Source organism: Molossus molossus, unplaced genomic scaffold (genome assembly GCF_014108415.1).
Source record: "Molossus molossus isolate mMolMol1 unplaced genomic scaffold, mMolMol1.p scaffold_m16_p_12, whole genome shotgun sequence".
Classification (NCBI taxonomy): domain Eukaryota; kingdom Metazoa; phylum Chordata; class Mammalia; order Chiroptera; family Molossidae; genus Molossus; species Molossus molossus.
The window spans coordinates 54,437,901-54,582,079 of record NW_023425347.1 but is presented as its reverse complement, the minus strand read 5'-3'; the positions used below and the strand labels follow the sequence as shown (position 1 = coordinate 54,582,079).

At 38.5% G+C, this 144,179-nt stretch overlaps 1 protein-coding gene across 1 annotated transcript; it reads left to right on the top strand.

Moving 5' to 3' along the window:
- Window positions 1-45,416: 45,416 nt before the first annotated feature.
- On the top strand, window positions 45,417-117,404 carry LEPR (leptin receptor). The gene is made up of 18 exons (XM_036256271.1): window positions 45,417-45,473; window positions 50,310-50,639; window positions 52,644-52,767; window positions 73,077-73,285; window positions 75,947-76,089; window positions 79,027-79,171; window positions 82,449-82,739; window positions 82,898-83,015; window positions 84,081-84,280; window positions 86,418-86,566; window positions 87,854-88,013; window positions 88,127-88,209; window positions 91,577-91,793; window positions 100,322-100,504; window positions 101,858-101,953; window positions 103,864-103,969; window positions 104,817-104,892; window positions 116,580-117,404. Exons 1-18 carry the CDS (start codon window positions 45,434-45,436, stop codon window positions 117,402-117,404), a joined length of 3,495 nt encoding a protein of 1,164 aa, XP_036112164.1. The 5' UTR covers window positions 45,417-45,433.
- The last annotated feature ends 26,775 nt before the right edge of the window (window positions 117,405-144,179 follow it).

The window sequence follows — 144,179 nt, the reverse complement described above, 5'->3', positions numbered from 1 at the left end:
ATGGCAACAAATTCGACAATCTAAGCGAAATGGACAATTTCTAGAAACACACAGTCTCCCAAAACTGGACCGGGCAGAGATAGAAAACTTGAACAGACCAATAACAACTAAGGAAATTGAAGATGTAATCAAGACTCTCCCAGCAAACAACAGCCCAGACCCAGATGGCTTCACAGGGGACTTTTACTGAACATTCAAAAAAGAACTAACACCCATTCTCCACAAACTATTCCAAAAAATCCAAGAAGAAGGAAGACTTCCCAACACATTTTATGAGGCCAGCATAATTCTAATTCCAAAACCATAAAAAGACACCACAAAGAAAGAAAACTACAGTCCAATATCCCTGATGAACATAGATGCCAAAATCCTGAACAAAATACTAGCAAATTGGATCCAGCAATACATCAAAAAAATTATTCACCATGACCAAGTGGGATTCATTCCAGGGATTCAAGGCTGGTATAATATTTACAAATCAATAAATGTGATACACCACATAAACAAAATGAAGAATAAAAACCACATGATCATATCAATAGATGCTGAAAAAGCATTCGACAAAATCCAGCATCCATTTCTGATAAAAACGCTCAGCAATGTGGGAATAGAGGGATCATATCTCGACATAATAAAGGCCATATATGAAAGACCTACAGCCAACATCATACTCAACGGGCAGAAACTAAAAACATTTCCATTAAGAACAGGAACAACACAGGGATGTCCACTTTCGCCACTCATATTTAACATAGTACTGAAAGTCTTAGCCACAACAATCATACATGAGGAAAAAATAAAAGGGATCCAAATTGGAAAGGAGGAAGTGAAACTGTCATTATTTGCAAATGACATGACATTATACATAGAAAACCCTAAAGACTCCATCAAAAGTTTACTAGACTTAATAAATGAATTTGGCAAAGTAGCAAGATACAAAATTAATGTCAAGAAATCGACAGCATTTGTATATACCAATGATGAACTCACAGAAAGAGAAACTGAAAAACAATCCTATTTACCATCGTGGCAAAAAAATTAAGATACCTAGGAATAAACTTAACCAAAGAAGTAAAGGACCTATTTGCAGAAAACTACAGGTCATTGAAAAAAGAAATAGAGGGAGATATGAAAAAGTGGAAGCACATGCCCTGGCTGGTTATGCTCAGCGGTTAGAGCATCAGCCTGCGGTCCAGAGAGACCCAGGTTCGGTTCCCGCCAAGGGCATGTACCTCGGTTGCAGTTTGTCCCCGGCCCTGGTTGGGTCGTGTGGGTGGCAGCCACTCGATGTGTCCCTTTCACGTTGATGTTTCTCTCTCTCTCTCTCTCCCTCCCTCCCTCCTGCTCTATCTGAACCAAAAATGAAAAAAAAAAAAAAAAGTGAAAGCACATACCTTGTTCATGGATTGGAAGAATTAACATCATTAAAATGTCCATACTACCCAAAGCAATCTATAGATTCAATGCAATCCCCATCAAAATACCAATGACATATTTCACAGAACTAGAACAAATACTTCAAAAGTTCATATGGAACCAAAAAAGTGCCCGAATAGCCACAGCAATTTTAAAAAAGAAGAACAAAGTAGGTGGGATCACAATACCAGATATCAGGTTAAACTACAAAACGACTGTAATCAAAACAGCCTGGTACTGGCACAAGAACAGGCATATAGACCAGTGGAACAGAACTGAAAACCCAGAAATGGACCCAAGGCAATATGCTCAATTAATATTTGACAAAGGTGGCAAGAGCATACAGTGGAGTAAAGACAGCCTCTTTAATAAATGGTGTTGGGAAAATTGGACAGCTACATGCAAAAAAAATGAAAGTAGACCATCAACTTACACCATACACAAAAATTAACTCAAAATGGATAAAAGACTTAAATGTGACCTGTGAATCCATAAAAATCCTAGAAGAAAAGGTAGGCAACAAAATTTCGGACATCATACGGAGCAGAATTTTCACTGATACATCACCTAAGGCAACAGAAAAAAAAGGAAAAAATGAACACATGGGACTACATCAAAGTCAAAAGCTTCTGCACAGCAAAAGAAACAATAATCAAAATGAAAAGGCAACCCACTGTATGGGAGAACATCATTGACAATGATACATCAGATAAGGGGTTAATTTCCAATATATATAGAGTGCTCATACAAATCAACAAAAGGAAGACAAAGAATCCAATTAAAAAATGGGCAGAGGCCCTGGCTGGTTTTGCTCAGTGGTTAGAGCGTCGGCCTCAGGTCCAGAGAGGCCCGGGTTCGGTTCCCGCTAAGGGCATGTACCTCGGTTGCAGTTTGTCCCCGGCCCTGGTTGGTCGTGCGGGTGGTGGCCACTCGATGTGTCCCTTTCACATCGATGTTTCTCTCTCTCTCTCTCTCTTCCTCTCTCTCCCTATCACTCTATCTGAACAAAACAATGGAAAAATGTCCTCGAGTGAGGATAAAAAAAAAAAAAAAATGGGCAGAGTAGCTGAATAGACACCTCTCCAAACAGGACATACATATGGCCAAGAGACATATGAAGAAATGCTCAACATCACTAATCATCAGAGAGATGCTAATTAAAACAACAATGAGGTATCACCTCACACCTGTCAGAATGGACACCATCAACAAATCATCAAACAACAAGTGTTGGCAAGGGTATGGAGAATAGGGGACTCTAATACACTGCTGGTGGGAATGCAGACTGGTGCAGCCACTATAGAAAACAATATGGTGTTACCTCAAAAAATTAAAAATTGAATTGGCATGTGACCCAGTGATCCCACTTCTAGGAATATACCCTAAGAAGCCTGAAACACCAATCAGAAAGAATATATGTACCCCCATGTTCATAGCAGCACTATTTACAATAGCTAAGATCTGGAAACAGCCCAAGTGTCCATCAGTAGACGAATGGATAAAAAAGCAGTGGTACATATACTCAATGGAGTACTATGCAGCTTTAAAAAAGAAAGATCTCTTATCCTTTGAGACGACATGGAGGGACCTGGAAAGTATTATCCTAAGTGTAATAAGCAAAACAGAAAAAGACAAATATCATATGATCTCACTTATATATGGAATATAATGAACATAACAGTCTGAGGAATACTGTAGACCCAGAAACATGGAAGTAGGGCACAGACTGACATCCCTCAGAAGAGGGGGTGGGGGGGTGGAAAGAGATAAACCACAGAACTTATATGTACGTATATATAACCAAAAGACATGGACAGCAAACCCGGGGATGAGGTGGGAGTGGGGTGCCAATGGGGTAAAAAAGGAGAAACATCTGTAACAAAAAAATAAATAAATAAAATTAAAATTAAAAAAAAATTAAAAAAAATAAAATCAATTAGGAAAACATATTTAAACTAAATACATAAATAAATAAATAGTTTGTAAATTTAATTTCATGTCAATTATAATTTTTTTTACTATTCTCCTTTCTGCACTGTGGATATTTACTAAGCTCAACTATAGTTTATATGGCTAATGTGAAAGATTCACAGTAAAAAATCTTTTTCATGCACAAGTGAGAATGGGAAACTCATTATCTTTTCCCTCCACTTCCAAAGCACCCAGGCTCCAAGCTTGAAAATCATATATTTTTCCTCCCTTTCTAATCTAATATTGTCATGTTAATTTTGTCTTAATTTTTTTCTATTTTTCCCCATATTATCATTGTCATTATCTTAGCCCAGGCCCTCTTATTTCATTTATAATAGTTCCTTTATAGTGCAAAATTTACTCATTCAACAAATATTTATTATCCATCTGCTATGCACTAGGCATTAGCTGATGGGAATTTACACTTTACTAATAATAATAATTAATAAGTAATAATAGTCAAGATGAAACCTCATGTTGGGTACAATATTACCTGTGTCATTGCAAAGCCTTTTAAATCGGTCTTTTATATATTCTTTCTCCCTACGTCCCGTTAAAAATAGTATTGCCAGTTTAATGATGGTTAATTCTTCATTCTGGCTTGAAAACCCTAATACTATGGCCCTACTGTTTTCCAGGGTTATCTCACAGTATTCTCTTATTTTTCCTACATTTTAGATCAATAATTTGCTAAGTGTGTTAACATGATCCCTGGTCCTTCCTAGCGTCAGTGGTTACGTGGTTCTTTTCATTCGGAAATACCTCTTTGCTTCCACCACCCATATGACAAAATCCACTTATGTTTGAAAGCTCACTTGAACGGTCACCTTCTCTGGGGTGTTTCCTGATCTCCCTTCTCCTTCCCCTTTGGCAGATCTTTGGCATTTATTTTTCGGCTTACTACCTAGTTGTCTAGCCTCTGTCCCCACACATTCTGAATTGCTTGCCTAACAACCTAGAAAGGGAGCTAGAGATGCCCAAAGCAGCTGTGGGCAGTTGCTCTTGTGTTTTTTCTATTTCCGGTATGCTCTTGGACTCCCTGGTCTCTCCCAGCTCTTTGCCCATCTCTGTCCTCCTCTCTCTACGCCTCCACATCAAGTCTATTTTTTTATTTGGTATTTCTATTTGTTCTCTTAGTATTGGATACATGATTCTCCATAGTGGAATTAAACTAAGTTGTTTGTGTGTTTCTTACTTTTTTCTTTTGGTACGTGCCCCTAGTGAGAACTGAACCCGGGACTCTCTGGTCCACAGGCCGACGCTCCACCTGCTTAGCCAAACCGGCCAGGGCATGTGCATTTCTTTCTATAGGAGATATTCTTTTCTTTTCTTTTTTTTAATTAATAATTTTTGTTACAAATGTTTCTTCTTTTCCCCCTTTTGACACCTTCTTCCTGATCCCGTCCCCTAAAGTGGATTTCCTTGGGTAAAATCTTGCTTTTGCTCCATTTTCTTCAGAATCCAATGTTGCCTGGGGCTGAATCAATGCTAGCCTTCCCCTCCCTTCGCTCCAGAGGTGAGGGTTGGAGGGGTGTGGGTGTGGGTGGAAGGTGGGAGGGGGGATAGTGACCAATCAATTACCTTTATTTACACTTTTCTCTTTTTTAAAATAAAAAATTAATTGTGGGAAAATACATATAACATAAAATGTACTGTTGTCACCATTTTAAGTGTACAGTTTAGTAGTGTTAAGTGTATTCACACTATTGTGCAACCAGTCTCCAGACCTTTTTTAGCTTGTAATCTTTTCTTATGGACTTTTGTATTCCTTATCACACTGGATATAATCAATTGAATTGCTTCATGAAATTGAACGGTCCTAGTTTTCCCTATGTTCTTATCTAACGGGCTATCCACAGGACCCCTACTCAGCTAACAGACCTGGGGTTTACTATCGGTGAAATAATGTGCATCTGGAAAACACCACCACTGATCTAAGCAAGGGAGACGAGCGTCAGCAGGGTTAGGAGCTCGTCTCTGGGGCTGATTACATCTGCTTTGGAGGTTTGCTTTTTGGCCTGACTATTACGTGGTGCTGCTGTTTCTGTTCTGGGAGGTGGGACAGGGCTGTTTTATTTATTTTAAGAAGGCAGAATGCCAGGAAAACATAATGGAAAGGAAGTTTCTGTGCTGGCGTATAAGTCTTCTAACTAGGATGGTAACAAATAAATTGCAACTTCCTTTTGTTTGAACTGGTCCATGTGAACTGGAGTTTAACATTTCACACTCATGAAATAGTCCAGTGCCAATACTTGCATGACCACTGTTTTAATATGGGCCTATAAATTGACACTATACTAGTACTGTGTTTCTCTACATAATAGACTCCCAGAATGAACTGTGCATACACTTCATGTTATCCAGACTCAAGGGAAACCCATGATCTCCCCCACACTTTCCCGAGGTTCTCAGAGGGCTCACAAGGGTCTGTGTAAGCACGGTTTACACAACACAAAAGTGCTGAACGCTGCATTTCTCAGAACAGATCCTGTCATTAAGGAGTGTGTGAATGTAGCATGATACCATTTTCCTGAAAACTCATTTCAACAATTTTTGCATCTCCAGTTCTGCTGAGATGAATTCATTCCATTTTGTTTGTTTGAGAAGGTTTTAATCTCTCTTTTACTGTTTATAGAATTTAAGGTTCTTGGTTATTATTCTTTCAACTCTAAAATATTTTATTTTACTCTTTTCTTGCTTGCGTCATTTCTGATTACAAGTTCTTTATTATTCTTATCCTTGTTCCTTTATAAACTGTTTTTCCACTCCTTGGCTTTTTTCAAAATTTTATCTTTGTTTTTGATGGTCTGCAGTTTCAATATGACATGCCTACATTAATATATATATAATTATGCTGCTTGGTGTTCTCTGAACTTCCTGGATTTGTGGTTCGAAGTCTTTCATTAATTTTGGGAAATTTTTATCTTATTACCTCAAATATTTCTTCTGCTCCATTATCTCTTTCTTCTTCTGTTGTAATTGCACATATATTACCTTTTAGAAATGACCCCACAGATTGTAGATGTTCTGTTTTTCATGGTTTCACTTCTTTGAATTTCAGTTTAGGGAGTTTCTCTTGACCTTGTCAATGTAAGAAAAACCAAACCTGTAAGAATTTTTATGAGTTTATCTGAGCCAAACTGACGACAATTGCCAAAAAGCAACATTTCAACGAATTGAGAAGATGCTCCAGAGAAAGGCAGTTTTGCATCTTATCTCATACATTGCAATCGAAAGAGGAGGCATAAGGAGGGTCACATGAAATTCATTAGTGATAGATTAGGGGGGCCAGAGAAAGCAACGCGGTTGGGGGGGCGCAGGAATCTTTGGGATTAGATAATGAGTAAAATGAAGAGACAAATATTTCTTTTACATTGATGGGTATAAGGTAGTTGACAATGAACATTTATAGCTCATAGAGATGGTATGAAGGGAACCGTGGTCTCCTGCTCTGGTGTGGAGGTTGTTCCCAGAGGGGTCTGGAGAAGGAGATTGCTCCATTTCAAAGGTATGTTATCTTAGATGCAAAAAGACAACAGATAGGCTCAGTTAAGGTAAAGACTGACCTTTGTCAAGGAAGATAGTGGGCTAGCACATGACTATCCACCATGTTAGTTAAGAAGTTTTAACTTCAGACCCTCCTAGGTGGTGACTTTCGGTCTCTGAGTTTGTGAGGCCACCAGGCAGGCCTCCCCTGAGTTTGTCAGGCTTAGTATGTGGCCTCTTTTTTGTCCACAACCTGTATTTCAGCTCATTCTTTCCCTGGATTTGTCTACTGTTTACTGATACGCCCTTTGGAAGCATTCTTCATTTCTGTTATAGTGTTTCTAATTTCTAGTCTTTCTTTTTATTCTTTCTTAAGAGTTTTCATCTCTCCACTTACATTACCAGTCTCTTACATGTTGTCTGCTTCTTTTTCATTATAGCCCTAAATATAGTATTCATAGTTGTTTTAAGTTCCCGTCTGGTAATTTGAACACTTTTGTCATATATATATATTTTTTATAGGACCAACTTTTATTTAAGGACAAACTTTTAAAAGTAAAATGAATGAAACCACATGAAATGAAGATACAAAGACAGAAATTTGGTGTAGAAAAAAAGGCCTTGCTGGGAAAGTCGAGGAGAAACACTGGAGACGTTTCAGATGCACAAGAAGCTCACACTGTGAACAGGATTCAGTTGCTCTTGATCCCCCTCCCCCCATAACATTAGGGTTTCATTTTGCTCAGCCTGAGATCTCACTCAATTTCAAACTGCCTGTGATCCAGTTGGTCTAGAAAAGCTTTCGTTCAATGTACCCTTCCTTCCTGCGATCGTGGATGGCTAGTTCTCGCCACTGCCTTCTTCCTCTTCGAAGTTCTCCCAGTCCAATTTGGACTTCTCTAGGGCGCTCATCTTCTGCTTCTTGACTCCAATTTTTCCCAAAAGGCTGCTCATGCCACTTGATCTTTTTAATCCTGACCCAGCAGGGAGTGACGGCAGAGTTGTCAGAACCAGATTCAAAAATGACAGAAGTTGTCCCTTCAACTTTTGTCATATTTGAATCTGGTTCTGATTATTGCTTTTCCTCTTCAGATTGTGTGATTTTTTTTTCTCTTGCTATTTGTCATGCCTTGAAGTTTCATTGTTGTTAAAAGCTGTACATATGATATTGGGCAACAGAAACTGAAGTAAATAGGCTTTCAAATGTGAGTATTTATATTAATTTAGCTGAGAATTGGGGTGTTTTATATGTTTGCTGTAGCAATATGTACCAGAGACTGCAAACTCCTCTAATATTCTTGTTTTTATCTACTCTCTTGACTTTGGGCTTTCTTCTTTTTTTTTAAATTCTCACCTGAGGATATTTTTCCACTTATCTTCAGATAGAGTGGGAGGGAGGGAGGGAGGGAGAGAGAGAGAGAGAGAGAGAGAGAGAGAGAGAGAGAGAGAGAAAGAGGAACATTGATGTGAGAGAGACACATCTATTGGTTGCCTCCTGCACGACCTCAACCAGGGCCGGGGACCAAAATATAGCTGAGGTACTTGCCCTTGACCAGAATCAAACCCGAGACTCTTGGTCTGCAGGCCGACGCTCTAACCACTGAGCAAAACCAGCCAGGACTTGACTTTGAGCTTTCTTAACTCTACCCCCTCATAGAGAATGATTTGCAGCCATATTTCTGGGAGACCTACAAGCTTGAAGGCAAGTTGGTTACATTGGACTTCTTTCACCTGAACAGAAAGCAATTACGTATTTACTGCAATCAACACATAATCCAGGTATTAGTTTTCCTTTCTTACTTATAGTGCGTCAGTTAACATCACATTATCTGATAAAGCATTGCATTGGATTAAGGCACCCACTTTACAGCAAAGAAGACATGGCTGTGGGTACATGACCATGGGATCTTGATTCTTTCACCTCGTCTATTATCCAGAAGCTGACAGAATGATGAAATGGCCTTTGAAAGGGCAGCTGTGGTGACAGCTTAGAGATGATGCCCTGGAAGGATGGAGGGCTATCCTCCAGGATGTAGTGCACACCCCTATCAGTAGTGGCGTGTCCCCTATCAGTAGAGATAGAAGGAGGAATTTTCCTGTTCACCATCACTTCCATTGATTCAACCCCCCTTCCCCACATCTTTTTGTGCCCTCATAGAGCTAATGTTCCTGCCTTTCGAAAGGGGAACAATTTCTTAGCAAGCATCCCATTAAACATTATGCTTCTGTTAACATCAGTCACTTTAGGCTCCTAATACTAAGAGACAAGCAGCAAAAGAGAAACACTATCCTGGCATGGATGATTAACTCTTGGGAGAGGTAGGGCTGCTATGAAGTGGTGACATCGGGGAAAAATATATATAGCATTCAGATAATCCACTGGGTTCTCTGTTGATACTCATCTGCATAAACTGATAGTGAATGTGCAGGTGAAGGATCCATGGCCCGAGTCTGTTTCTCAGAGAACCCAACCTTTGACACAGAATGAGGAGACCTGAAACATATAAAGATACTTCAGCTCATCTCAATCTTCTCTGTAATGTATGAGCTTAAATCATAAATAGGAAGAATGACAGGTTGAAGGAAACAAAATAAAGATGGTATAGGGAAAAGATTAAGAGATTGGAACCTTATAGTAAGACTGAGAAAGAATGAGCCAGCAGTATTCTGAGTCTTAAAAAGACAAATATATGATGGAGATCACCTAGGGAATTAGTGAGGGGCTTGGAAAAGATTAGTAGTGAGGTGTTGTATGAACCAGGTTGTTGAAGAAAGAAAAAAAAGATGGGTTAACTTTACACCAAAACTGAACACACAAGTGCTAGGTGTTAATCAGCCTGCAATATCTTGGTGGGTTTTAATTTCCTCCAAGGCTTCAGACTGCTCCCCCCCCCCCCCCCCCCCCCGCTGCAGTGTGAAGGATTCTTGAAGGTCTGACAAGAGGTCTCTGTCCCATCCTACAAGAGGTCTCTGTCCCATCCTACAAAGTTGGGGGTGGGAAGGGTGTGTCATCTGGCAGGGACTGAGTAGATGGGATTTTCAGAGCTTTTGTTTTGTTTGCAGACATTGAGATGATTTAACCCTTATCAATACCACACTTTCTTGGAGTGGGGTGAAAAGTTGTCTTGTCAAAGTGCCAGAGTCATGCTGTCCATACTACAGCAGCGCTTTTCTCTGGCACTTGACACTTCAAATGACAGATTCTCTTCCTCTAAGTCTCACAAGTCATTGCAATCGGTTTCCTAATCCTAGAGTCTTTGTCTAGGATTCAGTGTGATAACAACAAAGGTGATTTATCACAAAGGTGTGTTGTAGGCTATTGAGGTAGATGTGATTTTCATTCACTGCTGAATGCCAGACCTGGCGCAGATCTGGGCTAAGACTAACTGCTCAGTACTCTCATTGTATGAGTGAATTTGGGGCAAGGCACTTAATGTATAAGATCCTGTTTCCACATCTATTGAAGTAAGAAGAAAAGTCTCACTTTATTTTCTTTATTATCTATGTGCAAGTGTTTTGACATTTAAAAGAAGCAAGCACGTGCAACATTAATACTTTTATACAAATCCCTGAATCAAACCATTTAGCTTTCAAAGGGCACATCTAGCTCACCCTCACTTTCTGTTGTATTCCTGACAAATAGTTACTCAGCTTCTGCTTAGATAGTTCTGATGACTGGCAACCCAGTATGTCTTAGTGAGCTTGTAGTCAGGTAATTCGAGAGTAGTGATATATGAGATGTAGTCCTAGGACCGATAGCATCAGTACAACCTGGGATCACTAGAAATGAAGACTCCCAGGCCCTACGGAGGACCTCAAGAATCCACATTTCACAGCATCTCCCCAGTGCTTCATAATATGCCCACTAAAATTTGCATGGTTTTTAAAATTAATTTGAAAGCTTATTCTTTGTAGTATCCATTCATTAGTCTTAACTTGGTTTCTTGCAACTTTATATAAGTTTCTTCTATTCCTTGTACCACATGAAAACTGTTCAAATATTTGAAGGTAGAATCCAGGTTGTTCATTTGCTGGAATCCTTAGACTGTTTCAGACCGAAGCCCTTCCTGTCCTCGGCTTTCTCTCAGTAACTTTGTCTCGTGGGGTTGTTTTAACAAGAGGGGAGAGGGGTTGAGTGGGGAGGGCAGGTGAGAAAGGTAAAGGGATGGAGAAGTACAGGTTGGTAGTTACAAAATAATCATGAGGATGTAAAGTACAGCATAGGAAATATAGTCAATAATACCGTAATAACTATGTATGGGCTAGGTGGTCACTGGAGAGATCGAGGCGAACACTTTGTAAAGTATATGATTGTCTAACAACTACGGGTACACTTGAAACTAATACAAAATAATATCAACTGTCAACTGTAATAGAAAAAAAACAGTATCAGAGTCTGTAACTGAAGGATTTATGAAAAGAAAGATTACCTCATCCTTTTGTCTTCATGATTGGCAGACTGGGAATAAAAGAAAAAACACTCGAACTGATTGTTTATACACTCAGCCTTAGAACATAAAAACAGGATGAAACCACTTAACTCACACTTATTATTTCCTACAGATTGTGGGAAATTTCCTACATTGGCTATCTTCTCAGGAACAGTTCTCTGAACAGTCTTCTTTTTTCCAAACTAAAATATCCTGTTCAGCCCTGGCCGGTTTGGTTCAGTGGTTAGAGCGTCGGCCTGCGGTCCTGAGAGACCCGGGTTCGGTTCCCACTAAGGGCACGTACCTCGGTTGCAGTTTGTCCCCGGCCCTGGTCGGTTGTGCGGGTGGCAGCCACTCGATGTGTTCCTTTCACATAGATGTTTCTCTCTCTCTCTGTTCCTCTCTCTCCCTCCCACTCTACCTGAACAAAAAATGGAAAAATGTCCTCTGGTGAGGATAAAAATAAATAAATAAATAAAAAATAAATAAAAAATAAAAAAAATAAAATATCCTGTTCATTCAATTGCCTCTTGCATGGCAGGGTTAAAATGTGCACTTTTTTAGAGATGGGAAAAAAGTCTTACTCATGTTGTTTAGTTTTGTTTTGAATTTCAAGTTAGATCGGTGCTTAGCACATAATATGCTCTTAATAAATATATACTTTTAAAACACAAAAAGGCAAAAAAGGAGAAAGAAAAAAAAAATTTTGAACACACAGATGAACTAATGAGTGGAGGAACATGGGACGAGACCTTGGTTGCTGTCTTTTGAAAGCACATTAGTGTGTTGCTTTGCTGACAAAATGTGGCATCATGAGCTGGGCAGAGTACTCCGCATGTGGTATGACTGTTAGAGAGTATTGGTATTATTGGTTGCCCTCATTTAGACTTTATGCTTTGATAAGCTCAGCCTAATCATGCCAACAGAGTTTATGACCTTCATCATAATGATTATCTATGTTTAGAAAGCCCAAACAGAGTGTATTTAGCTTATCAACAAGGTGTAATTTGTTTTAAATGACATTTTTAGTGTTTTCATTTTGGATCTGAGGGGCTTTCTAAGATTAGGGAGGCCCTCCTGGCTAAATAAATGCTGAGGTCTTTTCTCCTCCCCTCTTTTCCATCATTCGCTGCTCCCTGATTCCTCTAACTGTATCCAAAGCCATTTCCCTCACCTTATATTACTTTTTCTCTAAGTAAGTATCACCATGAAAAAGACTGTGAGGAGAATAATAACTGCAGATGAATAAACCTAATGTCCAAGAAAGATGATGGTAAACTATGACATTTTATGGTTTTGGGTATAATAATGGGTAGAAACAGAGGAATGGGAAAAACAGACTGGCTCCTTTGCCATGGCAACAATGAGTGCGTTTATTACATAAACAGAAGGAGGGAAAGCAGTGATTTGTTCTCTGTGCTTTTCTTTCCTGATCCCCCAGTTCTTTGGTGTTTGGTTTAGTTTAAATTCTCAAAAGATGGCAGTCAGTTACCTTTGACATTGATCATTTCCTTAAATGCCGAAGATGTGCAGGTATACACTTGACTTCACAATATTTCACTAATTGAAAATAAATAAATCAAGAATTTCTTTAAAAGAGTATCAAAGACTAGCTTGTGTCCTGTCTCATCAAGCACAGAAAAGTATCCTCTTCAACACTGTGTATCTTTATTTTGATACAATAAACTTACAAGCAGGAATCAAGGTACCATTTTCCTTCCAATTCAGTGACATTAAAAAATTGTCTGATTCATTCATGTATGTCCCAAGGGTAAATGGTCATCGGTGAGGGTCTGACAGAGAAACACTAAGTGATTCTATTTTAAAAGGAAAGCCAATGTGCAGTGAGTAGCGGCCCTTCATAGTTCAAAAGGGTACTTTTCTTTATTATGTCAAAATGTACCCGATGTCCTCTGGTTCCAGCGGGAAAAAGAAAGCTATTAAACACTTATGACAGTGAAACATTGTCTTTTAAGAGGGAGGAAAGATTGGGCGATATATATGGCAAGCCAACCACAAGCCAAGAATACAGTGGATTTCCCCAAAAGAAGTCCTCTGTTTTCACAATATTCATCCTGCATGGGAGGGGTTGGTGCAAAATTAAAAAGTGTGTAGTCTCATTTCATAAGTTTTCCAAATATTCCAAAATTGTAATATGAGCTATAGAATGGATTTGGGCAAGTTAATGAATAAAGAGCCTAAAAATATACTAAATTTCTACGTACAAATATCGGCCCCACTATTTATTAGCTATTACTTTGGGCAAGATATCTAATGCCTTTGTTCACAGTCTCAACAGGTGTACAATTAGGCAAACAAATTCTACCACAAAGAGGTGTTGTCAGGTTAGTGCAGTAACCTGGAATGCAGCCCATGGGGGACCTGGCTTATGCTGCAGCTTCAACAATAGGAATACATTTCCGTTCTCATTGTCACTTTAGTACAGATCTTCAGAATCTCTCCTTTGGGCATCTCAATAGTCTCTGTTTCCTTGTCTACAGTCTCCCAATGTTTTTCCATTTTGCTTACCTACCAGTATTTATAGAACATTTTTTTTTTTATCCTCAGGAGGAGAGAGAGAGAGAAACGTTGATGTGAGAGAGACACATCTACTGGCTGTCACCCACACAACCCCAACCAGGGCCGGGGACAAACTGCAATGGAGGTACATGCTCTTAGCGGGAACCGAACCTGGGACTCTCTGGTCCACGAGCTGATGCTCTAACCGCTGAGCCAAACTGGCCAGGGCTATAGAACATCTTTTGCACAGTCTTCCTAACTTAATATTGTGCCATGTCCCATTTTCTAGAGAACTCATCATAGTATTTATGGATATCCATGATCTGACGCCATTTTCTTTACAAAGTCCTTGATTTCTGTTGGCCATTTCCTCAACATGTTCTGATTTTTTCCCTTTCCATAATTTCATTCAACCCCCCTCCCCCAAATGTAATACTTTCCATTTCTGCATATCAAAATCCCATTTATGCTTTAAAGTCCAGCTTCAATGCCATGCTCTCCATGAAATTTTTCTTAATCCCTTAGACAGAAGTGATCTCTCTACTTCTGAAACTCTTCAACAATTCCTCATAATATTAATAATAAATGCCATACATTTGTATAATGATAAAGTCAAGAATACTTTACAATTTAGATATTATCTAACCTGTCAAGAGTAGTTGACACGACAAATAACTCTCCATCCATTTTCTTCCTCTGACTTAAGAAACACCGGATTTCTTACTACCCATCTGGCTTCCCCTTCTCCATCTCTCAGTGTGTATACTCATTTTCCAGGGTGACCTTAAAAATGTATGACAAACTGCATGGCTTAAAACAAATTTATTGCTTCAAAAACCTGCACATGAACGTCTGTAGCAGTTTTAGTCATAATCAGCAAAATCTGGAAACAACTAAGGTGTCTCCCAATAGAAGAATAGATAGCCAAACTGTGGCACATGCAGAGAATTAAATATTATTTAGGAGTAAAAAAAAAAAAGAAAAGAAAATCAAGACACAAAAGATATGGATGAAATGGATGAATGGTAAATACATATTTCTGGGTGAAAAAAAGACAGTCTGGAAAGGCTGCCTACTTTGTGGCTGTATTAATAGGAAATTCTAGAAAGGTAAAACTATAGAGACAATAAATAGATCAGTCATATCTGGAGTTAGGGGAGAGGAAGGCTGAATAGGCGAAATACAGAGGATAATGGTGGTGAAAATGTTCTGTAGGATACTGTAATATACAAATACCTGACAGAATGCATTTGTCAGAACCCATCAGGCTCGACCACACAGAGAATAAATCTTAATGTAGGCAAATGAAAAAGTCATTTAGGAGGTCAAGGGATTCCAGAGTGGAATTCATTGTGTGACAAAGCAATCTAACTATGTTACAAGTGTGTGAATAGAAACCTCACTGCAAGGATTAGGGGGAAGCTGGCTGACCAAAGTAACTGGCAAGGAGTGAAGACTGGAAGACCAAAGCAGAAAGGAATTGTACGTAAACGCTGTTTTCTAGTTGATAAAGTAGTCCATACTAGAATTCAATGATTAAGTAAATAAGTGTCAGATAGTGAGCCCGTTTCCCAGCGTATGTAAGCAAGGGGAGGAGGCAGGCATGATCCCTGCGGTTATGGATTATAGCTGGAGACTCAGTACGAATGCATGCTTACTTTACTATGATATAGGTGCTTGCATATAGAAATATTTATAGATATGCATATATACAGGGATTAGTTATATGCCCTTTTATTTTTTTTCGCTCTGTCAGCTAAAAGGGCTTAGAAGCAAGGATACATCTAGCACCCATATATTTGTTTCTTTCTTTCTTTTTTTAAATCCTCACCAGAGGATATTTTTCTATGTATCTTCAGGTAGATGGGAGGGAGAGGAGAGAAGGAGAGAGAGAAAAACATCAACGTGAGAGGGACACATCCACTGGTTGCCTCCCACACGACCCTGACCAGGGCTGGGGACCGAACTGCCACCGGGGTACATGCCCTTGACTGGAACTGAATGTGAGACTCTTTGGTCTGTGGGCCAACACTCTAACCGCTAAGCCAAACTGACCAGGGCTGTGTTTCTTATATTACTCTTCAGTAAAAGGAACCAGGACTCCTTGGAGAAATGGCTGATTATACAGGAAACATACAAGATGAGACTGGAGCATCTTACAGTGCTAGAAAGTATGAAAGTGCTAAAAAAATTATCCACAATGATGGGACATGTCAAAGGAGATAAGGGCTAATAGAAGGAATTTCTAATAGCCAAAGATGGAACAATTTGAGGGGAAAAAAATGTTTCATTGGATTATAATCCAGAATATAAAATAAATTATCTGTAAATCCATAATGATATAAATAAATGACTGACTGAATAAATAAACAATTGTGAGAGAATAGACTAATCTCTCATGCAGAAGAATTCCAAATAATTTGTGTACACCCTCATCCTCAAGGAAGTGGAGCCTAACTCCCCATTTCTGAAATGTGAGCTGCACATAGTGGCTTCCTCCCAGAGCCCAGTATGGGAAGGGCTGAAAAAAGAATAATTTTACAGGGGAGAAACTTGCTAAACACTACCTCAGCCAGGAGATCAAGGTCAACATTACAGTGATGTCATGTTGATAGTATACACATAGCACAATATGATGTGAAGAGAGTAGCATTTTACCTCTGCGGCCATCCTCCCCAGATAACATATAACCATGTCTGATCATGAGAAAGACATTGGACAGACCCCCAAATGAGGGCTGCTGTACAAAATCCCTGACCAGTACTTGTCCGTACAGTTAAGACTATCAGACACAAGAAAAATCTGAGAAATCATCACAGCCAAGAGGAGCCTGAGACACGCAGACTAAACATAATGTGGTACCCTGGATGGAATCCTTCTAACAGAGAAAGGACATAAGGTAAAAACGATTGACATCTAAATAAAATATGGGCTTTATTTAAACATTATGCATCAATCTTGGTTCACTGATTGTGACCAACGCGCCAACTAATGTTAGATGTTAATGATAAGGGAGACTGGGTATGAGGTACGTGGGAATTCTACTATCTCTACAAATTTTCTTTTTTTTTTTTTCTTCTTTTTTATTGAATTCATTGGGGTGACATTGGTGAAAACGATTATATAGGTTTCAAGTGTCCATTTCTATGCTACATGATTGTCACATTGCATTGTGTGCCCACCACCCAAAGTCAAATCATCTTCCGTCACCACATATTTGACCCCCTTTACCTTTTAAGACCCTCTACCCGCCTTGCCTCTGGCAACCACCATACTGTTGTCTACGTCTATGAGCTTTTGTTTGTTTGTTTTACTTGTTTGTTCAGCTTTGCTTTCAGTTTTATATTCCACATATGAGTGAAATTATATCTATAACATTTCTTTAAATCTAAAACTTCTAAAATAAAAAATGTATCAAAAAATTCCTGTGCCAAGTTTCACCCCAGAGCAATGAAATCAGAATGTCTGGAGTGTGACCACTGCTTTTTAAAAACACCCAGATAACATCAATGTGCAGCAAAACTTAAGACCCTCTGGTGTAGAAGTCTGAGGCATGGGGCCTGTTACATACTGGCACTCTTTACTTCACTCAAAATGTTCCAAACTAAGTGAAAGTGTCGAGTGTTGCTTCTATTTTCTACCTATGTGAAGCTGAATTTTTTAATGAGTGTGATAAAAATAAAGTACTGGAACAAGTTGCCCATTCGAGCACCACTTGATGTAACACAATTGAGTATTGAGCCAGTGACAAATACTTCAAGCACATAATAACAAGCACTATTACATCTTAAAATATAAGTTCTCTTGCAATTTTCCTGCAATTGAAAAAAAAAAAAACATTCACACGCATACCCTTTCTTTGTCTGGTCCGAGCCCCTCGCCAGAGTATATCAATGTGTTCTAGTGAACCCCCGCTCTGTGTCCATGTTTCTTACCTTTTTTTTTTTTTTTACCCATTTTGTGCTCTAGGAGGCTGACTACAAACTGCAACATCCTAGCTCCTTGCCCTCTGTTGGGCTCAGACAGGATGAAAGAGACAGATATGGTCGTTCTAGCCGCACTCATTCCCCTCTTCATCGTGGTTCCGGCGGTGGCTGTGTTTGTCCCAACTCCAACCCCACTTGGCTCTGAAAACCCCATTCCTTTTCCTCACCCCCTTAGGCCCAGGAGAAGTAATGGCTTCCGGCTAGTCTCTGGTAACTCAGCATTGCATGTTGGATTTAAACAATTCTTGCCTGTACCTCTAGAGTCTCTTCACTGGAACATTTTCAGTGTAACCATTTGAGGGAACCATCTTTCCCCGTCAGAATTCTGACTGATACAGTGTACAGTCGTCTACTCTCTATTTTGGGGAATACCATCTCCTCTTTTTAAATTTTTTTAACTTAAGAAAATGTCCTGCCTACCTTTTTGGCTTTAAAAATGTCCTCTATTTTGTGAAATGATGCTGAAAGTAGAGAACACTATTTTCCTTAAACCCTTACTTGGCAAAAGAAAAAGTTGGCAAACCTACGCTGGTTCACCACGCATTTTTTGGATTTTAGTTTTGAAACCCAGAGTCTGGGAACCATTGATCTTGCAGAGTATTTGACTTTGAAACATTAAGGGAATTCAGCTGTAATTCATTTTACCACAAGAATCTTACAAATTTGGTGAAAGTTGCCAATATGAAAGTTGTCACGGCAGGCACTCAAGTTACTAGGGTTCAGTTGTTTGCATAACTCATTGGTAAAGAGAGAAATAGTATCAGGGGAAAATAGAAGGAACTGAAAAACATTGAGTGGTTTTCAGTATTACATTTTATTGGAGATCTGATGGGGAAGGGATAGGAAAAGAGGATGTGAGTGCTAAAAATTTTAGCAAGAAGTTGAAAGGACTCGTTCATGAAGTGTGGATGTCTGGTGATAGTGATTTAGAACTTCTATGTTCCAGAAATGTTTGTATTTGCACTATTCCAAGTATTTTTTAAATTATAAATTGTTACAGAAGCTCATTTATAGATGACTTCATTACTAAGCAACATGCATTAAGCATTCATATTTATTAATGTTTGAAATTAAATATGTTTCATGTCAAATACAGCCAACCTATAATTGAAATAAAAATTTTGAAGTACCCTACGCTTGGGCAGGGTAGAGAATTTAGGGTATATATTTATCATGGTTCTGTCTACTTGACTTTAAAATTCTTCTTTGTTGGAAATGTAATATCCTTCTCTTATGTCAAATCACATTTAATTTTGAATGCAAAGGCATTAACACGATTTTTAAAAAATTGCATCTGTTTAACACATTATTTTGTTGTTTTTATTCTCATGACTTTCCCTGCTCTGCACTTAGCTTAAGAAAATACACCAAGTGATCTTTTAAAATTTATTCTTTCCTTTAGACACTTTAAAAGGGAACTTTAGAAAGGCTGAATAGCTTAGTCCCTGAGTAGAGGGGATTTTTTTTTTTTTTTTACACAGTTTTAATCCAAACAGAAGCTATTGTCAACATACCAAGGAAGAATTGGTGAACTCAAGAATTTCCTTTTTCTTTCTTTTTTTTTTTTTTTTTTATCCTCACCCGAGGATATTTTTCCATTTTTTGTACAGATAGAGTGGGAGGGAGAGAGAGGAAGTGAGAGAGAGAGAGAAACATCGATGTGAAGGGACACATCGAGTGGCTGCCACCCGCACGACCAACCAGGGCCGGGGACAAACTGCAACCGAAGTACGTGCCCTTAGCGGGAACCGAACCCGGGTCTCTCCGGACCGCAGGCCGACTCTCTAACCGCTGAGCCAAACTGGCCAGGGCAAGAATTTCCTTTTTCTTTACTTTTCTATTACGGAAGCAAATTAATGGAAACTTTCAACACTGATTTATTTTCTCCTTTATCTGGTGGTGGAAGGCAGTTGATGGAAAACCTGGGAATGGTCAGTACCCATGTTTTCTACCACGTAGAGAGCAAAGAGGGAATGAAACCCACTTATATTAGGAAGCAAGACACAAGATAAAGAAGGTTATTGCTGTTTCTTGGGTTCCTGAAGACCAGCTGCATGTCTGCTCTTCCTGCTATTTGGCTGTTTATTTAAATCTTCCTGATTCCATGGAATAAAAATTCTCCTTGTTGGCTAAGCTATTATGTTAGGTTAACTATGCATAGCTTGGACTAATGTAAGTAAAGAGAGGACATTGAGGCAAGATCCTGAGGTGGCTTCCAGAATGAGAAGAGTTGTTGATCAATTCGCTTCAGGGAGGCGGGAGCAGGCACTGCAGGAGGGACTCGGAGCCTAGGGCCGCGAGTTAGGTTCCACCAGGATTCACTTGTCCCTCATGTGCCCTCTGTGGAGAAATATTTTTATATGTTACCTGCTATATTTTCTCCAATACTTTCATTATTCAGCCCATAGTCCTCTTCCATTCATGGACCTTTTTGTATCATTGCCACAGAAGACGACGTTGTAGTAGATTGTGTTTTGAGTCTCAAAAATGCAGACCAGAAGTGAATTCAGGCTCTGAAGACCAACAGCCATCCTGAGTTAGGGGGGAAAGAAGAGAACCAAGGGGGAGGCAAAGAGAGCCAAGTTGGTGTACCATTAAAAAAAGAGGCTCTGCGTGTAGATAACTCCATCACTAAGCAAAATCAGCAGGCATTTGTTTATTGGTGTGTTAAATGGAATGTGTTTCAATATCAAGAACAGAAGTCAGTAGTCCACCATTCTACTGTTCACTTTCCATCGTCTTGGTTACCCATGATCAACGGTGATCCAAAAATATTAAATGAAAAAATTCCAAAACTAAACAAAGCATTACTTTTGCATTGCATGCAGTTCTGAGTAATGTGATAAAGTCTTGTGCCATTTTGCTTTGTTCTGCCTGAACATACATCATTCTTGTCCAGCATATCCGTGCTGCATCCCCTACATGCCGATTAGTCACTTAATGTGCTGCTTGAGTCACTTAGTAGAGGTCTTGGTTATCAAGTGGACTGTTGAGATCTCACGGTACTTGTATTCAAGTAACCTTTACAGTAGCCTAATGCTGTAGGTCACAGTGCCTGCATCTTTCATCTCACTTCCTTTCGTCATATAGGCATTGAATTGTCTCACATCTTCACAAAAAGGTGAGTACAGTACAAGAAGATATTTTGAGAGAGATCACATTTACATAACTTTTACTATAATAACTGTTTTATTATTGGTTGTTGTTACTCTCTTCCTGTGTCTACATTTATAATTATATTTTATGAAAGCCAACTAAAGACTAGCTGAAGAGAAGTCTTATAACCAAGGATTTACAGAAGCCACATGGAGACTAGTAGGAAGGGTGGAGACATGAAAGGGGCTGGCCCCATTCCCATGGGGGTGACTGAAGTTCCTGAGGGATATCTCGGTTTCCAGGGTGGGTAGGGTGGGTGGTGGTGGTGGGATGTTCCCCTTGAGAAGCTGTGGGGCCTAAAACCCCAGGCAACGAATGGTCTGGAGATTCAAATGCTTTTCAGAAAAGTGACACTGGTCCTGGAAGGAGATTTCTATGAGGGAAAAGGTTAGCAAAGTCCCACACGTTGGCAAAGTGGCTGGGCAGGGAGCCAGGAGACCTTGCTTTTGGTCCTATTTATCTCTTGGCTACTTTCTCTCTGTGTCTCTGATGGCTCTTCCTATGAGGGTGTTAGGCAAGTTCATTTTTAGAAACCTTTTAAAATTAACTATTCAACCAACCTGGAGTATGTCCACTTCCCTTTATTTATTCTTTCTCACCCTGTTGGTTTCCTTCAATCATCCATCACAACTGGTAGTTATATGAATACTTGCTAGTCTGTCTGCCACAACTCCAAGTTCAAGGAACATAATAAGTGCACTTAGCATATTGTCTGACACACTGTACATCCTCAATACAAATGTATCAATAAATAAACCTATGGGTGAACATTCCGAGCGAAGAGCAAAAAACGTCTATTTACTTCGGGGTCCGAATCAGACTGTTCAAGGACGCTTTTTGGTTGTTCTTACGTCAAAAGCCATTGAATTTCAAGAATGAAAGGTAAGTGCTCATTTAGTCCAACCCCCCACTTGATGCATAAGTGGCCTCTTCAGCCTTTCTTACAAGCAGGGCCAAAATGGTTGGCTGAAACATCCGTGGTTACAGGAAACTCACTACTTCTGGGCTTTTCCATTTGCTTTCCTTTTCCACTGCTCCCAGTGACTGAAGTCGTTACAGTAGCATTTTCCACACCTGATGGAGCAGACGCCCGGGAGCCTGGAAGTGGGAGGGACAGGGGCGCCGTAGCCTAGCGGGGTCTGGGAACCGCGGGCGAAGGTGGGCGCGCTGTGGCTGGCTGGCTGCTGCGCGAAGTGGCGCCGCCTTCCTGCGGGGTTCGCGCGCGGCTCTCAGCCTGGGGACACGCGGGGGGCCTCCTTCCCACGCTCCGCTTCTCTTCCCCGGGCCGCCGCGCGGTCACCTGCGCGGCCGCGCTCGCCCCGCGTCCGTTCCTCCCGCCCGCAGTGGCCGCGGAGGGGGCGCCGCCCGCCCCCGCCCCTCCTCCCCACGCCCCTGCCCCCCGCCCCTCCTCCCCACGCCCCTGCCCCCCGCCCCTCCTCCCCACGCTCTCCTGCTCTCCTCTCCCGGAGTTGCCCGGCCCTTCTCCGAGGAGTTTGGAGCCGCCCCGCTGCGGAGTCCACGCCGGCTGAGCGTGAGCCACGCGCGTGCCAGAGCCCGTGCCGCCGCCATCTCTGCTTTCCGTCTGGGGTGGACCCCGGCATCGAGGTGGGACCCGCTCTCCCTCCCCCTTCCCCCACCGCCACCTTTTCTGGCTCCGGCCAACTCCAGGAGCCGGGCGCTGGGGCGCGCGTGGCCGGCGCGGGGCCCGTGGGCCACTCGGGGAGCGGGAGGTCCGTGCAGCCCGCCGGGCCACCTGAGACCCGCGGCGGGGCGGCCGGAGGGGCGCCGGGGAGCTCTCGGCTTCCCCGGGCGGGCGATCGGGGCGCACGACTGAGGCGGCGGCCGAGCCGGGGCGCACCTGCCGGGCGCCACCGAAAAGACTTGCCAGCCCGCCAACTTCTCCTCCAGGCGTCCTACCTGCACTTTGGAAACGCAGGGACGGCGACGGAAACCGTAAGGCTTGGGCCCTGGAGGAAGGATTTATTGTTTTGGGTGACAAAAGGAGGAAAAAATTGTGTTGGAGAGCTGAGCCTCTGTTTTCCACCCTCCCCTGCTGTCCTCAGGCAAATTAAAAACAAAGTAACAAGACCCAATCCCAACCAAAGCACGTACTTAAAGGGATTTGTAGAGGTGAGAAAAAGAGACGCTACTGGAAACCTCAGGTACGATGAGGCGTCGTCCAAGAAACTGGTTGTTGTGGTGCTATTTCTTGGACTTGGGTTTGCAAACAGGATGACTGGCTCTTCTAACCCTGACGAATTCCTTATATGGAGGGGTTGCTTAAGGTGTCCTCTGTTCAAATTATTTCCGTATATCTTAAATTATATTGAAAGAAATTTCCTTTCAGAGCTTTGGACTTGGAGTCATAATTTTGGTATGATTTGCCATTTATCTGTGACACTGGTTAGCTTAACTACTTTGGGCCTCAGTTTCCTCATTTGTCAAATTAGAAGGTTAGATTAAGATTCCAAGGGCCTTTAAATAATATCTAAGGTGTTTCCAAACTTAAAAATGTATGATTATTTCACTCTTTAGCATGTTAGATTAATAATTTCATGACATTCAACCATCACTAGAGTAATCATTTCATGACATTGGTCGTGGCATTTTTGTTTATATGCATTTATGATTTATACCTTTAGGGTTTTTCAAACAAAAGTTAAAGAGAAAAACACTTATAGAAGGGTTCAGAAATATATAGTTTATATGTAAATACTTAGATAATTTCTCATGCGACCTTAAAGAATCATGTTCAACTTTTCAGTAGAGTATTTGCAACAAAAATGTGTGGGATCAGCATAGCACTTACTCTCTTTCAGTATTGTACATTTGGAATACATAAACATTGTTTGGAGGAAAACAAGTATTTCACCTTTCCTATCAATTACTGATCTTGAACAGTGTTTGTTACTTTTTAGCATAAAGTTGTGTGCAGAATATTAAAAAAATGGTTTCAGACCACTTCAAAGCCTCTCTGAATTAAGCTCAGAAGCAGAGACGCCAATTTTAGTAATGCATTTTGGTTCCCTTGGAACGAATCCCAGAAAATAGCAGAGGTTAACGAAACTGATAAACCAGAAATTAGGAATTGACACACACGTACAAAAAGTTATACAAGGAGAGTGCACTAAAAAGTGTCATTGAACCTTTCATTTTCTTTTGATAAAAAACAAACAAACCTAACAAACAGCTATTGGCTTAAGCAGACAGAGAACGTTAGAATGGCTTTTGTTGTTACTTGTAATTGAAAATTATTTAAGACTTAGTCCTCAGTCGTTAGGATAGGTTTAGGCTTTTTTGGTGGCTTTGATTTAAAATAATGTGTTTCCACGAACGTATGTGTTGTATGCAGTTTGGGAGAGAGGAGTGGATTTGAACTACTCTTTTATGAACACATTTGAACTTAGTTTTAGTGCCATTTTGCTTTTGGGCTGGAAGTATCATCAATCAATCATTCAGGCATTTGTCTTCTCTCATATGCTCTGGTGAAGTAGATGATCATCTCTTTTGAAACAGATGCTCAAAGAATTCAGCAAACTGTTGAATGAATGCCGAGTAGTAGAACTTAAATATCCTGGCTTTTCCTTGCTTGTTGGAAAACAACTGGAAACAGTGCATGGATCTGTTTGCTCACGGTCCACAGCCAACTCATTCATGACTTAGAAGCATCATTATGGTTGGCGGAAGCTCTATTCCACTTTTGTAATGTGGGGATTTTATTCTCATTAATCTACCAAGAAAAAACAGTCATGCCTTCACACTTAGATCACTATTATATAACCAAATGGTGTGTCTGTGAAGTGCAGTATCTCAGGGGTATTGTAAATAAAACTAAAATATCCAGGAAATAAAGTCTTGGCAGTTACTGTACTGCATTTTTTTTCTTACTCAGCACCAAACACACATACAATTAGTTTTAACTCTGTGGAGTTAAAAGTGAAGAAAATGGCCTATAGTCTGATTTAATTCTTAAGATTTTTTTTTGCAATTTACAAGTTCTGCATTCAATTAAATTAGTCACAAATGTTCACCTACTGGCCAAACCTAGTACATACAACGTTTTGGAGTTTTAATTTAAATTTGGTCTGCTTATAATTTGGAGTATTTCTTCTCAAATAATTTTTTAAACTTTAAAAAGTGACAATAGTGATATTATTTGTTGTCTTTTCACATACATGATCTTATCAATTATTTTTTTAACACTTGAACTATAACATTTATAGGGAAAAGTCCCGTAAAATAAATGCACTGGTAACATAATGAATAATTATAAGGCAAATACCCCACTATTCACCATGTAAGAAAAAGAACATTGCTAATACTCTGAAACCTCTTGCTTCTTTTCTGATCACGAGCTGTTTTCATTTTTAATTTTATGTAAATATAGGAGGCATTCTTTCATAGATTTTTTTTGCTTAACATTATATTTGTAAGATTAAACCATTTCTTTGTTCCCCTTTGTTTTTTTAAATCCTCATCTGAGAATATGTTTTTTATTTATTCTAGATAGAGAAACGGGGGGGGGGGGAGGAGAGAGAGAGAGAGAGTGAGAGAGAGAGAGAGAGAGATGATATGAGAGAGAAATATCCATTGGTTGCCTCCCAGAAGTTCTCGGACTAGCGATAGAACCCACAACCCTTCTGTGTATGGGATGATGCTCTAACCAACTAAGCCACACCAGCCAGGGCTCTTTGTTTCCCTTTAAAGCAAAAACTTTTAAAAAGAGTTGTCTATATTTCCTCTCTTCACATTCTCTCTTAAACTCATTCTTACCAATCTTTTGTTTTCAATGCTCAGCCAAAACTACTATCAAAGTCACCAATGACATCTCCTAAATGCAATAGTCAGTTGTCAGTGTTGATTTTTTCTTTTTAAAATATATTTATTGATTTTTAGAGGGACAGGAAGGGAGAGAGGGGGAGAGAGAGAGAGAGAGAGAAACATCAATGTGAGAGTAAAACATTGATTGGCTGCCTCCTGCACATCCCTCACCAGAGATTGAGCCCACAACCCACAACCCAGGTATGTGCTGTGACCAGGAATTGAACTGCCAGTGAATGGGATGATGCCCAGCCAACTAAGCCACACAGTTAGGGCATCAGTGTTGATCTTACTTCATCCATTGGTAGTATTGTCACAGTTTTAATATTTCCTTATTGACTTCTGGCATGCTATGCACTCTTGATGTTCCTCCTTCCCTGGCCACTCCTTTCTGTCTCCTTTGCTGGTTTCTCCTCTTTTTAACCTTAGAATGCATTAAGGTTTATTACTTGGGAGCAGTTTCTTTCCATACTCTTTGATGATTTTTTGCAACCTCTCTATTTTTTTCTCCACTTTCTATATTTGTATACTGATGACTTCAAAATGATAGCTCAAGCCTGAACTTCTCTCCCTGACTTCAGACCTCTCTCTCCAGCTGCCTACTCAGCATTTCCATTAAGACGTCTAGTAGACATCTCCAGTTCAACATACTCCAAATGAAATCTCTGTCTTGCCCAAGCCTGCTCTATCTGCAGTCTTTTCCATCTCCATCCTTCAAATTGCTTAGGCCTAAACCTTGGAGTCTTTTTAATTGTTGTTTGTTTGCTTTTTCTTGGAGTCATTTTTTATTTCTCCCATTCCCTTATATCTCAGATGCAATGTGTCAGGAGATCTTTTTGCTCTATCTTCACAATAAATTCAGAATGTAATTACTTTTCATCACCTTCATGGCTGTTATCCTGGTCTGAGCTGCCATTATATCTCACATGGATGATTGCAAGGGCCTTCTAACTGGTCTCCATGCTTTTATCCTTTGCCTTCTGTAATCCATTTTCAAAATTGCAATCAGAGCTTTTGTTTTTACAGCATATGTCATGTCACCTTTCTGCTCCAAACTCTCCAGTGGCTTTTTGGTTCATACAGGGTAAGAACCAAAGCCCTTGGGATGACCTACAAGGCCATACCTGATTTATCCCCTCCCCTTTACCTGTAATCTCATTCCCTACTGTTTTTCTCACTCATTCAGTTCTAGCCACATTCCTTGATTATATTGGTTGTTTCCAACATAATGCCCTGACTGGGATTGAACATGAAACCTAGGAATGTGCCCTGACCAGGAATTGATCTGGCGACCTCTTGGTGCATGGGTTGATGCTCAGCCACTGAGCCACACCAGCTGGGCTGTTTGTTCATTTTTATTGCTGGATGTATTATATTGTATGACTATATCTTTATTGTTTAATGATTCTGATTATGGGTGATCATGTCACCTCTCTCCCTCCCTCCCTCCCTCCCTGCTGTAGCATGGATCAGTACTTCATTCCTTTTTATGGCCAAATAATATTCTATTGTATGAATTTACCACTTTTTGTTTATTTATTTATCAGTTGATGGACATTTGGGTAGTTCTCACTTTTTGGCTATTATGAATAATGCTGCTACTGACATTTGTGAATAAGTTTCTGTGTGAATGTATGTATTCCTCTTGGGTATATACCAAGGAGTGGAATTACTGAGTCATATGGTAACACTATGATTAACATTTGAAAATATGCCAAAGTAGCTTTCATTATTTGCATTCCCACCAGCAATGTACAAGGGTTCTAATTTCTCTTTATCCTTGTTAATACTTGTTATTGTTTGTACTTTTGATTATAGCTGCCCTAGTGGATGTGAAGTGTTATCTTATGGTTTTGATTTGCATTTCCTGATGACTGATGTTGAGCATCTTTTCATGTGCTTATTGGTATTGGTATATCTTTTTTTGAGAAGTGTTCCTTGCCTTTTTTTTTTAAATTGGGTTGTCTTTCCATTGTGTTGTAAGAGTTCTTTAGGTAGTGGGATCACTCGGTCAAATGGCAGATAAAATTCCCTTATAAGGCCTGGCTGGTGTGGCTCACTGGTTGAGCATCGACCCATGCACCAAGAGGTCATCAGCTTGATTCCCGGTCAGGGCACATGCCCAAGTTGTGGACCAAATCCCCAGTGGGGTCATGCAGGAGGTGGCCAATTGATATTCTCTCTCATCGATGTTTCTATCTCTATCTCCCTGTCCCTTTCTCTCTCTCTAAAAAAAAAATCGATAAAGAAAAAAAAATCCCTGCCCTGGCCGGTTTGGCTCAGCGGTTAGAGCGTCGGCCTGCGGTCTGGAGAGACCCGGGTTCGGTTCCCGCTAAGGGCATGTACTTCGGTTGCAGTTTGTCCCCGGCTCTGGTTGGTCGTGCGGGTGGCAGCCACTCGATGTGTCCCTTTCACATCGATGTTTCTCTCTCTCTCTCTCCCTCCCACTCTATCTGTACAAAAATTGGAAAAATGTCCTCGGGTGAGGATAAAAAAAAAAAAAAAAAAAAAAAAATCCCTTATAAGATACATGATTTGAAAATATTTTCATCCATTATGTGGTTTGCTTTTTTATACTTTGAAGCTCCAAAGTTTTAAATTTTAATGAAGTCCATTTTATCTATTTAAAAAAAACTTTATTGTTGAGAGTATTACAGAAGTCACCCCCTTTTCCCCCACTGTCCACCTCCACCTAGTTCCCACCCTATTTTCTGTGTCCATGGGCAATGCATATATGCATGTAAGTTCTTTGGTTAATCTCTTCCCACCTCCCTCTGAGATTTGTCAGTCTGTCCCATGTTTCCAGTTTTATTTTGTCAGTTTATTTTGTTTATTAGATTCCACCTATAAGTGAGATCATGTGATATTTGTCTTTCTCCAACTGGCTTATTTCGCTTAGCATAATAATCTCCAGGTCTATCCTTGCTGTCTCAAAGGGTAACAGAGCCTTCTTTTTTATAGATGCATAGTATTCCATTGTGTAAATACCACAGCTTTTTTTTATCTACTCTTCTACTGGTGGACATTTGGGGTATTTCCAGATCTTAGCTATTGTGAATAATGCTGCTGTGAACATAGGGATGCATATATTTTTTTCTGATTGGTGTTTTGGGATTCTTGGGATATATTCCTAAGAAGTGGGATCACTTGGTCAAATGGCAGTCCCATTCTTAATTTTTTGAGGAAATGCCACACTGTTTTCCATTGTGGCTGTACCAGTCTGCAGTTACACCAGCAGTGTACTAGGATTCCTTTTTCTTCACCTCCTTACCAGCACTTGTTTGTTGATTTATTGGTAGCCATTCTGGCAGGTGTGAGGTGATACCTCATTGTCATTTTAATTTGCATCTCTCTAATGATTAGTGACATTGAGCCTTTTTTCATATGCATCTTGGCCATTTGCATGTCCTCTTTGGAAAAGTGTCTATTCAGGTTCTCTGCCCAATCTTTATTTTTATTTTTCTAAATTCTCTCCCAAGGATATTTTTCCTTTTATTTTTAGAGAGAGTAGAAGGGAGGGAAGATTTGCAAAAAAGAGGGTGGTGGGGATGGGGAGAGAGACACATCAATTGGTTACTTCCTGCACGCACCCTGACCAAAGGATTGAATTCACAATCCAGGTACATGTCCTTGACCAGGAATCAAACCTGTGACTCTTTGGTGTGCAGGCCAATGCTCTAACCACTGAAACACACCAGCCAGGGCTCTGCCAATTTTTAAATTGGATTGTTTGCCTTCCTTTTGTTAAGTTGTATGAGTACTTTATATATTTAGGAAATTAACCCCTTATCAGATTTAACATTGGTAAATATGTTCTCCCATACAGTGGGTTCCCTTTTCATTTTTGTACTGATTTCTTTTGCTGTGCAGAAGCTTTTTAGTTTGATGTAGTTCATTTATTAATTTTTTCCCTTTGTTTCTCTTGCCCTAGATGATGTATCAGTAAAAATCTGCTGTGTGAGATGTCTGAGATTTTGCTGCCTACGGTTTCTTCTAGGATTTTTATGGTTTCACAACATATATTTAAATCTTTTATTCATTTTGAGTTTATTCTTGTGTATGGTGCAAGCTGGTGGTCTAGTTTCATTTTTTTGCATGTATTTTCCCAACACCATTTATTGAAGAGACTGTCTTTACTCCATTGTATGCTCTTGATTTCTTTGTCAAATATTAATGGAGTGTAATGGGTTGGGTTGATTTCTGGTTTATCTGTTCTGTTCCATTGATCCACATGCCTGTTCTTGTGCCAGTATCACGCTGTTTTGATTACATTGGCTTTGTAGTATAACCTAATATCCAGAATTGTGATCCCTCCAACTTTGTTCTTCTTTCTCAACATTGCTGTGGCTATTCAGGTTTTTTTTGGTTCCATATAAATTTTTGGAGTATTTGTTCTAGATCTTTGAAATATGCCATTGATATTTTAGTAGGAATTGCACTGAATCTATAAATTGTTTTGGATAGCGTGAACATTTTAAGGATGTTAATTCTTTCAATCCATGAAAACAGTATATACTTCCACTTGTTTGTATCTTCCTCTATCTCTTTTTTTCAACATCCTGTAATTTTCTGAGAACAGATCTTTTACCTCCCTGGTTAAGTTTATTTCTAAATATCTTACTATTATTTTTTATTGTTGTTGCAATGGTAAAAGGGATTTTTTTTTAAGTTTCCCTTTCTGAGAGTTTATTATTTGTGAATATAGATGCCATTGATTTCTGGATGATGATTTTGTGTCCTGCTACTTTGTCAAATTCATTTATTAAATCTTGTAGTTCTTGGTGGAGTCTTTTGGGTTTTCTGTGTATCATATCATGTTATCTGTGAATAAAGATAATTTTACTTCCTCACTTCTGAATTAGATGGCTTTTATTTTTTCTTTTTGTCTGATTGCTGTGGCTAGGACTTCCAGTGCTGTGTTGAATAAGAGTGGTGAAAGCAGACATCCTTGTCTTGTTTCTAGGAAGTTTGTTTGTTTTTTTCTCCTTGATCTCATTGGTAACCCATGCTATTTAGCCTCCATGTATTTGAGTGTTTTTGAATTTTTTTTTTTTAATTGAAGGTGATTTCTAGTTTCATGCCATTGTGATCTGAAAAGATGATTGGTATGAGATGAATCTTCTTGAATTTGCATAGACTTGTTTTGTGTCCTAACATGTGGTCTATTTGGAGAATGTTCTATGTGCACTTGAGAAGAATGTATATTCTGCCACTTTGGGATGAAATGTTCTGTAAATATCAATTAGATCCATCTGGTCTAGTGTGTCATTTAAGGCTGCCATTTCCTTGATTTTTTTTGTCTGGAAGATCTATCCAGTGATGTCTGTGGTGTGTTAAAGTCCCCTTCTATGACTATAGAACTCTATGACTATGTTGATCTCTCCCTTAAAGTCCATCAAGAGTGTTTTTATGTATTTGGGTGCTCCTGCATTGGGTGCATATATGTTTATAAGGGTTATATTTTCTTGTTGGTTTGATCCTTTTAGTATTATGTAGTGGCCTTCTTTGTCTCTCGTTTTGACCTTTGTTTTAAAGTCCATTTTGTCAGATATGAGTATTACTGCCTCTGTTTGTTGTTGTTGTTATTGTTTCCATTTGCATGGTATATTTTTTTCCATTCCTTCACTTTGTCTGTGTGAACCTTTTGTTCTGAGGTGGGTTTCTTGTATACAGTATATATATGCGTCCTGTTTTCTTATCCATTCAGTCACCCTGTGTCTTTTGATTGGAACATTTAATCCATTTACATTTAAGGTTATTATCAGTAGGTACTTATTATTGCCAATTTTACTTTCTTTACACCTGTGTTCCTCTATCTCATTTTCTTCTTCTTGAACCAGTCCCTTTAACATTTCTTGCAAGTCTGTTTTGGTGGTAATATACTGCTTTAGCCTTTTTTATTGTCTGGAAAACACTTTATTTCACTTTCAAATTTTAAATGATAGCCTGACTAGATAGAGTAGTCTTGGATTCAGGCCTTTGCTTTTCATTACTTTGAATACTTAATGCCACTCTCTTGTGGCCTGAAGTGTTTCTGTGTATTGAGAAATCAGCTGACAGTCTAATAGGAATTCCCTTGTAGGTAACTTTTTGTATCTCTCTTGCTGCCTTTAAGATTCTTTCTTTGTCTTTAATATTTGCCATTTTAATTATGATGTGTCTAGGTGTGGACATATATTCAACAACCTTTTAAAATAGTTCTGAGTTAGGGTTATCCTCATACTTCCTGTTGGCTTCAACATGAAAACCAAGTATTATATACTCTGCAACTCTTGAATCTGACAAGCCAAGCTTAAAGATGTGATTAATGCTATTATGATATTTTCAAGTGAATTTTAAAAGTGTAAGAAATATCAGAGACATAAATACTAGATATGTAGTAAAATATTATTGTCAAATTTAAGTGCCATAAAATAGAAGTTTAAAATCTTTTTCTTTTTTTTAATGTAAGCTATGGGAAATTTGGGGAGATATTGATTCTCACTGATTGAAAGTCAGCAAGTCACTTATTCTTTCATAAAATTAATAGGCTAGATTCTTCCCACTTATACAGTTTTATGGTACCAAATAAACTCTCCCCAAAAGTGAAAACTGTTCATTTTCAGTTAGAGTAGGAGAGCATTTGCTTGGCCATTTAAATGTTTGGGTAATCCACTCAGGTGGGTTATGCTTGTGGCTCTGCTGTGCACAGCATGGAGACTTGCTGAGGAGAGAACAGAGCTGTGGGGAGCCATTGCCTGGTGGGCTGTGGATGATCTTCAAGGAGAGAGTCCCGCATTTGAGAACTAGTTGAAAAAAATTTTGTGATACCCTATGGACCTATTAAATCAAACTAGAGAACTATGGACTAGCAAATGAAAATGGCCTACTGGAGACTCTTAAGGGGCACTGTGGTATTGATATTAATTTTAAAGTCTTTGCCAACTAGTGGGGAAAAATCTAGAAATAATATAGACTTTAAAACATGTATACATATGTATAAACGTGTATAATAATGAATAAAAAAGAGAGAGAAAAGGAAAGGAGGGTAGACAGGTGGAGAGAGTGAGAGAAGACAGCAGGGAGGGAGGGAGGGAGGAAGAGAGTGTTTTTGAGAGGAAGAGGCTCTGCTGCTGGGCCAATAATTTCTATAGAGTTTATCGGAATATACAAGTGTTTATCTGCTTGTACTGGATAATAGTTAAAGATTTGAGCCAAATAAAGGTTCTCAGGGGCTTCTATAATGGTATTATAATAGGCTTTAAAAAGGTGAACTCATCTCTAAGAACAGCTATTACCAAATAGCTGTTGGACAACTTAGTTTTTCTCAGAATTATATTTTCTCATTTTACTTTAACTAGCAGCTGTTATTTGGGTGTCTAAACCTGTGGAAATTAAGAAACTATAAACATGAGATAATCAAACAATTAGATTTTTGTGTGTACCAACAAAATTTCTGAACCATAGTGGTCAGCATTCAGGAGATGAAAGAGAATAAATTATAAACACACATAGATAAACACACACATATAGTAAACAGATAAAAAGTATATTGACACATTCATAATAAGCTCCCAATAGTTGTAGTTGCTTTTATATTATTAAGATATTATCTCTTAGAATTTTGACATACTTATCATATTAGACCTATTTTCCTAGCAACCTGAGTGTCTTGCAACCACACTGCTAGTCAGAGGTTTGATTTTGGGGAGAAAAGGTTTTTGCACAAAACAAACAGGGTGTAAAAATATTCTTCCTATAAAAAGCAGTAGTCTGGACAAGTAGCTTCTTGACCTTTTGATTCCAAATTTACAAATCAGTTCTCACACAGGAGCTCCTGTTCTTTGATATTCTTTGGTTGATCTTGAATCTCTTTTATAATACTTACAATATGCTTTATATCCTCCCCATTCTTCAAAAGGGCAATTAAATCTTCACTTATCTTTGGGATCAGTTATGATTTCCCCAAACTACAAGTAATCTCTCTGATTTCTCCTAATTACCACTCTTTCTGGGTAGTTGTGATTCTTTAAATCTAGGCATCATGGATTTTTAAGACAAACCATTGTTTTTGTACTCTTAAGAAAGAGATTTGCCAATTTAATTATTCACAATGCTTTCTCATCCTTTAGAATTTTTTCTACCTAATGAGAGAACTCTTTTAGAATTATTTAAATGAAGATTTTTGTTTAAATCCTATCACTCTCATAAGAAGGCATAAATCTAAAACATCGATTAAGTAATTCTTTTTTATATTCAGAATCTGGTTTTCTTTTTAATCACTTGCAATTCAGTGTTGTTAATGTCAGTGTTTTCCCAAACAATATCATACTCTGAATTATCAAGAATATTTGTGATATATCACTTTATAAAATAATGCTTGGCTATTGTTTCTGAGATTTTCTTTTAGGTAGGTCCATTTTGTAAATTTTATGCTGGCTCTTTATTGATATTACCATAAGATGTTAACATAAGATTTCTAGATAATACTTAAGGTTCATATTTCTTCATTAAATGGTCTTTAAATTATTTGTTGACTGAAATATTGATGGGTTAAAATTGTCATGAAGCAAGTGCCCAGTTTGCATTCAGTGACAATTAGATCACAGCTGCTACCAGACAATCGTCATTGTAAGATGACATTGAATTTAACAAAGATCCTGATGGCAGAGGTGTGAAAATATTGTGAATCTTAAAATAGAAGAAATACAACACTACTCTCTTCTTTTGTATTTCTTGGAGTTCAACTAAAATTTTACTTCTGTGAAACTTTGGTTGGCCCCTTGGACTTTGATAGTAGCTATATTCTCTGAAATCTCGTAACACTTTATTCAATTAAAAAGACTAAATAATAATTTTGCATGCAAATAATCCATGCATATGACTACTGTAATGAAAAATAGTAGTCCCCAGGCCCTCTACACTTTCTATGCTAGCCCTGATCTTGGGAACAACTTACTTGAACCATTTCTGGTTTTGGTTCTTAGACCCTGTGGCTACCTTTCTAGGATTAAATAACATGCTTATACTGACTGATTTTATTTTATTTTTTCTTCTCTTCTATTCTCTTCTCTTCTCTTCTCTTCTCTTCTCTTCTCTTCTCTTCTCTTCTCTTCTCTTCTCTTCTCTTCTCTTCTCTCTTCTCACTTAACTTTGAACAGATACCATGGTGGAAGAGAATTTAGTTTACTAATTTCATCTTTCTTTCTTCTTCTTCTACTTATAACTATATTGATTATCTGAGCTCTTTTATTGGTACATTGGTAACTTACACCATTATTTTTTGTTCCATCCACTACAGTTTCTCTTGATCCCCTGCTTCATGAGTTTGGGGTATTTTGCCCTTTGACTTCCCACTGTCTCTCATTCTATAATTATACCACCCAAATTTGACAACTACAGTAAGAATATTGATAATATATTATGTTAGTGTTGTAATTAATTAAATCTTTCATTTTTGTCTGTTGGTTGAACCAAAGAGCTGAAAAATCAATAAACTGAGGTGTATTGCAAATCATTTCTTGTTGTTTAAAAAATTGATTTTTTCAAATTGATTCTTAAAATCCAACATTTGCTCAAATTTATGCCGTATTTTATTTTGGTTCATATTTCAGTCAGGACTTTCTGTAACATGTTTTTCCATTAATTTTATTTTTTTTCTTATTGGGAGAAGACATGTGGCCCTTTTTCATTGTATCCTTAATTTTCAGTTTTTTACTCAATCTATTTTTTAGATTCTATTTCATTCTTCTCTCTGAAGCCCTCTGAACTCATATTCTTATTTTTGGAATAGTGGCTTCAATTTTGAGCTATTACTTCCTTTTGTCCCCCTTTTCCTATTCTGTTTTGTTTTATTTTCTATAGCTTCAGCATCATATTATTTACTGAGTTGCCTCTATTCCAACCTTCCTCCAGCCATTTCCTTTTAGGACCATCTGTACTCTGGTTGCTCCCGGAACAGGTTGTTCTTAAGTCTGTAGAACCATCAACTGGGCTGTAGTCATGCTTTCCTGAATCCATGTTTTTCTCTCTCTTGGGTAACTTCTCATTTTGATGGAATACCTTGTAAAGGTACTTCTGAGAAAGAGATTCATAGGATGTAAATCTTCTAAGTCATTGCGTTATTGAAAACATATTTGTTTTGCTCTGATACTTGCTTGACTGGCTAATAGAATTTTAAACTATAAATAATTTTCCATCGGCTACTGGACTGTCCTCTATCGTTCAGTGTTTGGGTAGGAAACATTTGTTTCCATTCTGTTTCTCATTCCTTTAGTGATTTTTCTTCTCTGGAACTTTCCCTATCTTCTCTTCTTTGCTTTTCTACAATTTATTAACAACGTGTTTAGGAATGGATTGGGGGATTATTTTTCCCATTTCTCCTCCTTGGATCTTGGCAGACACATATATATTTTTTCCAGTTTGAAGATCTGTGTCTCTTATTAGCTCTGGGAAATTTTCTCTATTATTTAATTGATTATTTTATGTCTGTTTTCTTTTTTTGAGAAATACTGTAGGTTAGACATGAATGCCTTGATATTTATTTATTTATTTATTTATTTATTTATTTATTTATTTAATCTTTTTTAAAAGTCCTCACCAGAGGATATTTTTTCATTTATCTTCAGATAGAATGGGAGGGACAGGGGAAGGGGGGAGAGAGAGAGAAAAAGAGAGAGAGAGAGACAGACATGGATTGGTTGTCACCTGCATGACCCTAACTGGGGATGGGGACCAAACCACAACTGAGATATGTGCCCTTGACCAGAACTGAACCCGTGACTCCTTGTTCCGCCGGCTGACCATCTAACTGCTGAGCGTGTCTTGACTTTAAAAAAAAAGCATCTTTTCTGTGTTGTTTCCCCTCACAGGAAGGAATTAATTATGAAAATGTTTTTCTAAACTTTCCATTGAAAATTTTGTTTACATGCCCTGGCCAGTTTGGCTCAGCGGTTAGAGCATTGGCCTGTGGACCGGAGAGTCCCCGGTTCGGTTCCCGTTAGGGGCACGTACCCAAAAAAACCTCTTTCTTCCTCTGACTATTTGTTAGAATAGTCTTTGAATTTATGCATGCAAAGTCTTCTGAAATGACTCTGAGGATGCCATTAACATTTGTTAAAGTTGTTTTTTCTTCTCTGATTTATCTCTGTGTCCCCTGTGGTAGGTTTTCTTTCTTACTTTTCACAACATTTTCTGTTGTTCCAAAGACTTTCTTCATGTGTTAATGTCTCCATTCAGCATAGCAGTTAGTTAAGAAATAGGAAGAATGTGAATTCTGTGCATATGGGCAGCGTTGGCCAATGAGAGGCTTCATTTCAGGCACTTGAGCGGGGAGCTGCCACTTGTGCTTAAAGGTCTATCCCCTAAACGTTAGAATGTATAAGGTCTTTACCATATTGATGCCAAGTCCATACTAAAAGCCCAGGCTCTTCTCCAATAACTTGTACTTTCTTACTCATTAACATAAAGGAGTACATAGGACAATTTTTTATTCTCTTTGGCCATTGACATCTTTAAATATTTTCCCTATGTTTGGGGATTTCCCAGCTTTATAAATCTATATTTTCACAAGTTTCCCGGCTGCTTGTGTGTAGTCCGTGAATTCGGCTCTACCAGTTAGAGGCACTCATACAGATTTTCGATCAGAAGTATGGGATGTGCAAGAGCAGACAAGCTCGGAGGAACTCCGAGGGAGTATGCAGTGAGATCTCGGTCACAACATGCGGTGTCTTGGTGTGGTGGCAGGGCTGTCTTCTCCAGAACAGCCTACATGGGATTTGGGGTGTGGTTCTTGGCCTTTGCTGAGGTTCTGTGAAGTACCCCAAATTCTTTAATAAATTCGTTTTCTACTTACTCTAGCCAGAGTTATTTTCAGTTATTTGTAAACCACTCCCCTGACAGTTACAGGGAGTGAGATTTTGCTGCTGTAAATTGTCTAATAGGGGATGAAGAAGTCACTCTTCATTTAGCCTCATTTCACCCTTTGCTCTTTACTATTCAGAACATCTCCAGGATTTTGCCAAGTAAATTTGTTTCCTCATTGATGACAGCTCCTTCCCCAAATATCGTAGGTAGTTATGGCCTCATTCTACTTCACTAATCTTTTCTTCATCTTCCAAATATGTGTTTAAATCTATCTTTTGCTGCTGGTCTCCTCTCATTTTTTTCTGTTCTTGTGGGTTGATATGATTTACTTTACTCTAATTCCAAATGCATCTCAGGAGGAAGGGAAGATTAATTTAGTTGTTCAGTTTGCCATCTTGAATATGAAGTCCCAGGATACTTTATTAATATTGTTATTATAGTACTATGACTATAAAAAAATCATAAAGTAGTGTTACTTTTTAAAGTAAATTATAATCTCATTAATTTTTATATTTCTAGCACCTTATATGGTAACTTACATTTTATCAAATATCCAGTTAATAATTGAAATTAGTTGATTTATATACGGATTTTTAAAATACTTTGTAGGTAAGATGCTAATTCTGACTGAACTTTGTTGACTTTAAGTTTATAAGTCATAGCTGATCCCTCTGCATTTTCTTTTGGTTTGTTTGTTTATTTTGTTCATTAGATTCCACATATACCTATGCATTGTCAAGGATTTAATTTGTGACAAGATTACACAATTAGAGTTATATCAGGAATTAAAGTACTTGAAAATATGTTTTCAAAGTGACATGCTTATGCCAGGATGATGGAAAAATCATTTTTTCAATTTTGCAAATAATTTAAGTCTTTAAAGCTACTTGATGAGAATAACACAAAACCAATTTCTATCCTAAGTGAAGAAATAAAAGTAAACATACTTAAAATGACAAGATTACTATAAATAGACCAGACAATATTTAGTTAAATTTTTGACACTTGAAGGAATAGTGTTTTTCAGTTATATTTAAATGAAATGCTTAAGTGTTGTTTAAGTGAAAGATAGATGGGTATTTCTCCTGCAGAAAGTAAAAGCAAAAAATTAGTGGCAGATGGAGCTTAATGAGTTTATTCATCAAGGCAACAGAATTGTCAGAATTGCTTCCTGACTCATAAAGTTTTCTACAAAACTAGATAAGTTTTAAGATCACTGGAGCAAGTTGTGAATAATTTCTTTCATGCCTAATCACCCATTCAAGCACCGATTGAGACTCTTTTGTTTTATATTTATGTAGAATTTGATACATAAAAATAACACAAAGAGAATTCCCTATGATAGAAGTTAAACAGTCTGATTTTCTTATGAAAACCTATAATATCATAATTCAATAGAATATAGATCTTGATTTTCCTTTTGTTTAAAGTATATAGTAATCACTCAAGAGTTAGTGATATGTTTAATATGCTTACTGTGTTTGGTGTGTTATGCAAATTGAATTATTGCCTCCACATCCAGGTATCATGGATGCATCATTTAGATTAGATATGGATGAGTCATTGTATGCTTCAGAAATATTTCTTCAACTATGTCAAATAAGACACATTATATTCCTGTTAACCTTCAGCACAGAATGACTACATTCCAAGAGAATGTTAGGCAGTATCTCAAAGTCTTCATAGCTTGGTGTCCATCAGTGGTTCAATTCAGGGAGCTATAACTGTGGAGGATCGCCTGAGCAATGAGCTTGCCATTTATTTATCTACATCAAGCATTAAAAGTGACATAGAAACCATAAAAAGGAACCCATCAGAAACAAAGAATATAATGTCTGAAATGAAGAATACACTAGAATGAATCAACAGCAAGTTAGATGAAACAGAGGATTGAATCAGCCATTTAGAGGATAAGATAACAGAAGACACCAAAGCAGAGCAATAAAAAGGAAAAAGAATTAAAAAAATGAGGAAAGTCTAAGGGACCTCTGGAACAACATCAAGCATAATAACATCCACATCACAGAGGCACCAGAAGGAGAAGAGAGAGAGAGCAAGGGATCGAGAAACTGTTTAAAAAAATAATGGCTAGAACTTCCCTAACCTGGTGAAAGAAAAAGACACACCTGTCCAGGAAGCAAAGAGAGTCCCAATCAAGATGAACCCAAAGAGGCCCACACCAAGACACATCATAATTAAAATGGAAATGTTAAAGATAAAGAGTGAATCTTAAGGGTAGCAAAAGAAAGATAATTACCTACAAGGGAGCTCTCCCATACATCTGTCAGCTGATTTCTCAACAGAAGCACTTCAGGCCAGAACACATTGGCATGAAATATTCAAAGTGGTAAATAACAAGGACCTACAAATAAGACTACTGTACCCAGCAAGGCTATTATTTAAAATTGAAGGCAAAATAAAAAGGTTCCCAGACAAGAAAAAGCTAAAGGAGTTTCTTACCACCAAACCATAGTACAAGAAATGTTAAAGGGTCTTCTTTAAGAATAAGAAAGAAAATAAAAATAAAAAGAAGAGAGAGGAACATAGTTATAAAGAATAAATTCACAATAAGTACCTATCAATAATTACTTTAAATGTAAATGAATTAGATGCTCCAATCAAAAGACAGGGTAGCTGAATGGGTAAGAAAACAAGACCCATATATATTCTGTCTACAAGAGACCTACTTCATAACAAAAGATACATACAGACTGAAAGTAAAGGGATGGAAAAAGATATTTCATGCAAATGGAATGAATAAAAAACTGGGGTAGCAATACTTATATCAGACAAAAGAGACTTCAAAACAAAGGCCATAACAAGAGACAAAGAAGGACATTACATAATGCAAAAGGGATAATCCAACAAGAGGATAATAACCCTTGTAAACATATATGCACTCAACATAGGAGCACCTAAATATTGAAGCAAATCTTTTTTATAATATTTTTTTTTTTTATCCTCCCCCGAGGATATTTTTCCATTTTTTGTACAGATAGAGTGGGAGGGAGAGAGAGGAAGGGAGAGAGAGAGAGAAACATCGACGTGAAGGAACACATCGAGTGGCTGCCACCCACACAACCAACCAGGGCCGGGGACAAATTGCAACCGAAGTACGTGCCCTTAGCGGGAACCGAACCTGGGTCTCTCCGGACCGCAGGCCGACGCTCTAACCGCTGAACCAAACTGGCCAGGGCTTGAAGCAAATCTTGATGGACATAAAGGGAGAGATTGACAGTAATATGCTCTTACTAGGGAATTTTAATACCCCATTGACATCAGTGAATAGATCTTCCAGACAAAAAACCAACAATGAAACGGTAGCCTTAAACAACACACTAGACCAGTGGTTCTGAACCTGTGGGTCATAACCCATTTGGGGGTCGAACGACCCTTTCACAGGGGTCGCCTAAGACATAACAGTAGTAAAATTACAGTTATGAAGTAGCAACAAAAATGTTATGGTTGGGAGTCACCACAACATGAGGAACTGTATTAAACGGTTGTGGCATTAGGAAGGTTGAGAACCACTGCACTAGACCAAATTAATTCTATTGATATTTTGAGAACATTTCACTGCAAAGCAGCAGAATGTACATTTTTTATAAGTACACATGGAGCATTCTCTAGTATAGATTATATATTAGAACACAAAACAAGTCTTAATAAATTCAATAAGACTGAAATCATATCAAGCATCTTCTCTGACTACAATGGGATAAAACTAGAAATTAGTCACAAGAAAAAAACTGAAAAAACACATAAATACATGGAGGCTAAATAACATGTTACTAAACAATGAATGGGTCAACCATGAAATTAAGGAAGAAATCAAAAGTTACCTTAAGACAAATGAAAATGAACACACAACAACCAAAAATCTATGGGACATAGTGAAAGCAGTCTTATGAGGGAAATTCATTGCAATACAGGCCTACCTCATGAACCATGGAAAATCTCAAATAAGTGATCTAACTTTACATATAATGGGACTAGAAAAAGAACAAACAAAGCCCAAGGTAATGGAAGTAAATAACAAAGATTAGAGTGGAAATACATTCATAGAGACTAAAGAAAAACAATACAACCCGGCCGGTGTGGCTCAGTGATTGAGTGTCGACCCATGCCCCAAGAGATCGCCAGCTTGGTTCCTGGTCAGGGCATATGCCCAGGTTGTGGGCCAAATCCCCAGAGGGGGGCATGCAGAAGGAGGACGATTGATGTTCTCTCTCATCGATGTTTCTATCTCTCTCTCTCTCTAAAAAAAAAAAAAAAAATTAATAAAAATAAAAGAAAAACAATACAAAAGATTAACAAAACAAAGAGCTGGTTCTTTGAAAGATAAACAAGATTGACAACCTTTAACTAGACTCAAAGAAATAAGAGAAGGGACTCAAATAAATAAAATGAAAGAGAAGTAACAACTGACACTACAAAAATACAAAGGATTGTAAGAAAATATTATGAACAACTCTATATCGGGGTTTGCTTGGGTCAGCTGAAGCATGAGGCCGGGGCTTGGGGCTTGTCCCTGCTGCTCTGAGCAGATGTGTCTATAGTATTTCTAAAGTGATGCTGCACCTAGCAACTTCCTTTGGGGCAGAGGAAATGCCCTTGAACCCAACAGCAACCTTCCTCTCTGGGTCAGAAGTTGAGATTTCCACTATGAAATCAATAGAAACAATGGAAAGAGCTGTAGCTGGTGCGATGCCATTAGCTTATTTTGGAGAATATTTCTGGAAAGGGTTATATCTTGCCATTCACTTATTCACTCATTCATTCAGTTAATATATATGGAGCACCTACTGTGTGACAGGCAGGATGTTATGTGTGAAGGATATAATGATGAAGAGGAAATAGTAAATAGGAAATGGTCTGGCAGAGTTATATCCTAGTGGAGAGAGACAATAAACAAGAGAAATAGAAAATCATATTCACAATAGTGTTATGTAGTAAGGAGAAAAAATTAAGTGGAGCAGCAGATATGACATATTCGAGTGGGAAGGTGTTGAAATTTTAAATAGGCTGATGATCAGGGAAGGCTCCTCAGAGAAGGTGACTTGCGCAAAGGGGAGAACAGTGGTTGACGAGGTCAGAGAGGCCACAGAGAGCCAGGACTTTGCAGTTCTGTTTGGGACTCGGACATTTATTCTGAGGGAAAAGGGGAGTACTGCAGCGTGTTAGGAAAGAGAGACATGATCTGACCTATGTATTAACAAGACCTCTCTGGTGCTGCATTGAGAATAGATTGAATTGGGGAACAAGGGGAACAAGCAACAGGGAGACCAATTAAGAGGTTCTTCTGATCCTCCAGGGAAAAGATAATGGTGGCTTAGAATGGGGTATTGGCAATGGAAGGGGTGGGAAATTATTGAATTTTGAAATTCTCATGAAACTTTGCTATTGTTAGGATGTTCATGAGGATGTTACCTGTTACCTTAAAGTTAGGCAAAATATTTTTCTTTTCTCAATGTTAGGATTAGTTGTACATTTCCCTAAGCTGTTGTTTTTATTTTAAGTACTCTTAATTTTTTTTTTTATCCTCACTCAAGGATATTTTTCCATTTTTTGTTCAGATAGAGTGGGAGGGAAAGAGAGGGAGAGAGAGACAGACATTGACGTGAAAGGGACACATTGAGTGGCTGCCTCCCGCACGACCCAACCAAGGCCAGGCACAAACTGCAACCGAGGTATGTGCCCTTAGAGGGAACTGAACTGGGTCTTTCTGGACCGCAGGCCGACGCTCTAACTGCTGAGCCAAACCGGCCAGGGCAGTACTCTGAATTTTTAATTGAGAAATTTGACCATAAGATAGCTTAAAGCAAATTAATAGCTCATCCTTAGAAAGTTAATTCCAATTAACGGCATTTTGAATATTAGACTTATTTTGGTCACTTTACCATTAGTTAGCCTTTTGCTTGACTTTTTTTTTTTTTCCTGATGTTAAAAAATTTCTGTTACTTCTTTTCTGTGTTATTTTTGTTTTTATAAACCTCTTTATATTGCTTTCTGGTATAATTTAGGGTGCATGTAAATATTTCTCTATTTGAGTTCATGGGAGGTACCACCTTTCATACTCTCTTTTAGGGCTTTTTCATACTTGTGATTGTTTCTTTGTTAGGTAAGAGCAGAACCTGACTGCAGGATTTCAGACCATAAGAATGGTTTGTATCCTTCATGGAACATTAACTAAAAGAATGGTGGGCTTATGTAAGGAAAAACAACTGATCTATTTTGTCACTTAACTCGGCACATAATGTTCAGTTGCGTTAAAAGTGAATCAAATGAATTGTAGGACAGAATGACTAGTCACTAGTGAGTTCATTTGAAACACTTAATCTAGTGATGTGTTGTATTTATGATACATTCTGATTATGAAACTTGCCCTTGGGTTTATTTTATGAGAAAATGATATATCAGAAACAGGTAACATAAAAAAACCAAAACAAAGCACTAGGGGGAATTTGCATACAATTTATATGATTAAATAATGAGAATTCCGGACGGAACCCTTTTTTAGAAAGAAATGTTGTGATGTCTGTGTTTAAAGAGCCCAAATTCTGATAAAAAACTATAGTCTGAAAAACAAATTTACCAGACTACAGAATGTTTATACATATCTATTTTCTTCCCAAGAGCTATTACGTTGTGAACTAAACAAACATGTTTTTCTGTTTATTCATCACATGATACCAATTCTCAGATATGACTCATGAGACATGTTTGTCACTTAATATTTTACAATATTATTTGTGGTAAAGATGCAACTTCTATTTTCAAATAAAATCACCCAGAATTATGGGAAGCTCTGAGTGAGGCTGGAGAGATCATCCATCCATCTGATTTGTAGATGAGGAACCTGAGGTCTAGAGTGTGAAGTCCCAAGTCCTATAGCTGATTTGTAAAAGAGCCTAGATTGGCATCCAAGACTCCTGACACCTAATTCAGGGCTTTCACCTCAGATTAACTTGTGTGTAGTGAACTAATTCCCAATGTGAGATAATAAAAAAAAAATTGGAATACCAGAAACCTTTAGTGTGTCATTACAAATCTAAGCCCAATATATTAAAATAATAATAGCATTCTAATTCATGACATACTAGTACAAATAATCTTATTCATAATATGTTTCAAACTGAGTAGAATTCATGAGAAAGCTTTTCTCTGAAGTTACCCTATCATTTACGTACATTAAGCCATCAAACTTTCCTTGAATTATTCTGATAATTCTCCAGTGTGAATATTACCTCATTTGCAAATGAACAGTGGGTTTCTAAAAACATACTGGAAAATTTTCTCCACCTTATTGGAAATAAATACACAGTCACTACCTGTGCTATAACCATTTGGCTTCGTTGCATCATAGGATGTATGAAGGCAATTTTTTTGATTATGTCATATATAAACATGTGGCTTATTTTAACTATGTAAGATAAGCATGTGCACAGGAATAAATCTATAACACAGTTGTCCTTTAATGTGAGACACTTCTCTGATATTGATCCAGAGTATTATTGATGATTAAAATTTTTTTATAACTTTTTTTTTTTGGTACGTGCCCCTAGCGGGAACTGAACCCGGGACTCTCCGGTCCACAGGCCAATGCTCCAACCGTTGAGCCAAACTGGCCAGGGCTATTGATGATTAAAATTTAAAAACTTATTTATAATCCTTTTCCTTCTTATATTTTCCACAGACTGCTTTTATATGTCAGGTTTTGTTTGTTTGTTTGTTTTGCTTTGTTTTGTTTTGTGTATATGTTAGTTTTAGATATTCTGTTTTTCAGGTGTTCTCTGAAGTAAGATGACTTGTCAAAAATTTTGTGTGGCTTTGTTACATTGGGGTAAGTTATATGCCTTTATTCCTCCATTTTTATTTTTCAATTACAATTGGCATACATTATTATATTAGTTTCAGGTGTACACCCCAGTGATTAGACAGTATCCTGATAAATCTTGCACCATCTGACACCATATGTAGTTATTAGAATATTATTGACTATATTCCCTATGCTGTACTTTACATCCCCATAACTATTCTGTAACTACCAATTTGTACTGCTTATTAAGTGTCCATGTGTAAGGTAGAGATTTTGTCCTTGGAAATAGTGTTTCATTTATTGACTAACAGAAGTTTTTGTTTCTAGTTAGGAATTCTTATTGTCATGCCCACTGAATGAAGGTATAAGTGTGAAAATGAAAATTCCTCTAACGCTTTAAAAATAGTGTGAAAATGAAAACTATACCCAACCTCTTGGAAAGAACCTGATGTATATTCTTCCAGAAGTATAACACACACACACACACACACACACACACACACACACAGTTCATATCTATAGTTGCAAAAATAGAACTGGTTTATATAGACTGTTCTATATTTTTCTTTTCCAGCTAACAGCTTTTCAGTTATCATGCCATTTTTTTTCAGTATTTACTGATGTACTTGTATGTTTAATGTAGCATGGCAATGAACTGTATGAATGTACCTTAAATTATTAATTTATTTGACCAATTCCCCATTGATAGAAAATTTTTTTCTGAAACAAATAGTGATGCATTGAAATCTCTATACATATATCTTTGTATATTTGGGAGAATACTTCTGTAGATTAATTCCTAATGAGGGGTGTTTATGTTGAATAGTGTATACATTTTTGAATTTGATAGATACTGTGAGATCTTCTTTGTGCCATTTGCCGTCTGAACACAATATTCCACTGCATTTCTGTAGAAGATGCATATTATTATATTTTTTACCTTTGTTTCCCTGTCAGATAAGCAAAAGATGGCATCTCATTTCATTTTTATTTATTTATTTGTGAGGTTAAGCACTGTTTATTGACCATTTTTAATTCTTATGTGATTTTCTAATTCACATACTTGGACTATTTTGTTGTTAGATTTTATTGGCCTTATATCACTTTTAGAAATTTCTAAAATGTAATATGTATTTAGCTTTGTAGTGGTAGTCAGGGTTCTCCACAGACACAGAACCAGTCTATCTTGGGAGAGATTTATTATGAGGGGTCGGCTCACACCTTTATGGAGGCTAAGTCCCTAAGATCTGCATTTGACAAGCTGTAGACCCAGGGTAGTCGATGGTGTAAGTTCCACTCTGCACGCTGGAGGCTTGAGCCCCAAGACGAGCTGATGCTTCAAGTTTGAATCTACGGGAAGGAAAAAGCTGATGTTAGTTGGACAGTAAGAGTTACTTTTAACTCAGCCATTTTGTTCTAGTCAGGTGTCCAGCTGCTGGGATGAGGCCTACCCACATTAGGGAGGACAATATGCTGTACTCAGTCTACTGATCAAGAAACATTCTCACAGACGTAGCTAAAACACATGTCACCAAATGTCTAAGTACCTTTTAGGCCTCAACAAATTGACTCATTACATTAATCATCATAGCCCTAACAATGTATTATGTTTTGCAATTTTTTCTCCCTGTCCATCATTTGCTTTTTAACTTTGTTTTCATTTACAGTACAAAAAATTTATATATACACATGAACACTCTTATACATACTTAGAAACAAGATATAATAACACTGAACTATTTTAATTTTATTTAGCCAATGTAGCACTATTAAATTACAAATGTATGCATATATATCAAAACTTTAATTCTTTATATCAAGGAGCAGTTTATATGGTGATAATATTTAAAATAAATGACTATGACACAAAATGATAGGGTTATTCTCCAATGGAATGGAGATGCCATTTGAAATGCTATTTTGCATTATAGCTCTGGCAAACAAGAACAAATATCATGTTATTAAGGGATATTATCAAGGGTTTTGTGTATACCTTAGAAATGTCCATCTTGAATACCACCAGAAGAATGCTCTCAGAAATTAAATGCATGGTAGTCTTTCTCCTACCCACTGCAGGAATATCCTCAAGAGAAAGCTTATAGGTGTTCTTTTACTGTCTTGTGATTTTCCACTGCCCTGAACCACAGCAGGCTTCTGTTTAAAATTAGTTATACATTGTTGATGACTTTTGAGCATACTAGTCTCATTGCATTCTAGTTTTATTCTGATGTTTAAAAAACTCATCCAATTTAGGTTGATTTCCTAGTTTTTAAAATTCAAGTCAAGCCATCTTTAACAAAACCTATCTTATCTGGCAATCATTACCTGTGTATCAACTAGTACTGAGCATCTCTCGGCCACTCCAATCTAAAGATGCTCTTATGAGCTTGTCTATCAGTCTTCCCTGTTGTACGTAGTAGTCTTTCTCATTGTAGCCATCTATATATTTATACAAAAAACTCAGGATAACTCCACTGTTAGAGATTTCAGAAAAAATTATACCGTAAGAGACTATCAAAAAGTAGTAACGTACTCATTCTTCTATAATTCTCTCATAATCTCTATCCAGTTTTTGTTAACTTCTCACATTAATTTTCCAAAAGGTTTGTAGTTTGATCACGTTCTGTGAATCAGAAAGGTTCCTGGGATATTGATACCCTGATAACATATGCTTTCAGATACGAGCTCTGGTGGAGTTAGAGCAGGTTTAGGGTTCATCTAGAGGGAAAGAAATATCATTTGCAAAGGAAGCATACAAACAAAATAGAATTATCTTTTAATTAAACCGATTCAATAGTTGATATGTCTTTGACATTATTACATTTTAAATTTCAAATGCTTCTTTGAGGCACTCAGGCTAATTTCAGTTCAGCCAACTGAATCCTCCATATGCAGCTAGAAATTATAAGGCTTTTAATTAGTGCCATTACATATTCATGGATTTGTAACACCAAGGAAATAAGTTATTTTTTTTTTCATTGAGATATTATAATTTTGGAAACTTGTTAGAAGTGTCGAAGTACAAAGGAACACAATTGCAATGAGGAGTCACTTTTGGTGATGTTATGGTAGCTAATTGTTAACACTGGGCAAAATCTTTTTAGTCATGCTAATCATTTTTGCCTTAATTTTTGTATCTGATACATATTTATATTAATTTATATTTATAGATAGGGTTAGAAACCAAACTGTTAACAGTCATTATTTATGTATTGTTTGAATATTTTTACATGCATTATTTTTATAATTTAAAATAATTGTGAATTGTTTTTTTTTTTTTTAAATCCTCACCCAAGGAGACTTTTCCATTTATCTTCAGATAGAGCGGGAGGGAGGGAGAGAGAAAGAGAGAGAAACATCGACATGAGAGAGACACATTGATTGGTTACCTCCCACATGACCCTGACTAGGGCCAGGGACTGAACTGCAACCGAGGTACGAACCTTTGATCAGAACTGAACCCACGACTCTTTAGTCCAGGGACTGACACTCTAATCACTGAGAAAAACTGGGCCAGGGCTGAATTGATTTAAAAAAAATTTTTTTTTCCTTTATTAATTTGGAGAGAAAGGAAGCAAGAGGGAGAGAGAGATAGAAACATTGATGAGAGAGAACATTGATTGACCACCTCCTGCATGCCCCCCATTGGGGATTGGGCCCACAACCTGGGCATGTGTCCTGACCAGGAATCGAACCGGTGACCTCTTGGTGCATGGGTCGACGCTCAACCACTGAGCCACACCGGCTGGGCTGAATTGATTTTTTTGCAAATGTCTATTTTCTTACATTTTTACATTTACCCTAATCCTTCAAAATATTTATTCCTATAAATCCATGCAGAATTCTCAGAATTCTTATTCTGCATTAGTTTGTATATGAAGTAATACAGCTGTTGGATTATTTGAGTAACTTGTAAAAGAGAGAATTATGGAAAAATTGTTATTTTCAAACAAGTAGTTATTAAAAAAAAGTTTCACTTTTGAGGATTTTTTTGGTACAGGATTATATAATTGTTCTTAACTTTTATGTATCTTAAAAGTGATAATTGTCTTTAATCAGCAGTGGAAGTTTCCTGTAAGAAGTTTTGTCATTGTGCATCAATTCTTTTTTTTTTTTTATCCTCACCCAAGGATATTTTTCCATTTTTTTGTTAAGATAGAGTGGGAGGGAGAGAGAGGAAGAGAGAGAGAGAAACATCAACGTGAAAGGGACACATCGAGTGGCTGCCACCCGCACAACCAACCAGGGCCGGGGACAAACTGCAACCGAGGTACGCGCACTTGGCGGGAACCGAACCCGGGTCTCTCTGGACCGCAGGCTGATACTCTAACCACTGAGCAAAACTGGCCAGGGCAATTCTTGGAGAGTGCATTAAGGGGATGTCTTATATGATTTATAACTGGAGGATTATGGGCAGGGTCAGATCATCCATCTATCCTGATGTTGAAGACAGACCCTTTCTAAAAGCATTCAGTGAAAGTACTCTTAACATTTTGGTGTTATTCTCTTTAGGAAATATTAAAGTAGCTCTTTAATATTGTTTATGTAATTGCCCATTCAGATATTTCTCATTTATGCTGGAGTTCATTAGAATATCCTTTCTTAGAAAAGGAAATTGAAATGTTTAGTTGTACTTTCTTTTCATTAAAATCTAAATATTTGTCTCTATAAATGCACCCTCTCAAGTATAACACATTGTACAATGGAAGCACAGAGTTGTATATCAGGCACTGGTTAAGCACTTGGAAAGTTAAATAATTACTATTGAGCACTGCGTGGTTTAATCTTAGATACTTCCTATTCATGTCTTAGTCAAAACGATTAATTGTTTTTCTATTCATCTTTTTAATGTCCAAACAGAATTTATTTATGTGATAACGGCATTTAACTTGGCATATCCCATTACTCCTTGGAGATTCAAGTTGTTTTGCATGCCACCAAATACATCCTATGACTTACTCTTGCCTGCTGGAATCTCAAAGAACACTTCAAATTTGAATGGACATTATGAGACACTTCCTGAAGCTACATTTAATTCAAATGGTACCTACTTTTCTAACTTATCATCCCAAACAATCTTCCACTGTTGCTTTTGGAGTGAGGAAGATAAAAACTGCACTGTACATGCTGACAGCATGGAAGGGAAGACACTTGTTTCAACAGTCAGTTCTTTAGTTTTCCAACAAATAGGTAAGTATTTTAAAGTTCCAAGATTTAGCTGTTGTTTAACCGTGTTAAACAAAATGTTCTCGTTCTCTAAAAACTGTATGGAACAGATGTCTTAACATGGGATTCTTTATATCATTCTTATCACATATCATACTTTTATATTATCATATCATAATTTTATATCAGAAAAACAATTAGGATTCATCATGTGACCAAACTAATAAGCCCCAAATTATTTTATATACCATAAAAATAAAAATGTAGTGAAGAAACTTTTTTAAACCTATAAATACATTTCTCGTAGTCTTCTAAATGTGCTCTAAAATAGAAAAAGTATACCTTATTTTGTTAAATATTTAAAATATTCAACTGTTAAATTACTTAAATTTTAAAGCATGTATGACTGATAATATTTGTTCAAACAAAGAATTGCTCTGTAACCAATATATATTTTAAAGCAAGGGGTTTTTATTGTTTATAGTTAATGCATACTGAATATAGCTAGTGTAGTTAATAATACTGCATCTGGAGATCTCAACAACAAAATTATTTCCAAGCCTTCTGGAAGAGCTAATAGAGCAGAGTCCATTGACTCGGCAATATGAAGAGACCTACAGGATGAGAATAAAGGCATATGAAAGTATAGCACTCCTATGTAGGATTAATCAGGATTTTCAACCTCAACACTATTATTTTGGGCCAGATAATTCTTGGTTATGAGGGGCTGTTCTGTGCATTGTAGAATGTTTAGCAGTATCCCTGGCTTCTATCCACTTGATGCTTGTAATATTCTCTCCCCAGTTGTGACTATCAAAAGATGTCTCCAGATTTTGCCAGATGCACATGGAGGCCCAAATTGCCCCTGGTGGAGCACTACTGATTAGATGGAAGGAACACTCCAGTTTGTTGAACTCAGTTTAGGAGTAAGGATAAAGCATAAATATGCCATAAAATCAGAGTTTTAAAACAAGTTAGCAGTGCCTCCAATAGAATCTGTAGTCATTTAACTTTGTCATGAAATTTTTACTCTACTGACTTGTCATTAAAGTGAAGCATTTCTTTATTTGTAAGGAAACTTAGCCATTCCAGTGATTATTAAATGTATTAAGAATGGCCTTAAGAAATCTGGGTCCTTGGGATGAGCTTTGAAATGATCAAAAAATGTGAATATTTTCTTCACATAAAATGAATGACTGTGATCCTGTAGATTTTAATTTTATATACTGTATAAATGAAGGCTAATAACTAGTTACTTCTGAGTGAGTTAAAGTTTTTGTAACTAACATTTCTAAGTTAATTGGCGGTTACTGAGGATTTCCATGGATTATTCTGCCAAGTAGGCTGTTTACTTCATAGAGCTTAGGAATGTGGCAAAGTCCTTCACCTAGCTAGAAATCCCTCAGGTTTGGGGAAATGTGTTACTGTGGCCTTAAGGTAGTTTAAGTCTTGTCTATGTTATTCATGATTTTTGGTTGTTGTTACTCTTGCTTTCTAAATTACAAAACACCTATAGTTTATCTCAGGTGAGTTTTTCAGTGTGCAGTGAAATGAACTTTCTCAGGTATAGTTGGAGCCTGTAATATTATAATAACAAGAATTTAAGACATGCATCATAGCTTTGAAGTGAATCACTGTGCGTTTTTTGCTAAAATAGACACACATACTGCTGCAGATTTGCTTGTACTTTGGTATTTAACGTTCTCATTTCTCTTGGAAAGTGAGTGTGAGCTGAGATATGTGAAGATTTTGTTTGAGGATTTGTCCTCCTTAAGGGGTTCAGGATAAAAACTTTGAGAAGCAATAATTGCATTTAATTCTATTGCTTTACAAAAAAAAAAAAAAAAGGAAACAGAGGGCCAAAGGGACTGAATGACTTTGGCAAACACATACCGTTAGGTAGAGACTGTTTTGTATTTTTTCTCTCAGAATGGGCAGTGGAAGTTGTATCAGAACACTGGCAAATTTAATTTAGCTCTTCTCTTTCAGAATGTTTTTCAGATTTAAAGCAGTTTATTTTTAATTCAGGGGGCAACTGGAACATACAGTGCTGGATGAAAGAGGACTTGCAGTTACTCATCTGTTGTATAGAACCATTATCTAAGAATTCTTTCAAGAAGTATGACCTGAAGGTCCATCTTTTATATGTTCTGTAAGTATCAAATAAATTAATTTGTACATCTCTATGACACATTTAAAAAAGTGCAAGAGCACCCCTGTACAGAAGTGGATTATGAAACCTCTCCCATCCCTACATTTCCTTTTATGTCTGTGTAAATTTCTAGGGGGCAGTATATGTATTTTTTCACACAACCTTTTCCATTAAGTTTTCTTGTTTCTCCTATTGATTCTGGTGGCAAGGCATTGTAGATATGAATGTCCATATATTCTGAAAAAAGTATGACATCAATTTAAGGGTCTTAGATGTTTGAGTGGAGGATAGAAAAATTTTGTGTTCTGTTACTTTTTCAGGTAGATTTTTTCCTCCTCATTATTATCTTAAAAATATAGGTGATTAATATTTATTTGTGCTAGGTAGAGAGCCAAGATGGTGGTTTCAAATAGCCATATACTTATAATTCTTTATTTTATTATTATTTTTTAATCCTCACTTGAGGATATTTTTCTATTTATCTTCAGATAGAGTGGGAGGGAGAAAAAAGGAGAGAGAAACATCCATGTGAGAGGGACACATCGACTGGTTGCCTCCTGTACAACCCTGACCAGGGGCGGGGATGAACCGCAACCAAGGTACGTGCCCTGGTTGGAATCGAACCTGCGACTCATTGGTCCGCAGGCCGATGCTCTAACTGCTGAGCCAAACTGGTCAGGGCTATTTTATTATTTTTTTAATCCTCACTCAAGGATATGTTTTTATTGATTTTTAGAGAGAGAGGGAGAGAGGGAGAGAAACACTGATGTGAGAGAAACATTGATCGGTTGCCTCCCATACATGCTCCTGACTGAAATCAAACCTGCAACCTTCTGGTGTACAAGAGGAGACTCCAACCAGCTTAACCACCCGACCAGGGTGTACACTTATAATTATAACAGCTAATACATCATTCAAGTTTTCTAATAACTCCAGTGATAATACATACCCTTTCTAGGTGATTTTTAACTTTCAAAAATTCTTTTATTTGATGATTGAGACTCATCTTCTTCAGTTCTTCAGTAAGGTCATTCCATGAAGAGGCGATGTGCTAGAAACTACATTTAAAGATGAACAAAGATAGAAAACAGAATGATGGTTACCAGGGGTAGGATTAGAGGGAGTCAGTTTCTTTCTAAGTGTGTACAGAGTTTCAGTTTGGGAAGATGTCAGTAGTCTGAAGTTGGATGGTGGTAATGATTACCCAGCAATGTGACTGACTTAATGTCACTGAGCTGTACACTTAAAATGGTAAATTTTAGGCTATGTATATTTTCGCACAAGAAAAAATATTTAAAAAGAAAGAAACTTAAAAATGCTAACAAGAACAAAAGAGTAGTTATGAGCTCTGTCCTTGCAGTGCTCACAGGCTAGGTTGGGACAGATACGCACAGGGTTTCACCTTTAGTGGTGACTACGGTGTATTTGGTCAGACATGAAGCCATGGGAGCCTTAGATGGAGCGCCACCCCAGAACTAGTGAGTCAGAAATTCGGAGGGCGGTGTCCATCAATCCATGTTGTACCAAACCCTGTAGGTGGTTCTGACAGAACCGAAGTTCGAGAATCCCCGGTGTAAAGGTTGCTAAGACGTAATGTAGAGTCAAACCGCCCAGCCTTACCACTTACTAAAGGTACACACACAGCACTTGCTAAGGTTAACAGTATTCCTACCTCTAGAAATCAACTCATTGGACGTATTCACACAAATGCTTCAACATTATTTATTGAATCAGTATTGCTAGAATGCTTTCTAAGACATTTTGGTCAGTTTACCTACCAGAAATGTATTAATGAGCCCAAATTGTTGATGAAATAATATTGTGTGAAGGTGGGACTGGTGAGCGGTCAGCGTGCCTGTGTAATGGAACGGCCTCGTGAGGTCTGGATGCCGTCTGTTGATGTGGCCATGTGGAAGTAGCGGGCACTTCGGCCTGAGCGGTTTCGGGGGGTGGGGAGGAGGTAGCCAGAACCAAGGGGAACTCTGAGGAAGGGTCCTGAAGCACAGACTGCTGAGCAGTTGGTTCTGGTTCCTCGGGCATTTGATGGGGGACCCTGCAGAACTGGATCGCATAGATCTGAGGGGATGCTAGAGCACCTGTTTGGAAGGGTCTCTGAGGAGGCCTGCTGCGATTGGTTCTGAGAATGTGGGGGGCAAAGCTGGTTAGTGAAATCAACTGCAGCTACCCAGGTGAAGAGCCTTTGCTGGGGTGATGAATGGGAAGCAAACTGTCCCCTTGTTCCTCCATCAGCCTTTCTCCTAGCGCCCCCTATAGGTAGACATTAACCAGAATCCAGGAGTTGTGCAGTGTTCCAGCCACTGCTTGGGAGAAAGCAGAGTAGAGGGTGGGTGTGAAGCTGAGAGACAGGAGCTTCATCACCAGCATAACTCACCCCGCTGGCTACATGGCACCCACACACGCCTTTCCACACACACTGGAACTACGACTTCCCTACAGCTTCATGCTTTCACTTAATAAGATGCAACTATCAAAATAGGGAGATGCTATGTGCCAATTGTCATTGTATCCATTTCCGGGCAATATTTACAATACTGATATTTGGGCGATATTAATTTCTCTTTACATTCAGACACAGTCCCACCTAAATGGATATTCTGTAAACTAAATACTAAATTGTAACGTTAACACCACCAAGACTCTTTATGTAAAATGACAGGGGAAGGAGGCAATTCAGATGAAATTACTTAATATATAAAAATAGAAAATGAAGTTAATATATGTATATAATACATACAAAATGTTGTTAATGTATATAAAAAAGGAAGAAAATATGTTTAACTGACATCATCCTAATTTTTGTACTGATTACCAGGATGTAGTTAATATTTATAACTTATGTTGGCCTAATTCTTCAAGGCACCCCAGGAGTAGCCCAGATTGTGTGCCCTTGCTGTCACATCTGGGCGTTGACTGTCTCTGCGGTAATAGTTTCCACATCTCAATGCTGGTCCTTCGATGCTACCACTGATGCACCTAGAGGTCCCAGCCAGTCCCTGCTCCTTTATGCAGTTCTCATCAGGGGCAGTGCAGGTGCCCTAGCCTTACAAATGGAAGATTTTCACTCTGATGCTGGACAGCCAGGACACCTAGATAAATGTTCACAATAGAAGTGGCTGAACAATAAATCTGTAGAGGCCCACGCAGCCTCGCTGAGATTGTACAGGTTGGAAGGTGGAGGAATGTGGGTAATGCAGAGCCAAGGCTGGACGTTTAAAGCGTGGGAAAGAATGGGCTTATTTTATTTCCAGCCTATAGAAAATGACCCAGCAGGGAGAGAAGAGTTGAAGATACGCTAGAAAGGGACCTATTGAGGTATATGACAGTGAATAGTTGAATAGGCAAGTTCCAGAAAAAGAGCACAGCCAGAGAAATGAAGAACACTCGCCTCGTCTTTTGAGTATTGAGAGAATAAAGGAAGCACTGTGGGGATGAGGATATATTTGAAGTTTGGTGCAGAAAATTTCCTGCTTTATTGGGTAAAACAGATTTTAGCACAGAGAAAATAATTCCTTTGCAATGTACTACATTACTACAATGACCTAAATACTTTGGATGATGATTAAAAAAACCTCACTTTTATAAAAAAGTACACAAGTGTATTTATTACAGTTTGCAAGCACTTTGCTCTACATTTCAAAAAAGCCACCATCAGGCTGTTGCTACGTTTATGTACAAAGCAGATTAATTAAGCTCTCTTTGTGAAAATACGAACTCTAATATCAGGAAAAAAAGGCAAAAGTGTCAACATCATTACATAAGTTTAAAAGACAGTTTTAAAAATCTTCACAAACAGTTAGGACACAGAACTGTGAGTGAGTTTTAGATATTATCATCAGGCTAGAGCAATGTGCTCAGTTTTAAAGCTCTGTGACCATGTGTAAGGATTCACATTTTATTGTGTATGGACTGTAGGTATGTCTTGAGGTCTGCACTTTCTGAAAAAGATATTCTGTATGAATATATCAGAGCACTGTAAAGTCACATAGCAATGTAAGTACAGCTGAGAATTTTAACTTTCATCAGCTGAGTAGTCATTGGTCTATTCATCCAGATCAGTGGTTCTCAACCTTCCTAATGCCGTGACCCTTTAATACAGTTCCTCATGTTGTGGTGAACCCCAACCATAAAATTATTTTCGTTGCTACTTCATAACTGTAATTTTGCTACTGTTATGTCTTAGGTGACCCCTGAGAAAGGGTCATTCGACCCCCAAAGGGGTCGCGACCCACAGGTTTAGATTCTAAATGGTAGGACCCAGAAAAATGAGAAAATTATGATAAATTAACTAGATTTTAAAAACTTGCTCATAGGATGAATTTAGCAGATTCTTCCCACCTGCTTTTATTTTGAACTCAGGTTTCTAAAAATATCAGTACAGGAAAACCTGTGCTAAGTGCATTCAATTTGAGAAACATTCTTTTTGCCACATTAATTGTTCTGTCCTTTGTATGATTTGGTTAATTTGGTTAATATGTATACTTTACCAATTGTTACAGACTAGTTCTGCCTTGAATTCTATTTTTGTGCACATCTCTGGGGAACACATCTCCAAGTAACTGAAATAAGACTCTTCAGATCAGGAGGAAGCGCTGGCCAGTATAACACACGAGACCTCCACGGAAGAGAAAATCCATAATGGTGATTTATTATAGAAAAGTTTTTAATCAAAATCACCTCCTCTGAACATTAGGAAATTCACAAGAGAAATATTTCAAATGCTTCCATGTGCAAATAATTATATTTTAAAAAGGAACTAACACCTAATGTTTATAAGATATTTAAAGCCCCATAAAAATATCCCTTAAGGGAAAGCACTGTGTGAGCTCAGATATTAATGTTTGCCAGAGAGTCTGAAGGAAAGATACCAAAGAAATGTGCTATTTTGGAACTGCTTTAGTCTTTTTGTCCTAGACCCAGGATAGAAACCCTCTTCTTCCTTAATGAGGTACCTGCTGTGTACGCCAGGCCTGGGCTGAGTGTGGGGAACAATGTTAAACAACTCAGACTCAGCCCTTGCTCTCCTGGAGCTGATCGTAAAGACAAAGGACATACTATGGTTTGGAAATGCTGTCATGTAATACATACAAGGACTTGTGGAAACCTACTGCAAGGATCTGCCAAGATTAGGAGTTGGGCAGAGAAGAATGAGTCAGATGGAGCTCCGGGCATTTGCAAAGGTCTGCAGGCACATATAGACATTTGAAGACTTGAAAAGTTAAGTGTGGTTAGATCGAGAGTGTGGGAAACGATGGCAAATCAATGTGGATGACTAAGCAAGTGTCATCCAGGGAATTTGGACTTTTGTAATTCCGGTTTAAAACATGGATTTCCTTGATCCCACATTTTCATCTTGTAACCACTTTATTTTGCTACATCTAGTTTACTTGGTCTCTTCACTATTAACTCCTGTCAGCTCTCTTGGTGATTTCAACATCCACATGGTTGACCTTCAATTTCTTTTTTTAAAAATTATATATAATTATTTATTGCATAGATTTTTTTTTCTTTTTTTTTAATTAATTAATTTTTTTTACAGATGTTTCTCCTTTTTTCCCCACTGATTCCCCCCTCCCCGTCCCTCCCTGCCCTTTCCCCAGTTTATTGACCATATCCACTGTTCATGCATACATGCATATAAGTTCTGTGGTTTATCTCTCCCCCACCACCCCCTCTTCTGGGGATTGTCAGTCTGTACCCCACTTCCACGTCTCTGGGACTACCCCATTCCTCAGACTGTTATGTTCATTATATTCCACAAATAAGTGAGATCATATGAAACTTGTCTGTCTCTGTTTGGCTTGTTTCACTTAGGATGATACTTTCCAGGTCCCTCCATGTAGTCTCAAAGGATAAGAGCTCTTTCTTTCTTACAGCTGCGTAGTACTCCATTGTGTATATGTACCACTGCTTTTTTATCCATTCGTCTACTGATGGACACTTGGGCTGTTTCCAGATCTTAGCTATTGTAAATAGTGCTGCTATAAACATGGGGGTACATATATTCTTTCTGATTGGTGTTTCAGGCTTCTTAGGGTATACAGTGATACCTCGGTTCTCGAATGCCTCGGTTTTCGACCAAATCAGGATTCGAGAAACTTTTGTCTCGGAATCCGAACAAATATTTGGAACTCGAACTTCCGAGTTGAGCCGAATGGCGTTCATTCGGCCCAGCGCGCCTTGCTTGCGTCATCAGTGTGAGTGCAGAGAGAGAGTCACGCTTTGTGGAGTCCGCTTTCCTATTGGTTTCATTGCTTCGGTTCTCGAACAATTCGGTTCTCGACCGTCCTCCTGGAATGAATTATGTTCGAGAACCGAGGTATCACTGTATTCCTAGAAGTGGGATCACTGGATCTAATGGAAGTTCAATTTTTAATTTTTTGAGGTAACACCATATTGTTTTCCATAGTGGCTGCACCAGTCTGCATTCCCACCAGCAGTGTACTAGAGTCCCCTTTCCTCCACACCCTCGCCAACACTTGTTGTTTGATGATTTGTTGATGGCAGCCATACTGACAGGTGTGAGGATATACCTCATTGTTGTTTTAATTTGCATCTCTCTGATGATTAGTGATGATGAGCATTTCTTCATATGTTTCTTAGCCATTTATATGTCCTGTTTGGAGAGGTGTCTATTTAGTTCCTCTGCCCATTTTTTAATTGGGTTCTTTGTCTTCCTTTTGTGGAGTTGTATGAGCACTCTATATGTGTTGGAAATTAACCACTTATCTGATATATCATTGGCAATTATTCTCTCCCATACAGTGGGTAGCCTTTCCGTTCTGATGATTGTATCTTTTGCTGTGCAGAAGCTTTTGAGTTTGATGTAGTCCCATGTGTTCATTTTCTCCTTTGTTTCTGTTGCCTGAGGTGATGTGTCAGTGAAAATTCTGCTGCATATGATGTCTGAAATTTTGTTGCCTACAGTTTCTTCTAGGATTTTTATGGATTCATGAGTCACATTTAAGTCTTTTATCCATTTTGAGTTTATTCTTGTGTAGGGTGTAAGTTGATGGTCTAGTTTCATTTTTCTGCAAGTAGCTGTCCAATTTTCCCAGCACCATTTATTAAAGAGGCTATCTTTACTCCACTGTATGCTCTTGTCACCTTTGTCAAATATTAATTGAGCATATTGCCTTGGGTCCATTTCTGGGTTCTCTGTTCTGTTCCACTGGTCTGTATGCCTGTTCTTGTGCCAGTACCAGGCTGTTTTGATTATAGTCGCTTTGTAGTATAACCTGAAATCTGGTTATGTGATCCCTCCAACTTTGTTCTTCCTTTTCAAGATTGCTGTGGCTATTCGAGGCCTTTTTTGGTTCCATATGAACTTTTGAAGTAATTGTTCTAATTCTGTGAAGTATGCCGTTGGTATTTTGATGGGGATTGCATTGAATCTATAGATTGCTTTGGGTAATATGGACATTTTAATGATGTTCATTCTCTCAATCCATGAACAGGGTATATGCTTCCACTTTTTTTATATCTTCCTCTATTTCTTTTTTCAATGACCTGTAGTTTTCTGAGAATAGGTCCTTTATTTCTTTGGTTAAGTTTATTCCTAGGTATCTTAATTTTTTTGTCGCAATGGTAAATGGGATTGTTTTCTTAGTTTCTCTTTCTGTGAGTTCATCATTGGTGTATAAGAATGCCATCGATTTCTTGACGTTAATTTTGTATCCTGCTACTTTGCCAAATTCATTTATTAAGTCTAGTAAACTTTTGATGGAGTCTTTGGGGTTTTCTATGTATAGTAACATGTCATCTGCAAATAATGACAATTTCACTTCCTCCTTTCCAATTTGGATCCCTTTTATTTTTTCTTCCTGTCTGATTGCTGTGGCTAAGACTTCTAGTACTATGTTAAATAAGAGTGGCGAAAGTGGGCATCCTTGCCTTGTTCCTGTTCTTAAGGGAAATGCTTTTAGTTTTTGCCCATTGAGTATGATGTTGGCTGTAGGTCTTTCATATATGGCCTTTCTTTTTTTTTTTAAAATCTTTATTTTGAATGTAAAATATATTACAGATGTTCCACATTTTCCTCCCATTGACCCCCTCCTCCCTCCTCCCACCCCCCTCCCGCCTTTTCCCACACTATTGTCTGTGTCCATTGGTTATGCATGTAAGTTCTTTGGTTTATTTCTTCCCACCCTCCCCAACCCCTTTTCCTTTGAGGTTTGTCAGTCTAGCAATTAATTTATACTTCTTAATCTCTTCACCTTTTTCACCCATTCCCCCAACCCCCCTCCCAACTGGCAACCAACAAAATGTTCTTTGTATCTATGAGAATGTTTCTGTTCTACCTGTTCATTTTGTTTGTAGATTCCATTGTTGATAGATATGTATTGATTACCATTTTGTTTGTTCATATATTTTGTCTTTTTCTTCAAAAAGACCCTTCATCATTTCATATAATAACGGTTTGGTGGTGATGAACTCCTTTAACTTTTTCTTGTCTGGGAAACTCTTTATGTGGCCATCGATTCTAAATGACAGCTTTGCAGGATAGAGTAATCTTGGTTGTAGGTTCTTGCTTTTCATCACTCTGAATATTTCTTGCCACTCCCTTCTGGCCTGCAAAGTTTCTTTTGAGAAATCAGCTGACCGCCTTATGGGAACTCCCCTGTAGGTAACTAGCTGCCTTTCTCTTGCTGCTTTTAAGATTCTCTCTTTGTCTTGAACCTTTTGCATTTTGATGATGATGTGTCTTGGTGTGGGCCTCTTGGGGTTCATCTTGTTTGGGACTCTCTGTGCTTCCTGGACTTGTATGTCTGTTTCCTTCACCAAGTTAGGAAAGTTTTCTGCCATTATTGTTTCAAACAGGTTTTCGATTTCTTGTTCTCTCTCTTCTCCTTCTGGCACCCCCAAGATGCGAATGTTGGCACGCTTGAAGTTGTCCCAGAGGCTCCTTACACTATCCTCATTTTTTTGGATTCTTTTTTCTTTCTGCTGTTCTGATTGGGCATTTTTTGCTTCCTTATATTCCAAATCGATGGTTTGCTCCTTGGATTTACATACTCTATTATTGAAGCTGTATAAATTATTCTTTATTTTAGTTAATGCCTCCTTCAATTCTAACTGTGCATCCATGATTTCTGACTGGTCCTTTTTTATGCTCTTGAGGCCCTCCCTAAGTTCACTGAGCATCCTTATAAGCAGTATTTTGAACTCAGCATCTTTAGGTTGCTTATCTCCATTTCACTTAGTTCTTTTCCTAGGGTTTTGTTCTGTTCTTTCATTTGGGACCTGTTTGTCTCCTCATTTTGGCTGCCTCCCTGGGTTTGTTTCAGTGTATTACTTAATGAGAGGTATGGGGCTCGCTGAGACCAGATGCTGCTCGTTTGAAAGAATTTAGGAAAAACCTGAAGCAGGATCCAAGACAGGCCAATCCTATGGTTAAGCAAGTGGCAACAGCTTGGGTGGGCCTGAAAGTTGGGTGGGGCAGGGCGGGGCCTCAGGGAGTCACCTGGGCGGGGCTACCAGTGTGAGCCAGGTTGCTGGAGTCCCAGATATGGCTTCTGTCTGTGGCCCCAGGGAAGGGTTCACCAAAGGAACAAAGGCCTCTGACAGCACGTTTGTCCTGGAGAAAGCCCCCTCTCCAGCCCTCGCTCCAGTGCCAAACAGCTCAGTTCTTCCCTGTGTGTCTCTGGCGCCCCTCGAGCTGCCTCCCCTCCAAGCTTAGAGGGAGAGAGTCCAATAAGTCCGTGCGCGGGCCCTTTAAGGAGCTGCCTGGGGCTCCAGCCGCGTCAGCTTCCCTGAGCCTCAGTTCCTGCTGGTTTTTCCAGCCAGAAGTTATGGGGACTTCTCTTCCTGGCACTGGAACCCTGAGTGGGGCACCTGGTGTGGGAAGGGGACCCCTCAGTCCTCAGGAAGGACCTTCCCAGCCGAGGTAGCCTCCTGATTTTTATCCGCCACACTTGGGTGTGGGACCAGCCCGTCAGGCTGCCGCCGCCTCCGCCCCTCTTACCGGTCTCGATGTGGCTGCTGCTTTAATTCCACAGTTGTAGGACTTCCATTCAGCTTGATTTCATGTGGTTTTGAATGATGTTCTGTAGTTTAGTTGTAACTTTGATGTGGTTGTGGGAGGACGTGGTACCGCGTTTACCTAAGCCGCCATCTTGACCGGAAGTCCTGGCCTTTCTTATGTCTAGATATGATCCCTCTATTCCCACACTGCTGAGCGTTTTTACCAGAAATGGATGCTGGATTTGTCGAAGGCTTTTTCGGCATCTATTGATATGATCATGTGGTTTTTATTCTTCATTTTATTTATGTGGTGTATCACATTTATTGATTTGCGAATATTGTACCAGCCTTGCATCCCTGGGATGAATCCCACTTGGTCATGGTGGATAATTTTTTTGGTGTATTGCTGGATCCAATTTGCTAGTATTTTGTTCAGGATTTTGGCATCTATGTTCATCATGGATATTGGCCAGTAGTTTTCTTTCTTTGTTGTGTCTTTTTCTGGTTTTGGAATTAGAATTATGCTGGCTTCATAAAATGAGTTTGGAAGTCTTCCTTCTTCTTGAATTTTTTGAAATAGTTTGAGGAGAATGGGTATTATTAGTTCTTCTTTGAATGTTCGGTAAAACTACCCCGTGAAGCCATCCGGGCCTGGGATTTTGTTTGCTGGGAGAGTCTTGATTACATGTTCAATTTCCTTAGTTGTTATTGGTCTGTTCAAGTTTTCTATCTCTTCCTGATCCAGTTTTGGGGGACTATGTGTTTCTAGAAATTTGTCCATTTCGCTTAGATTGTCGAATTTGTTGCCGTATAAATTGTTCATAGTAGTTAACAATCTTTTGTATTTCTGTGGTGTCAGTTGTTACCTCTCTTCTTTCATTTCTGATTTTGTGTATTTGGGTTCTCTCTCTTTGTTTCTTGGTGAGTTTAGCTAAGGGTCCATCAATCTTGTTTATCTTTTCGGAAAACCAGCTCTTTGTTTCATTGATCCTTTGAATTGTTTTTTTGGTCTCTATGCCATTTATTTCTGCTCTGATCTTTACTATTTCCTTCCTTCTACTTGCTCTGGGGTTTTCTTTTTGTTTGCTCTCTAGTTCTTTAAGTTGTGAGGTTAGATAATCTATTAGAGACTTTTCTTGTTTTTTGAGGTAGGCCTGTAGCGATATGAACTTCCCTCTCAGAACTGCTTTCACTGCATCCCATAGATTTTTTGTTGCTGTGTGTTCATTTTCATTGGTTTCCAGGAAGTTTTTGATTTCTTCCTTGATCTCCTTGGTGACCCATTTATTGTTTAATAACATGGTATTTAGCTTCCATGTGTTCAAATGTCTTTGTATGTTCTTGTAATTGATTTCTAGTTTTATGCCATTGTGATCTGAGAAGATGCTTGATATGATTTCAGTCTTCTTGAACTTGTAAAGACTTAGTTTGTGCCCTAACATGTGGTCCGTCTTTGAGAATGTCCCATGTGCACTTGAGAAGAATGTGTATTCTGTAGTTTTGGGGTGTAATTCTCTGTAGATATCTATTAAATCCATTTGGTCTAGTGCTTCTTTTAGAGTCTTTGTTTCCTTGCTAATTTTTTATCTAGAGGAACTATCCAGTGATGTCAGCGGGGTGTTGAAGTCCCCTGCTATGATTGTATTGCTGTCGATTTCTCCTTTTTAGTCCTCCAGAAGATTTTTAATATATTTTGGTGCTCCTATATTGGGTGCATATATGTTTATCAAGGTTATATCTTCCTGTTGGATAGGCCCTTTCAATATTATGTAGTGGCCTTCTTTTTCTCTAGTTATGGCCTTCATTTTGAAATCTATTTTATCAGATATGAGTATTGCTACCCCAGCTTTTTTTTGCTTTCCATTTGCTTAGAATATTTTTTTCCATCCCTTCACTTTCAATCTATGTGAGTCTTTTGTTGTGAGGTAGGTCTCTTGTAAACAACATATGGATGAGTCATGCTTTCTTATCCAATCAGCTACTCTGTGTCTTTTTATGGGAGCATTCTGTCCATTTACATTTAAGGTGATTATTGATATGTACTTATTTATTGCCATTTTTGTTTAGTGTGGTTCTATTTTTCTTCCTGTTTCTCCTACTAATTACAGCAGTCCTTTTAATATTTCTTGCAGTGCTGGTTTGATTCTAATGTATTCCCTTAGCCTTTTTTTGTCTGGGAAGCACTTTATTTGACCCTCTATTTTGAATGATAGCCTTGCTGGGTAGAGTAGTCTTGGATTCCAATCCTTGTTTTTCATGACCTTGATTACTTCATGCCATTCCCTTCTGGCCTGTAGTCTTTCTTGTGAGAAGTCAGCTGAGGGCCTTATGGGGTTTCCTTTGTAGGTAACCTGTTGCTTATCTCTTGCTGCTTTTAGGATTCTCTCTTTGTCTTTAATTTTTGGCATTTTAATTACTATGTGTCTTGGTGTGGGCCTGTTTGGGTTTTTCTTACTTGGGGCTCTCTGTGCTTCTTGAACTTGAATGCCTCTTTCTTCACCAAATTAGGGAAGTTTTCTGCAACAATTTCTTTGAATATATTCTCTAACCCTTGCCCATTTTCTTGTTCTTCAGAGACTCCTATAATGTGAATATTATTCCGTTTCCAGTTGTCCCACAGTTCTCTTAAGCTGTCTTCCTGTTTTGTAATTGTTTTTTCCTTTTGGTTTTCTGATTGGTTGATTTTTTATACCCTGTCTTCTAATTCACTGATCAGGTCCTCAGCTTCCCCTACTCTGCTTTTTAGACCTTCCAATGTGTTTTTCATTTCTGATATGTCATTCTTGATTTCTTCTTGGTGGTTTTTAATTTCCAACTGGTTGATTATCCACATTTCTATGTCTTTACTCATGGTGGTCATGTCCTTATACATGCTGTTGAGCTTCCTCAACATCATGGATCTAAATTCTAGTTCTGTTAACTTGCTTAACTGCACTTCATTTATCTCATCTTCAGTAGAGGTCTCTTGTTCTTTCATTTGGCTTTTGTTTCTGTTTTTCACCATTTTGGCTATCACAGTGGGCTTTGGAGTCTGCCAAATTTTTCCTGTGGGTGTTGGTGTTCTGCTGTTTCTGGCTCCCTCTCCTGGGTTTGGATGAGCCAGAGAGGACCCACTTTAAACACCACTGTCAAGTCTTAGCTTTTCTGGTTATTGTTGCTAGCCCAGGGAATGGTAGTTATCCTCTAGCTTTTTTTTTGCCTGGAGGCTATTAGTAGAGGTCACCTGAAGAACCTTGGTTTCTGAGTTGCCTGAAAAACTCCCTCAGGTGCTCAGTGTAAGAAGATTTCCTGAGGGTGGGGCAGCTCCTGGTTGTTAATGGGCCTCAATTAGCATTTCAATGGCCACCAGGTGGGGTTGATTCTCTGAGGGAGGGGCCGACTCCTCTCCCCAGGGCCCTGGGAAGGAGTAAGATGACCACAGTCCTGTGTGGCTGCACTCAGCAAAAGCTCTGTGCACCCTCCAAAACCCGAGTGTCCCCACACAGTTCCAGTCCAGTCTGCCTTCCCTCTGCTGGAGCTCAAGGTGAGTGACTGCTGCCAGTTTAGCCTCTGTCTAGACTCTGCGTCGTGGAGCCACCTGGGACTTTTAACCCGAGGGTGCTGCTTCCAGCCAAGGGCGGCAGCGGCTGTGGCACCAGCCGAGGGCGTCGCACTCAGCAGAAGCCACAGGACTAAGCTGCGGTGGACACTGCCGAGGTGTCAGCAGCTTCCTGCAGAGTCCCCTGGTCTCAGCCAGTCCGTGCGGCACCAGCCGAGGGCTTAGCAGGCAGCAGAGTTCACAGGACTCAGGCGGGGTCACAGCCAAGGCGGTAGCAGTAGCTTCCCACCGAGTCTCCTGGTCCCAGCCCAGGCCGCTGGGTACTGTGGGCTCCCGGCCCCTTCTCGTGTCCTTGCAAACCTACCAGGATTGAGTCGGTGTCCCTGTTTATGTGGTCCTCCAAGGTGTCTTTCGGTTGCCCCTTCCTGACGATTTTTCTTTATTTTCGTTGTAAATCCAGTTTAGTCCTGGGAGATGGTCTGTGTAGCTCCATTCACTCCACCGCCATTTTTCGAGTCCTTCAATTTCTTGAATGCTTTACTTTCACCATTCTTGTTTTGTTTTGTTTTATAATCTGCACGTAATTAACCCATTCTCTTGGACATATTCTAGACTGTATCATTAGTGATAAGCATGTTCTTTCTATAATCTTAGTTTCAAGCATCCCACACTTTCACCCTCTCTCCCCCTACTTCTCACATTAGGCTTATTCTCTCTATTGCCTTAACCTCAGGAGTAATTCTCCATGTTTTGTGGCAGCTTTTTGGGTACCTGAACATGGCACAGGGCTGGGGAGCTCAAGCAGAGCCCAGAAATACTGCTGACTCTAGAAGACAGATACAAGTTCAGAGAGTATAAAGGGGCTTGAATTCATGGAGCAGAGTACTTGAAGCAGAGATGTACATAGAAATTATTATGGAGGTCTCCTTTACTTCTTGACTGAATAGCAGTCTTCTGTTAGGTAGGAAGAGAACGGTTACCAGGAGCTGTAAAGTAAACAATTCCCAGAAGTCACACAGGGCTAAGAATAATTAAACTTTTCATCACGTAGATTGGAGAGACCTTGTTGAATATCAGTGACATTCTGTAGAAACCCCATAATAACTTACTTTTAAGTGAGCCAGATTAGTCCTAGGGTCAAGGCTTCTCTATACTATCCCCAGAAGAACTTAGAAGAAGCTTAAAAAGCTTAAACTGGTGCCAAAGTAACTTAACTGATTGCCAGAACAAAACTACCATTCTTTTAAAGTAAAACAATATGACCCAACACTCAAAAACAGTATTCACAATGTCTAGCATCCAGTAAAAATACTCCATATATGAAGGAACAGGCAAATGTAACCCATAACCAGGAGGAAAAGAAAAACTAGTCAATAGGAATAGACCCAGAAGTGACAGAGATGATGGAATTATCAGACAGGGACTGCTATTATTAATATGCTCCACATGCTCAAGGATATAAAGGAAAAAGTGAATCTAATAGGAGAGATTTCTCCTCCCCTCCCCTCCCCTCCCCTCTCCTCCCCTCCCCTCCCCTCCCCTCCCCTCCCAGGTGATTCTTATGCTAAGACTAGTCTGGTACACTAGCCTTGTCTTTGAAAGTATTTGGGATAGGCAGAGTAGACTTTTTGAGTAACATTTATATAGATTACTAGTCTAAGATTGAAAATAATTGACTTGATTAAATTATATACAAAGCTGATACTAAATTTTCCATTTCCTGGTAATTGGTTTGTCTATTATGCTTTGCTGTAAGTTATGTCACAATCAGAAACTTGGGTGGCACCAATTTGGTGTTATTCCTATAATAATTTATAAATCTCTGCTTATAGAAGTTTTACTATATTCATAGAAAAATTTTCTGGAAACAAATAATTTGACCAAAGGTCAAAGGACAGAATGTGCTTTCTATAAACTACTGTAGCTATCAAAAATGAAATTTTGATACTAAATACTTATATATATGTAAATTCTGAGTGGAAAAATGGATAAAATGGTGAAATTTGCAAGTAAGCCAAATTTAAAATTTATTAGACAAAATTTGTTTTTACTATTTTCACTTTCAAATAAAGTGAGATTAAATAAATAGAGGCACTGAGAGTATGTGTGTGTGGGGCAAGGCATAAAATATTTTACTGCATAAAAATATTTGAAGAATTTCAGTAATTCTTTTTATTTTTGTTGGTTGCTTCCCGTATGCACCCTGACTGGGGATTGAACCCGACACCTGGATATGTGCCCTGACTGGAAATTGAACCCGAAACCTTTGGTATACGGGATGATGTTCCAGCCAACCAAGCCACCTAGCCAGGGCCAGTATTTCTTAAGTTTTGATTATTTTAAGCCAATGTATCTCTTTTTTATTTAAAAATACCAATCATCATTTTAATCCTTAGAGTTTAAAATGATCAAATTTTTAGAGTATCATTTGACATTCATAAATACTTAAGACCTTTAAAAGTCTTTTTGAAGGTAAGAAGAGTTCTTGTGCTGACTTTGGCAAGTAACAAAGCTGGTGTGAGCCAGGTTTCACACAAACTTGGAAACATTTCTCCTCTCGTAAGTGTGAGAAATATCTAATGTTTTCCTCAAGGAAAAAAATATTTGAAATAGTTATATAATTCTCTACTGTTCTGATTGATAGAAATATTAACACAACTCAGATTAAAAATTCTTTAGTTGTGGCCCCTAAGTCTTTATTCATCCTCTAAATAAAATGACAATGGTGACAGAGAAATGTATCTTGTAATAATAAGGCATGTTGGGTGTAATGAAATGAGCACTTTGGATGGACACACAAGACTTCACGTGAGTTCCAGGTCTACCTTCTCTCCGCACCTTACTTTCTTACCCATGACGTAGGTGATGTTAGTTCCCTCATAAGGTGGCTTGAAAAATTGTAGTAGATACTGATTGATCCTCAAGGTGTTTTTTGTAAATTGTAAATATGTTTTATAATGAAATTTGGTGCCCTGGCTGGTTTGGCTCAGCAGTTAGAGCGTCAGCCCACGGACCAAAGAGTCACAGGTTCGATTCCAGTCAAGGGCACGTACCTTGGATGTAGTTCATCCCTGGCCCTGGTTGGGTCGTGCAGGAGGCAATCAGTCTATGTGTACCTCTCACATCGATGTTTCTCTTTTTCTTCCTCCCTCCCTCCCACTCTGTCTGAAAGTAAATGGAAAAATATCCTTGGGTGAGGATTAAAAACAAATATATATATGTGTGTGTGTGTGTGTGTGTGTGTGTGTGTGTGTGTGTATATAGTGATGTATTTTATGTAGTTTCTCTGTTTTTGTGTCCTCTACCCATCAAGTACTCACCAATACGGAATACAAAGTGTTTTTGGCCTAGAGCTGGGATTGAAATTTTTTTTCTTGAAGGGCCAGGTGATAAATATTTTAGATTTTGCAGGTCATACTGTCTCTGTTATAACCTTGTAGCTATAGTTAATATGTAAATAAATGAGCATGACTCTATGGACACCAAAATTTGAATTTCGTATGATTTCTGTGTATCAGAACATTCTTCCTTTTTTTTTCCTTTTCTTTTTGCCCTTTATTGATTTTAGAGAGAGAGGAAGGGAGAGGGAGAGAGACACAGAAACATCGATTGGAGAGAACATTGATTGGCTACCTCCTGTGTGGCCCCCACTGGGGATTGGGCCCACAACAAAACCAGCGACCTCTTGGTGCATGGGTCGACGCTCAACCACTGAGCCTTTTTTCTTTTCGTTTTAAAAAACATTTGAAAATGTAAGAAACCATTCTTAGCTCACAGGTTGTACAAAAATAGGTATAGTTGGCTTGTGGGCTGTAGTTTTCTCACTCCTGCTTAGAACATTCAAAAATTAGTTTCAGATTGATTCTTAGAGTTTCAGGATAGGGTTATCTGTTGGGGTGGTTTGGGAAATGTCTGAATAAAGATGCTTTTAAGAACAAACAAATTATGAATTACAATAATATAATCATTATATATAGTGACTGAATATTTGCTATGTATTTTTAGATTCTTTGTGTATATTGAAATTTTAAAGAAAATTAAGATTGATTAAATAGAACACACAACAGTGAAGTGTTAGAGAAACCAAAGAGTTAATCTAATTGGCAATTAGCCCTATTCTACAAATATCCACTGTATTTAGAAAAGGATGGCCTTGGCGAGACCATCTAAATCAAGAGAGTGTAATTCTAATTCTTTTTGTTTTAAAAAGAAAAAGATCACTAGAATTTTTTATCCATTAAAAAGTAATAATATTAGTCAGCATATATATCTTGTTTTCTGTTCAGTTCTATTTTTTTTTTTTTTTTATCCTTACCTGAGGACATTTTTCCATTTTTTGTTCAGACAGAGTGGAAGGGAGGAGAGAGAGAGAGAGAGAGAGAGAGAGAGAGAACATTGACGTGAAAGTGACGCATCAAGTGTCCGCCACCTGCACAACCAACCAGGGCCGGGGACAAACTGCAACCGAGGCACGCGCCATTAGCGGAACCGAACCCATGTCTCTCTGGACCGCAGGCCGACGCTCTAACCACTGAGCCAAACTAGCCAGGGTGTTCAGTTCTATTTTTGCCTTAAAATTTGAGAGTTCTTCAGTCAAAGCTTCTGTCATAAAAAACCACAATTTATTTGTTTCATATCCTTTAGATTAAAGCTTTTATTTTAATATTTGGAAAACACATAAAAGGCATAGCATGATTTTTTTTTTTTTTTTTGGTACGTGCCCCTCGCGGGAACCGAACCTGAACTCTGATCCACAGGCTAACGCTCCAACCGCTGAGCCAAACCGGCCAGGGCTGCATGATATTTTTTTAAATGGCATTTTATTAGTTTTGTTTAAAGATTTACATACAATAGAAAGGGCTAAGTTCATTCTACCTTTGATTAAAAACAGTATTTTATGGGTGTATAGCAATTCAAGTTTTCAAATTTCTTTTATATACTTGTCTTTGATATTTCCAACAACACTGTAAAGATAAATGGTGCAGGCATCTTCTCTGTTTTGCAGAATAAGGACCCCGAGGCTCACAAAATGCCACTGCGTGTCTATGGGCTGTGGCTCATAAGCAAACTTAAGAACTTGAGTTTAAGTCTCAGTATTAATTTAGTGTGCTTTTTACATCAATATGATTCCTTACATGGTGCCCAGTAAACTGCTTTGCACATTAGAAGGTCTGTACATGTTGTTTCCTGATTAATTTTTTAGGACTAAATTAGTACTAAATTCTATGATAAATTATGAAAATTTATCACAATTCAAAACATTTAATGCTAGTGGCATGTGTATGGAAAAACTAGAGTTTGTTACTTTCATGTTGTGTTTATATCTGAATGCTCATGTATATGCTAGTTAGAATAATTTCTAAAGCAACACTTCCTCCACACTGAATGTTTAATTGGTATATTTATCATTTACAGTTTTTTTCCTCCAAAAGGACTGCAGCATTTCTTAAGGAAATGATCATGCCCAATATTACTACTCTCTCTATCCCCAAGTTTTTTAAAAAGCATAGAGCAGTTTGGATAGAAGGCAGCTGGTATTTATGGACAGAATGGGGGTAGTTCAAATAAGACGGGGGTATGAGGCATTGGTCCCCCCCGTGCCTCCATCCTCTCTAACACTCCTACTCTAAATCTTCTCATTTAAACTAGGGGACCAAGCAGATTTAAAAAATAAACAAAACACTAATAAATCAGAAATAACAGCTCTCTGTGTCATAGTTGCATACTGTTGTTCTGTATGCCTGGAGTTCAGTAACCTTACCCAGCTAATTACAATGAATTTTTGAAGGTTAACTCATTCATCTACCCATTCATGTAAACCTACCCATTCATGTAGGTTTACAGTGATAGGCAAAGCATTGTATTAGAATTTTTTTTTTTTATCCTCACCCGAGGACATTTTTCCATCTTTTGTACAGATAGAGTGGGAGGGAGAGAGAGGAAGAGAGAGAGAGAGAGAGAGAGAGAGAGAAACATCGACGTGAAAGGGACACATCGAGTGGCTGCCACCCACATGACTAACCAGGGCCGGGGACAAACTGCAACCGAGGTACATGCCCTTAGCGGGAACCGAACCCGGGTCTCTCCGGACCGCAGGCCGATGCTCTAACCGCTGAGCCAAACCGGCCAGGGCGTGTATTAGAATTTTAATTTGTCCATGTCCTCATTCAATATATAAGTTCTTGACAACCTCCAAGTTGACATTACACCACTTCATTGCATACTAACATATCTCCCCCGTCCCCAACCTTGGTGCTAATGTCATACATTTTACTTCTACCTATGGTATAAATGCCACACTACATAGTAATTATTTTTGCTTTAGATTGTCAGTAAATACCCTCAGTTTAATTTTATGTCTTTGTGTAGAAACAGACTTCCATCTGCTATCATTCCTTTTATTTTTGCCTGAAGGACTTCCTTTAGCCTGTTTTACAGCGCAGGTCTCAGGGTAATGAATTCTTTCAGTTTTGGTATGTCTTAAAAAAGCCTTTATTTCGCGTTTATTTTGAAAGATATTTACACTGGGCATCGGAATTTAGGATAGCAATTTTTCTCTCCTTTTGGTACTTCTCCAGTTGCTTGAGTATCTTCTTGCTTTTATTATTTCTGATGGCTAACCTGCTTTAACCTTTACCTTTGTTTCCCTGATACAGTGTATCCCTTTTTCCGATGCCCTTTAAGCTCAGTATCCAGAAAGCTTATCTCGATTGGATATTGCGTCCTACATATTAAATATATTCAGTACCTTTATATCTATATTAATATTTAGCTCTTCTTTTTCATATAGGCCTGACGTGTTAGAAGAGTCACCGCTGGTCCCCCAGAAAGGCAGTTTTCAGCTTGTTCAGTGCAACTGCAGTGTTCATGAATGTTGTGACTGCCGTGTGTCTGTGCCGGCAGCCAAACTCAACTGCACTCTGTTTATGTATTTAAACATCGCATCTGCTGGAGTAGTTTTCCAGTCACCTCTAATGTCAGTTCAACCCATAAATATCGGTAAGTTGTACATAAGAAAGATCATAGATCGAAACATCAGTAATGCAAACAGATTAAACATTGCTTACAGAATTTATCACCAGCTTATCTCGCTTTGGCCAATGCTATAATGATGTAAATCATATAATGATGCTAGAGTGCTAGGGAGTATCATGAGCAGCTTCTGGAATGATTTAACAGTAGTACTGTTATCTTTGCAGTTGTAACCTAAAATCTTTCTTGAAAACAGTGTGATTTCTTTACATCTTGAATCTGTCTAATGGATATGTATTGTTTGGTTATCACTTTTTTACATCTCAGTTTACTATTTATGAAAATAATTAGAAGCTTTTGTTGTTGTTGTTGTTGAATTTATTTATTTATGCTGCCTGAATTTATTTCTTTGAGACTCATGATTTGGGAGCTGGGGAAAACAGTGGTGACAAAGTTCTTGCCTCATAGAGTACGGACAAATAATAGTGGGCAGAGAGAAACAAAAAAGTAAAGAAGGAGTAATTTGCTATACAAATCTGATCATAAGAAAACTCAAATAATAGGTAATGCCCCTTATTTTTAGTGCAAAGATCCCCCCAATTTTTTTGATCAATTTGAATATATCACTACAAATGTGACTAATATAAATAAATGTTAACATAAAGTATTTAACTTATCAATTCAGTTTTGTGTACATATGTTAAATTACATATTATAATTTAACAGGGTTACTATTTTTTCCACTTATATTTCCTTAAGTAATTATATATAAGTTCTTGACACATCTTTGCGTCATTGTTTTGACATTGCCAGAGCCCCTTTCCTAGGTATCTGACACAATTTCCCTCACAATTTCTCCTTCATTTCTTTCTAAATGATAGGGGATATATCACTTTTTGAATCTGCATATGACATTATATTTTAACATTAGGACTTTCAAGTAATTTACCCTCTAAGGGTATATTTATGCTCTTCACAGCATAATTACAATGATATCCAAGTAATTTAGTCATGAAGTTACAACTCAGGGAAAAAAGATACAAAATATGTATTAAATATCATCATCTTTTTTTAAAAACCAATTCTATCATGTGATTTTCAGAAACATTTGGAACCAGCATTGAATTGAATTGTGGTCTTTTTTCTTTTAATTATCCTCACCCAAGGATATGTTTTTATTGCTTTTTTAGAAAGAGAGAAAGAGGGAGAGAAAGAGAGAAACATTGATGTGAGAGAATCTTCGAGGTTGCTTCCCGTATGCTTATGCCCCCACTGGGGATTGAATCCACAACGTAGGCATGTGCCCTGACAGGGAACTGAACCCACAACCTTTTTGGTATATGGGATGATGCTCCAACCAACTGACCCACCTAGCCAGGGCTGGATTGTTTGTGTTTGTTTGTTTTTTAATAAAGAGAAAAGACTATGATAGATTTTATAAAAACTTTAAAAAGGATTTTGTCTTTCTTTAGGGATAACTTTGGGGATTTTTTTTCTTCTTATATTTGGGTGTATATGATAATGTCCAAAAATTGTATCATTAAAGAAATGATGGGTGGTGATGGAAAGTGTTAGGGGTGGGGATTATTATTTCAGCTATGGAGGTTACAGAAAACCTCTTTTAGGATATAGTATTTAAGCAGATAAAGAAGAGATAGCCATGCAAAAATCCAGGGCAAAAGGTGCTCCAAGCAGGAAGAATTGCACTCACAAAGCCCTTGAAATAGAATGAGAATGAGCTTGGTTGTTGGAGGAACCAAAGAGAAAGCCCTCATGCTTGGAGTGAATGAGTTAGAAGAATATTTGGAGATGTGGTCAGAGTTATCTATATCCAGATCATATCATAGGCCACAGTAACAGAGTTTGCATTTTATTCTACTTGCAATGGACACTTTTGAACCAGGAGAGTGATATGATCAGGTTTATGTATGCATGTGTAATTGCATATTTAACATTTACTCTGCATGTGGAGAAATAAATTGATGAGGAAGAGGTGTAATATAGTTGCAAGAGTGGAAGAAGAGAACCCAGGTAAGAGGCTGTTGCAATTGTCCGGTGGGCCTGAAGTGAAGTCAGTGAAGTAATGATCAGACTTGGGATCTCTTTGGGAGATGGACTGAAGTTTCTAGGGGATTGAGTGTGAGTGTGAAAGATAGAGAGGACTCATGGATAACAGTAAGGCTTGGACCTGAGCATGCCAGTGAATGGTAGTACCAGATACAGAGATGGGAAAATTTTGGGAGGATTAGGTGCGTGACTTCGCATGCATATTTACATTAATTCACATGCATAATATCTATGCATTTTCCAAACAGTGCTCTGCAAACTGCTTTTTTCCTTGTTACCTAATAAAACAAATGGGTGGATGTAGTTGGGGGAGGCTTCAAGTAAGTTTGGATTAAATAAAGCTAAGCAGACTTTTTTAACAGCAGGAATTTACATTTATCAAGATAATTTTATTTACTGATTATAGTTTTTATCACTTAGGAAGAAGGACATGAGATTGCTATGATAGGTACAAGGAGTAGACCCAATATTTTGGTTATGTAATTAGTCATTGAATAAGGTCACCTTTTAAGTAGTTGAGAAAAAAAAGATATGTTAAAAATTCAATTTTTAAAGTTCTCTCTTCATTTTATGATTATTACAAAAATTGCTTGACTTAAACGTGTTCTTTTTTTCCTTAAGTGAAGCCCGATCCACCATTAGGTTTGCATATGGAAATCACAGACAGTGGTAACTTAAAGATTTCTTGGTCCATTTCAACATTGGTACCATTTCAACTTCAGTATCAAGTGAAATATTCAGAGAATTCTACAGGTGTGAGAGAAGTAAGTATATATATATATATTTATTTTATTTTATTTTTTTTGGTACATGCCCCTAGCCACTAGGGCCTAGCGGAAACTGAACCCAGGACTCTGGTCCGAAGGCCGACGCTACAACTGCTGAGCCAAACCAGCCAGGACAGAAGTAAGTGTATTTTTGTAAATATTAGGAAGAGTTGAGACACAACCCATCCAAGTCCATAGAAAATGCTTTCCACATACCAAATGTGCCTGCTCCTTGTAGAGTGGAATCAGCTATAGTTTAACATACCACTGGCTTTCTTTCTTATTTATTTATTTATTTATTTATTTATTTATTTATTTATTTATTTTATTGATTAATATTTGTTACAGATGATTCTCCTTTTTTCCCCCACTGATTCCCCCCTCCCCCTTCCCTCCCTGCCCCTTCCCCAGATTGTTGTCCATGTCCACTGTTCATGCATACATGCGTATAAGTTCTGTGGTTCATCCCTCCCCCACCTCCCCACTCCTTAGGGGATTGTCAGTCTGTACCCCGCTTCCGCGTCTCTGGGGCTACCCCATTCCTCAAACTGTTATGTTCATTATATTCCACAAATCAGTGAGATCATATGAAATTTGTCTTTCTCTGTTTGGCTTGTTTCACTTAGGATGATACTTTCCAGGTCCCTCCATGTAGTCTCAAAGGATAAGAGATCTTTCTTTCTTACCGCTGCATAGTACTCCATTGTGTATATGTACCTCAGCTTTTTGATCCATTCGTCTACTGATGGGCACTTGGGCTGTTTCCAGATCTTAGCTATTGTAAATAGTGCTGCTACAAAGATGGACATACAAATGGCTAAGAGACATATGAAGAAATGCTCATCATCACTAATCATCAGAGAGATGCAAATCAAAACAACAATGAGGTATCACCTCACACCTGTCAGAATGGCCGCCATCAACAAATCATCAAACAACAAGTGTTGGTGAGGGTGTGGAGAAAAGGGGACTCTAGTACACTGTTGGTGGGAATGCAGACTGGTGCAGCCACTATGGAAAACAATATGGTGTCACCTCAAAAAATTAAAAATTGATCTCCCATTTGATCCAGTGATCCCACTTCTAGGAATATACCCTACGAAGCATAAAACACCAATCAGAAAGAATATATGTACCCCCATCTTTGTAGCACCACTGGCTTTCATTTAAGATCGGCATAGGAAATTGCCACATAAATAGCATTTTTACATATTTTGTAAAATGCTTTCAGAAGAATTATTTGATGTTACACAGTGTTGCTTGTATATGGATCTATGTTATATATGAGGAGCATGACAAATTCCTCCCAGAATTTAGTGCTAGAGAACGTTCCTCTTCCAAAAATGTTGATGTATATTAGATTGATCTCTCTTTCTCCTCTTCCCCTCTCTTCTCTCTTCCTCTCATTTACACACATGCACAGTTAAATGGCTATAGGAAGTCCAGTTACACAAACTTGAATTCATTTATAATTTTTTCGCCTACAGATCTTTGATTTCTGATGTTACATTGAATCCTTTTATAAAAAAATTGCTTAATATATTTGTTTATATGTAGTGCAGTATGTACATTTGTACTGTGAAGTGCATCAAATCCTTCATTGTTTCAGTACATTTTTATTGAGCACCTGCTAGGTATCAAGAACAGTCATTGGGATAGTAGACCAAAATAAGAGGGGTTTGGGAGTGCTGGTGAGAGATGGTAGGGGAAGATCTCATTGAGGTGTTGACATTTGAGCAGAGATTTGAAGGAGATGGTGATGTAGATATCTGGAGAACTGGGTTCCAAAAATTGAAAACAGTCATTCAGACCTTCTAAGCTGGGTGGGAGGCTGGAGGCGAGGGGAGTGAGAGAGGGGAAGAGTTACAGTGAATTAAAGAGGATAACATCAAAGGGGATAGTGGTTTGGTTTCATTCTGGTGCATGTGGCTGTCCAGTTTTCCCAGCACCATGTAATGTTATTAACCAATGTTACCTCAATAAAAACCACTCATCAGTCAATCTGCAATAGAAACAAAGGGGGGTGGAGGAGGACAAGGAGGACATTGTAAAGAACCTCTTGGGCCATGTAAAGACTTTGACACTGTGAAACTAATTGTTATGTAATTCAGAGGTAAACACCTGTTTTTTTTCATATCTAGGTTAACTTTTTTAAGACTTTATTTTCATGAAGAGCCGGTGGGAAACCTTAATGTGTGTGGGAAAGCAGAGTTAAGGCTTCTCTGGGCTTCAGCTTTCTCATTTGTAAAATGGAGAAGATAGGATTTTAAATACCATAGGTGATTGATATTATTTAATGCATTCTTAATGCTTTTCACCATTTTAAATCTATGGTGCCCCAAAGGCTAAGACCCACGGGAGTGCAGTAGTTTTGGAATATACCATTAGAAAACCGAATTTATTCGCTAAGCAATTCTTTGCTGGTAGTTGTTTTATGCAGACTTAGGTCTCAAATACTTTCCTTCTGTTTTGTAAACTGTATTTTGATTTACTGTAGTTTATCATCAGGCTCAGTTTCTTAAAAATTATTCATACCCTCTTTCTTTTCCTCTAGGAAAAAATAGTTCTCTGTTCACCCTGTACATCATTTTCTACCATGCACTTCACAGTTGTCAGCAAAAGCTTGACGCTTCGCGCCGACACTAGCTTTATATCTCAAAATTCGGAAAGTCAATATTCATTATCATCCAGTGAAAAATACTTGTTTAGTGTCACTGTGATTTTTTTTGGACTCATGGGTCATGTAAAATTTTATTGACTAATGTGCCAACCCTTGTTATTTGGTTATTGGTTTCTGTTTAATTCCATTCTGGCCAGCTAAGTCCTCTGTAAGATTTTAATTCTTTGAAATTTGTTGAGACTTGCTTGTGATCAGTTTTGGCAAAGGGTCCATTCTGACTTGACGTTCTGGTGTTTTCAAATAATGTTTAACAGGCTGATGAGACCGTCTCAGCCACATCTCTGCTAGTGGACAGTGTGCTTCCTGGGTCTTCTTATAAGGTTCAGGTGAGGGGCAAGAGACTGGATGGCCCGGGAGTCTGGAGTGACTGGAGCATCCCTTCTATTTTTACCACACAAGGTGGGTTTTGTAATGGTACCTTCTATTAAAAGGGGAATATGTGTTTTGATGTTGCCTTTGGCATATTATAAAACTCTTAAATTTTGTGGCACTAAACCAGAAAGAGGAACATTTTTTTTTTTTTTTTTCAAATTCCTCACCTGAGGATATTTTTCCATTTATCTTCAGATAAAGTGGGGGAGGGGAGGGAGAGAGAGAAACATTGATGTGAGAGGGACACATCGACTGGTTGCCTACCACACGAACCTGACCACGGCCAGGGACCAAATAGCAAATAAGTTCGATGCCCTTGACCGGAATCGAACCCATGACTCCTTGGTCCATGGGCCAGTGCTGTAACCATTGGTGAGGACCACCATGTTCATTTTCTTCTTAAATTTTGAACAAGTTAGTTCGTTAATGAAAACTTGTATAGGAGCTCCCAGGTGTGTGTGCATCCTCAGCAGTATCTTACTGAATTGCTTTCTTATTCAAAATATACAATCAATATAAAAGTTCCAAATTCACAAATTCAGAGCACTACTTGTATTGATATTTCCTTAACTTACATTTTTTTAAAAAAACTGACCTGAGAGAGAGAGAGAGAGAGAGAGAGAGAGAGAGAGAAACAGTGATCTGTTGCCTTCCACACACACCTCGAGCAGGGATCTCACCTGCAACTTGAGTATGTGCCCTGACCGGGAATCGAACTTGTCACCTTTTGGTGTATGGGACGATATTCCAACCAACTGAGCCACACTGACCAGGGCTTCTTAACCTACATTTTGAAAAATCAGATATATTTCTTTGATGTAAATTTTAAATATTCAAATTTTATTTGAATATTACATATTATGCAATACAATAGTTTTTTTTTTTACTCCAGATGCTTGATTTGGAGAGTTTTCATATTTTTAAAGTTACCTTTAACATCAGAAAAATTGCAGCTTATTCACAAGTTCCTTTTACATAGAGACCCAGGAACCTTAGAATAGTTTTATTTATTTAGGATGAATTAGCATACCTGCTTTATCATTTCCAAATGCTTTGGATTTTATTATTTATTTAGTTTTTTGAACAGAGGTTACCTGATGGACTGCTGCCATAGCAAACAGAAGGCTACTTATCAGTACCTTTATAGCTACCACTTTTTATTTATTGGTATTATTGATATTAAAGCTGTACCTACCAGGTGCACAGTTAATGAAGTATTAGCTATTCCTAATCAAGGAATTACTGATTTTTGTAAAATGAATTGGCTAAGTTCTTTTGTTATAGCTGCCGGGAGGTCTTAGATTTTTAGAGAAAAATGTAGGAACTTTCCAGAACTTAGGAAGTATAAGGTTATTGTATTGAGGTTATGCTCCATACTGAAAACAACTTTAGGAGTGCTGAATTCTTGTAATACCTTTATTACTGCATTCGTGCTGCTGCCAAAGAAGAGGATAAATAGATATTAGATCATTTTTACTTTTCATTTGTGGCAGCTCTTATATCGGGTTAGAGAAAATGTTTTCCCTATAAAAAAATTAGGTAATCTATTCTAATAATTAAAAAATCTATTTTCCATATCAGTGAAATACATTTTAAAATAACTTTATCTAAAATGTTTTGATATATATTCTTTTGAGTAATTCACTGATATTTATCAATAGACTTTCCTCTTTTAATAAAATTCATTAATGTAGATCCTGCAAAGGTATTGCTACTTGGCCATGAGAAAAAAATCATTATTGTTTTCTTATTTTACAAATTAAATATTGTATAGTATCTCATATGAGATCAAAATACATATTTACATTATTTAAAAAATTAAATATTCAACATTTACCTCATCAATTTCAATACATTTGTTTAATATAAATTTTACAAATTGTCAGGTTCTTAATAAATTGTTTTTCTTATTTTAAGCTAATATTTTAGCATTTAATGCCAAAATACTTTGACTTTAATCTTGTTTCCCAACTAAGCCCTAATTACATGCATTTGGTTTTGAAATGAAATATTTTGCATTTTTATTACCTTTAAAACAAAAAGCTTCAACGTACTTTTTAAAAGTTCATTTGTACTGTTTTATAAAGTGGATTATTCTGAGACTTATGAAGCAATTCAGTAATGAGATGGAGCTCATTGAAGGTAGGTTAATGATCTCTTAGGCCAGTGCTAGGTACTTGTGTGCAGTAATGTACCAGCTTGAATGCCACCTGCACTAGCTTATAAATCTAATGGACTGGCTTCTGTTCAGTAATTTCATGCTAGTAATTTTTTTCCTGTTATGTTTAACTGTAGACATAGAAAATGCCAATGTCTTATATAGATTGTAAGTATGAAGACATTGGAGTTCAGCATGCTATTACAGAAAACTTAAAAACCAATCAAGTGTGTTTTATTTTGTTTTTTGGGATAACCCAGATGTTATGTAAGAAAACAGATATTCATATTCCATCGGCAGAAAATGGGTTACCTTAAGTTGTACAATCAAAATATACCAATTTTGTAATGCACTCTGGCAGAAATAATTTCTTTCTAAGTTAACAGTTGTTGGCTTTTATTCTATTTCTAGTTAAAAATATAGACAAACTATGTTTCCAACAATAGGGGACTGGAAAAGTAGTATGGAATAGTGTATAGGTGTTAAAAGAAATATTTTAGAAAAACACTGATTCCTGTTGTCTTCGACCACAGGAAACTGGCATTAAATAACTCAAAATGATCCTAACAGACCAGTAATAGAGAGACCTGCTTTGTATATTGATGCACTATTAATTTAACATTTCCTAACTAGTATTTTTTTATTTAAAGCTTATTTCTGTACTTTTCCTGCTAATTTGAAATTTTCAAATATGCAAATGAGATAATAGCAACTATCATTTGGGAAGGGGATTTATCTTACAGTGATTTAAGAACTTACCCTAAGCTTCAATGATTCTTAAAGCAAAGTCTCATGGAAAACGTGTCACTGTGGGATTAGACTATATTTCACTTTCATTAATTTTCTACCTATTGCTTAGCAAGTGGCCATTACTCACAAAAACATACATTGTAATAAAAAAGTCTCTATGTTTAGAAAATACTGAAGACATTTAGGGAAGGTCAAGTATTTGAGAATAGAGAGCTTGGGACCCTAAATAACTGTATTATACAAACAGGCAATTACAGTTTTGCAGTCTCTTAGTACACTCGTTTTATTTGTGGCAGTGTGATCCTGAATGCTTTGTGAATCTTTTGTATGTAGTGAATTGTTTACATGATGTTTTCTTTTTTCATTTGATTTTCTGCCTCTGTTCCCTCATTACAGATGTCATATACTTTCCACCTAAAGTTCTGACAAGGGTTGGGTCTAATGTTTCTTTTCACTGCATCTACAAAAATGGAAACAAGATTGTCTCCTCAAAAAAGATTGTTTGGTGGATGAATTTAGCTGAGAAAATTCCCGAAAGCAAGTATAACGTTGTGGGGGACCGTGTTAGCAAAGTCACTCTTCCCAACGTGAATGCAACCAAACCCCGAGGAAAGTTCACCTATGACGCAGTGTACTGCTGTCAGGAGAATGAGTGCCACCACCGCTACGCGGAACTCTACGTGCTGGGTAAGCATGCCGGGGCGTCCTCCCCTCTGTCCCACAAGATACACTTATCTGGTGGACGCTAGATTAGAGTCTCATTGAAGATGTAGGGACATTGTATTTTCATTAAAAACGTTTTGGTGTTTTTGCTGTATATTAATATTTTTATGTGTTTTAAATAGATGTCAATATCAATATATTATGTGAAACTGATGGGTACTTAACTAAAATGACTTGCAGATGGTCAACTAATGCAATCCAGTCACTCGTGGGGAGTACTTTGCAATTGAGGTATCACAGGTATGTGTTATTTTTGCTGTTTTTGTCCCCCCCCTCCCCCCGTGGGTATGGTGAGAGAAAAATTTCCTGTAGAAATATGGCCATCACAGTATTCTTGTAGATTATCTTCTTGAATGAGGAAGGTAGAATATATTTAATCAGGAAACAGTAATTGCTACTTTAGTCATTTAAATGCCATATTAGAAGTTGCCAGACCAATGTGGCTCAGTGGATTGAGCGTAATCCCATGTACCGAGAGGTCCCTGGATTCCCAGTCAGGGCACATGCCCGGATTGTGGGCTCCATTCCCCAGTATGGGGCGTGCAGGAGGCAGCCGATTGATGTTTCTCTCTCACATTGATGTTTCTATCTCTCTCTCTCCCTTCCTCTCTATCTAAAAAATCAATAGAAACATTTTAAAAAGTAAGAGCAAATAGTGGCACAAGGGCTATTTCAAAGAAGAGAAGTGCTTTGTATGTTTTCCGCTGGGGTGTCGATAGGGACTTAGTTATAAAAAAATGTTTTCTCCTCTGAGAAGACGAATGATATACTTGATTATATGATTCATATATGAATCAAGAATTGGTATCTTAAAAAATTATATTGCTTTGAACTAGAAAATATTAAGACACTGTAAGTATGCTGTAATTTATTATCTACTATGTTTTCAGTGTGTTGTTGAATTTAATCTGTATTGTGTAAGGAATTTATTTTCTTTCCCATCTCAGGGATGCCTTTGATCTATACTTTTAAAATTGTATCACTTAGGTATAATATTAGCTTAGCTTTCGAAGTGTTATAGGTTCTATCTCTAATTGGGTCATTATCTCCTTGTTAGAGCAATGCCATTTAGTTTCATTTGTATCCCCACTTAGTGCCTAATGAAATATTTAATAAGGGTCACTGTCTGCTTTTATGGAAAGACAAGATTGTATGTAGCTGGGAATTCCAAAATACCTGTTTAATAAGGACATCTATTTTCAGATGGAGCAAAAACTGTACCTGGTAAACAGCAAAGCAGAATTCTCCAATCTTACTGCTTTCATCAATGTTGTGTATTAATGGACTGTTTTCATTTCTTTCAAGGAGCAGCCTTTATTGTTCTGATGTTCCATCTATTCATCCCACGTCTGAACCCAAAGATTGTCATTTGCAGAGAGATGGTGTTTATGAATGCATATTTCAGCCAATCTTTCTATTATCTGGCTACACAATGTGGATAAGGATCAATCACTCTTTGGGTTCACTTGATTCTCCTCCAACATGTGTCGTTCCTGATTCCGTGGGTATGTTAAGTTGTGTTGTGTGTCTTCATTTTTATTAGCAGATTTGGATTTAGGTTGATTCAGGGTAACTGTTGTATTTTACCATTTTCTGATCGTATTAGATTTAATTTTTTTTCTGTTTACAGTGGAATTGAAAAGATAATCAGCATTAAAAAGTTTTACTTTAAGTTATTTGTAGCACTCTTTTTTTTTTAGCAGTAGGCATATTTTCAGTAGTATACTATTTGATGAATTATATTGGTTACTGGGAATAAAATTGAATAATATTCTATGAATGCACTACTTTGTATTTTCCCCCCAATATACTTATGGAAACATTTGGTGTTTTTAAATCTCAAATCTTTGGTGTTTAATTTAGGTATTCTGATGGTTTTTGTAATCTGAATAGTAATAACCCGAGGCTTTAATTTATGAGGCTGTGTAGGAAGCAGGATTCAAAATAGCTAAAGTCAAGTGAAGAAGAGAAAATAGACAAGGAATGATTTCAGAGGATTAGTATGACTGTGGAATCTTTGAGAAATGACTCATTCATGATTGTGTAGCAGAGGTAAAAGAATGAATTTTGGTGCTATGTACTATTTTGTTGGGAAATTATGCCAAACATTGCTATTTGACCCATTATGCTTTCAAATAATCAGTACACATCAGAATTAAAACCTGCATTTTGTTAAATATCAGATAAACTCATAATGTTTAGATTTCTTTTTCAACATGAAGTCCCAATTAATTAACACATGCACACACATACAATTTAGTTTGGTTCCATGTTAAGTGATTTTACTGTAGACAATACCTGTTTGGTACTAAATTTCCTAGGATAGCAAAGAACCCTTCTACCCCCTGTCCCACAAACATGCACAGATGTAGTTTCACATGTAATCTATAACAAATGCAACATGCATTCAGCTCTATATCTGAATAACCTAGATGTTACTCTCTTCAGTACTTAAATAAGGACTTTAAATTGGGCTTATATTGCCTGTTTAGTACTAGAAAACAATGTGGACATTAAACAGCTCCACCTCTGACTAGCTTTATAAACTAGGGCCAGGCACATAAGGGCTCTGTGACTGCTCATCACTCAATAAATGTGGACACCTCCTCATACTTCTCAGTGTGAGTACTGTGGGGACCACATAAACAATAGTACTTCAGAGCCTCTTTCCTGCAAACTGCATATTTATGGAATACTATATCCATAGGATAGCCATAGGATTCTGTCAAGTACAAGCACAGATTTAATGTCTTTGGGTCTCTAGAACATTCATAATGTACTTCCTTTCCTGAGGAGGAATTATTTTTTTAAGAGGTGAAATATATGTCATGTTTTATATATCATTTTATACTGGTTGCTGAAGAACGTCGTCTTGGTTTATGAAGAATTGAATAATCACGAGAAACTGTGTTCTAATGAAAAAGAGTGTTTTTGGTCACTGAGTTTAAAGTATCATTGTGGATGACGTGTGGGCGTCAGAGGCTCACACTGTTGTGCTTGGGCATTGACACTTCTGGTGTCAATGTATTCGGTGTCCAAATACATTGACTTTCTATAACGTCTTTTTCTATTTTTTAAAAAATGTTCTTGCCATTATAGTCACTTTTGCCTCCATTTCTCCCCCTTAAAAGCTTGATTTTCTTAGATTTTAGAGAACCAAGTCTTCGCTCTGTGAGACTACCTCTGACCTTGACCCAGGAATACTTATTAGTAGACAGTAGAAGCAGAGTTTGAAAGTCACACACGTGGAAATGGATGCAGTGCATGTTTTTTGCCTTTAATTAAAGTGCTGCCTGGAACAGAGTTTGCTGTTGATGTTTATCATGTGTTCAACATGGTATCTCGTGGGCGTAGGGCCGATGGCCCAATTTCTAATCAGGTCTTACTACAGATGTGCAGACTCACATGGACAGTGTGTTGATTTTTAAAAACCAACCTCTCCATTTCCAAAATAATCCCTTTCTTATGTATTACATAAAGTTGTAGGATTCCATAAAGTTATCTTATCCAGATGAGATAAGGAAGGTGAAATTTTTGAAAAAGAGATACTGCTTTATAAATATAAAGTATGGCGGTATGACATCATAATACTGGTTTTTAAACATTATTACTGTTATATGTACTGTTTTTTTAAATTTCTAGTGAAACCATTGCCTCCATCCAATGTGAAAGCCGAAATTACTGTAAAAATTGGATTATTGAAAATATCTTGGAAAAAGCCAATTTTTCCAGAGAATAATCTTCAGTTCCAGATTCGTTATGGTTTAAATGGAAAAGAAATACAATGGAAGGTACTTTTTACCTAGAAATTTCTTTAGCTTGCTTCACTAAATGTGATTTCTTATAACTTTTAAGAATTTTATTGCATAAAATGTATTTTGTTGGCAAAAGATTTATTTATTTAGTATATCCTTTGTATTCTGTAGCTATTTTTGTTAAAGAATAAAATTTCCCACAATCTATCAGTTCCCAAAGTGAGCTTTTCAAGAACATTGGTCCCATAAAATGTTCCTTAAAAAAAAAGCTTGCGATGACTAAGTAATTTCAGGAAACCCTGCATCACCGTGTGTTTCTAGTGTAGAGTCATAGTTTATTACACATTAAAGTTGAGAGAGGTCCTGCATTAAAGAAATATTTATGACTTCAGCCTGTGTTTCTCAAACTTATTTTACCCAGAAACCCTTTTTCCTCTAACATCTAATAATTTTCTTTTAATCCTCACCTGAGGATATGTTTCCATTTATTTTCAGATACAATGGGAGGGAGGGAGGGAGGGAGGGAGAGAGAGAGAAAAAAAAAGAAACATTGTCGTGAGAGAAACACATTGATTGGTTGCCTCCCACACAAACCCACCAGAGCTGGGGACCAAATTGCAATCAAGGTACATGCCCTTAACCTTAATGGGAATTGACCCCAAGACTCTTTGGTCTGCAGGCTGACACTCTAACCACTGAGCCAAACTGGCCAGGGCTCTAATAATATTCTTTAGTACACATGTATTCAATGGAACATATTTTGGAAGAAGCTGCTTTTATCAAACAGCCAGAATCATACCCATAGTTGCAACTGTGCATACGACAACTTGCCATGTCAGCTTTCTGAGGCAGCCTGCAAATACCTACAAATATCAGGAACCATAACTATGTCATTAGATCCTTAATTTTAACTGAAATGAATGCGACCATTTACCTGCTTATTGAGGAGACCGAACATCAAATATCAGAGATTCTCTACAGCAGGCCCTAGTAACTACTAGGTTAAAGTTCTTATGGATAGAGGATTAGTGGAACAGAGATGAGTAATAAAAGGGGTAAGAGAGCAACTGGGAAGTGAGGGCACCAGGGAACCAGTCCAAATCTGACTCCAAGAAGGAAATCACAAGATGACCAAGACAGTCCTTATCTTGAAGGAGCTCGCGATCCAAGCCTCATATGAGCATTTTCAAAGCCAGAAGACATGAAATCAGTTCTCTCTTAAATTTGGAGTAGTGTTAAGGTTTAAAATAAAATGCAATTCTGGGCCCTTTAGCTACCTATGTGTTAGTAACGGTCAGTCTAATGCTTTGACTTATGTTACAGATGTATGAGGTATATGATGCAAAATCCAAGTCTGTTAGTCTCCCGGTGCCAGACCTGTGTGCAGTCTATGCTGCTCAGGTGCGCTGTAAGAGGCTGGATGGACTGGGATACTGGAGTAACTGGAGTACTCCAGCCTACACAGTTGTCATGGATATAAAAGGTCTGTAGAGATTTTGTAAAGTATCTTAAAATTGCATACATATGTGTTTCATATATGACTGAAAAATATTCCTTCTGAGAACGCATGTAGAACTTGGGCTCCTTGTTTTGCAGTTCCTATCAGAGGACCTGAATTTTGGAGAATAATTAATGAAGACACCACTAAAAAAGAGAGAAATGCCACTTTACTTTGGAAAGTATTTCTGCTTTTTATGTTATTCTTCATTGTTCATAACCCTGTCATTTTAGGCCCTGCAGTCCCATATTTCATTTCCACGTGGAGAGGTGAGCGCAGATAGCCGAGCTGCTGGTGGAGGGCATGCGGCGCGGAGTTAGGAGACTTGAACTCATTCTCAGCGAGACGTGTTGTAGTTATGCCGGTACCACTTTGGCAAAGTCCCCTGGACTCTTTAGCCTCATCTGTAGAAAAATAGGGTTACACTAGATGACATCTTGCATTCCTTCAAGTTCAAAAATTCTATTTGTATTTAATCCTAAACAAAGTCAATGTGGCCTTCTCCACATACCTCAAGGATATCTGAAACAAGAGATAGACTCTTTGCAGTGGATATGTCCATAAACAGTGGCTATTCAGCCTAACACTTTTCTTTTCTTTTAATTTAATTTTATTATTGATTTTAGAGAGAGAGGAAGGGAGAGGGAGAGAAGGATAGAAACATCGATGAGAGAGAACATCGACTGGCCGCCTCCCGCATGCCCCCCACTGGGGATCGGGCCCACAAACTGGGCATGTATCCTGACTGGGAATCGAACTGGCGACCTCTTGGTGCATGGGTCAATGCTCAACCATTGAGCCACACCGGCTGGACAGCCTTACACATTTCAAAGGATTCTCTCTCCCATGTGAATTGACATCTATCCTAAGTGAGTGGATTATTTTTGGTCAGAATTTTGGGGAGACACAAACATTCAGTGCACAGCAACGTTATTTGTCATTAGGGAACCATGAATTAAAACAGCAGTGAGATACCACTACACATTTCTTAGAATGGTTACCAAAAAACCTGACCACACATTGCTGGCAAGGATGCAAAGCAACAGGAAGTTTTCTTCTTTGCTGGTGCGACTGCAAAATGGAAGACAGTTTGGTAGCTTCTTACAAAGTCAAACATAGTGTTGCCATATCCAGCATTGTACTATCATTAGGTGTTTACCCAACTGATTTGAAAACCTGTGTTCGCATAAAATTTGCACATACAAGTTCATAGCAGCTTTATTCATAATCACCCAAAACTGGAAGCAAGCAAGATATTCTTCTATAGATGAGTAGATAAACAAACTATGGTATTTCCATACAGTGGAATGTTATTCAGTGATCAAAAGAAATGACTATCAAGCCACAAAAAGACATGGATGAATCTTAAATGCATGTAGCTAAGTGGAAGAAGCCCATCTGAAAGGGCTACATGATGATTCCATATACATGATGTTCTGAAAGAGGCATAACTGTCGAGAAGATAGATCAGTGGTTTCTAGGGGTTTGGCTGATGGGGAATAGTTTGAATAGGTGAAGCACGAGGGATTTTTTTATGGCAGTGAAACTATTCTGTAGATTGCCATGCTGGGTCCATCGCATGGTGACTACACATGCACTTGTCAAGACCCATGCGACTGTGGAGCAGAGCGCAAACCTGAATGTCTGCAAAGTAAAAATAAGTCACTTAGGGGGTTGGAGGATCCTGGGATGGAATCCAGACTGGGACAAAAGAATCTAACTGTATTACAAGGGTATGCCAAACCTCACTGAAGGAGCTGGGAGAAAAAGGTGCAGGCCTAAGTAACTGTAAATGAGCGGATTCTTAAAACTAAAGGCAAAAGGAATGGTATTGTGCACTGAGTTCTGTTTGACAAAGTTAATTATCATGGGTTAACGATTCTGGTCCTACTATACATGTAACCTGGAACTGAACAGTAAGGAAATGGATGTGGATGGTAGGACTCAGTTGTCTCATTGTTGTACTGGTTGTAGAGCAGCGACGGTCAAAAGACCAGAATGATCCACATGGCAAGGGATTCGAGTTGGAGACATCAGTATGAACTCCTGTTCAGCTTAATATGGCTACAGATGGATTTCTTTAGAAATATGTATAGATAGGTGAAATACAGGAATGAGTATACAGACATGTATTTTCTTCCTTTGTAAGCTGAGAGGGCCTTGAAGTCATGGTACTCCAGAGCACAGAGCACACCCAGATTTGTTTCCAATACCATTCTCCAGTAAAAGCAGCTGAGGTTCCTTGAAAAATGGCTAGTTTGGGTCTGGGGCAGGACATACACAAGATGAATAGAGCATCTTTTAGTACCAAAAAATAAGGAAATTTATCATCATTTTTAATTGATGGTTACAAAAGTAAATATTTGTATATGAAAACTGATAGATTTTTAAAACAAAATGTGAAATTTGCATGACGTTTTAGACATTTTATTCCTGCAGTGGTTGCACAAATCTTACCCCACCCTCACCCCAGCTTAACCTAGATTATTGCAAGCCCTGTAGGGATAGGTGTATGTGCTTGTTTTTTTTGTTTTGTTTTTCTGATATTTCTGACTTGTGGGAATCTCAATGACAAAAAACATAAGAAAGAAAACAATTACAATTGAGCAGCCCTGGTCTAGTCTGTTGCATAGTTAAGCTTTCTGTGGGTTTACAAAGGGTTGTAGCACTTGTTCTTACTTGAAACAGGTGAAGTGATGGGAGAGTGGTGTGTTCTGTAGAATGGAGGACTGGCATTGGGTGAAATCTGTAATTTGCACTGGAATTGTCAGTGAGCTGGTATAATTTCTTTAAAGCCTAGGACTGAAATTCTGGGCTGCCATGCACACTGAACTCGCAGCCCCTATTATTGAAGTGGCAGCACATTGGGGGAAGGGAAAATGAGTGACACATTTTACTGGATTAATATATGTGATTAACGTCTTTCAGCTTTCCTGTTTCTTTTTCTTTTTTGTCTTTATTGATTTGAGGGAGCGAGGAAGTGAGAGGGAGAGAGAGATGGAAACATCGATGAGAGAGAACATCGACTGACTGCCTCCTGCATGTCCCCCACTGGGGATCAGGACCACAACCTGGGCATGTGTCCTGACCGGGAATCGATCTGGTGACCTATTGGTGCATAGCTCGACACTCCACTGAGCCACACCAGCTGGACAGCTTTTCTGTTGCTGTACAGAACCAGAGAGTTATTCTTTTTTTTTAGATGAAGAAACTTTCAACTCTCTTTCAGCCTTTCTTTTCTTTAAAATCAGAGTGAAACTTTTAGGTTTGTCTTCATACCATATTATCTTCCAATGACTTATTCTCTGAATCTTAAGAAAAAATAGCCAGAAGGGGAAAATAACATTCCTATGCTCCATACCCACTTGACACCTTCACTGAGCCAGTGGTTCGAGGTGGACCCTCCCCTATCGGACCTCCCCATGGCCCAGCCTGGCAATGGGCAGGGCTGCTTCCCAGGGGGAAATGTGTAATGACAGCTCCCTGAGCTCAGTGGGTATAAAAATCATTGTAGCCCTTAATCTCATCAGTTTTCATGTTTACTCCAGCCCCTGATGAAAAATGACTCACTGTGCAGTGTGAGAAGATACGTGGTAAAGCATCACACTTCCCGCAATGGAACCTGGTCGGAAGATGTGGGGAATCACACCGCGTTCACTTTCCAGTGGACGGAGCAAACACACACCGTTACAGTTCTGGCCGTCAATTCGATTGGTGCCTCTTTCACAAATTTTAATTTAACATTCTCGTGGCCCATGAGCAAAGGTAAGAACAAGTGGATGGGGAACCTGTGCCCTTTTCAATATTTAATCTTTTCAAATTCCTCCCATTCTGAATGGTCTTCCAGGAAGTCTGTGATTCCCTGAATCTGAAAGTCTCTGTTGTTACCTTGATCTCTTCTTTGTTTAAAAAAATAAACTAAAAAGGAGCCCCAAGCGCGGGACCACCTGCTCCCACCACCCTGACCAGTGGGCTGTCCGTCCTGCACCCGGGCCGCAGCCGCTCCCCTCGCAACTGCACCCTCCTGCCCGCCTGGGCCTCCACAGCTCCCTCCGCACCTCCTCACCCTTCAGGTCTGCGTGGGAGGCGCAGCTCTTCCTGGAGCCCCCCACACAGCAGCCACGCCACACCCACACGTGTCCCGGAACAAGCAAGGAGATTCCAAAATGGCGGCGGAGTGAACGGAAGCTACACAGACCATCTGCCAGGACCAAACTGTAATTACAACTAAAACAGACAAATCCACAGAAAAAGCAACAGAAAAGCAGCTTGCGAGGACCACGTAACCAGGGACACTGACTCCATCCCGGTAGGCTTGCGAAGGTGCGAGACGGGCTGGGAGCCCACGGTCGGCAGCTCGGCAGCGGCCTTAGCTGGGAGCGGCGCCCTCGGGTTACACTCCCAGGCAGCTCCACAGCGCAGAGCCGGGCCAGAGGCTAAAACAGCCACAGCCACTCACCATGGGCCGCCGTAGAGGGAGGGCAGACTGGACTGGAGCTGTGTGGGGACACTCGGGATTTGCAAGGCACTCAGAGCCTTTGCCAAGTGCAGCCACGCAGGAAGTGGCCACATTGCTCCTTCTCAGGGCTCTGGGGAGAGGTGGCGGCCCCTCCCTCGGAGATCCAACCCCATCCTGTTGGCCATTGAAGTGCTAATTGAGCCGTAATAATAACCAGCATCTGCCCCACTTTCGGGAAATCCCCTTATGCTGAGCACCTGAGGGAGTTTTTCAATCAACTGACAACCCAAAACTCTTCAAGTAACCTGGACTGCTAGCCTCCAGGCAAAAAGCTAGAGGATAACACTACCATTCCTCGGCTAACAACTCTAACCAGGAAAGTAAGACTTAACAGTGGTGTTTAACGTGGATACTCCCTCGCTCATGTAAACCCAAGAGAGGGAGCCACAAGAACAGAACACCAATACCCACAGGGAAAACTTGGCAGGCTCCAAAGCCCACTGTGATAGCCAAAATGGTGAAACACAGAAACAAAAGCCAAATGAAAGAACAAGAGACCTCCACCGAAGACGATAGCAATGTGGAGCAGTTAGGCATGTTAACAGAGCTAGAATTCAGAGCCGTGATATTGAGGAAGCTCAACAGCATGAGTAAGGACATAGAAATGCTGAAAAGAAACCAATTGGAAATTAAAAACCACCAAGAAGAGATCAAGAATGACATATCAGAAATAAAGAACACATTGAAAGGTCTAAAGAGGAGAGTAGAGGAAGCTGAGAACTGGATCAGCGAATTAGAAGACAGGGTAGAAAAAAATCAACCAATCAGGAAACCAAAAGGAAAAAAAAAAAACAATTGAAAAAAAGGAAGACAGCTTAAGAGAAGTGTGGGACAACTGGAAACGTAATAATATTCGCATCATAGGAGTCCTCGAAGAAGAAGAAAATGAGCAAAGGTTAGAGAATATATTCAAAGAAATTGTTGCAGAAAACTTCCCTAATTTGGTGAAGGAAGAAGGCATTCAAGTTCAAGAAGCACAGAGAGACCCAAGTAAGAAGAACCCAAACAGACCCACACCAAGACACATAGTAATTAAAATGCCAAAAAATAAAGACAAAGAGAGAATCCTAAAAGCAGCAAGAGATAAGCAACAGGTTACCTACAAAGGAAACCCCATAAGTCTCTCAGCGGACTTCTCACAAGAAAGACTACAGGCCAGAAGGGAATGGCATGAAGTAATCAAGGTCATGAAAAACAAGGATCTGAATCCAAGACTACTCTATCCAGCAAGGGTGTCGTTCAAAATAGAAGGTCAAATACAGAGCTTCCCAGACAAAAAAAGGCTAAGGGAATACTTTAGCACCAAAGAAGCACTACAAAAAATGTTAAAAGGACTGCTGTAATTAGTAGAAGAAATAGAAAGAAAAATATAACCAAACTAAACAAAAATGGCAATAAATAAGTACATATCAATAATCACCTTAAATGTAAATGGACTGAATGCTTCCATAAAAAGACACAGAGTAGCTGATTGGATAAGAAAGCATGACTCATCTATATGTTGTTTACAAGAGACCCACCTCATAACAAAGACTCACATAGATTAAAAGTGAAGGGATGGAAAAAAATCTTCCAAGCAAACGGAAAGCAAAAAAAAGCTGGGGTAGCAATACTCATATCTGATAAAATAGATTTCAAAATGAAGGCCATAACTAGAGACAAAGAAGGCCACTACATAATATTGAAAGGACCTATCCAACAGGAAGATATAACCTTGATAAACATATATGCACCCAATATAGGAGCACCAAAATATATTAAAAATCTTCTGGAGGACTTCAAAGGAGAAATCAACAGCGATACAATCATAGCAGGGGATTTCAACATCCCGTTGACACCACAGGATAGATCCTCTAGACAAAAAATTAGCAAGGAAACAGAGACTATAAAGGAAGCACTAGACCAAATGGATTTAATAGATATCTACAGAGAATAACATCCCAAAACTACAGAATTCACATTCTTCTCAAGTTCACATGGGACATTCTCAAAGGTAGACCACATGATAGGACACAAACTAAATCTCTACAAGTTCAAGAAGATTGAAATTGTATCAAGCATCTTCTCAGATCATAATGGCATGAAACTAGAAATCAATTGCAACAAAAACATGCAAAGACATTTGAACACATGGAGGCTAAATAGCATGTTATTAAACAATAAATGGGTTACCGAGGAGATGAAGGAAGAAATTAAAAACTTTCTGGCAACAATGAAAATGAACACAGAACAACACAAAATCTATGGGATGCAGCAAAAGCAGTTCTGAGAAGGAAGTTCATAGCACTACAGGCCTACCTCAAGAAACAAGAAAAATATCTAATTGACTGTCTAACCTCACAACTTAAAGAACTAGAGAGCAAACAAAAAGAAAACCCCAGAGCAAGTAGAAGGAAGGAAATAGTAAAGATCAGAGCAGAAATAAATGACATAGAAACCAAAAAACAATTCAAAGGATCAATGAAACAAAGAGCTCGTTTTTCGAAAAGATAACCAAGATTGATGGACCCTTAGCTAGACTTACCAAGAAACAAAGAGAGAGAACCCAAATGCACAAAATCAGAAATGAAAGGAGAAGTAACAACTGATACCACAGAAATACAAAAGATTGTTAACAGCTGCTATGAACAAATATATGGCAACAAATTCCACAATCTAAGCGAAATGGACAAATTTCTAGAAACACACAGTCTCCCAAAACTGGACCGGGAAGAGATAGAAAACTTGAACAGACCAATAACAACTAAGGAAATTGAAGAGGTAATAAAGACTCTCCTAGCAAACAAAAGTCCAGGCCCAGATGGCTTACAGGGGAGTTTTACCAAACATTCAAAAAAGTACTAACACCCATTCTCCTCAAACTATTTCAAAAAATTCAAGAAGAAGAAAGACTTCCAAACTTATTTTATGAGGCCGGCATAATTCTAATTTCAAAACCAGAAAAAGACACTATAAAGAAAGAAAACTACAGGCCAGTATCCCTGATGAACATAGACGCCAAAATCCTGAACAAAATGCTAGCAAATCGGATCCAGCAATACATCAAAAAAATTATTCACCATGACCAAGTGGGATTCATTCCAGGATTTATTCAAATCAATAAATGTGATACACCACATAAACAAAATGAAGAATAAAAATTACATGATCATATCAATAGATACTGAAAAAGCATTTGACAAAATCCAGCATCCATTTCTGATAAAAACGCTCAGCAATATGGGAATAGAGGGATCATATCTCGACATAATAAAGGCCATATATGAAAGACCTACAACCAACATCATACTCAACGGGCAGAAACTAAAAACATTTCCCTTAAGAACAGGAACAAGACAGGGATGTCCACTTTCACCACTCTTATTTAACATTGTACTGGAAGTCTTAGTCACAGCAATCACATGAAAAAATAAAATAAAATAAAAGGGATCCAGATTGGAAAGGAGGAAGTGAAACTCATTATTTGCAGATGACATGATATTATACATAGAAAACCCTAAAGACTCTATCAAAAATCTACTAGACTTAATAAATGAATTTGGCAAAGTAGCAGGATAGAAAATTAACGTCAAGAAATCGATGGCATTCTTTTTTTTTTTTTTTTTTTTATCCTCACCCGAGGACATTTTTCCATTTTTTGTACAGATAGAGCGGGAGGGAGAGAGAGGAAGGGAGAGAGAGAGAGAAACATCGATGTGAAGGGACACATCGAGTGGCTGCCACCCGCACGACCAACCAGGGCCGGGGACAAACTGCAACCGAAGTACGTGCCCTTAGCGGGAACCGAACCCGGGTCTCTGCGGACCGCAGGCTGACGCTCTAACCGCTGAGCCAAACTGGCCAGGGCATCGATGGCATTCTTATACACCAATGATGAACCCACAGAAAGAGAAAGAGAAACTAAAAAAAAAATCCCATTTACCATCGCGGCAAAACAATTAAGATACCTAGGAATAAACTTAACCAAAGAAGTAAAGGACCTATTTGCAGAAAACTACAGGACATTGAAAAAAGAAATAGAGGAAGATATAAAAAAGTGGAGCCCTGGCCAGTTTGGCCCAGCGGTTAGAGCGTCGGCCTGCGGTCCGGAGAGACCCGGGTTCAGTTCCCGCTAAGGGCACGTACTTCGGTTGCAGTTTGTCCCCAGCCCTGGTTGGTCGTGCGGGTGGCAGCCACTCGATGTGTCCCTTCACGTCGATGTTTCTCTTTCTCTCTCCCTTCTTCTCTCTCCCTCCCACTCTATCTGTACAAAAAAATGTAAGAATGTCCTCAGGTGAGGATAAAAAAAAAAAAAAAGTGGAAGCACATAGCTTGTTCATGGATTGGAAGAATTAACATCATTAAAATGTCCATACTACCCAAAGCAATCTATTGATTCAATGCAATCCCCATCAAAATACCAATGACATATTTCACAGAACTAGAACAAATACTTCAAAAGTTCATATGGAACCAAAAAAGACCCCGAATAGGCACAGCAATATTGAAAAAGAAGGACAAAGTAGGTGGGATCACAATACCAGGTATCAGGTTATACTACAAAGTGACTGTAATCAAAACAGCCTGGTACTGGCACAAGAACAGGCATATAGACCAGTGGAACAGAACTGAAAACCCAGAAATGGACCCAAGGCAATATACTCAATTAATATTTGACAAAGGTGGCAAGAGCATACAGTGGAGTAAAGACAGCCTCTTTAATAAATGATGTTGGGAAAATTGGACAGCTACATGCAAAGAAGTGAAACTAGACCATCAACTTACATCATACACAAAAATAAACTCAAAATGGATAGAAGACTTAAATGTGACCTGTGAATCCATAAAAATCCTAGAAGAAAAATGTAGGCAACAAAATTTCGGACATTATACGCAGCTGAATTTTCACTGATACATCACCCAAGGCAACAGAAACAAAGGAAAAAATAAACACATGGGAGTTCATCAAACTCAAAAGCTTCTGCACAGCAAAAGAAACAGCCATCAAAATGGAAAGGAACCCACTGTATGGGAGAACATCATTGCCAATGATACATCAGATAAGGGGTTAATTTCTAAATTATATAGAGTACTCATACAACTCAACAAAAGGAAGACAAAGAACCCAATTAAAAAATGGGCAGAGGAGCTGAATAGACACCTCTCCAAACAGGACATACAAATGGTTAAGAGACATATGAAGAAATGCTCAACATCACTAATCATCAGAGAGATGCAAAATAAAACAACAATGAGGTATCACCTCACACCTGTCAGAATGGCCCGCCATCAACAAATCATCAAACAAGTGTTGGTGAGGGTGTGGAGAAAAGGGGACACTAATACATTGCTGGTGGGAATGCAGACTGGTGCAGCCACTATGGAAAACAATATGGTGGTGTCTCAAAAAATTAAAAATTGAACTTCCATTTGACCCAGTGATCCCGCTTCTAGGAATATACCTTAAGAAGCCTGAAACACCAATCAGAAAGAATATATGTACCCCCATGTTCATAGCAGCACTATTTACAATAGCTATGATCTGGAAACAGCCCAAGTGTCCCTCAGTAGATGAATCCATCAGTAGACGAATGGATAAAAAAGCAGTGGTACATATACACAATGGAGTACTATGCAGCTGTGAGAAAGAAAGATCTCTTATCCTTTGAGACGACATGGAGGGACCTGGAAAGTATTATCCTAAGTGAAACAAGCCAAGCAGAAAAAGACAAATTCCACATGATCTCACTTATATACAGAATATAATGAACATAACAGTCTGAGGAATAGGGTAGACCCAGAAACATGGAAGTAGGGTACAGACTGACAACCCTCAGAAGTGGGCGTGGTGGGGGGTGGGATGAGATAAACCACAGAACTTATATGCATTTATGCATAACCAATGGACATGGACAACAAAGCCGGGGACGGGGCCAGGTGGGGGGAGGAGGGTGTCAATGGGGTAAAAAAGGAGAAACATCTATAACAAAAATAAAATTTAAAAATAAAGAATAAAAAAAAATAACAAACTAGATTGTACCTTGATTATGTAATATGGTCCTGGGGTTTTCACGTGGTAGAACATGGTTTAAATGATATTAGAATAAATAAATTAGAGAATATTCTAATAAATTTAATAGTTTTGAACCTGTGGAGGTCGTAGGTAAATCAGTCTCACTCTCCTCCTCTCCATATATATAAGTATGTACACATGCCCCCACATGTATATATAAATATGTAAAATAATTACATATACATGTGTTATATGGATTACATATATATGTAATAATATGACGTATTATATGGATAAAAGTAATTGCACAGACATGAAAATTAACCTGTACTTCATTTAATATGAGTGATGAACCCTCTTTAATTACTTTGGACATATTTGATTAATCAGAGAATTAAGAACAACTTTCAATAGAAGTTTCTAATCTGGATTGTATATTCAAAGTGTAAGTTCTTAATGGAAAATTCAAATTCTCTGTACCTCTATCGGTCTCCTCCAGGAAACCTGTGTTTATTATTTTAATTAGATATGTCCTGTCCTTTTCTTAACTCTCATAGTGCTTTCTACCTTTCTTAAGGTATTTTATATCATGCTTTATGTCATGGTTAGTTTTGTACAGATAGCATACACTTCTTTTTTTTTTTTTCCATTCTTTGTTCAGATAGAGCAGGAGGGAGAGAGAGAGAGAGAAACATCGACGTGAAAGGGACACATCGAGTGGCTGCCACCCGCACGAACAACCAGGGCCGGGGACAAACTGCAACCGAGGTACATGCCCTTAGCGGGAACCGAACCCGGGTCTCTCCGGACCGCAGGCCAACGCTCTAACCGCTGACCCAAACCGACCAGGGCTAGCATACACTTCTTTTAAGTTCTACGGCATCTGCCCACGATTTTATGAAAAAGATTTTTAATCACCATGTTCTAGAAACATTTACCAAATGCTGTACTGTGCTAGGTGGTGGGAATTCTGATGTGAGAAAAACTATAGTGGTCTCAGCATCCATAGAGTCTAATAGGCAAGACAGACATTAATCAGATAATCCTAGAAGTGAATGCCTATTTACAGACGTAAGTGTTCCCAGGAAAGGAATGTAATTGTATAAAAGGAGGGAAAATAGGAACTTGACCTGGTACTGAGGGTCAGAGAAGCTTTCTTGAGGAAGTACTGTGGGAACTGAACTGCCCCAAAGTGTGGGGGGAAGAGCATTGGCTCCTGAGAGAGGAACAGTCTGAACAAAAGTCCTTATGGCACAGCAAAGGATGTGCAGGAGGAACAGGGTGCTCTGGGGCAGAAAATCCTCAAGGTCAAGAGGTAGGCTGAGGCTTGGCCCTCAGGGCCTAGTAGACACGACGGGAGTTTATCCTCATACATGAAGTCCACTTGTAGTGGGACTCTGTGTAGAGGGTGCTAAAGTGATCAGATCTGTGCCCCAGAGCAAGGCTCCAGCAGAGGGACGGAAGAGCTTGGAGGGAGTTGGAAAGGGGTCGGCTTGTGCAGTATTCCAGTAGAGAACCCCTTTCCACCATCCCCAGAATTTCGTGTTTTAGGCATTAGGTAATATCTTGTTTCTCTTCCAAGGCGTATATTTCCACGCCTCTCAGCATAAGTTACTCCTGTAACACAAAAATAATTGCCACGTATTATACGTTTTCTGTAAATGTCTGCCTTCTCCACCTTCTTCCTTTTTTTTTTTTGGTAGGTTATATGTTTTTGAAAGGTATTAGGAGATTTTCATTAATTTTGATTTTAAAAATAAATTTCTTTCTTTTCCCCCTCAGTAAATATTGTGCAGTCACTCAGTGCTTATCCTTTAAACAGCAGTTGTGTGATTCTTTCCTGGATGCTATCACTTAGTGATTACAATCTGATGTATTTTATTCTTGAGTGGAAAATTCTTAATGAAGACAATGAAATTAAATGGCATAGAATCCCTTCATCTGTTAAGAAGTATTATATCCATGGTAAGTTTACTATTCTTTCATAGGTTTCTCTTATGGATTAGTATGATACTACAGATTATTAATTCAGTTAACAGAACCAGTTAATTAAATAAAACCTCAAAAATATAGATAATGCTACCATCTAATACTTGTAATTTTATCACCTTACCATACATGTTTAATTCTATTTTATTTGATCCTTTTCCATTTAAATATTTTACACAGTTGTCATCGTACCACAGCCTCTACCACTTTTCTTCTGATTTGTTCCTTTGATACCTCACAAACATGTTTCTGCTTTCTCCCCAGTCCCTTTCAGAATCTACTCAGACTGTTTATTTATTTGAGGACTATTTGTGTTGCTTCCAGCTTTACCTTTTAAGCCAATTTGTAATGACTTTTGATATCTACTGCCAAGTTGGTCTCCCAAATTGTGTACCAACTTATAATGCCACTAGCAATGAGTGGGCGTGCTGTGCTGAAGGTCTGCGGATCTGGGACCTGGTGACGTAGGCTGGCACAGACTCCCCTATGAAGGCCATTTGCCCCAGGAGGTGGCCGCCAAGCTTAAGGATAATAAAGCATTTCCAGCTCTGAGTTAGGGTTAAGTATAGGGAAGCTAAGGATTGCCATGATCTTCTTATGTATATCATCCCAAAGACTCATACTTTTATTTATTTATTTTTCTAATGTAGCATTAGGGGAAATAGAAACAAATTATTGATAGACAACTAAATTCATTTCATTACCACTGTTGTCCAGGTGGTTCCTCTGTGCTTTCCTTTAAACCGTGTGTACCTCAGGCTTCAAAGAGATTTATCTCTTGTGAAGTGATTTTGTATATTAGTAGTACTTGGTAGATTTATTTTGAGCTTTGCTGTGGAGATGGTTGTCCTCCATGAAGCTAAACTCCTGGATATTGCAAAGAGAAACCCCACCTTTGATATAGGAGTTCACGGGACTTTAGTCTTCCAGCTGCCATAGATGGGGAAACTAATTAGGCTAAATTCCTATAGAAAGGGAAGATTGCTCGCTTTGGAGATACAGGACAGGAGGTAGAGCGTGTCCTTGACAGGGAAATAAAAATCTCATATACTCTGAACTTGAACAAAGTGGCTGTCACTGGAATATGCCTGTGAAAAATTGCTAGCTCCTATCTTCGGGTAAGATTTAAAAAATGGTATTTGTAAAATTATTGTTTTTATCAGGAGAATTTGGAGTGCTTAGTTTGTTTTAGTAACTCCCTTAATTATCAGTTTCAATCCACAAATAACAACTAATTTCTATGTTTGGAAATATAGGAGGGTCACTGAAAATTATTTTACACAGATTTCACTTATTTATATTAATTCATTAATGTGTTTTTCTCTTCAGATCATTTTATTCCAATTGAGAAGTATCAGTTCAGTCTTTACCCAATATTTATGGAAGGAGTGGGGAAACCGAAGATAATTAATAGCTTTACCCAAGGTAAACTTTTACTAGTTTCTTTTTATATAGATGTATAGTTTCCTATGTAGCAGTAATGTTGCCATCTGGTTATTCTCTGGATGAAACAGTGGAAGAGGCCAGAGTCTTATGTACTAGGGGTACTTGCAGTCAGGGTCTGTGGCTCTGTGGTGTAAGAAGAAGGCTAATTGGGCATGGTATTGAATTATTGAATTCTTGTATTGGTTAGTAAAGCTTTCAGCCTCAAATTGATAAAAAGTTGATGTAAATAAAATAAAGGAAAATACACAGCTATACAATAAAAACATCTTCATAGAGACTAATTAGAAATATATTATTTTCTGTACATTTTTATCTAATGTATATAAATGTAGCTTCCCCAAAGAATACATTTGGGGGCATATATTTGTGAGTTCATACATTTTTTTTTTTTTTTTTATCCTCACCAGAGGACATTTTTCCATATTTTGTTCAGATAGAGTGGGAACGAGAGAGAGAGAGAGAGAAACATTGACACAGTGAAAGGGACACATCGAGTGGCTGCCACCCGCACGATCCAACCAGGGCCCGGGACAAACTGCAGCCGAGGTACATGCCCTTAGCAGGAACCGAACCTGGGTCTCTCTGGACCGCAGGCCAATGCTCTAACCTCTGAGCCAAACCAGCCAGGGAAATACATTTTAATAAGTCTTCTAAAGGAAATATTTTTCCTCTGAAAATAAAACTGAAGAGAGACTGTTATAGACTGGGCCTTTCATATTTCTGATTCATCTCACCATATTTAGCATATTCACATTTTACTATTACTTTTTAAATTGTCTTCAAATCCAAGCACACTGATAATTAATTTTTAAATTTTTTTGGTTAATCCTCACCCAAGGATATTTTTTTCCCCATTGATTTTAGATAGAGTGGAAAGGAGGAAGGGAGGTGGAGAGAGAGAGAAAGAGAAACATCAATGTGAGAGAGACACATCAATTGGTTGCTTCCCACATGACCCTGACTGGGGCCGGGGATGAAAGCTGCAAACCCAGGTACATGCCCGTGACCAGAATCGAACCCACAACCCTTAAGTCCATGGGTTGACACTCTTAACTGCTGAGCAAAACCTGCCAAGGCCAATAATGAAGTTTTAAGAGAGAAATGTTTTACTTGGTTTGAGCATTAAAATAATTGAAAGAATTTATTTATGTATAATTTAACAAATATAGATTGAACATTATTCTAAGCACTGGGGATTGAACAGTGGACACCATTCTCCGCCCCTATGGAGTTTAACGTCCAGTACTCTGATGGGAGTGACAGACAATAAACAAATCATGTGTAATAACATAATGTCAGACAGAAGTAAGTGCCATGAAGCAACATAAAAGTAAAATGAAGGGATAGACTTAAAATGTGGTGTTGTAGTTAAAATGCCCAAAATCGGTCTTTTTTTGAGTAGAGCCCTGCAAACAGAGGGAAAGAGCATTTCAGCGAAGGAGTGCCCTGTCCTGACGAGCGGGCATGCCTGGTGACTGAGGAAACAGCAAGGAGGTCAGCCTGTCTGCGGCGAACAAGCTAGGGATTGGCAGGTGTTGTAGGTCAGCGTTTTTAGAAGCAGATGCTGAGAGAGAGAAAGTCATCATAACAACTCTAAATGGCACATTGACGCATATAACCTAAAAGTGATCAGATGGAGAGAAGTGACACATAATTTTGAAAAAAAATGTTTTGCTAAATTACAATAAGCATAATTCTGGACCCAGTATGAATTATTTTATTAGTGGGATCATAGCCATACTTTTATCTTCCTCTTTTTTGTTTTTATGTTTTAGAAGTAATACAGATCTATGATGATATTAGGAAAAAGTCTATTATAATTTTTGATACAGAAAGATTTTTTCCTCAAGCTTCTAAATTGTGTGAATTGCCTTTTTTTTTTTTTCCAGATGATAGTGAAAAACACCAGAATGATGCAGGTCTATATGTAATTGTGCCAATAATTATTTCTTCGTTAACCTTGTTGCTTGGAACGTTGCTAATATTACATCAAAGGTATGAATCTTCAGCATATTTAAACCTTGAAATACAAATCAGAAATATTATATCCTAACTATTTTTTGGTAAAACTAGCATGGCATAAAAAGCAAAGGCCTGTTTTCAGATAGCTAAATTCTGTTTTGCTAGCACAACATAAAGCTCATGGAAGAAATGAATATTTCTGTGTAAATACATGCGGGAAATAACAAGCCTCTAATAGGAAATCCCAGGCTGTGTGTTGTTGGAGGTGGCAAAAATGGCTTTCAGAGTTGTGCAATTTGGGTTGAGGACTTTTAGTGGTGAACATTTACCTGGGGCAGCCAGTTCGCATATAATCAGTAAGCACAATGCTTTTTAAAAATCAGCGTTCCTGGCTATAGTGAGTGTGGTTTAACAAAAGGCCTTGAATTTCTTGCGGCTCTACAGGTGCCGCATTATTCTGTGCTGAGAGGTCTGGACCAATGAGTTTATTTCACACAACAAATCTCTACAGAAACTTTTTTCTCCCAGCAGAAAAGAAGAAGAGTCAGTTTTAGAATCAGAATTTATCTTCCAGTCATGTGAGCTGATGGGGCCATATTAAGTGGAATTGTTTCTGAAACTCACTTGGTGACAATTTTTAATATTTTATTTTCTCTGAGAAAAACCTATGCGAAGTGCCTGGAACACAGTTTTCAAAACGTGTTGGCTATTTTTTATTATTATCATGATTTATTGGCTTTGGTCTGGATAGCTCATTGGTGGAAATCTTCATGTGATATAGCTCTGGGGGATTAATTTCTAGCTGATACATTGATGAACTGTTAACATTTTCAATATGAATCTTTTTCTCTAATTCTAATGCCTTATTTATCCTTTGTAGAATGAAAAAGCTGTTTTGGGAAGATGTTCCAAACCCCAAGAATTGTTCCTGGGCACAAGGACTTAATTTTCAAAAGGTCCTTTTTCAATTTTCTTAACCCAAAATATATAAGATTGCATTTTAGATGTCATATGCCTTCTAAAACTTTAAAATTCTTAAGGTTTAAAAGTTCTTACTTTATTCTATTCATTTTAACATGAGTCTAATCTATATATTTTCAAGAGTAGCAGGGTGTAAGGATTTAGAGCTGGGGGGATACAAAACTCAATAGGTAGTTTATCATATGACAGTTAATAATATATATTATCTTTTCTGTGTCACGGTACTATATAACACAGCAAATATTGAAATATTAAGGGTCGAATCTGATGGAGAACAGATATTTGGATTTTTTGGTATAAATTGATGATCCTTAGGCAAAAAGCTGGAATCAGTATTTTTAATACCTATAATTATCTCCATAATTATTTAAATCAATTCAAAAACTATATAAATAATCCTATCTTTAAACACTGCAATTGGAAAAATGCAACTATCATAATCAAACTGATACTTATGTAAATAGTTTCTTTCAAACTAAAGTATTTAATGAAAGAATTAGTTAACTGTAATAAAATTATTTGTACCTGTGGTCTATAGTAAATTTCTCAGAAAGCTCAAGAAGTAAGTGAATATTTTATTAATTCTCAAAATTTCTCTTGAAGAAAGATTTTGGTTTTCCACCCATAAAACTGGGAAAATAGGGGTTTAGTTTTCATGTCAAAATATCTATAGGATGCTTTAAACAATAATCATATGGAGGTTATTATGCAGTTGCAATATTGCATCTTTATCATTAGTCACTTAAAAGTCTTCAGTGGTTTCCTTGTAGCTACGAGATCAAGTACAACCCCTTTCAGCTAGTAATCAACAAATTCTCTCTGCAATCTGTTGCCAACTTTCTTATCCAGTGTTTTCTGTCCCTGGGCCTCGCTCATGCCTTTGCTATTTATTCCACCTCAACAGACTCTTCCATGTCAGTGAAGACCTTGCTCTAGGCCCTTCTTTTTCTAAACTTTCCTTTAACAAATTTAGTTTAGGAGAATTTCTGCCTAACCCACCACCCTGCCCAAAGTTCCCAGGTCATTTTTTTTGTTTAATTTATTGTGAAGAGTGGCTTACCATGACAAATATTTGTTGAATTCCTCCTGTTTTATGCAAGGTATGAAAGTAGGATTTCATTAAAGAATAGCTGGCAATTTGTTGTAATTATGTACAAATTATATGCAAATCTCTGAGATTCTTACCTTACTTCACATCTTGGTGTCTCAGTTTCCCTTCCTGTAAAATGAAATCAATAGAATTTACCTCATAGAGTTGTTTGGGGGATTAAAGAAGATTGTACTTATAGTAAATTTTCAATACATATTAATTATTATTATTTTATATATCATAGAGGAGTGGCTGCTTTGAAAGCAGAATTGAGTTTCTTTTCCTTCTCTAAAATAGTTTATTCATTTTAAAATTCATCCATTAATCCATTTAATATATTCATTCAAGGACCATTTATTGAATATCTATGCCAGTCATTGTGCATTACAGAAACTCGTGGAGTATACAGTCTAGTGGAGAATATAATCACTAATCAACTTATAATGGAAATAATATTATAATTTTAAACCACATGTTAGGAAAGAAAGAAACCCGGTGTGCTAAGAGCTTAGTGTGTGGGATGGGGGTGAGCAGGTAATGATAGTAAACCCCCCCCCCCCCCGCCGCCTGTTTTATAGAGCTATAATTGACATACAGCACTGTATAAGTTTAAGGTGTATATCATAGTGATTTGACTTACATGTATTGTGAAATAACTACCACAATAAAGTTAGTTAACATCCTTCATCTCATGTAGATACAAAAAGAAAAGAAAAAGAAAAAATATTATTTTTTTCCTTGTAGCGCTTTTAGGATTTTCTCTCTTGACAGTTTTTATATATACCACACAGCAGTGTTAACCATACTCATCATGCCGTACACTACATCCCTAGTGCTTATTTACCTTATAAGTAGAAGTCTGTGCCTTTTGACCTCCTACCTCCAATTCCGGCCTCTCTCCAACCCCCACAAATCTGATGGTATTTTTTTCCTGAGTTTGTTTTCTTAGATTCCACGTATAAGTGAGATCATACAGTATTTGTATTTCTCTGTCTGACTTCTTTTTACTTAGCATAATGCCCTCAAGGTCCACTCATGTTGCCACAAATGGCAGGAATTCCTCCTTTTTTTAAGGCTGAATAATATTTTATTATATGCATACCACAACTTCATTATCCATTCATCTGCTGATGGACACTTACGTTGTTTCCATGTCTTGGTTATTGTAAATAATGCTGGGAAAGGAACATTTGAGCTAAGATCTGGAAGATGAATAGTCATTAACTAGGTTTTGTCCTGGAGGGTTAGAGCCCAGGCAAGGCCTCCTGCAAATACAAAGCTGTATTGTAGGAAGGACCTTAGCACATTCAAAAACTGAAAATAGGGAGAATAGATGGCAAAGAGTAAGGAGGAGATCATTCTTTTTAAATGTGAGTTTGTTTGTTTTTTAATATGAGAGTTTTTTGTCAAAAATATCTAAATATCTAAATAAAATTTTATTTTATTTTTAAAGATTTTTAAATTGATTTTTAGAGAGAGGAAAAGAGTGGGGGAGAGAGAGAGAGAGTGAGAAACATTGATGTGATTGTGAAATATCAATCAGCTGCCTCCTGCACGCCTCCTAGCAGGGATGGAGCCCACAACCTGAGCATGAACCCTGACCTGGAATCGAACCGACAGCCGTTTGGTACAGGGGAGGATGCCCAACCAACTGAGCCACGCTGGCCAGAGCTAAATAAAATTTCAAAAGCTTCACTATAGAGGAATTTATTACCGTAATACAGGGAATAACCATCTTACTATCTCTTCAAAAGAAGATAAAACACTTTCTCTTCAGCATGTTAAGCTCTGAAATCTCCCCTATGAAGCACGATAATGGTTTGTAAGTGTTCGCAGGGCAGGGAAATGATCAGGCCCACCTCAGCAAAATGCAGTTTGAACCCGCACCGAACACCAGACACAAGGAGCCACTCGGTGGATCTAGGCTGAACCAGTGAATGTTGAAGGCTATGTGCTACCCCACTGTTTCACATACACTCCCTGAAGATGAACATAAGGCCACAGACATTTATACCATTAGACTAAAACAGTACCTTTTTTTTTTCAGGTTCTGGTAAATGAAAGAAGTGTGAAGAATTTTTAAATACCTACAGTGGGTGTAAATGCCCTTATTTGTAAGACAGATTTTTGTAAACCTCTGCAAATATTTAATTTCATAATCTTATAAGCTATTGTTTAAGCAAAACTAACCCTCAGGATGCTTAGTTTATTTCTAGGGCTTAACAGGTACACAGATCACACAATTAGGAATAAATCAGTTTTTGGAATATGGCAGGAATACTTGAAGTGTGGAACAGAATATAATTTCAAAGATTTTAATAATGATAAAAATCTTCTAAAATTTAGTAACTTTTTTCACTCTTGTTGCTTTAATCTCCTAAATAACTAAAATTTACTTTTTAGGGAAAAATAATACAGTGAGAATTGTGTTATATTACCCAAGAGTACAAGGTAAATGTACTAACTGCTCTGTGCTTTAATATTCACATTATTTTATTTAATTCACTCATAGGCCTAATTGCATAATATTTTCTTATGATAAAACTGAGGCTCAGAGTGGCTCAGAACTTGTCTTGATCTATCCAGCTGTGCATGTAAAAACCTCGGTGCAAACACAGGTTCGTTTGACTCAAACTGATACTCTCACCATCAATTCCATATTAACAGTTAATTGCTTAATATACTTAGTGACACTAAATTTTACATTTAAATATAGTTGAAAGGGTAAATTTTATGTTATGTATATTTTAATGCAATAAAAAATGGGCAATGGATCTGAAGAGACATTTCTCCAAATGGCCAATAAGCAAATGGAAATATGTTCAACCTCATTGGTGATTAAGTACAATAAATCCAAAACAACAAGATACCACTTTACTCTAGCTAGGGTAGCTACAATAAAAAAAACACAGATAATAGTATTGGTGAGAATGTGGAAAAATTGTAACTTTTATACACTGCTGGTGGGAATGTAAAATGGTGCAGTTTTTTTGGAAAATAGTCTGACAGTTCAATAGTTAAGCATTGAATTACCATGTGACCCAGCAATTCCACTCCTACCTAGATATCCAATAAAAATGAAATCATATATCCACACAGAAACTTGAATGTTCATAGCAGCATTATTTATAGTTTATAATAGCCCAAATGTGGAAACTACCCAAATGTCCCTCAAGTGATGAATGGATAAGGCACATTGTGGTATATTCAATTCCAAAAGAAAAGAAAACAGCCCTGGCCAGTTGGCTCAGTGGTTGGAGTGTTGGCCTGCAGACCAGAGAGTCCCAGGTTTGGTTCCCGCTAGGAGCAGGTACCAAAAAAAAAAAGGAAACAGAAATTTCAGTGGTGGATCTAAGGAGGTTATTTTTATCATTTTATTTTTCAATTACAGTTGATATTCAATATCATCTGTATTACTTTCAGGTGTATGTGGTGGTCAGACAATCATAGTTTACAAAGTGATTCCCCCCATATTCCCAGTACCCAACTGGTACCATACATAGTTATTACAACATTATTCACTATATTCCCTACGCTGTACTTTATAGGGAGGTTCTTTTTCATTTAAGTTGGTCATCAGTTCTTTCTCCAGTCAACTCTAGGAAATTATGTTATTTCTTTGATAATTTCCTCTTGTTTCTTTTATTCTCTCTTTTAGAGTCTGTATTCATTGGATTTTGGACTCTCTGCATTGATCTGTATTTTATTATCTCTTCTCTGTTCTTTGTGATCTTGTTTTACATTTGAGACCTTGCCATAACCTATTCTCAGCGTTTCTGTTGAATTTTATTTACTATTATATTTGTAAATTTCCAAGTATTCTTTTTAAGAGTATTCTCTTCTGGTTTCATGCATGCAGTGTTTTATTAATCTTATTTAAAATACCATTAGAGAATTGTTGTTTATTTCTTTTAAAAATTCTCTTTTCTTCTATTCCCTGAATTCTGTGTTTTTGCTAGGATCATGTTTTCCCCTTGTTTTTCTTGGCCTTACTTTTTTCTTTATCTCAGACTTATGGTAGTAGTAGTTTGTTTCCCTTTTATGTTTAAGAATGAAAAGTAGACATGCTGACAGAGAGCCAAGACATATAGACAGGGATTGTTGCCATGGGTGGGTAGACATGAGGAAAGATGTACCCATGGCTGTTTGGTTTCTTCCCATGTTACTTTTTTTTTTAATCCTCATCTGAGGATACTTTTACATTTTTAATCTTCAGAAAGGGTAGAATGGAAAGAGGGCAGAAGAGAGAGAGAAACATCAATGTGAGGGAGACACATCGATTGGCTGCCACCCACACAACCCCAAGTGGGGCCGGGGACGAACCACAACTGAGATACATGCCCTTGGCCGGGAATTGAACCCGGAACTCTTTGGTCTGCAGGTCGACGCTCTAACTGCTGAGCCAAACTGGCCAGGGCTCCCTCCTTAGTTACTTTTAAGAACAAAAACCCCAAGTTGGGTGTGGAGGGTAGTTCTAATACAAAGGTGCCTTGATGTGTACCTGAGGAATACAAGAGCCCCATTCCCTATCCAGAGTTTCCAATTTTCTAACCACTCTGGAGATGTTCTAGTCTGCAGCTTCCTTTGCTCATCATTGTTTTCTACACACATTCAGTCATTTTTTATTTATTTTTTTTATCCTCACCCAAGGACATTTTTCCTTTTTTTTTTGTACAGATAGAGTGGGAGGGAGAGAGAGGAAGAGACAGAGAGAGAGAGAAACATCGATGTGAAAGGGACACATCGAGTGGCTGCCACCGCACGACCAACCAGGGCCGGGGACAAACTGCAACCGAAGTACGTGCCCTTAGCGGGAACCGAACCCGGGTCTCTCCGGACCGCAGGCCGATGCTCTAACCGCTGAGCCAAACAGGCCAGGGCTCATTTTTTATTTTTAAAAAACAAATTCAAAATCTCATTCTTTCTTACCCTTCTCAGATTATCTTCTTTGTTGTGGGTGTGTATTTGATTTACTCATGTATTTTCATTCCAACATATATGCTCAATCTTCCATCTTGAATGAGATGACTTCACTACACCATTTTTCTTAATACTTTAACAGTCAGAATCTTAAACCTTGGCCCGTGTGGCCCAGTTGGTTGAGTGTCATCCTATGCACTGAAAGGTCACTGGTTTGATTCCCGATCAGGGCACATGCCCAGATTGTTATGGGTTAGATCCCCAGTAGGGGTGCGTACAGGAAGCAACTGACCCATGTTTATCTGTCACATCTATGTTTTTCTTTCTCTCTCTCTGAAAAACATATTTTTAAGAAACCAGAATCTTAAAACATACTATACAGTATATAGATTATGTATTATAGACTTGTATACCTAAAATCTATATAATTTTATTAACCAATTTCACCCAAATAAATTCAATGAATAATTTAAAAAAATAAAATAAAAATCAGAATATTAGAAAAAGATTGAATTGTATTGTAGGAAAACACATTGTAGTCACTCAGTAACCTTGCTTTTCTTCTAATTCAAATTTCACAGTGTTTAAAAGACTTTAACCATATTTTCTTTGGCATTTTTGCCTAATCTATGATTTTCTTTCTCTAATTCCAAATCATCTGTATTTTAAAAATCTAACCCTGATCATTTGTTGTCTACATTTATGTCAATTTTCACAAGAGTGTACTCCACTTAACAACCTTTAGGAATATTGAAGCTTAAACAAAATGGATTTTTCCTTGTGACTCAAAGACTATTTTAGATTCCGCTGTCTGCGCTAGGCCTCTAAAGAAGAGGCTCAGCCAGCTGTGGAAGAGCATCCTCATATGAGGCATATCATCCTGACGTTGCTAGCATGGCCTTGCACAAGTGTGGAAGAGCTGGCGCAGTTTTGAGTTAGAAGTTCTATTTAGAGGTGCACATTACTGGGCTTAGACGTGTATATTCCAGTTCCCTAAAGTATGACTTCAGTTTTGTTTCTTTTCTTATTCTTTTTAATATTTATACATAAGCCCTTGAGTTATAAGGATCCAGAAGAGAGTGAATTAATCAGCTCAAATCTATCACAGCAAGTAGAAAAAGCAAAACAAAAACCATGTTCTCCTGACTGTATTTGGGGTATTTTTTTCATCTTCCATTGTGCTATAGAAAGATTGCTGGACTGGAAAATAAACAAATTTAGAGTCCTCACTCTGCTCTAATTAGCTGTGTAACTTTAAGCCTCAATTGTTTTGTCTAAAAATGGGGAGAGACATGGACCAAATTTCTTTCTTTTTCTTTGGAGAAGGGGAATTGTTGTATATAGTTTTACCTGTAGTTGAATAGTTGTATATAGGTCTGTATATTAAGTTGAATAGCTGTATATAGAGTTGAATAGTTTTATATAGTTGTATATAGCCTGGCCAGTGTGGCTCAGTGGTTGAGCGTCAGCCCATGGACCTAGAGGTTGTCGGTTTGATTCCCTGTCAGGGCACGAGCTCAGGTTGTGGGCCTGATCCCCAGTGCGGGGCATGCAGATGGCCAATCGATGTTCTCTCTCATTGATGTTTCTATCTCTCTCTCCCTCTCCCTTCCTCCCTCTAAAATCAGCTAAGAAAAAGAAAATAGTTGTATATAGAATCAAATAGTTGTATATAACGGCTATATATTTAGTTGAATAGTTGTATATAACTGTATATATAGTTGAATAGTTATATAGCTGTACATATATAGTTCTTGGAGTTATATTTATATAGTGTAATAGTTATACATAGCTATTGTACATTTAGTTGAATAGATATAAAATACTGCATATATAGTTGAATAGCTGTATATTGCTCCTTTATATTCATTTAAATAGTTGTATGTAGATGTGTATAACTTGAGTAGTTGTATATAGCAGGATCTGTGTTTGATTTGTTGCATATAGCTCTGTATATTGTTGAATAGTTGTATGTAGCTGTATATTGCTACTGTATATTCATTTAAATAGTTGTATATAGAGGTATATATACTTGTGTAGTTGTGTAGAGCAGGATCTGTAGTTGGATTGTTTTATATAGCTCTGTATATGTTGAATAGTTGTTTATAGTTATATATATAGTTGAGTAGTTGTATGTAGCTATATATATGTAGTTGGATAGTTATACAGATGATTGCTTTTTTAGATTAAAAATTATGATAATGATTTTGTAATTCTATTTTTCACTATTTGGGCCCTTCTTTCTCTTAATTTTTTTATTTTTGTTTTCACTGCTCTATTTTTTTAATTTTTCTTGTTCCAAACTAGGATAGCTTTTGTTCCCCACACACTTTTTTATTTTCTAGCTTTTGTCTTTCTCTTCTTTTACTTACTTTGTTATTTCTCTCTACTTTTTTTTTTTTACTGGGGTAGTTAAGACTGTCCACAGAGTGTGATATTAAGATATACATTAAGAAAGTGGGAGAAGCCACCTTAATTCAAAATTTTACCTTTTTCTAAAAAAATGTAGTATTGTAAGATAACACAGAAATTTATAGTCCAGAACCCATGCCTGACAGAAAATGATTTGAAATATTTTATATTTTGATTTATAAGTAATTTTTTTTTTATTTTTCTTTCTTATTTTGTTTTATTTTGTTTAAACAGAGTACGGACATTCTTTGAAGTCTAATCATGATCACTACAGATGAACCCAATGTATCAACTTTCCAACATTCTATAGAGTATTAGAAGATTTTTATATTTTGAAGAAGGGGAGAAAAATCTAAAAATAAAATTTGGTTGAACTATTGAGAACTAAAATATGATGGATTATGCTGATGTAGAACTAAAAAAGGGGTACATTTGGGGTCAAGATAAAGGTCTGAGTCCAATTCAGTTTGGATGTGTGATTACTTTTCAGGTTATTTGAAGTTTAAAAAGCAGTATTCATGATATCTGGCTGTTGATTTATCATTTGGTCATGAAACATTAAAAAATGATAGCTGTTGCTCTTACTACATATCTATTAGATATCATCAAATATAAACAGTGCTATGACTAGATGAAAACCGCAGCTTCTGAATGTAGTTTTGCAAATACACTGACTCTAATGACAGATGCAGTAAAAGTATTTAGTTTATACTTTCATGTCCAAAAGCTTCCATTTTATATTCTTTTATAGCCACTTCAATGTGGTCAATCTGGGAATTTTCACTTCCAGTAGTCTCAAAATGGTCAGGTGCTAACTTCTATTTCATTTTGAAGAAAGCCAGAGGTTACCGTGGGTGCTGGTCACAGGCCTCTGGCGTTACAGTTCATATCAGGGAGACCTGACATATTGAGGTCAGATTGACCTGAAAACACATTAGCTTCCAGTTCAACCTCCTTGTGAAAATTTTGCTTGAATTTAATTTAGTCACATTGACCCTCCCAAAGCTTCTGGCAGGCAGGGGAGTGTGCAGAGATGCAAGAAGGAAGACTCTTTGGAGCTTTTACAGATACTTCATGGCGAGGACAGGACTTTTCTCCCTGAAAAAGACCGCCTGCTATTTTTATGAACTTAGCATAGTAACTGTGCTCTGTTGCTCACATTCAAAATAAACCAGTCTCTGTGTGATGAACCCAGACGATATTCAAATGTAGGCAATGCATGGATCACTTCATTTAGATTTCATTCATTGTTTTATTTGAATATATATTAAAAAAAAAAACACTAAAAATAGGATAACTGTATCCTTTTTCCCTTTCATTGAATTTACTTTTTTATTTTACTTAAAATTTGTTTTTCCTTTATTGGTTTTAGAAAGAGAGGAAGAAAGAGGGGGAGAGAGAGAGACATCGATGAGAAAGAACATCAGTTAGCTGCCTCCTGCATGTCCCCCCACTGGGGATCGGGCCCACAACCTGGACATGTGCTCTGAGTGGGATTCGAACTGGCTACTTCTTGGTGCATGGGTCAACTGCTGAGCCACACCCACCGGGCCCCTTTCTTGAATTTAAATAGATGACATTGGGATGTAAAATCTAAGTCTGAAATTAAGAAAATACATTCTTTATTTCCTGCCAGCTGAACACATTTTTAATATGTTCCCAGACTGTTCTAAAATCTAAAAAATTTAGTTGCATATAGTAATTTAAATGACTTTTAATGAGCATACTTTTAATAAAGGTTTATGACTCCTTTAGAAAATAATTTCAATAATATATGAGTCTATTATTTCTAATTAATTATTAGTGAAATCTTCCATCTGGAAAGAATGCATTTGAAGACATGTAAATTATTTGTTGTCAATAATTAGTCACCTTAACCTTAAGAAAAAAAAATGAGCAAGCAAACATTCAAAGGAAATCATAAATCTAAGTATAAATTTTTGTCAGAAAGAAAATAGACACAGAAACAGTTTCTCTTCATAGATTATGTTTATAGAATAACGGAAATAGTTATGTTAACATGATATCTGTAATTATGCAGTATTTTAATATCTGTATAAGTCTTCCATTATTATATTTAGCATTTGGTATATTTATTCTTTTATGGTTATAATCACAAATATATTTCATTCAAGTGTTCAGAACTTTGCTAAATGAATTATGTTTTTATATGGAATAGATTTGCCATGATGAATTCAGGTAATCTGAATTCATTTTATTAGTTTAAAAGTTATAATATTCAAAAGTTGTTACATGTATGACATACAAATTGAACACATTTTCTATAGCACTTCATTTAGTTGTGTTAACTTTTCAATGTGCTGTGTCCACAGTATTCTTTACTTTGCATTTATTTTTTCAATATGTTCACATTGTATGAGTTGTGCTTTTTATACACATATTCTTGATGTGTAGATGCTTGGGAGGATTTTTTCTTGTGCTGTAACCACCATTCCTATAAAAATATGATATGCATTTGCTTTGTATATTTGTCTTCATTTCACATGTGCCATAGTATGTATTTTTATATGAAGTTTTTTATAAGGAATAGTAATTTACAAGTCAGTGATCATCTTTTTCACCTTCTTTGTTTTCAACAGATAGGTATTCTTAGTTCTTATTTTCTGATAATCTTAAACAGATTCTCAGTATGATGTAAGGCAGATAAGTTTTTAGCAGTCATAAATATTTTACCTTCATATATCTTATGTCGTCATGAAATAGATATTTTAACCATCTTTGGGACAAGTTTTTTGCTCATTTGTTTTTATTTTAATTTGATTTTTTTAGTTGATACTAAATTTTCAGTTTGTGCAAATCTAATCTGCTATTAAATGTTAGGAATTATTCAGAATATAGCATTTTCTACCTACAAAAATCAGTCTTTAATGAGAGCTAAGCACTCTTTAGTCCTCACCACAGTGCCATGAAGTAGGTATTGAAAATGTTTTTACAGATGAAGAAACTGAAATGAAAGGCAGAGAGATTTATGTACTTGTCCATGGCCACAGAAATAGAAGGACTCAAACCTAAATTAGTTTCATCCTACTTTTAACCATCATCTACTGCTTTTCCTTTATGATTTTTGATATATTTGTTTCAGTCCCAAACTAGTTAATTTTTTGTTGACTTATGTCCTTCAGTATTAACCTTTCACTCTTCCATTTCTGCAAGCATGCCATAGTGAAGCAAAAGAAAAAAGTAATACCATTGAACATTAAAATGTATCTTTTCTTTTAGCCAGAAACGTTTGAGCATCTTTTTATCAAGCATACAGAATCAGTGACATTTGGTCCTCTTCTTTTGGAGCCTGAAACCATTTCAGAAGATATCAGTGTTGATACACCATGGAAACATAAAGATGAGAAGTCACCAACAACTATGGTTTCTCTACTTTTGACAACTTCAGATCTTGAAAAGGGTTCTCTTTGTATTAATGACCAACACAATAGTGCTAGCTTCTCTGAGGTGGGGAGCACCAAGATAACCTGTGAGGACGAAGGCAGGAGACAGTCCTCTGTTAAATATGCCACCCTGCTCTGCAACTCTAAATCAGGTGCAATCCATGAAGAGCAAGGGCTTATCAACAGCTCGGTCAGCAAATGCTTCTCTAGCAGAAATTCTCTAGCAAAGGATTCTTTCTCTAATAGCTCATGGGAGATAGAAACACAGGCATTTTTTATGTTATCAGATCAGCATCCCAATGTAATTTCACCACACCTTAAATTCTCAGAGGAATTGGATAAACTTTTGAACCCTGAGGGAAATTTCTCTGAAGAAAATAATGATGAAAAATCTGTCTATTATTTAGGGGTCACCTCGATTAAAAAAGAGAGCAGTGTGTTTTTGACTGATGAGTCAAGGGTGTTGTGTCCTTTCCCAGCCCACTGTTTATTCACTGACATCAGAATCCTTCAGGACAGTTGCTCACACCTGGTAGAAAATAATTTCAATTTAGGAACTTCTGGTCATAAGACTTTTGTATCTTACATGCCTCAATTTCAGACTTGTTCCACTCAGACTCAGAAGATAGTGGAGAACAAGATGTGTGACCTAACTGTCTAATTTCAATCAGGAAACATCTCAGATTATGTTATAATGAATCATGTAAAGTAAATGATATTCCACAATAGTTGTGAATAGGGGGAGAAAAGAAAGCTGTCAGTCAAATTTGAAAGTGATTGTTTCAAAATTAATGCTATCTCTTTGTCTTCACTCAGTTATATAGACAAGAAATGTGAGAAAGCCTTTATGAGCTCTGACTCTTCTAATGATTCCTAACAAGCTACAGTGGGAAGGTCTCCAATGCCTTGTTTCTAGCTAAAAATAAGCCCAACAAATATATTTTGTGAACATTAGACCTGTGTAGAAAGAGCTAATCTTCTGAATTACACCTACATCTGAAAGAAGACTTCAAACTAACACGTGGGAGATATAACTGTTGTTTCAAGGACGTGGTAGTTTTACCTTGAGTTGTCTTTGTTTTATGCATGAACATGCACACACAAACACACACCTGATAGGCATTGTTGTGAATTTTGAAGTGTGTGATGTATTTGTATTTTGTGCTACTAGACTGTGTGATTTAAAGATTTTTCCATTTAACAAATTTGCATTGAGCACTGAACTCTTGTCTTAGGCATTCCATTAAATGTTGCATATAAATAGAGGATTTAGCCCTGGTCTAGGGTGTATAGTTGTGAAGACTGGCAAGTAAGCCAATATTTATGTATCAAATCTAAGATATGTACAATAGAATGAAACCACGTATTATAATTGCACTACTCACAACCAGTATTTTGAGGACAACACAAGCACTCTTGCAAACATGTCTGTCTTAACTCTTCTCTACAAAGATGTTGAAATGTTCACTTTCTGATACAGTTAGATTGCCAAATGTTACTGTATATGACTCTAGAATCATTGTCTTTCCCCCATTCCCACTTGCATGTACACTATTTTTCTTCACATTCTCTCTATGTAAACCAACCACTGTGCTAATACTTTCCATACTTGAACTCAATTAATTATTAAAATAATTGTATGAGACATGTATTAATCATTACACTCCTTTTAAAGATTAAGAGATTAAATAATTTGTCCAAGGTCACAGGGTTAGTGGAAGATGGAACTAGGATTCAGATTGAAATCCGGATCTTTTCAATGCTAGTGATTATATTTTTAATCTATACCTTGTGTTGCCTTCCATTAATAAAGCAACCCCACAAAAACTGATGTGTCATCAAATAAAATTTATTAGGTAGAAATACAATGCCAGATGAAAATTAGGTGAGAATTACACAAATATAGTCTTTGCCTTTAAGGATTTTAAAGTTTATTGTTTGTTTCAGCTTTTGGTATGGCAGGAAAATTGAAAGACAGCATATTGGGCAACAAGTTAAATTAAGAAACCTGCACAGATAGATGTTCAATGGCAATAAGTAAGAATTTGATTATCAGCAACATCAAAAGAAATACTTTAGTCCTCAAAAATATGCTGATGGGTTGTTAAACATTACAAATTTCATACTTTTTTATTTCTTTATTGATTTTGGAGAAGAAGGGAGAGGGAGAGAGAGAGAGAAATATTGATGAGAGAGAACATCAGTTGGTCACCTCCTGCATGCCCCTCGCTGGGGATTGGGCCCACAACCTGGGCATGTGCCCTGAATGGGAATCAAAATAGTGGCCTCTTGGTATATGGGTCGATGCTCAACTTCTGGGTCACACTGGTAGGGAACAAATTTCATACTTAAACTGAAAGAGGGTCTGCTGATTTAACTGTTACCTGAAATAAATTTCTACATGCCATCTCTATTCCAGGTGTAACCATATGAAATGAGCAGTACTAAACAATAACAAAGATCTCAGATGCTGTTTGACCCAGTGATCCCACTTCTGGGAATATATCCTAAGAAGCCTGAAACACCAATCAGGAAGAATATATGCACCCCTGTGTTCACAGCAGCACTATTTACAATAGCTAAGATCTGGAAACAGCCTAAGTGCCCATCAGTACATGAGTGGATAAAAAAGCTGTGGTACATTTATATAATGGAATACTATGCAGCTATAGAAAAGAAGGATCTCTTACCCTCTGAGACAGCACGGATGGACCTGGAGATTATTATGTTAAGCAAAATAAGCCAGTCAAAGAAAGACAAATATCATAATCTCACTTATATATGGAATCAAATTAACAAAATAAACTGATGAACAAAATAGGTCTAGAGACGGAAGCATGGAACAGACTAACAGATCTCAGAAGGATGGGGGTGGGTGGGAAGAGATTAACCAAAGAATTTATATGCATATATGCATAGCCAATAATGTGATGGCCTGGGGTGGGGCAGGAATTGGGTGGAGACGGGTAAAGAGGGGTGGTAAATGGGGGACATCTGTAATACAATCAACAATAAATAATAAATTAAAAAATGTGAATATAGATTTGAGAATTAAAATACATTCAATAGTTAATAAAAAATTTTGAGATCCCAATTGTGAGATATTTTTTCACACTTCATGATCGTTTCCCACTTAGGAATCAATAAAGCTGTTTCATGTCAGAAGTATTGTTGAGATGTTTTAAGATCTCACATACTCAGCTGATGACCCTCTTACAAGAGAAAGATGGGGGCCCACATCAGCACACTGTACAATTAGTGTGGGATGAAAACGTTGGTTTTTTACAAACGTTAGTTGAGAAAAATATTTTTTCACTGATTTTTAGGTGGTTTCCAGGTTCAAAAGCAGAAATTATTACATATATGGAGGTTTTGGTAAAATTGGCCATCATGTTTAATATTGCTCATACAATACAGATATTTAATTGAGGATAGAGTATAGAAAAGATAGAAAATTACATTTTGCCCCAGTCTGCATATAATTGGAGACTAAAAACCGAGCATGTTCATTGAAACACAATGTTCGCCTGTGATCTGAGACCCAGGGCAACATGGAAGAGAAACCGATAGATGTTTCAATCAGCCCGAGGTTTCATCTCGCTGTGCGGACACGGGTGGATTCAGACGTCCCAAGACTGCTGGAGCCCTGCAGGACTGGGTTAACCTGAGATTGTTGATACTATCCTGGTGCAACTTCAGTTCCAAAAACAAACACAAAAAATGTTAAAATATTGAAAATCCGAGGAACTTTCATGGACACGGCTGAAGTGGTACAATTTGGCCTATTGGCTCATATTAGACTAGACCACATTTACTGTCAATGTGACACAGCTAGGGCTGTGACTTCCACTTTTGAATGTTCATTTCACTATATATATTACCGTATATTATTGGGTCTTTTTTTTTTTTTTCCCTGATATTTTGTTCAGATAGAGTGGGGGGGGGAGAGAGAGAGAGAGAGAGAAACATCAACGTGAAAGGGACACATCGAGTGGCTGCCACCCGCATGACCCAACCAGGGCCGGGGACAAACTGCAACTGAGGTACGTGCCCTTAGCGGGAACTGAACCCGGGTCTCTCTGGACCGCAGGCTGACGCTCTAACCGCTGAGCCAAACCAGCCAGGGCTATTATTGGGTCTTTATGAAAATTATATACAATAAATAGTGAATTTTCATAAAAATGTAGAATCTTTTATATTTCAGGATGGTCAGATATTCTCCATTTCTTCTCAGAGATTCTGTAAAAAAATTTAGGGGAGAGAGGAGTTGAAATATCAGTTTGGACTTTAAAACTTAGGCTGAATCAGATATTTTGAATATCTTATTTAAAGACCTTAAATTGCAATAAAAACTACTATTCAGTTTCTAGAATTATGAAATTCACACACAAAAAACTTAGAAATGAATCATTTGAACTATGACTTTCAATTTAAACAGACTGAGGATAAATCAGTTCTCACAGTTACTGAGATTATAGTTTTCCTAGGTTAAAAGCCTCAAGAACAAAAATAAAAAAATCGAGGAATACTTATCAAGACTCAGGGCCTCCTGTGGGAGCTCTGTGTTCCCATTGAGAGACGAGCTACATACTGATAAGAGGAATAAGAACATATATTATTTTTAAACCTAGTTTTAAATAATGAAAGGACATGGATGAAGTTCCCAAACTAGTATGTGATCCTGGACCTGGAATAAAGTTTTATGACCCTAAGCACGCCATTGTTCTCCCTCTTTTCATACTTTTCCAATAAAATCAATTTCCTTTTTCCAAATATCAAACACATGGTCATATTCCCTTAGAAATATCCATCCTAACTACTCAAAGCTAAGGAAAGATACGTTTCCTCCACAACTGGTAACAGATTCCAAAGCTACTTTGGTTGGGACAGTACACGGATGAGCCTGTAAGAGTTGTACCTATGCGGCTCATGTGGAATTGGACAGTGTGCTAAATGGACCAAGACATACCGTACTGTATGTTAGCTGGAAGTGGATACAAAAAAAATGACTTCTCTCCAAATCATTTTCTGTAGTTTTATAAGAAATGTGTTCTACTTTTCATCTTTCAGGTATCATCTTGATAGTTAGAAACTCTTCTAAGGTATCCATTATTGAGAAAATACATTCTTACATTTTAAAACACAACATTAAAATTGTCCACTCTACTGTGGTTAAAAAGAGTTGCATTTGAGAAAAAAATTAGACCTAGTTACTAAAAAAATGTGAAGAACTATTGACACAGAGAAACTAGATTAAGTCAGCAGTTTTACTCTTTCTTGAACAACTAATTTAGAACAGTAAAGCACTCCACCTAATTACAATGTTGAAAGAGCAACTTCAAATACAAAGGTCTGTTTTGGAACTGAGATATTGTTGCATGGATCTGTTTGAGCATTAAGAAATGGGCGTTTATATTGATTGAATTATTTTTATTATACAAAGTTTATCAATCAATATTTATTTTGGAAAGCTGTTGATGTCTCAATATATAAATGATGTATTGTAGAATTGTATACCTCAAACCTATATAGTTATATTCACCAATGTCATACTAATAAATTCAATGAAAAGCTGCTGATGTCTATTTTTCAAAATTAATTATGCTTAAGATGTATGGCATTAAAATCAATTTTGTGAGGATCTTTGACAGGGTATTTTAAATAACATATTCATTCAAAAAACCTGGAACTGAGAGAAAATTTGGAAAATGTTTAATTTTTAGTAAAGTACTTTTATTGTAGATATTGTACTTTTAAAACTTGTCATTAGGTATTTGGCATGCAGTTAACACTTTCTCTTAGTCACAACCGGTATGTTAATAAGAGTTATATATGTAAGTGCTAAGAAATGCATCACCCTAAGCGAAACAAACCAAACAGAGAAAGACAAGTATCATATGATCTCACTTATTTGTGGAATATAATGAACATAACAGTCTGAGGAATAGGGTACAAACTGACAATCCCCAAAAGAGGGGGTGGTGGGGGAGAGATAAACCACAGAACTTATATGCATGTGTGCATGAACAATGGACATGGACAACAAAGCTGGGGACAGGGCGGGGAGGGAGGAGGAGGGGGATAAAGGAGAAACATCTGTAACAAAAATAAATTAATTAATTAAAAAAATGCATCACTAATTATTCTATACATTTTAATTATCCTAATTCTCCTTTATGATCCTAAAGTCATAAAGTATAAATTATGACTGTTATTTTAATTTTTTATAAATATGAATTATAAGCAATGTCAAATTTTTAGAAATAGAAGTCCAAATAGAATTATTATGAACTTAAGTTATTTTAGGATTATTTTATCTATTGTATGATCACTACCTTCAGCAAATATTTGAAAATATAAAAATGTAATCCTTGTAGTTTATGTAAATAGTATAAAATTTGTATCTATTATTAGGCTTCGTGCCTTCAAATTCTTACAAACATAATGCCTTACCTTTGGAAGGGATTCGAAAGCATTTTAGATCCAAGTTATTTCCCTTTACTGTTAATCTCTCTGGTACCTACTGAATATATCACCCCACACCAAATTCTTGCTGGAATTATAACTACTTGTGATGAAAATTACTCATTTTAAACATCAAGAGATCTTGAATTCCTTAAGAAATATTGATTTGCAATAGTTTGTGAACATTTATTTTGTCACTCAGGTTTCTAGCAATGTGAGTTTTTAGCCACTATTTGGGCTACATATGTTCTCTTTCTTGCTTTTTAATTTTAAAATTTAAATCAAATATATACAGGAAAATTTTTGAACAGTGTAGAGAAATATAAAATAAAAAGTGTAAGTCTCTTTCTACTCCCAACCCCTTAGTTCCTGTTCCCCCAAATCTCTGTTATTGTCATACCACATACCATTTTAGAATTTTATATAATTGGGTTGTATTCTGCTTGCTATTATAAAATTTCCCCTTCCCCTTAATATATCTTGGTAATATAGCTATATAAACTTAAATATACCTAATTTATTATTATTATTTTTATCCTCACCCAAGGACATTTTTCCATTTTTTGTTCAGGTAGAGTGGGAGGAAGAGAGAGGAACATCGATATGAAAGAGACACATCGAGTGGCTGCCACCCGCATGACCAACCAGGGCCGGGGACAAACTGCAACCAAGGTACGTGCCCTTAGCGGGAACCAAACCCGGGTCTCTCGGGACCACAGGCCGATGCTCTAACCGCTGAGCCAAAACGGCCAGGGCTAATTTATTATTTTTAATGATTGCATTGTACACCATTATATCAAAGTACAATAATTTATGTAAACAGGCCACAATTGGTGAAAATTGAAGTTGTTTCCAATCCTTTACTATTATTGGCAATATTGAAGTGAACATTCTCACATATAATTATGTCTTGGCTTACTTTTTCAAATACACTTTTCAAACTTGGTTGCAAGTATAAGAAACTAACTCAAATTGTCTGAAGTATCTTTTGAAATTTTAATTTTAACTAAATGAATGAAGTTGAGCATATCTGTCATTTTATAAGCCATTTGTTTTTCTCTACCTTCACATTCCTTGCTTAATTTTCTATTGGGTTATTATAATTTTATTGATTTCTTATTCTTTTTTATACATCATCTCAGTTTTTCTTAATTGAGTTATAACCTATTTATTCTGGTCTTTAATTTTCTTAGCTATAGTGAGAAGCTTGCTTTACTTAATTTCTTTCAACTCCATATTTCAAGACCATGCTTCTTTTATCAATGTTTCTCTGTACCGAGTTTACCAATCTTACCAGGAAGGACAAAAGGGGTCACTTTTCATTCCCAATTGTGTTTTTTCTTTTTGACTCAGCACTCTGAGTTCTTCTGCTCTGCTGGTCTTAATTTCAAGAGCTCTCCTGCAGCTGCCTTTGAGGCAGGGCCACATGCAATGAATGTGTTGCAGCCACAATAGGCAGTTAAACTTCTGGGAAAGGAGTTTCATGTGGACAAAACTGATGGAAACTATCAACAGCTATGTAGGTGGAGGTAGAGCTATCAGCAGCTGAAATTGCTTTCAATTTTACATAGACTGTATTGACAATGCAGTAAGAAATGTGATAAAGAGAAATATATGTAGATAGAGATAGATAGAAATCCACATACAGATATCTATATTTTATTTTATTTATTTTTTTCCTCACTCGAGGACATTTTTTCGATATTTTGTTCAGATAGAGTGGAAGGGGAAGAGAGAGAGAAACATCGACGTGAAAGGGACACATCAAGTGGTTGCCACCCACACGGCCCAACCAGGGCCAGAGACAAACTGCAACCGAGGTACATGCCCTTAGCGGAAACCGAACCCGGGTCTCTCCGGACTGCAGGCCGATGCTCTAACCGCTGAGCCAAACCGGCCAGGGCTATATCTATTTTAAAGCAAAGTCTATAAATCTATATCTCTCTCTATATAATAAGACATAAGAGTACATTAAATCAATGCCGATGCCTTTATGAAAATTTCTTTAGCTAATATTGTGTCTACAGTCTTAAAGCCTGATATTTCAAGGCACTGTAATTTCATGGGAAGGCTGTCAGGGAAATATTTTGAGTCTGTAACAGATAAACATTTTTTAGTGACACTGTGCCAGACTTCTCTTAAATCCCCAACGTGGCCAGATATCCAGCTTTCTGCTGCAGGGCCTTTAAACCCTTTGCGTTAAAGGTATGGTACTTGGCTAAGGGATTTGATTCCACCATCTCTTACTTATCACACTCCATGCATTACCACATCCTACAACTTCTATCTCCTGAGTGTCTCCTAAACCTGTCCACAGTTTTCACTACCACGAATCTAGTTCAGGCTTCCATAAAATCTCACTGGATGATGGAAACTGTGTTTATTACAGGCATTTGAGTGAGTGTATAATGGTATAGTAGAGCATCATTTTGCATTTCTCTGATGAGAAATGAGATTAAGCATCTTTTCATATATGTTTTGGTCATTTAGATATCACTTTTTGAAAGTACTTGATTAAGTCTTTTGCATATTTTTTTCTACTTGGTTGTTTGCTTTTGTTTTTAATTGATTTGTAAAAATGCTTTATATATTCTACATTTGAATCCTTTGTCAGATATGGATATTGTAAACATATATCACCACTCTGTGGCTTGCTTTTCTACTCTCCTAATGAAATCTTTAAATGAGCAGAACGCATAATCGAATTATAGTGTAGGATGAAGAATATTAAAGGAGATAAAGAGGGATATGTCAGTAATAAAGGCATAAAAACCCATTAAAAGGATAAAACAATCCTAAGCGTACATGTGTCTAAAAGCAGAGATTCACAAAAAGTTAAAAATTGAACTGCCATTTCACTCAGTGATCCCACTTCTAGGAATATACCCTAAGAAGACAGAAACACTAATCAGAAAGAATATATGTACCCCAATGTTCATAGCAGCACTATTTACAATAGCTAAGATCTGGAAACAGCCCAAGTGCCCATCAGTAAATGAGTGGATAAAAAAGCTGTGGTACATATACACAATGGAGTACTATGCAGCTGTAAGAAAGAAAGATCTTTTATTATTTGAGACGACATGGAGGGACCTGGAGAGTATTATGCTAAGCGAAACAAGCCAAGCAGAGAAATACAAATATTACATGATCTCACTTATTTGTGGAATATAATGAACTAAACAAATTGATGAACAAAAATGACCCAGAGACATAGAGGTAGGTTTCAGACTGACAAACCCCAGAAGAGGGGATGTTGGGGGGCGGATAAACCACAGAACGTATATGCATGTATGCATAACCAATAGACATAGACAACAAAGCTTGGGGAAGGGGGGATGGGGAAGAGGGTGTCAATGGGAGAAAAAGGAGAAGCATCTGTAACAAAAACAAATTAATAAAAATAATTAAAAAATAAAAGCAGAGCCTCAAAATACATGAAGAAAAATGGCTAGAACTACATGGAGAAATATGCAAATTCACAATTATATTTGGAGTTCTAGCACCCATCTCTCAATAATTGATAGAACAAATAAACAGAAAATCAGTAAGCACATAAAAAACTCAAACAGTATTATCAAACAACTTGTTCTAATTAACATTATAGAACACTCACTCCCAAAGAGTAGAATATTCATTCCTTTAAAGTGTACATAAAACATTCACCAATATGGTCTGGCCGGTGTGGCCCGGTGGTTGAGCGTCGACCCATGCACCAAGAGGTTTTCAGTTCGATTTCCGGATGGGACACATGCCCAGGTTGTGGGCCGGATCCTCAGTGTGGGGCATGCAGGAGGCAGCCAATTGATGTTCTCTCTCATCAGTGTTCCTATCTCTCTCTCCCTCTCACTTTCTCTTTCTCTAAAATCAATAAAGAAAAATTTGAAAAGAAATGGTTAAGAAATCAAAAAAACAAAAAACAACAACAACAAAATAAAAAACCATTCACCAATATGGACCATATTCTTGGCCATAAACAGACTCAATAGATGTAAAATTATTCAAATCATTCAAAATATGTTCTTTTTCTACACGGAATTAAACTAAAATTGAATCACCAAAAAAATTAGGAAATTTTTCTAATACATAGAAACTATGTAGTATACTTATAAATAACCCATGGATAAAGAAGAAATCATTAGAGAAAATATAAAATATTTCTAACTGAATTAAAGTGAAAACAGCATATCAAAATTTGTGAAATGCAGTTAAAGTACTTTAGCAGACTATTTATGACACTAAAATAAATGACTTCATCTTCAATCTTTACAAACTAGGAAAAGAATAGTGTATAACATTCGATGTATGCTGAAGATAAGAACCAATAAAGATCTAAGCAGAAAACAGTGACAAAGAAAACCTAAAAACAAAAGAGAAATTCAGTGAAACCCCAAACTGGTTCTTTAAAAAGACCGATACAGTTGATAAAATCTAGCCAGACTGAGCTGGAAAAAAAAGAGTGAGGACACATGTCAAAGAGTGAAGACGGATATGGAAAGAAAAATGGAGATATTACAGACAATTTTACGTCAGTAAATTTAATACTTAGATGACACGGTCAAGTTTCTTGAAATACCCAAACTACCACTGCTCACTTAAATAGAAATATATCACCTAAACATTGCAATATCTGTTAAACAAACTTTGCAGCTAAAAATCTTCACACAAAGAAAATTCCAGACCCACTTAGCTTCACTAGTGAATTCTACTAAACATTTAAGGAAGAAATAATACCAATTCTACAGAAAGTCTTCAAGAAAAACGGAAGTGAAGGGACTATTTTTCAACTCATTTAATGAGACCAGACTTTCCATGATGCCAACATCAGGAAAAAGATATTCCAACTAAAGAAACTATAGAACAATATCCCTCCTGAATGTAAATTTTAGAATTTTAAATAAAATTTTAGCAAATTATTCTAATATATAAAAAGTTTACATCATATCCATGTGGGTTTTATTCCAAATATGCAAGGTTGCTTTAAATTCTTAAAATATTATACAGACACCTCACATATGATTCAACCTTTTCACCCAGAGAAATGAAAACACATGTCTATCCAAGGATTCAGATACCAATAATCTTTGTCTGTAATATATGAAATAACATGGTTGAATCTCAGCATAATTTTACTGAGTGAAAAAAGCCAGAAAAAGAAAAAGAATATATACCATATAATTATATTTTTTAAAATTCTGGAAAATTCAATGTAAGAGAGAGTAGGTAGGTATTTGTCTGGGGTCAGTGGGTCAGAGATGGGTGAGAGGAAGTGTTACTAAGGGGCACATTTAGGTCTAAGTTCTTGTCAACAGAAATGAACAGAAAAGTTGCACACGATTCTAGGATGGAAATGTAAGGCCTAGCCAATCCTCTCCCTACCCCCTCTCAATGACAACACACTTCCCAAAAGGTAGCTGAAAATAAAGACCTAGGGGTTAGCAGAGCTGTATTCCTGAATGGCCAAGGGAAGGAGGCCAGTGTTTTACTTTGAACATTCCCTCTGACTATCAGACTATTATGGGAGAGGAAAATAAACTCCAGTGTCCTCTTTTTTAAAAAAAAAAAAATTTTCCATATTGATTTTAGAGAGAGAGGAAGGGAGAAGGAGAGAGAGATAGAAACATCAATGAGAGAGAACATCATTTGGCCGCTTCCTGCATGCCCCCCACTGGGGATCAGGCCCACAACTTGGGCATGTGTCCTGACCCAGAATCGAACCAGCGACCTCTTGTTGCATGAGTCAATGCTCAACCACTGAGCTACATCAGCCGGGCTCCAGTCTCCTTTAAGGCATTGAATATTGTTGGATCATTTTGTTAGAGCAGCCTAGCCTTACCATATCAAATATTTATTGAATTTTAAATTTCAATGACATTGTTTTTTAACTTGAGGAAGTCTCTTTCAAATCTCGACTTATTTCTATTACACCTTATTCCATGCTTATTTAAAAAAAAATCTCAACATCTATTTTAAACGTAGCTTATTAGTGATCATTTTATATTCTGTAGTTGATCCAATATTTGAAGTCCTAGGTCATCTAAATCGATTATTTCTGCTAACTCTAACTCAGGTCCAACAGTCAATTTGTTTACCCTTGCGTATTTTCTAAATTATGAAATTACAGTCAGCTGAACTGAAGTTTTGGAAACTCGGTGAGATCTGAATTAAGGATGCTTTCTTTCAGAGTGAATTTGCATTTTTTTTTCCTGCCTGGCATTAGGGGTTCTGACAATCTTTTAGCAATTTAATTTCTCAGTTTATAGTTTCACCACACCATAAATACAAATTTGAATTCCAGTCCTGTTCTCATGTGGAGACTTATTAAAGCTGCATTTTCTTTTCTCTACCCAGAGGAGTAGGAGACTCAGACAAATTTCCATATTGGTCGCCTTGGATAGAAAGAGAGTCTTAGCTTTGTGTGAAGCTTTCAAGTTTCGCTCCCACTGCTTGTATATATAAAGCCTAGTTCCCCAGGGGCCCATGAGCACTGACATTTTGGCCCTGGGATAGACTTGTCAGATAAAATGAGTCACCCACTTGTATTTGAATTTTGAGTAACCGATGGATACTTTTTTAGTAGGAGTACGTCCCATTTGATATATTTACCTATAATTTAAATTTAACTGGGTGTTCTGTATTTTTATTTGCTAAAATTAGCATCTGAATTTTGATTTTCCTGTCTCTCCAGTTTCAACTCTCTACTCAAATTCTTTGACCCTGAGGATGACATTAACTTTTTGTACAGCATTAGGTGTTTTGCAGTGGGGTGTCTGTTTGAGAATATTTAGCCTCCTGCTTAAAGGTACATAGATACCTTCAGTTAATACTTTGTTCAGTCTTAGACCCCAGCATATACCTTTGGTTGTTGCATGTCTCTGAGAAGGATAAGCTCTTTTGATTTCAAAGAATATCTATGTCAATGGAAGGAAATACGTTTTTATTTTAAGGAAATAACCGTAGTTACATAGATCTTCTGCAATATGTTTCCAACATTCTGGGAAGCATGGAGCAGCAGAAAGGTCACTTGATCAACCTTCCTATTTTAGACCTAGTGTAAATCTCCCAAACTCAAGAAAATTTTATGTACTAAAATTAATTACTACTTCAGCTGGTTCCAACCGAGTGCAAAATTGTTAATCTTTGCAGAGCTGATGTTATTTCACAAACTAAAGGGGTACACTTTCGATTTATTTTTAAAAATTACTTTCTTAGTCATCTTAGGACGGAGGGCATGGGCTCGAAGCCTGCCCCTCTTCATTACCCAGCGAGGATCCATCCGTGAGCACCCACTTATCTGGCCAGCTACTCCCAATCTAGCAGGAACTGGAACTGGAAATCTGTCCGAGACTGAGACCCAGGGGACACCAATTTCATTATCCTGTCCCCTACACAGGTTGCTTCTCATGGACTCTCTATCACTGAATAAGTGTATATGCAAGTTCTCTGCGTTCTACAGTCTAGAGAGCAGAGGAAGACGGTTCCATTGCTTTCAATAATGCCCAGCACTCCTGTGATGCATTTATGCCTGTCACCTTAGTCATGTGCCCACCACTGATACAGTCATTGGCCATCACCATGGAAAGAATGGCCCATGACCTCTTCCCGGGTGGCAGTGGGAGGGAACCTACGGTAGAGGGTCCCCGAGTGCCTGGTGATCTAACGCTCCACCTGCACACGGCATGAGCACAGCGCTCACACGTCATGATGTCAAGACATCGCGGGGAAGGGAGATTTGTATCTTACAAGTGAGGCCTTTTAAATAGGAAAATGCTGAAAGGAAATACAATCTTGGTGAAGTGGATGAAAGGTACACAGGGGGTGGCTATTTTTTTCCTGGGCTGGGAGGTGTTGGACCTGCATGCAGTAGAGGGCACTTGAAATGAGAAATGTTCATTATTTTCTCCAGGGCAACGGACTCATTAGACCACTGTTTCAAATGGACTCAAATTCCCTAAATTCTCTTTTCAACAGCTTCAGCTATATGTGCCCGGGATTGTCTGGCACAAGACTTTCTGCCCTGCATGCCCAGGTCACGACTGGGCACGCTCCAGCTTGCCGCGGAGTCATGGCGGGACTCAGTGGTTCAGCAGCCGTGCAGGCCGGGAGGGCTGGAGAAGAAGGGAATTCATCGAGAGGCTTTGGCCCTCGGGAGTATGGCCCAGTAGAAGAGAGAAAAAGTGTTGAGAGAGGAAAGTCCGGCCTGGAAGGAAGGCAGAGATTCCCACTGAGGGTACATGGAGGAGTACGTGATGCAGGTCAGCCTTAGCATCCTTCACTTCCCCAGAAATGTACATTCCCGAAGCCAGAAAAACACAGCACTCTATAACATTACATTTGAGGAAATTCATTTTCTAAAATAAGGATTCCTTATAGACATGTAATGTCAACCTAGAATTAATGAAAAACATGAATCCTGACATCCAGAAATCACGGGCCCAAATTGTGAATAAAACAAAATCCGTTCTCAGACATAGGATGGAACTTCCAAACTATGAAACAGAAGTAGAAGGTATGTGAGAAACCAGAAAAGTGACAGTCTTCAAAGGAGGAACAATTAAACTCCAGGTAGACTTCTCAAAAGCAAGAGTGGAGAACAGAACAGAATATCTGTAGTCATGAGAGAAAAGAACCATCGGATGACGGAGATAGAAAGAAATGGAGCCCAGAGGGACAGATGAGACACAAGATGAGGCTTCAGCAAACACATTAGTAAGCATGTGGGTAAACCGACTGTAATTAACAATAATAAAAACGTTGACTAACACACACAGAGAAATTTCTCTATGCATAAAGGATAGGTAACTTGGCAAATTTTTTATTGATACAGGCATTGCAATGTAAACCTAAAACTCTACCACAAATTCGCAACTTCTCCCTCAAAGTCAGACTCAAAGGGTGGCTATATCTCTAATAACCTTCAGATAGTTCTTATTTTCCACCCTCAGACCTGTAACTAAGAAACATTTTTTTTTTCTCTTCTGCGATATTATACCTTCTAACTTGATGGGAAACACAGAATTCCTAGATTGTTTTAACCAAAGTCTCCAGAAACGAAGTAGATGAGTAGTCTAGTAAGGTGTTGCTTGACATATATAGGCGGAAAATTTGGGGGTCTCCTGAGAAGACATGGGGACCCGCAGCCGAGGTTCACAGCTTCTTAGCCAGTTCAGAGAATTAAGTCAGTTTACGGACCCAAAGGCTCTCAACGGAGAGGAGCTGCAGCCACTTACCCAATAATGGTGCCCTGAGGACAGGAAAATACCCAGATCTTCTAGGGTTGTTAGATCTGGCTCTGAATTTACACCGATTCTGAGATCAGAAACATCGATGTGCTCCACAGGTTAGCATTTATGCAGATCAGTGGTCGATGGAGTCTTGGCTTGAGTCTCAGATGTAGCTTGGGTTTCTTTATCCGGTTCCAGATTACAGAGTGGGAATATACTTTCTGCATAGCTGTCGTTTGTTCTCTGACCCGAGGGGCGAGGGCATTATGGTGGAAAGGTCAAGCGCAAAGCCTTGAGCAGCAGCCCCCGAGGGACCACCGCAGAGCTTCCTGCCTCACTGAAGACCTGCGCGCTGCAGGGGGTGCTCCTGCCAGATCTCAAGCCGGGAATTTTGGGGAATCTCCTAGAAACTCATGGTCTCCCAGAGGGCGACGCCTCCCACTCAAACCAATGTATTTCACGACTGCATGAAATATAGACAGCTCACCCCCGAAATCCTATGAACAAGACGCGGGTTGTCATGCTTTCATCTGCACTCTTTGGTTCGTAATTTTCCTAGCTATCCTCTGTTGCTAGTTTAAAGTGACTTTTCAACATTCTGATTAACTTCCTGTGGTATTTGTGCCAACTTTTCGCTGATTCTTAAATGCCATCCCTGGGACTCGACACCAACATCCTGTTTTTCCTATTGAAGTCAGGAACCCAGTGCATTGTCCCACACTGCATGGTCGTTTCCAGCCTGGAGGACAGTCCCCGCAGAGCCCGTCAGGGACGCACAGGGCCCTCCGCGAAGACGTTTGCTAACCGGTGAAAGGGGAACCCTCTGGTCCTCAGAGGGAGGTACGACAAGAGGTGGCTGAGCAGGCTGCACATAATAGATCCACTTCAACTTTCCTGTTGCTCTAAGACTTTGAATCCTTTTCTCAAAGGGATGGCAGGAAAGTAACAGACTCACTGTACCACTGTCCGCCCCAAAATATGAGGGGATGGATCTCTCACCAGAGAACATAATGAGAGTCAGCCACTCTGAGAGCAGTCGGCTTCCACTGAGGGACACAGGGCGATGGAGGCCTTTCTGCTGCAGACAGGGGCGAGTCAGGGGAATGAATACCTCACAGTCACTCCCCTCACCCCTCCAGTTTCCTCCTGGAGCTGCAATTAATCAAACCCAACTAGACCAAGGGGGCTGGGGCCCTGTTGATGACGTCCACACGCTAGCTTTCTGAGGCCAAGAGAGTGGAGAAAAACAGAGAGTGGACAAGGAAAGGTTGAGAGATTTTTTGGTGTCTCCTCCGCAGAAAAGAAGTGGAGATACATAGGTAAGGTTAGTGTTTTGTAGAAATAAAAAAAGTGACATTTCTTCCAACGTGACACAGCAGTAATGTATTAATGTTAAATGGGTTGCACTAGAATTTTCTTGGTCCTTCTAAAAAGAGAAGTAAGATAAAAAATAAAAAAAATCCCACAAATAAGGAGGACCCACCAAAATTCTGGTCAAGAGGTCACATAAATCAACCTGGATAAGAACATATCAGAGTCCACGAGGACAGGACAATGGTTCTCACATAGTACCTGTCAACCTGTGCTGTTCCCCCACATTTCTGCACAGGTCACTGTCACAGTGCAGGTGGTTCTCTGCTCAAATTGATTTCCTCATGTTAGAGACCATCCAAAACCAAATTATCGAAAGTTGTGCTTCTTGAAGTCTTTCTTTTGGAGATAAAACATTCTCTAACTAAAGTTATATTAGCATTTATTTTCCTTACCTTTCCATTGTCTGTATGTTTCACTAAAATACAAGTTTATACACTTCAAGAGGGCATATAATTGTTTGTTTTTTAAAAAATATCTTAATGCTTAGAACAATTCCTGAAACAAAGCAAACCCCCACCCCAAATAAATACATATTGAATTGCCAGGAGGCTAACCATAGTCTCTGCATTGCTGGGCTCCTCACCACACCTTAAGTCAGATGCTTTTCAAAACCAGTTTTTTTTCTAGGTGTTATTTTCTGCCCATCATGCTCTCTGTTCAATAGCTCGAGTGGCACACTCAATCAAAATTTGGAGAGTACAACAGCTTACAGAAATTGGACCGATTCTTTGAAAGACACAAGCTACTCAAGATAAATCAAAACATAATAGTTAACCTGGCAGTTCTATATATATTAGAGAAACTGAATTGGTTGTGAATAATCTTCCCACAAAAAAAATTCTAGGCCCAGACATTTTCACTCGTGAATTTTACAGTTTTAAAAGAAGAAATAATACCAATTCTGCACAAACTCTTCTAGGATAGAAAGGAGGATAAATTACATCCTAACCCATGTTGTAAGGCTAAAACTGCCTCTGTTACCACAGAACCATCTCAAAATGGTCCTACCCTGTTTAACAAGATACTGAGTTATTTTTGGGAGACAACAGACCAGAACTGCAAGTCAGGAAGCTGAAGCATGTGCAGAGGAGAGAAATATGACCTCCAACTGCACCCAGAACCAAAGTCTACTCCACTCCTCGCTTCCAGGGAACCAAAGGATCAGGACACAACCAGAACTCCAACATCAGAACCCTTTCAGAAGCCAGGGGTTGGCTGTCCAGAAAGTTCCATGTTGACAGCAATTACTGTAAACAACCAAGTTCCAAGGTCCTCCCACTAAAACTTGCCCCGCCCGCACTTCTGCGTACCTGTTCCCCCAGTCCCTTAAAAACCCTTAACCTAGTCCAGTGAGCAATATGGACTTGAGGCACCATTAGGTCTCCCATCTTCTTGGTTGGTGCCTTCTCGATCAATAAACTTTTTTTTTCTTTTCTTTTTTACTCCAAACTCTAATGTTTTGAGCTTTTGTCTTTTGAAGCATCAGGCACTGAACTTTGGCTTGGTAATACTCAATGCCAAAACTAGACAAAGACATTAAAAGAACAAAAATATCAATACATCATATGTCTTAACTCATGTTTGTGCCTTCAGTGTCTATGGTAGTACTTGGTACCTAGTAGGTCATTAGTACATTTTTATTGAATGCCATTGAACAAGTCAGTTTGAGTGAAATGTTAAGGACAAAGGAGTGCTACATTTTGTGCACTCGCAGGAGAGTTAAACATAAATTAACAAGGGCCCTGGCTGGTGTGGCTCAGTTGGTTGGGCATATTGTCTGGGGCACCAAAGTGTTGCCAAGTGGATTCTCAGTCAGGGCACACGCCTGGGTTGCTGGCTGATCCCCTGTAGGGGAAGGTGCAGGAGGCAGCTGGTAGATGTTTTGGTCTCACATGGATGTTTCTCTCTCTCTCTCTCTCTCTAAATCAATAAAAATGAAGTAACTAAATAAATTAACAAGGAAAATTCTGGTTTCAGAATCATTTTCTCTACTTCTTTTAAACCATTTGAAATGCTACCCCTCACTGTCCTAGATTGCCTCTTTATTCTTTTAACCTTTATGTTGTTCTGAACGGGGCAAGATAATGATCATTTACTGAGGACTTCCCATGTGGCCAGTATTGTGCTGGTGATTTAACTCTATGTTCTCATTTTAATCCTCATGATGACTAGTATCCCCAGTGAGATAATGGGGGCTTAGTCACTTTTCCAACAACTCAGGGCAAGTGAATGAGTGAGTAAGTAGTCCAGGCCTAAGTGCATATCCACGTCAAAACCAGCTTATCAAACAGTGTGCTTTTCATTAGGAAAGATCTCACTCGGATATGAAAAAGGAATGGCAGTGGGTGAGGACACACGGGTCCTAGACTCCAAATCTCCAAAGGGTTAGAAAACAACCATGGGCTGGTCAGTTGGGGTAGGACTCATCAAATTATCTAAGAAGTGAAAAGAAAGTACCAATTAATTTTTTTTAAAAAGTATGGTTTCAACTTCTTTCCAGATCCTGCCAACAGTCCTCCTGATTTGAGTTGTGCTCTTCTGCCACCTTCTGGTCATCTATGGGAAGGCAGGAGGAAGCTTCACCACCTACAGTTCTCAAAGAGCTTGTTTTGAGACCCTTAGTTTGTTTCTTTTTAATTTTTTTTTTTTTTTTTAGGTGTCTCTGAAAAGTTTTGAGTGAAGAACCTCTACCCAAAGTCTGAAGTTCCAGCCTTCAAACAGGGTGCAGGGAGAACCCTCTCCCCTAGGTCCACTGAACCTTTGGTGTAACGGCGATGGATGTAGCCCTGGCCCATGTGGCTCAGTAGTTAGAGCGTGGGCCTGTGGACAAAGAGTCTCGGGTTCAATTTCCGGCCAAGGGCACTTACAATTGGTTGCAGGTACGACCCCCTGTCGTGGGGGAGGCAACCAATGATGTGTCTCTCTCTCACATGGATCTCTCTCTCTCTCTCTGTCTCCCTCTCCCCTTCTCTCTGTCCCCCTCACCCCCTCCAAAGAGAAGAGTCCTGAGCTCATGCAGGGCCCAGGAGTGCTGACTGGCACATAGTGGGCATTTTCCAAATGTGAGTTCTTTCACCCCAGGTCCCCCCAAGAAATGCTTGGCTCCTGCCCTCCTCCCAGTTGGAGTACATGTAGAGCCTGAAATAGTCCCAAGGATTTGGGGCCTTCTCTCTGGCATTTAGGAGTCCCCTAGCTAAACAACCAGTACATGGACTTAGGCAAGAGAAAGCCACTTCATTTGGAGTCTGTGCGCCACCAGAGGGCCTGCAGGCAGCTGACCTGGTTACGCCAGAGCTCCAGCTAGGTGGGCTGTTGAGGTCAGCAGGGGCCCAGACTCCAAACTGTGCAGTAGCCTGGAAACCATCCCGAAGCACTTTAAAAGACTGCCCATCATTTTCCCACCTGAAATCTGGGAAAAACATTAAGAAATAATGTGCAATATATTACACACACACACACACACACACACACACACACACACACAGAATATAAAATTTCTGAAAGAAGAACAAATACCTGACGAGCTTGTTGTTTTATCTTACTGTGCTTTCTAGTTTTTTTTCTACAGTGAACATTTATTAGTGGTAATGTTTTTTAACTTCTAAAAAAATGTCTCAATCAGAGGCCTGTGTACCTGGGGCTTCTTTTGTTGTGGGTAGGATGGCGTCTCCTGGCCAGGAGATGCAAAGGCAGGAAGGGGCTGCTCTGTTTCATCACTGCCACTCACTCATGTCAGCAGTGTGAAGACGGTGGGCAGACTTGTTTGTTCCCTCTACTGCCATTGCTAACTTGGCTGGATGGCATGCTGCTGGTGCTGGAGCCCAGAGACCTGGCACTGACCTCGAGACCCCACCTGTTTTCATTCCTGCTTCCCCGAGATCTCCTGCCACACCTCTGTCCCCAGCCCACCCCACTCACAGTCACTGTCCCAACCTTACTCCAGCCTCTCCATTGCCCCGTGAAATTCACAAGCAAGTGGCTAGAAACATACATGGTTCATTCAGTATTGAGTCAAGGGAGAGAGGGAAGGGATGACAAGGGTGTATCTGTCCCTGTAGAGGTACGTGAATGTCAAAGTTTAAGACTTATTAACCCATACAGTTAACCGGAACAGAGAGGAGCTAAAGTCTAGGCGCCCCTGTTAGCAAATGAAACAGCACAGGAGTGACATCAAACTCACCTTCTCCCTGTGTCCAGTAAACCCTATCTGGGAGTTACTTTTCATTCTTCCCACCATTGAAACAACCACCCAGCCTGATGATTTGTCTCCGGGATGTCTCTACCTTCTCTGCTTCCCACTGTGGTTTCCCCTGCTTCATCCCGTGGCCTCTGCTCCCCCCATAGCACCAGTCTCTCGGGGTTTCCTGCTTCCAATCTGCCCTTTTACAGTCCATCTGACTCGATGCTGCTTTCATCCATCCGAGGGCCAATTTTGACGGTCCTGCCAAAAACATTCTACGTTACCCAGTACTGATGAAATAAATCTGAATTCCAAAGTTGGGCATAGAAGCCCCTCCACAATCCTAGCCCAGGCATGTGGTCTACTACTCTCTTCCTTGTGACCTAGTCAGCAGCCACAGGGGACTGTGATCTTCTGGGCACTGTAATCGACCCTGAGGCTGTGGAGCTGGTAGACACAGTGCTTGCCCTCCAGCAGCTCCAGGTCTCGGAGAGACAGCCAGCAGCACATGCGTGCTCTGTGGTCTGGGGCGTGTCCAGAGAGCTTCAGGAGTCTGGGCCAGAGGGTATCAGACTAAGGGCAGATAAGGAATGGGTGGGGACAGGGGCCTGGGGATAGGCGAACGTTTTAAACAGAGGCAAGGGCCACGCACACGCAGCACCCATTGCTTCCTGGGGCCCTGGCTTTCTGCTCCACTGTTCATGGCCTTTCCTTTCCACGTCTCACAAAGCAGACACAGGTAGGGTTCGTTCTGCTGCAGTATAACCCCCGTTAACTCATACGTGATTGGAACACGGGGAGTGATTTCTGTGCAGCGAAGTTGGGTTGGTTCAAACACGTTTCCCCCCGGCCTAAGCAAGGGGAATTGGAGGCGCAGAGGTAACATTAGAACTTTCAACAGGAATTGAGAAAGCCCTCAGTCCTACTATGTTTTAGACTCAGGTGCTTGCTGCTCTATTTTAAGAACATTATAAAGGAGAGCCCGCCCGGGGCTCCCATCTGGGTGGCCCAGCCTAGGCCGGGCTCCTGGCGCAGCCATCCGCCAGCTTCCACTGCAGGTCCGAGGCGCCCAGCTCTGCTTCCATCTGCATTTTCTTAGCTCCTACCTGATAGCATCTCCACTCCACGATTTCATACTTTTAAAATATCCCCTGAAGCCCCCTTCAACTATGCTGCACGTCCTGCCTGGGTCATCCTGAGCTGTGTCCGAGATTCCCAGTGTTGTTCTACCTGCGCTCTGGCCACCGCTCCCCAGCGTGCGAGAGATCGGCTCCAGTTCATTGCCCCTCAGCGCTTTCATCGTCGGTGTGCGCTTTTGCAGGACGTGCGATTTTCCAGGCTGGTGTATGTAGTGCGCTAGGAGACGTGTACTATTAAATTCTCATCGGATAAAGGAGGAAGTAGAAGCTCGGAGGCCTGGAACTTGCTGGAGTTTGCACGGCGGCCACATGGAAGCTGCGCAGGGCAGCCCGAGCGCACGGCTGTGGGGACGCGGACTGCGCAGGACCTGACGGGCCGGGGCTGGCTGTACAGCTCCGTCCTCTCTCAGCCGCACACACACCTTCTGTGCGTGATCTGTGACGCCGGCCCGGGACTTGGCACTGGCATTTCCCAGACTGTTTCCACGAGGGTGTGCGCTTGGGAGGCTCGAGAAAGAGACGGGAAAGCGCAAGGGAGAAAGTTGACCTCCTTCCTGGGGTCGGGGTCCTGTCCATGTCTCCCAAGAGTCATGGACAGTGGGCTTGGGCCTTTCCATGCCTCTTGGTCGCCGGCAGCAGCTGGGTGGCAACTCGTTTGGCAATCAGTGAGCCAGCCGTGCCGCGGTCCTTCACCAGAGGCCTCGAAATCCCTGGTAATCAAGACAAGTCTCTGCTGAGATGTCCGCCTGCAGGGCCCTGAGCACCCACTTTGCAAGGTTCCTCCCGAAGTCTGCGTTCAGGGCCTCCTCGCCCTCGCCAGGCCCTCCAGCCTGCAGCACCTCCTTCCCCTCGGCCCTCACTCCCTGGAGCTGTGTGGTCTGCTTCCTGCAGTTCGCATCGCCTGCCTTCCTGCCAGGTTCCTGTTGCTCCTTCAGACGACATCTGGGTAACCAGGTCCCAGTATTAAATGTTCTCTCCCTGAGCAGACCCTGACGTGCTCATGGACATTTCTCTTCAGAGAAAGGTGAGTCTTCGAAGGCGTTGAGGTAGAAAATGGACTCCTCGCTGCAGACCTTTTATTTCCTCGCTGGGCAGATTTGACTCTTTGACAACTTTTCTTTAAACCTTATGTCATCTTGGCCCCTGCGGTGTTATGTTCCTACGGTCACGCCTCACCTCTCTGGCCACTCTGTCTTAGCCTCTTATGAAGACTCTTCTCTCTCTCTTTTTCATAATCTATATTTTTTTTCAATTACAGTTTACACTTAATATTATTTTGCATTAGTTTCAGGTGAAAAGCAAAGTTGCGAGTGTCACAAAGTGTCCCCCTGCTATTTCCAGTCCCCACCTGGCACCATCCATAGGTATCACAAATTACTGACTCTATTTCCCATGCTGTACTTTACATCCTGTGACTATTTTGTAACTATTTCTTACTCCCTTTACCTTCCCCCTAGACCCCCAGTCCCCATCCCCTCTGGCAACCATCAGTCTGTTCTTTGTATCTATGAGGGACTCTTTTTTCTTTATCCTGGTGTTTCCTAAGGTCCTGATGGTAGCCCTTCTATTTTTTCAATCAGACCTTTCCCTGGAATAGCTGGCCCATTCCCCCACTTCCGTTACCATCTGTCTTCCGAAGAAGCATAGATGCGTGTCTTCAGCCCAGTCATTTCTCCTCAGTTTGCAGATCCATTAATCCAACCAGTGCTGAGCTCTCTGGACATATCTTTTTGAATGTTCCTTCTCTAGTTAGCATTGGACAGCTTGTACTGTGATGGAGGGCGATGGTTTCGATCCAGAGAGAAAGCCCTCCTGATCTGCTTTAAACTCCAGCATCCCAAGCTGAGTCGATCATCTGTTTTCTCACCCTGTGTTCCCAGTGTGAGTAGCTAACCCTGGAGTCCAGCCACTCATCCGAGTCAGAAACCTGGGGTCCATTTTGGCCCCTGCTCCCTCTTCTTGTCCCATATACAAATTGCTCTTATAGATTAAATATCTCCACTCAATTTACTTATTTCTATCATCTCTGTCACTCGTCTATCCTACTGAAACTTCCAACGATCTCAGGTATCAGTTCTATATTATTCTAAATTCAATTTTCACAGAGCATTAGAGCATTTTTTCCCCCACAAATAAAAAATCTAATCGGTGTCTCCTAATTAAAATCCTTAAGTTCCATTCTACTTTTAGAACAAAGTACGAACCACTCGACACGACTTGCTATACCCTTTATGATCCTGTAGCGGGGTGCCTCCAGGTGAGGGCTATGCTTTGGTTTGTTCAGTTTTGTTTTTTTAAGCAAGAAAAGTTGCTGCTTAAAGGCTTCCTGTTCCAATATGTGTAGGGGCGCAGGTGGAGTGACAAAGACTAACTGGAACTTTAAGCATCAGCGGTCAGGATGGTCTACGGGAGGAGTTAGGGCGTACGAAGGTTTTCACATTCTTCATGGTCTCCAGAACCCTACAGGAAGACCTCTACGTTTATAATTAAGCGTATGGTTCTAACTTCCCCTTCCCTTCCCTTTTTGTTTCTATAACTAGCCCTCCATCTTGGCACACAGGGCAGAGGGTGCATGTGGTTGGTTGTGTCTGCACGCCCTGAGTTGCAGCCCTTTCTTTTTCCTGAATAAATCCTTTTTGGTGACAAAACACCTAGTCGATATTATTTTTCAGTCGACAGAAGGCATCCTTAGGGGCAGATATTGCTTTGGGCAGGGTCACTTGGGTGGTCGGGTCGTCTCTCGTACTTATGTAACTGTTAGGCAAGCTTGTGCCCATTGCCTTGGGGGAAGGCACAGTAGGACCATCGCTGAAGCTCGGCAGTGGCTGCCCTACAGACAGCACATGCCTGCCCTTCAAGAAGGAGGCCCAGGGGGTCACTGAGTTTCCTAGAAACAAAGGGAACAAACCTTGACCTCTTCCCTGTTGAGTTTCAAAGTTATTAGAAACTCTTTAATGCATTCACAAAGTCTCTGCGGATATTCCCTGTCGGCAAAGATCATCACGGGATAAAGGTGAGTCTGTGTGCTTCCAGGTCCTCTGCTGACATGGAGCCATAACTGGTTCCCATCCAGGTGTCAACATACCAGCGGAGGCTTGGAATTAGCAGGAGGGTGGAAGGACTCGTCTTCTGGATATTAAGCCAACTTCTGTCCTCAGCCACCGTAGTGTTTGTGCAATTGGACCGTGGGCGATTAAGCCATTGCAGAAATAGACAGTATTCCTGGGTCTCAGCACACAGACTTCCTTTCTATAAGAACAGCCAGAGAACTGGCTACATAGTTTCTGAGGCCTGGTGCAAAATGAAAACATGGGGCCCTGTATTCAGAAATTATTCAGAGCTTCAAGACAGCAACCACAGAACATCATAGCAAGTGTGAGCCCTTCTGAAATGGACTCTGTGTCTGCCCTGGTCCTCACGAGCTGTCTACCTGGGGAAGTGTTTGCATTGCACACCTTAGACTATGCAGTGGGGAGCAGTTTGCTATTACAGCGATTAATACCTGCTCCATTTGGGAAATAGTTTATTGCCTGCAGTGTCTCTGCCGGCTCTACCATCTGAGGGCTTGTGGAGATCATGACCTATTGATATGCTATCTGATACAATATCTGATACAATACTACTTCAGACTAAGGGACAAAATGACTGAAAAGAAAATGCAACCATGGACACAGGATGTCATGATTTATTCATTGTACTATTTACTCCAGCCCTAAGAAGCAGGTGTCCTAACAACACTGCTTTTGAAGGCTTAACGAAAACACGATCCCTAGGCTGGCACCAACTAAAACAACAGCCTGGGACAGCACCGTGCACGAGCGGGCGCGGCTAACCTGAACTGCTGGACAGTCAGTGGGACTGTGCCCTCAACAGCCCCAACAGACGGGTCCAGAAAGCCAAGATGGAAGTCGGTTTGACCCCCTCACTTCTACCCACTGGCTTTCTGTCCTCACAACCTTCGGTTCTGCTGTGGCAGAGGTCCCGATGCTCACAGGGTTGGCACTGCCTCTTCCAGGGTGAGTTTCTGCAGCTGCCGCACGGTTTTCTGAAGGGGAAGCAGGGACCGCCACCTGGCCATGGGCTCCTTGTGCAATAACCTATCTAGCAAACAGAGGATTTCCTTTGTTGATTGACAAGTTGAATCCTGTTTATTGGGAGGTGTTCATAATGGGGAGGGTGAGTGTGTGAAGGAATACGTTTGGAACCGGAGAATTCATTGAATTTATTCAAGCCTCTATTTTTTTTTTTACCTTCACCCGAGGACATTTTTTTGATATTTTGTTCAGATAGAGTGGGAGGGAAAGAGGAAGAGAGAGAGAGAGAGACAGAGAGAGAGAGAGAGAGAAACATCAACATGAATGGGACACATCGAGTGGTTGCCACCCACACAACCCAACCAGGGCCGGGGACAAACTGCAACCGAGGTACGCGCCCTTAGCGGGAACCGAACCCGGGTCTCTCTGGACTGCAGGCTGACACTCCAACCGTTGAGCCAAATCGGCCAGGGCTATTCAAGCCTCTAGATCAGGAATTGACTATTATTTTTTTCTTGATGGGCCAGAGAGTAAATACTTTCAGCTTTACAAGGAATGTGATCTCTGTCATAACTGTTTAGCTCAGCCGTTGTAGCATTCATAGGAAATATATAAGTAAATGAGCCTGGCTGTGTTCTAAGAACATGTTATATACAAAAACAGGCAGCTGGCCCGCAGGCTACAGTTTGCCTGCTTCTGCTCTAGATAGAACCTCAAGCAACCAAGAATTACAGAGCAGAGAGGAAGATGTCAAATGATACCATAAAGCTACAATCAGCCAAATCTAGAATGTGGGCAATTCTGCAAAACAAATGACTTGTTTTTCTTCAAGAGATAAACAGTATGAAAACAAAAAAAGAGGAAGAACTGCTATTTATTAAAAGACACTTAAGAAACATATTAACAACACTCAATATGTGGATCTTAGATTAGCAAGGAAAATCAAATATGGGTTGAAAATTACAAGTTTTTAGACATCGAAAAAAATTTATTGGGTGTGATAATGATATTGTGGTTATA

Bases quoted from the DNA above. Each gene is read 5' to 3' on its own strand.
- LEPR (XM_036256271.1), top strand. From the start codon at position 45,434: ATGACTTGTCAAAAATTTTGTGTGGCTTTGTTACATTGGG. The intron at 86,567-87,853 runs GTACTTTTTACC...CTTATGTTACAG, and splicing joins GAAAAGAAATACAATGGAAG to ATGTATGAGGTATATGATGC. The intron at 88,210-91,576 runs GTATTTCTGCTT...TGTTTACTCCAG, and splicing joins ATGCCACTTTACTTTGGAAA to CCCCTGATGAAAAATGACTC.